General features: G+C 38.8%; 4 protein-coding genes across 10 annotated transcripts in view; 1 reads left to right on the top strand and 3 right to left on the bottom strand.

The window, feature by feature from the left end:
- Positions 1-833: 833 nt before the first annotated feature.
- Positions 834-53024, bottom strand: RNF168 (ring finger protein 168). 4 transcript variants are annotated; one of them, XM_059920856.1, is made up of 8 exons: positions 52984-53024; positions 52009-52345; positions 21640-21716; positions 18222-18401; positions 16118-16239; positions 9478-9559; positions 5398-6301; positions 834-2128 (listed from the first exon to the last, which is right to left on the bottom strand). In XM_059920856.1, exons 2-8 carry the CDS (start codon positions 52307-52309, stop codon positions 2016-2018), a joined length of 1779 nt encoding a protein of 592 aa, XP_059776839.1. In that variant the 5' UTR covers positions 52310-52345; positions 52984-53024; the 3' UTR covers positions 834-2015. The 4 variants fall into 4 exon arrangements, with proteins under 4 accessions (XP_059776839.1, XP_059776837.1, XP_059776838.1 ...); XM_059920854.1 differs by lacking the exon at positions 52984-53024 and adding an exon at positions 52434-52970; XM_059920855.1 differs by lacking the exon at positions 52984-53024 and adding an exon at positions 52676-52970.
- Positions 53025-56230: 3206 nt separating this feature from the next.
- On the bottom strand, positions 56231-62249 carry SMCO1 (single-pass membrane protein with coiled-coil domains 1). Its single transcript, XM_059922103.1, has 3 exons — positions 62093-62249; positions 59421-59570; positions 56231-57160 (listed from the first exon to the last, which is right to left on the bottom strand). The coding sequence occupies exons 1-3, from the start codon at positions 62140-62142 to the stop codon at positions 56728-56730; spliced, it is 633 nt and encodes a 210-aa protein (XP_059778086.1). The 5' UTR covers positions 62143-62249; the 3' UTR covers positions 56231-56727.
- A 38204-nt stretch (positions 62250-100453) lies between these two features.
- WDR53 (WD repeat domain 53) lies at positions 100454-111705 on the bottom strand. Of its 4 annotated transcripts, XM_059920852.1 has the most exons (5): positions 111623-111685; positions 110323-110494; positions 106211-106706; positions 100906-101080; positions 100454-100806 (listed from the first exon to the last, which is right to left on the bottom strand). In XM_059920852.1, the coding sequence occupies exons 3-5, from the start codon at positions 106688-106690 to the stop codon at positions 100484-100486; spliced, it is 978 nt and encodes a 325-aa protein (XP_059776835.1). In that variant the 5' UTR covers positions 106691-106706; positions 110323-110494; positions 111623-111685; the 3' UTR covers positions 100454-100483. The 4 variants fall into 4 exon arrangements, with proteins under 4 accessions (XP_059776835.1, XP_059776834.1, XP_059776832.1 ...); XM_059920851.1 differs by having other exon boundaries at positions 100454-101080; positions 110312-110494; XM_059920849.1 differs by having other exon boundaries at positions 100454-101080.
- A 202-nt stretch (positions 111706-111907) lies between these two features.
- The window catches only part of FBXO45 (F-box protein 45), a 14242-nt gene continuing 4253 nt past the window's right edge, over positions 111908-121896 (top strand). The window contains exons 1-2 of the mRNA XM_059920853.1: positions 111908-112401; positions 118060-118416. Coding sequence (XP_059776836.1) covers positions 112087-112401; positions 118060-118416 — 672 coding nt within the window. The 5' untranslated portion in view covers positions 111908-112086. The remainder of the gene's footprint in view (positions 112402-118059; positions 118417-121896) is intronic.

The raw sequence follows: 121896 nt of genomic DNA, 5'->3' as shown, positions 1-121896 counted from the left end.
CCAGACTCTCCCAGACTCCTTTGCCAGCAAGCTTCCTATTAAGTTCTATTACCTATAAGAGGTACTAAAAGGGAAGGGAAAAAAGGACTTTTTTTTTTGCTGTTCCTATCAGTGTTGCCCCAGCAGTGGAGGTTGACCCCAGCTTCCAAATGCCTTCAACTCTTCTAGAACCAGACTCACCGGACCCTTTCAGAGTACCAGCAGTAGCTGGGAGGTGTTTCTTTCTCAAAGGTCTGAACACCAAGTCTGCAGGGCCCGCTCTCCCGCACATCCTGAGCACCTACATTCTGGTAACCAAAACCCTTCCCGTGTGTTTCCCAGCTTTGAGGGTGGTAGCCACTTCCTGCAGTTATCGTCTTTGGGTTATCTGTGTTCTCTCTTGTTTCAACACCTGTCTAACCAATTTCCTATACTTCATTTCCTCTGTTGAAATACCTACTTTGGTTGTTTTCTTAAGTGGACCCCAAGCAATAGATCCAGTATAATCTACATTTGTCTAGTATAAACTGACCAGGGAGTGGGATTCTAATCCTGCAGTAAAAAACAGACACCCAAACTTTTTATGGGTCTTAAGAGATGAAGAGGAATGATACAAAAGATGGGCAAACTCAATTTATGATCCCCAATTGAGAGAAAACCTTCTGGATTGAACTAGTTTCGTGGATAGAGCCTAACTGCAGCAGGCTGGGACCACAAAAGCCAAGTGGAAGAGAAATGTAAAGTGAAATGTAAAGTAAGAGAACGGTCCCCTCAGTTGAACTCAGGGTCCATGTTGCTCCAAGTCCTGCCAAAACAAGGCAATATATATTGGGGAGAACAAAACAGACTCAAAATTTGAAGTCATGATTGTTTATTAAGATCTTTACACATGAATTAAGATATAGGTAAACATACAGTAGTGGCTCAACTCCCCATTTCAAAGTTTGTAGTGATTGACAAACCTTTATGCATACCAAATGTGTAGAACTTGTATAGGAATTTGAGGAAGCCACAAAATATTTCTGAGAAATGGTTTCTTCTGAGGCTGAAGTCTCTTGCAATCTGGGAACTGTGACACAGGGGAACTTATGGGCAGGGGTCTCTTGTGACATGGAGCTGTAGATACATCTGGTAGGGGAGAGGTGAGCAGTCTTCATGAGTAGACAAAAGGTAACTTGCAATTTACTGGATGCCACACGTGGGTACTTACGGTACACAAAGTCACTGGATAAAGTGAAACTCTCCCAAATCACTTATTAAGGTTCTTTTTTGAGTCAAGGCCTGTGCCAGGTGCTCTATTACTTCCCTTAACTCTTTTGTTTTTTAATTAATTAATTAATTTATTAGGCTGTGTCGGGTCTTACTTGCAGCACACAGGATCTTTCTTGCAGTATGCGGGATCTTTCATTGAGGCACACGGGCTTACTTGCCCCGCAGCATGTGGGATAGTTCCCCGACCAGGGATCGAACCCGTGTGCCCTGCATTGGAAGGCAGATTCTTAACCACTGGACCACCAGGGAAGTCCCACTACCCTTAACTCTTGATAGCAACTCTTGGTTACATTGATTCCCATTTACTGATTAAGAAAGTGAGATTAACCGATAGAGACCAAGTTAAGAAGAAAATTATTCTTTCTTCCCTCCTGCACTACATGCCCTTGTTTTGGTGGTCCAAAACTCAGGCACAAATTACTAGTCCCATCGTTCAATTCCTTAAATGTGAACTAAGGAATCGAAGAGCCATTTAAAACCATTCTTAGCTCACAGGCCCTACAAATATTGGCGGCATGCAGATTTGGCCCCTGGGATGCAGTTTGTAGACTTCTGTGCTAGGGCTTTCAATTGAGGCCCTTGTGTGTTCAACAGGCTTCCTTCCCCGGTAGGTCCTGAACTCTGTTCTTGTTTCATCAGCAGTGTGAGCCTGATGACAACTCCTCTCTGCTTTTCAGAGGTTTTCAGCCTTTTAGCATCTGCTCTGAACAGTTTCAAAACTGCAGTTATCTTGATGGGAAAACCGACCTTGTGTTTGATGACCCTCAAGTCTCCAATACTGTCACTCCAGCTTCATGAGATGGCCAAGAGCTCTGCCGGTTTCTCTGTTCACCAGCAGCAGCCCTGATTCTCGTCCTGCATTCAGAATAGGCACATGCTACAAGCAAAAAAGTGGTTGCAAACATCAGTTCACCTCTCAAATCTCCCCTCTCTAGAATCTTAGCCCCTAAGTTAGTCCTCATTGTTTCAAGTAGCTTTCTGATGCTTTTAAGTAAAGCATTTTAATTTTTTTTTTAATTTTTAATTTATTTATTTATTATTTTAATTTTTAAATGTAAAAATTTTACATTTTTATCTGGCTTTTCTCATTGTTCTCAGCAGGACTGCAGGTCTGCAGCACTGCTACCTGAAAAGCATAAGCTTTGCTTTCAAATAATTGAAAAATAGTATATTAAAGCTAAATATATTCAAATTCATTCACAACGCTATTTCCAAAAATTCGCACTATTTTTTTTTTGCACTGAAAAACCTTCCTAAATTATGATTCTTAGAGTTTAAAGGCAAAAAAGGACTATCTAGAGTGGTATAGGTTGAGATGCCTAAGTATCCTTAATCTTGTAATATTTTAAGAACATTTAAATTTTGAGACGATATATTCAATATGATTGAAAATTTTTAAAGCATAAAAGAACATATAGAGAAAAGTCATTCTTCCACTCCTGTCTCGCAGCCACCCAGTTTCTCTCCCTGCTGGCAACACTGTTTATCTCTCTCTTAAATATACATTTCTCTTCTTTGGATAAATGGTTGCACAGTATGTACACTACTCTACATCTTGTATTTTTTGTTTAACTCTATATCTTATAGTTCTTTTCGTATCAGTAAAGTGGGTTTTTTGCTTAATTGCTGTATTGTATTCTACTTTACCATCATTTATTTAGTGTTTCTTGATAGGATTAAGGTTGTTTCTAAGCTTGTTATTACAAACAATGCCAAACAAAAATGTTTTATGCATGCCATTCTACATATATGTGAAAACAGCTTTAAGAAATTCCTAAAGGTAGATTGCCAAGGTTACCTCTCTAGGGCTTTAAAAGTTTCTATTCATACTAAGCAACATATAAGAGTGCCTATTTACCCACATGCTTGCCAAGATTGGGGGAAAAAGAAAACCCAAAATACAAAACACCTTTACTAATCTGAAGGGTGGAAAAACGTATTAGTATAAGTGATATGCGTCTTTTCACACATTAGAGCCACTTATATTTCCTTTCCTGGGAACTATGTTTCTTGGGAACATAAACTTTTCTAATTTTCCTTTTGGGTTGTTAGTCTTTTTCTAAACGTATTAGCAGACACTTTATATAAAGGAAATTAGCTCTTTGTGATGAGTTGTATCTATTTCTTCTCAAGTTTGCCATGTCTTCCAATTTTCCTTTATGGTAGTTTTTGTTATGCAGAACTTTTTATTTTCATGTGTTAATTTTTATTTTTAACTGTGAAAAACACATAGTCCATTTCAATTTTTAATAATTATTTTAATTTTCAGATTCTCAACCTCTGCATAGTTTTAGCACTCCCTGAGAAATTAAACACTCTCATATCCCTTCCATAAAAATGGGAGGAAAGTATCAATAAATTCTAATGACTGACACAAAACATTTACTAGTTTCTCACAAAAATGCATACATGGTAGTATCAGAAAGACTAATTGAGAAATTAAAATTTATCTTAAAACCAACTTTAGTCAGGAAGACTTCTTCACAGACAAATAAGTGGTTATATATGTAAATCCTAAATACATTACACTATTTTCCCCCCTTTTTGGTCATGGACTATTCCAGGAAGATTTAATTATATAACTTTTAATTTGAAGAGTCACTAAAATGTAAAGCAAAATTGGTCTTAAAAAATATTGGTTTGATGAAAAGATATATATATTTTAGTCTATTTTAGACAAATTTGGTTAGTTTCTAACTACACTTCATTTCAGCACAATCATTACTCAGGGGACAATCACTTTTGAGAAAGGGCAAACTAAATTTTAAATTAGCATCAGAATTCTACCCATAATTACCCAATCAATATTGAAGTACACACCATCAAGTATGCAAAGATTACAGAATTTCAGTTACAAAATTTGGAGGAAAAAAATCTTAATTATGTATAAAAACACTGACAAATTTAAGCTAGAATTATTAGCTCTAGGACATTTTATTGCATTATTACCTTAAAAGGATGGCTAACTAGATATCAGCAGCAACGCTGTTAAAACGGTTGTTTGCTCAAAGTTGTTCATATTAATGAAACAAAAGATTAATAGTCTCTAAGTTAAATTTCACAAAATGAAATCGCAGCCTTCTGATTTAACTTTCGGGGGTAAGACAGGGCAAAACCCAAATATCATACTTTCTATTTTTGTCCATAAACACAAATAAAAGTCAGTATCAATACAAAGGTTAACATAAGGAAATAAACACATGATTAGTCAGGTTCTACAACATAGGATACTGCGACATAACTCTTCTACAGTAAATTCCCCCTTTTTTTTGGAATAGCAGATTAGATAGTATGGTATGAAAAGCTGTTAAAACCCAAATGTTTTCTGTGCCATCTAGCAAAGAAAGCACAAGGAATACTTTGCCAAACTACACCTGCTACTCCAGCCTGGACCCAGTTGTCTGATCATCCACTCAGTTTCAAGGCCTCCAAATTGTCAGTCTACCCCACTCAGCCTCATCCCAAGCTTAGCTACTTTTGCATCAAGAGTCTAGTTTCCTTTCTGTCAACTAAGTCTTAATTTTCCGAAAACTCTGATTTTTCTGCTTTCACGTTGATCCTAACCCATTTTAAGTCAAAAAAAAATGCTGTAATACTTAAAGTAATTGAAGTGGACATGGAAATTAGATTACTTTAGTGTTATGGAAGATGTACTTCAAGTGCTCTGCAAATATATGGGAAAGTTGCAAGAAAACTTAGATTCTAAACCTTGCCTGGATTCCTTAGCTACTTGGTATATTATAATGTTGCTTTGATTACTAGTCAGTACAAAAAGGTGCGTGAAGGCCACAAAACATGCATATGGGGGGAAATGCATGGAAATGAAGATTTCTTGGGAGATGGCCAAGGCATTTTTATATCCATAAGGACTGTCAACTTAAACTTAGTACATCGGTTATTAAAAAAGGAAAGGAGTGGGACTCTTGCTTACAACCGAGTTTGGCAGAAACACATTTGTATATTCCTCCCCTGATATCACGCCGTCCTTTAATTAAGGACAGTGAGTATGCCCACGGAGCAGAATTAATGAAAAATTTATAAAGAATCTATGATAGAGAGCTTCACTAGATTATACAACACTCCCCTTACCCAAGCACTACTTTGTGTATCTCTGAAACATCTGAAAAATACTTTTCTGTGACTTACTAGGCTGTAGGGAATGAGGAGTTTTAGGTACATTACAATTATCTCTAGTAGAGTTTGTTATCTTTCTTCCATTAACTGAACGTTTCAACTGGATCTTAAAAGAAGGTTGCCAATTTTCATTTTTTGAGCCTCTCCTAGGTTTTGGATGCTCTAGATCAGTTTGTCTTTTGAGGTTTCTATCTTTGGAATTCTTCCTTTGTCCATTTAGTAGTTTGTCTGGAGGTGAGGACGTAGCACGTAACTGATATCCATCTGGGGATCCTTTTTGCCGGTTTGGCCTCATTTGTTCTTGATCCACCTCTTTCTGAAGCTGTAATGCTAATAACCTGTCCTGTTCTTCTTGTTTACGTCTCTCAAAAAGTAGACATTCAAAATCTATCAGTTTTTGGGTAACGTTGATTTCTGTTTCTTCTTGGTCTGAGGAAGCTTTGGGGAACATTTTTCTTCTTTTTGCAGAAAAGCATGGATCCCTGACTGCTTCAGACAAAGATTCCTGGTTTTTTCTTTTGGAGATATCTTTACTGATCAGTAGGTGAGACTCTTCATTTTCTGTCTCAACTGTGTTATTTCTAATTATCTGTGTCATATCTGATACAGTGCACCGACTCTCTGCTTTGCCACAAGGCTTAACTGCAGCTTCTCCAGAGTAGGGAACTCTGGCTTCAGGTCCCTCATGATTTATGACACATAACCCTTTTTCATGATTGCTTGGTCTTGTTTTGACTTTTCCTTCAAGGCACCATTCTCTACCACTGGCACATAACTGAGGCATAGGTGACTCCACTGAAGATTGTGCACCTTGTTCTTGAACTTCAAGGCATATCTGAGGAGAAAGTGTTGGCATATCTTCCTCAATTTCTGTGTCTTGCCATGTAGGGCTCTTCACATCACTGCTGTCAGTTTCCTGTAGAAAACAGAAAAACATTGAGTGAACCAGGGGAAAACATCAAGTCGTAATACATAAGTCTAATTACTCTGATACCAAAGCTGAGTTGTCACTATAAAGTAATTATTATTACTACTAATAAGATATATTAATTCTTAATAGTATTTTTATTCTGTGTGCCAATTTACATTAAGGTATTTCTTCATTTTCACTCCCATGAAAACCTACAGTTTAAAATCCACAAACTAGTTCTATATATGGCCAGAAGCTGGCACCATGACTTGACTTCTCATCTTACAAACTTCCTCTAGCCCAGGGATTTTTAATCCCTTTTTGTGTCACAAACCCTCCTCCTTTTGGCATTTTTGTGAAGCTTACAGACCTCTTTGAGAATAATATTTTTAAACATAAAAATAAATACATAGGGGGACTTCCCTGGTGGCTCAGTGGTTAAGAATCCGCCTGCCAATGCAGCGGACATGGGTTCGAGCCCTGATCTGGGAAGATCCCACATGCCGCGAAACAACTAAGCCCGTGCCCCACAACTACTAAAGCCCACGCGCCTAGAGTCCATGCTCTGCAACAAGAGAAGCCACTGCAGTGAGAAGCTCACATACCGCAACAGAGACAAGCCCTCACTTGTTGCAACTAGCGAAAGCCCGCGCGCAGTAACAAAGACCCAACACATCCAAAAATAAATACATACACACACACATACATACATACATACATAGGGAACAATTTATATTGCAACACATTAAAATCTTACAATTTATGATGTAATAATGCATATCTATTAATACATTAAGTAATAAGATCTAGTGGCAAGTCTAATAATTGGTAACACTGAAGGAGGGATGAGTATAAATGATATTTCAAGAGATCTGCAACAAATGTAATGTGATTAAAAACCTGTGTTATCTATTGGTGACAAAGTCACAGGTACTGTTAACAGTATTATGGTTTACTGGTTTGCTGCCTACATTCATAACTAAAGGAAACGCTAAAATGAGAGGTCAGGTGGAAGTAAAGATAAACTTTTCCTTACACCATGTTCATGTGTACTCTGTGGATTCTACCCATAGACCTTAGGTTAAGAACCCTTGCTTTAGCCAGTATAATTCTTCTCACTTACAGGTCTTGGGTAAGTTAAGACCTAGGATTAGTTTTGACCATGGGAAAGCCTTAAGAAGAAAGGTTTCGGGACTTCCCTGGTGGCGCAGTGGTTAAGACTCCACGCTCCCAATGCAGGAGGCCCAGGTTCGATTCCTGGTCAGGGAACTAGATCCCACATGCATGCTGCAACTAAGGAGCCAGCGAGCCGCAACTAAGGCATGCTGCAACTAAGACCTAGTGCAACCAACCAAACAAACAAATAAATAAATTAAATAAATAAATAAAAAAGAAGAAAGGCTTCAATGAGAACTTGCTTCAAAACAAAAATTACTCCTTGTTTGCGATCTTAAATCTGTTCTTTTACCTACTTTGCTTTGCATTTATCATTCCTCATAACATTTTTTATGAACCAATGTAGTTTGGATTGGACAAATTCTAGGTTGCTTACCTAGTTTTGCTGTGAATATTAATGCCAGGATAGGAAAAAAAAATCCCAGCCTACAATGCCTCTCCCATCAATCCTTAGTTCCAGCATGAGCCAGACCATCTGGACTTGAATTCTCCCTCTATTACCTCTACTTAAGGGACTCTGAGCAATTCTCTTGCCTCTGCATGCCTCAGTTTTCTCAACTATAATTGGGCACAAGAAGGGTACCTTACAGAGTTGGTGGTTGTGATGAAGATTAAAGAAAATAAATACATTATTTGGCACATAAATGTCCATTAAATGTTAGGTGCTATAAAACCACCTAGCTAAACTGAAAAAAGTTTAGGAACCTGTAAGTAAAGGGTTAATAAAACTTCCATGTAGGAAACTGACCTTGGTGTCAGCTGGCTTTTCCTAGTTCTATTTTCCTGGAAGCCTGATAGAGGTGAAATGTCACCTGTGTTACTCGGCCACATAGCTTATGGTAAAAATGACTCTTACTGGTGAACTGCATCTGTACTAGGAGAACTAGGAGTGATCTATAAATACCTTGCAGGAAGCCAAAGCTCAGGGCTTCTGTAAGTGACTTACAACTCTTTGATTGGCTGTGTTCCTTCCCAGGACCCCTGGAAGCCACACCCATGAGTTGTTACAGTAAATAATTTACTCTTATGGGGCATGGGACTACTAAGTCTGGTGGTTACTACACTCCTTTGCATGGTCTCGCTTCCAGGCCATCACTTAGGAGCTCTGCAGTGAGGACTCTTGCTGAACAGATATGCCTGATGTCTGATGCTACCCTACTAGCACGCTTTGTTCACCATTGTGTAATCCTTTAAGTGAAGCTGGCACCAGGGGTAGCCTGTTTAGTTTTGTGAGTCCGATGATCTCGGTCAGGGATCTACAAACTATGGCCCATGGACCAAAGTCAGCCTGGTGCTTATTTTTGTACAGTTTTACTGGAACAAAGACAAGCTCATTTGTTTACATATTGTTATGGATGCTTTCAAATGACAACAGCATCACTGAACAGTTGTGACTGAGACCATTTGGGCCACAAAGCCTAAAATATTTACTATCTGGCTCTTAAGAGAAAAGGTCTGCTGACTCCTAGCCTAAGTGAGCCTAAGGTGACTAAGAAAGGTTGTTCCATTTACCATAGTGACTTTAAAAAAAGTTAGGAGGGGCTTCCCTGGTGGCGCAGTGGTTGAGAATCTGCCTGCCAATGCAGGGGACACGGGTTCGAGCCCTGGTCTGGGAAGATCCCACATGCCGCGGAGCAACTGGGCCCGTGAGCCACAATTACTGGGCCTGCGCGTCTGGAGCCTGTGCTCCGCAAGAAGACAGGCCGCGATAGTGAGAGGCCCGCGCACCGCGATGAAGAGTGGCCCCCGCTTGCCACAACTAGAGAAAGCCCTCGCACAGAAACGAAGACCCAACACAGCCATAAATCAATAAAATAAATTTAAAAAAAAAAAAGAAGGCTTATGGAGAGGAGCATACTTTCATCTCATAGATAGATAATTCAATTTAAATAATCCCTCCCTTGGCCAATATTATTTGAAAAAAAAAATTTAGGAAACTGCAAGTATTAACAATCTATAGCATTAATAAACCTGCCAAGCCAAGAACATCTTTAGCATCCACATACCTTGGACATAGAGTCTTTCCTATCTTCTTGTACAACTTCAGACTGTGATGCTGACCCAAGTTGAGATTTAGGTGACAAATACCTTAAAAAAGAAAAAAAGTTTGCCAAAATTTGAATGCTTTGAAACACAAGTGGCATGTATCCAATATAATAAAGCCAGATTAGCTATTTATGCTGAAGGCTGTCTGGCTTGCTGCTTGGCTGATTTATCAGAAAGAGTGTATTTCATCTCCCTGTCTCAGGTATTTTGGTCTATTTCTGGAGCAAAACTTAGAAGTCTGAGTATTGATATATTTTAGTGAAAAATAGCAGAAAAGGAAGTAAAAGTCAAATCTAAATTATTCCTTAATTCTCAAAAGAATTTAAACAGGTAGGTACTAGCATCAAAACAACGTAAGACTGTACAGCCTTCCCAAAAGTAATGGAAATGACATTTTAAGTCAGGAGAAGGAATATGTTAGTTTCTTTTTAATGCCAGAAATTCTACATTTTGTACCTCTATTTGAAAAATGGTCTATGATTAGATTCTTTACCATTTTGGTATAGAGATTTTATGATATACATATTTTATATCAACTATCTACTTAGAGATATAAAAGATTTATCAATGTATCAGCATAAGAGCACATCTCTAAATATCTAAGCATCTTTAATAGGCTGTTTGCCACTGAAAATATTAAGTCTGTAATATAATGGAAAACATAAAAGAAATGGGAATAAAAGGACAGGTTATAAGAGGTTAGGTATATTTTTTAAATATGTTTTTTTGGATTTTGTTTGGATTTTGTAAAAAAAATCCAAACACATACACAACTATGCTCAAAAATGGCACAAATGTTGGCTGTCTTCAAGTGGTGGTAACTTTGGGTGATTTTCTAAGAGCGGCTAGCTTTTATAATTAAAGAAAAAAATGGAAAAATGTCTGATTGCAAATATGTAAAATCATAAGTTCCATGGTGTCCAAAGCACGAACGTGTAGCATATATCACATTAAAATAAAATCTAGACAAAGATCTCATATAAAGAATAAATATCCCTTATAGATAAAATAGTATCTAAACCGCATATTTAGTTGCATCAACCTAAATATTTACTCTGAAAACTTATGAGAACAAGAACTACCTCTCAGTTGATAAAACAGGAGTCCAGGTTTAGTCTCATTTTAATTTTGTTTCCCAAAGCTGAAGAATTCCTTCTGCCAATGTTAGATATTAGTAACCAAGTATATTAAAACCAGCATAGAATTATTACAGCTTAATAGCTGTTCAGAAATCCATAAGCAGAAAACAAAACAAAGTGCGATCAGATACCCATCTAACATAATTGGCGAAGATTTGTGAACTCTCTGGGATATTTATTGTTTATTTATAATAACCAAGTAATATATGAATACATGTAGCAAATATGTGTCATCATCCCTTTCCATTCCTATTTGCTTCCTCATATGTAACCAAGTTTTTAAAAATTATTTCTATATACTGCACACTTTTTTTAAAGCAATCATTCTTCTGTGATTTCCTTTTTTCACTTATGTCTTATAGATCTTTATAAAAAACTATATACATAGGCCTACCTCATAAAAACAAATAGTTTACAAGAAAATAGTTACAAAATCTATGTAAGGGGTGGTGGTGGTGGTGGTGTGATGAATTGGGCGATTGGGATTGACATGTATACACTAATATGTATAAAATTGATGACTAATACATCACAGTTACAGGGAGGGAGATACTGACTGGGAAAGGATACGAGTGAACCTTTTGGAAACAGTCTGTATCTTAATCTGGAGTGTGGTTTATACATAAGTAAAAATTCTCCAGAAGTTACATTTAAGATTAATATATATATACTTTTAAAGAAGTTTTAAAATCTTATATTATTGTAAAAACCCTTATACTTATCACTCAGTTTAAGGGGAAAAAAAATCACTGATTTTAAAATTCTTTATGCGGGCTTCTCTTTGTGCCCCAGCTGACAGGCTACAACTATCCTGAGATGCTCTTATCTCTTGCTTTTATTTATTTATTTTTCCCTTGGTCTATTTTACTTTACTTTTATTGGGGTGTAGTTGTTTTATAATGTGTTAGTCTTATGTCTTGCTTTTAAAAATAGTCTTACCACACACTAGTACCCCTAAACACTTTATTGCTTAGTACTGCATGATTTCTGAACATTACGTATATGGAATCATACTACACGTATCTTTCCACAACTTGGCTTCACACAGCACCTTCCTGAATCAGGCATGTTTTCCTTAGCCAGAATTCATTTTCATTGCTGGAAAGTAACAGTATTCTGGTCTATTGTTGGACATGTGGGTGCTTCTGGCTCTTTACTGTTACTAATAGTACTGCTGGGAACATTCCTGCACATGTCTTCTGGGGTTTTAGTGTCTATACTACAGTCAAAGAGCATCAACCTTTTACACTCCCACCTAGAGTGTAAGTGCTCCTTATCCTCTAGGATACCTAATATTGCCAGAAAGTTTAATTTTTCCAATAGGGTGAGTATGAAATGTTACCTCATCGTTATTTTATTGTTGTTTTTATTGAGGTGTAATTGACATATGACATTATATTAGTATCAGGTATACAACATAATGATTCAATATTTGTATATGTGAAATGACCTCACTGTAATTTTTAAAAAATTCTATTGAAGTATAGTTGATTTACAATGTGTTAATGTATTAATTTCTGCTGTACAGCAAAGTGATTTCAGTTATACAGATATATATATACTCTTTTCCATTACGGTTTATCACAGGATATTGAATGTAGTTCCCTGTGTTCCTAGTAGGACCTTGTTGTTTACCCATCCTATATATAATAGTTTGCATCTGCTAATCCCAAACTCCCAATCCTTCCCTCCCCGACTCACACTCCCCCTTGACAACCCCAACTCTGTTCTCTATATCTGCCTCACTGTAATTTAAATTAAAATGTCCTTGATTACTAATAAAGTTCAATCTTTTCACATATGTATTGGCCTTCAGCTTTCGTGTTCTGTGATGTCAAAATTTTTTGCTTCTTTTTCTGTAGCTGTCTTTTTCTCACAAATAGGTGGGTATTCTTTAATGATAAACTATTTCCAGTAAGTAAGTTGAAATATCTTCTTTTAGAGGGCAGCTTATCTTTTTATTCCCTGAAGGTATTTTGATAAAGACATTTTTAATCTTATTATAGTCTATTTGTTTTGCTCCTTAAAGCATCCCTCTCTACAGATATTCTTTGTTACCTTCCTAAAGATTTATTTTATGTATGTATGTATATATTTACATATTTACTTATTTATTTACGTATGCCGTGCTGCACGGCTTGCTGGATCTTAGTTCCCGGACCAGGGATTGAACTCGGCAGTGAAAGTGCCGAGTCCTAACCACTGGACCACCAGGGAATTCCCTTGTCTTTTTAATAGGTCTTTAATTCATCTTAATTTTTATACATAGTATGAATCGAGGTCCAAGCTAATTTTCCCCCCATATTATCCACTGTCCCACAGGCATTTATTGACAAGTACATCCTTTCTCCACTGACCAGCAACGGTGACTACTGTGTTGCTTATCCAAAGTACCCCAAAACTTAGTGGCTTAAACCAACAAACATTATCTCATAGTTTCTGAGGGTCAGGAATTCAAGAGCAGCTTAGCAGGGTAGTTCTGGCTCAGGATTTTCATGAGGGTCCAGTCAAGATGCTGGTCAGTCATCTGGTCAGTACCCTGACTGGGGCTAAAGGATCACCTTCCAACCAGGCTCATGCACAAAGGCTATTCTGGAGGTCTCACTTCCTTACTGGTTGTTGGCAGAAGGCCCCAGCTCCTTACCATGTGGGACTTTCCATAGGGCTGCTCACAACATGACAGCTAACTTTCCCAGAGCAAATAATCCAAAAGAGAAAAGTCACTTTAGAACTTAGTCTCTGAAGTGTACAGTGTCCCTTCTGGTAATTCTATGTGTATACTTAAGTCCAGCCCACATTCAAGGGGAGGGGAATTAGGCTCAGTCTTTTGAAGGGAGAAATATCAAAGATTTGTGAACATATTTTAAAAACACAAAAGCTAGCATAAAGGTTCTACAAACTGTGGTGTGTTTCTAAGCTATCTATTATTTTGTCTCATCATTTTGTCTATCCATCCCTGTGCAAATACCACATATGTTTACTTACTATAAATGTGAAGCATCCATACCTCCACCACACATTTTATTTTTCATCAGGAGTATCTGAAGGCCCTTTCTCTTCCATATAAATTTTAAAATCAGAATGCAAGAAAAAAAAAAAACGTTGGTGGGACTTCCCTGGCGGGCCAGTGGTTAAGACTGTGCTTCCACTGCAGGGGGCGTGGGTTTGATCCCTGGTCAGGGAACTAAGATCCCATATGCCACGTGGCAAGCCCAAAAAGAACACCCCCCAAAACAAAAACTAAAACAACAACAACAACAACAAAAAGGTTGGGATTCTGATTTCAAATGCATTTAACCTATAGATCAGTTTGGAGAGCTCTGACATTAAGCAATTTTGTAACATTAGACATCTTCCAACCTACAACTACTACGTATTTCTTTAATATAGTAAAATTTTATAACATGCTCCATAAGGACTTTTAGATTTTTCAATAAATTTATTTCTAAGTACTTTTTATTTTCTGATGCTACTACAAACAGAATCTTTGTTCTTACGTTTGCAATAGACTTTTTAAAAAAATAAATTTATTTATTTTATTTATTTATTTTTGGCTGCACTGGGTCTTCGCTGCTGCACGTGGGCTTTCTCTAGTTGTGGCGAGCGGGGGCTACTCTTTGTTGCAGTGTGCATGCTTCTCATTGCAGTGGCTTCTCTTGTTGTGAAGCACGGGCTCTAGGCATGCGGGCTTCAGTAGTTGTGGCACACGTGCTCAGTAGTTGTGGCGCACGGGCTCTAGAGTGCAGGCTCAGTAGTTGTGGCGCATGGGCTTAGCTGCTCTGCAGCATGTGGGATCCTCCCGGACCAGGGCTCGAACCCATGTCCCCTGCATTGGTAGGCGGATTCTCAATCACTGCGCCACCAGGGAAGTCCTGTTGTTTTTTTTTTTTAATTGAAGTATAGTTGATATACAATATCATGTAAATTACAGGTGTACAATACAGTGATTCACATTTTTAAAGGTTATATTCCGTTTATCTTTATTGTAAAATATTTGTTATATTCCTTGTGTTGTACAATATATCCTTGTAGCATACTTTATACCTAATACCTGTACCTCTTAATCCCCTACTCCTAAATTGCCCCTCCCCCCTTCCTTCACCCCACTGGTAACCACTAGTTACCAGCCTGTGAGTCCACTTCTTTTTTGTTATGGACTTGTCATTTTAGATATATATTCATTCTTTCTTCTTTTTCTGATATGGCATTTAAAGCCTTCTAAATACTACTTCAGCCATATCCCAGAAGGTCTGATGTATAATGTTTTCAGTTCTATGTTTCTATCAAGATTTATTCTTTAACCAATGAGCTACCTAGTAGTTTTTCTTAATTTTCAAAACACTTTAGTAATTTTTTTTGTTAATTGTTTTAAATTTGAGGTGAAATTCATATAACATAAAATTAACCATTTTAAAGCATACATTTAGTACATTTACAAAGTTGTGCAACCATCACTTCTATCTAGTTTGTTGTTTATTTTTAAGAATTCTTTATATATTCCAGAGACTAGACCTTATCTGTTTTTAACTTTGTGTACCTTTAATCCACCAGTTTCTCAAGTTTCTTCAATTTCTGCTTTTAAATTCATCAGTTTATGCTTATATTTCTAGTAAATTTTTATCTTTATATATTTCACAATATATATTTAGATTCATGAAGATTCATGACAGTTATATCCTTTATGCAGAATAGTATTATATCAATATGAAATATCCCTGCTTTTCTCCTTTTAATGGTTTTTCTCGACTTCTACTTTGCATTATATCAGGCATTAACAATATTGATGTTGCATATCTACTTCTTCTTTTAATAGCAACCACCTCATTTAATGCTGCCCTCTTCCCATCTATCTCCATCTCCCTGTCCCAAGTTTCCACCATCTCAAATCCTAAATTTCTATGAATTTTACAAGGAGGCAAATTACCTGCACATATTTACCCAGTTGAATCAAAAGCCCTTGCATGTTTTTGAAGTCTAGATTGTAGTTGATAAACTTTTTCAACTACGAATTACTATGGAAAAGCTTATATACTCATAGAGTCATCAACTCTTCCTGCTGCTAAGAGGGGCACTCTGGGGCAACTAAATTCACTCCACTGTTGACTACCTGACTCATGTTTTGTGTACAGTAGGGAAGAAATGTAATATATAAACTGGGAAAAAGAGGGTGGGGTAATGATCTAGATGCCAAACTGTAAACTCCTTCAATGAGAATGACCTTATATGGAACTAGATTCTCACTTGAATCTAAATCAAGAGAAAAAGGAAATGGGAACAACATGGAAATCCTGAGCAATCAAGATAAAAAAGGCTTCACATCCCTCTTCATGCTAGCCAGGAATCTATGCTATGTGAGCATCTCTCTTATTTTCACTTTACATCAACCTCAGACCATCTGGAGGGTTTTCATGCAGAGCTGACGGGCCAAATTTTGATATAGCAGTAAACTATATTCACTTACTTCTGAATATCTCCAGTGTTTGTTTGTTTGTTCTTACTTTTCTTCTGTGACTTGGTTGTGACTGGATCAGATTTTTCGGAATTCAAGGGCGAAGCCAAGATACTTCCCTCACAGAAATTGTTCTTCAACAGCAGAAAAAGCATAAAACAATTTTAAAATAAAATAAGCTATTAATCAATTCAGAATCCACAATAGAATTTTTCAGGAATTATTAAATTCTATACATCCTTTGAATAATACTGACCATGCAAAAATTAATATAAACAAGATAAAGTTTATCTAAGTTGGTCTAAATTACATTTTTACTCTACATTATAAACACAAAGAGCATGATGATACTAATCTCATTAGCTGATAATTTCTGCTAACTTTTCTAATGAATAATTTCATATTTATAACTACCTTAATCTGTAGGGAAAAATTCAGAGCTGTGGCGATACCTGGAATAAAATTTATTTTATGTAAAATAATTTAATTTGGGGATTTAAGGGCATACCAATAAATATCATCAATATTTACTTGCTGTCTAATGGCAGTCTCATAAGTTTCTTACTACACCATTGGAAAAATTAATATACTTGGTGGTGGTAGACATTTGGCCTAGGACCACCAAACTTTTACAAGTAAACCAAAAATTATTTTAAAATATCAGCAGATCTGCTCTTATAATCCCATGTGAAAACACGAAGAATTAAAACAATAACTCTTGAAAGACAAAGTTGACCCCAGATTTTCCTCTCTGATATATTTTCTCTCCTATCCCATTTGTTATTCTATTGATCTATGTCTTTTTTTTTTGGCCATGCTGTGCAGCTTACAGGATCTTAGTCCCCAACCAGGGACTGAACCCAGGGCCATGGCAGTGAAAGCGCCAAGTCCTAACCACTGGACTGCCAGGGAAGCTCCATGGTCTATGTCTTTTATTTAATTTCTCAATTGTGTACTGCTCCAAAGCTATTCCACTTAAATTTTAAAAGGAAATACATTCTTAAAAAGGGCATATAATCTAAAACTTGGGTATATTATTATGAATGGCAGACCTCTCAAAAATGGGGAAAAAAAACCACAACCAATTCCAATTCCAACAATATCCAATTCTGGATATACTTCATTTTGGTAAGTATATTTTAAGATATTTGTTGTTTGAAAGCAGAGGAATTGTTTTCAGAGGCTCTCAAACCTGAACGTACATCAGACTTCCCTAGATGCCTCTGGGAGTGGTATTCCCTAAATCCCATCCCCAGAGATTCTGTATTTTAAAAGAACTACGTGATTCTGCCAGGTTCTTTCAAATCACTGGGTCCCACTGTATCCTCTGGTCTTACAGTATGTGTTTTATCATCCTTTCTTTAATTCATTGTCCCCTGGGCAGTAATTTAACTATGGCAAGATAACAAAATCCAGGTTTAATATGTTATTTAAGAATTTAGGGACTTCCCTGGTGGTCCAGGGAAGCACAGTTAAGACTGCACTTGCACTGCAGGGGACACTGGTTTGATCCCTGGTTGGGGAGCTAAGATCCCGCAAGCCACACAGCGTGGCCAAGGAAAAAAAAAAAGTTAAAAAAAAATTTAATGTGCTTTACTTTCAAAAAGTGATCTGCATCCATACAAAGGAATATTTTGCAACTCTTACAAAAGAATTATACACTATATGTAGTAATATAATAGGAAAAATCTCTAAGAAATAGCGAGTGAAAAAGGTCAGGAGAAAAACAGTGTGATTCACACATCCTTTTCAGGTAAAAAAAAAAAAAAAAAGTTATAAGAAGCTGTTAATAGTGCTAACCTTTGGGGAAAGAGACTGATGTAACGGAATAGGAATAGGAGTGGAGAAGTGGGGGGGGAAATGGAGCTTTCATTTTCCACTGAATAGCTTTCCTGCATAACTGAATTTACTAACAACTTACAAAAATGGTTTTTAAAAGCATACTTGGATTAGAGCAAATATATAACAGTATGCCAAAAAAGTTTTGCTTTAAGTAGAACAAATATGTCAGATATAGTTTCTAGTTATGGTGAATGCTTCCTTTTTAGATTGTTCAAAATCACATAGTCAAAGCAATAGGAATGTAAATACTTCAAAGTTCTTTCTTAAAACTTACAATATTAAGGCTTAGCTTTCTTGCCAACTCTTCATCACTTTTCAGTTGTTCTTCCATCTCTCTTTGCCTTTTTTCTGCCTGTCTCTTTTCCTCTTCTTCCTCCTCTGCCAGTAATCTCTGTATGTATTCTTCACTGGCTTTGTTTTCTTCTTCCTCATTGGCTCGTCGCTCTGCCTCCACCTTAAAAATGATTAATAAAGAACAATCCTTCTCTGAACTTTTTAGTATACTTGCAATATTTCTTTTTTCCTTTCTTTTTTTAAAGATTTAATTTTATTTATTTTTGGCTGTGTTGGGTCTTCGTTACTGTGTGCGGGCTTTCTCTAGTTGTGGCAAGGGGGGGCTACTCTTTGTCATGGTGCACAGGCTTCTCCTGTTGCAGAGCATGGGTTCTAGGCACGCGGGCTCAGTAGTTGTGGTGCACAGGCTTAGTTGTTCCACAGGATGTAGGATCTTCCCAGACTAGGGATCGAACCCGTGTCCCCTGCATTGGCAGGTGGATTCTTTCCCACTGAACCACCCGGGAAGTCCCAATATTTCTTAATAAGAATAGTAAAAGTAAAAAAAAAGAACAAATTGGCAGGAATTAAAATTTCTCAAATGAAGTACAAATCTGGAGAGGCAAATTCCTGTAGAATAGTTCAGGAAGTCTCCTTCAGGAAGCCTTCCCCAGTCAGTCCAATGAAACCTTGATCAAAGCCTCATCCCTCCACATTTCAGTCCTTATCACATTTTCCATTACACTGTCACACATTTTTGGAAGTCCTTCTAGGTGATACTTTTCCTCAGTTAACAGAAGGCCATGTTCTGACTAACTTTGGCATAGGTTTCTGAATTAAACCCTAGCAAGGGAATGGAATGATAAAAACTGACTTAAAACAAACAGTGTCCTTCCCTGAAGTTGGGATGAATCCCCAAACACGGTGGGCAGGGGTGGAATAGCTGCTGAAGAAACAACCACAATGGTCATTATATGATTTACAGATGAGGAAAGACACGGAAAAGCTTTCCTAGATCAGAAAGTGATCTAACTTTCTTTTCTTAGCTCAGTAACTGGCAGGGGGGAGACTCAAACTCAGCATCTAGGACCTAAGGCCATGCTTGTGGGCATCTGAACTATGCTTCCTGAAAGAAATAATGTAACAACTACTTTAGACATCTAAAGGATTTGACTCAAGAATAAGTCCTTGATCCAATTCAAGTGAAGGTGACATGACTAAAGGTTTGTTAAGGAACTTTTAAGTTTTCTTGCTCTTAAAGGAAAGCCACTGGAAGAGACAGCTGGTTCTTCCTCTGCATACTGTTGTATATGTACCTGAGGTTCAGAAATGTGCACCTACCTTGTTATTAGCCTGAGGATAAAGCCAGCTGACAGAAGTTAGCGAAGAAATGGAACTAGAGCTCTGGATGAAACCGACCCTGAAGCCCCTACTAACCTCTGGAATTCCAGTAAATTACAATTTTCTGTCACCTGTACTCAAAAGCATCCTGAAAAAACCTGTTCTCACTATATTGTTGTAAAGATTAAATTACTCTTTACTTAAGGAACTTCCCTGGTGGTGCAACGGTTAGGAATCCGCCTGCCAATGCAGGGGACACAGGTTCGATCCCTGGTCTGGGAAGATCCCACATGCCACAGAGCAACTAAGCCCGTGTGCCACAACTACAGAGCCTGCGCTCTAGAGCCCGCATGCCCTAGAGCCCGAGCACTGCAACTACTGAAGCCTGCGCCCCTAGAGCCCGTGCTCCACCACAAGAGAAGCCTGCGCACTGCAAGGAAGAGTAGCTCCCACTCGCCGCAACTAGAGAAAGCCCGTGCACAGCAAAGAAGACCCAACGCAGCCAAAAAATAAATAAATAAAACCCTTACTTAAGAACATCGTTTAGACAATATGCTGACAATTAACTATCATAATTATTTACTAGTTCTTCTAGAGCTCTCCTGGTCCAATACAGTAGCCACTAGCTACATGTGGCTACTGAGTAGTTGAAATGTGACTAGTCCAAATTGAGATGTATTATAAGTACAAAATACACAATTGCACACTAAATAAAAAAAAAATAGTCAATACTTTCTATACTGATTACATAATAAAATATTTTAGATATAGTGGATTAAATAAAATATACATAAAAATTAATTTCATCTGTTTTTAATACTTTTAAAAAACATTTATTTATTTATTTATTTATTTATTTTTGGCTGCGTTGGGTCTTTGTTGCTGCACGCAGGCCTTCTCTAGTTGCGGCAAGCGGGGGGCTACTCTTCGCTGCAGTGCACAGGCTTCTCATTGTGGTGGCTTCTCTTGTTCCGGAGCACGAGCTCTAGGGTGTGTGGGTTTCAGTAGTTGCGGCACATGGGCCCAGCAGTTGTGGCTCGTGGGCTCTAGAGCACAGGCTCAGCAGTTGTGGCACATGGGCTTAGTTGCTCTGCGGCATGTGGGATCTTCCCGGACCAGGGCTCGAACCCATGTCCCCTGCATTGGCAGGTGGATTCTTAACCACTGTGCCACCAGAGAAGCCCCTCATCTATTGTTTTAAAAAAAATCTTTAAAAAATGTGGCTAATAGAAAATTTCAAATTATATATGAACCCACACCATATTTCTATTGGACAACACTGCTCTACATTAACCAGGGTAGAGGGAGTACTAGGGCTTTCCTAGTGCTAGTGAAGTTCAAAGGCCGTAAGCACCACTCCCTCTTTTCATATTTAGGTACTTCACAATTAGCCCTTTATGCTTTCCTCACCTAAATGCATTGTTTGTGTCCCCCAAAATTCATATATTGAAGCCCTAACTCCCAATGTGATGATATTTGGCGGTGGGGCGTTTGGGAGGTAATTGGGTCATGAGGGTGGATGGAGTCCTCATGAAAGGGATTAGTACCCTTAAAAGAAGACACACAAGAGAGATGATCTATCTCTCCCCTCCTCTCTCTGCCATGTGAGAATATAGTGAGAAGGCAGCTGTCTACAAGCCAGGAAGCAGGCCCTTGCCCAATACCAGATCTCCCAGTGCCTTAATCTTGCACTTCCCAGATCCAGAACTGTGAGAACAAATGTTTGTTGTTTAAGTCACCCAGTCTATGGTGTTTTTATTATAGCAGCCTAAATGGACTTAAGACACGCATAATCTACCACCTTTTTCCCATCCTTTACGCTCAAAGCTTCACGGAAATTAAAAAAATTTCCTTCATACTTAAATGCTTACAGATCACTATCACATAAGAAGAGCATGTATAAATAAATTAAAGCTAGTTTTAAACTATTTTGAACACATGTAAAAAATGGAGCCTTTATAAAGCACATTAAAGTTATTCACATTTCAATATATACTATTTATTTATATAAGCACATAAAACTGTATGTAAACACAGCAGAAAAGTTTTCCAAAAAAGAGCAACTATTTAGTACTTACCTTGCTTATCTCCTCTTCATATTCTCTTCTTAATTCCCCAGGTTTACTTAATAGGCGAACTGGCTGATAGTCATCAACTGTTTCAGATCAAGAAAGAAAATTATATTATAGGCAACACCGAATTCTATGGCTAGCTTTGATCTTCCACTAAACCTATATTAATATAAAAATGCAAAATTAAAATAAACATACAATTATTAACAGCTATAGCAATATTTTTTAATGGAATTCCATTTTAAAAGAAAGGCCAGGACTTCCCTAGTAGTGCAGTGGTTAAGAATCTGCCTGCCAATGCAGGGTACACGGGTTCGATCCCTGGTCTGGGAAGATCCCACATGCCGTGGAGCAACTGAGCCCATGCGTCACAACTACTGAAGCCCGTGCACCTAGAGTCCGTGCTCTGCAACAAGAGAAGCCACCGCAATGAGAAGCCCGCGCACTGCAACAAAGAGTAGCCCCCACTCGCCGCAACTAGAGAAAGCCCGTGCACAGCAATGAAGACCCAATGCAGCCAAAAAATAAATAAATAAAATTAAAAGAAAAGAAAAGAAACGAATCTATGTTCCCTGGAATTAACCAAATACAAAAAAAAAAAAACAAGGCCAGGGACTTCCCTGGTGGTGCAGTGGCCAAGAATCTGCGCTCCCAATGCAGGTGGCCCAGGTTTGATCCCTGGTCAGGGAAATAGTCCACATGCTGCAACTAAGAGTTTGCATGCCACAACTAAAGATCCCGCATGCCACAACTAACACCTGCCTCAGCCAAAAAAAATAAAAATAAATAAATATATAAAATAAAATAAATAAATAAGTATTAAAAAAAAAAAAGAGAGAGAGAGGCCAGGGGTCTTCTGGTTCAAAATGGCACATGAACACATATACTTAGCTCTTCCTCTAGAAGCCATTAACATAACAGTAAAGGAAGTTTTAAAAAGTAATCCTACAATAATAGCAAACATATATTTCTCAAAAAAGTTATATACAAATGGCCCACAAGCACATGAAAAGATGCTCAACATCACTAGTCGTCAGGGAAATGCAAATCAAAACCACAAAGAAATACACTTTGTACCCATTAGAGTGGCTACTATAAAACAAACAAAATAACAAGCATTGGCAAGGAGATGAAATTGGAATCCTTGTGCACTGTCAGTGGAAGTGTAAAATGGTATAGCTGCTATGGAAAACAGTATGGCGGTTGCTCAAAAAACTAAACACAGAAATACCGTGTGATCCAGCATTTCTACTTTTAGATACATATACAAAAGATCTGAAAGTAGGGTATCAAACAGATACTTATACACCATGTCATAGCCAGCATTATTCACAACAGCCAAATGGTGGAAGTAACTCAAGTGTCCATCAACATGAATGGATAAATAAAATGTGGTAAATACATACAATAGAATATTATTCAGTTGTATAAAAGAATGAAATTCTGACACATGCTACAACACGGATGAACCCTGAAGACACCATGCTAAGTGAAAGATGCCAGACACAAAAGCACAAATACCTACTTTGTCCTCTACTTATATGAGGTACCCAGAGTAGTCAAGTTTGACAGAAAGTGGAATGATGGTTGCCAGGGGTTAGTTAGAGGAGGGGGAATTGAGGAGATATTGTTTAATGGGTACAGTTTCAATTGTGTAAGATGAAAAAGTTCTGCAGATGGATGGTGGTGGTGGCTGCACAGCAATATGATGTTCTTAATGTCACTGAGCCGTACACTTAAAAATGGTTAAAATGGGGGCTTCCCTGGTGGCGCAGTGGTTAAGAATCCGCCTGCCAATGCAGGGGACACGGGTTCGAGCCCTGGTCTGGGAAGATCCCACATGCTGTGGAGCAACTAAGCCCGTGTGCCACAACTGCTGAGCCAGCGCTCTAGAGCCCGTGAACCACAACTACCGAAGCCTGCACGCTCTAGGGCCTGCATGCTGCAACTACTGAACCCGCATGCTGCAACTACTGAAGCCTGCACACCTAGAGCCCATGCTCCGCAACAACAGAAGCCACTGCAATGAGAAGCCTTTGCACTGTAACGAAGAGTAGCCCCCGCTCACCACAACTAGAGAAAGCCTGCGCACAGCAACAAAGACCGAACGCAGCCAAAAAAAAAAAAATGGTTAAAATGGTAAATTTTATGTTATGTATATTTTTACCACAATAAACAAAACTTGATAAAAAGTAAATCACGGGGCTTCCTTGGTGGCGCAGTGGTTAAGAATCCGCCTGCCAATGCAGGGGACACGGGTTCGAGCCCTGGTCCGGGAAGATCCCACATGCCGCGGAGCAACTAAGCCCGTGTGCCACAACTACTGAGCCTGCGCTCTAGAGCCCGTGAGCCACAACTACTGAGCCCACGTGCCACAACTACTGAAGCCCACACGCCTAGAGCCGGTGCTCCGCAACAAGAGAAGCCACTGCAGTGAGAAGCCCGCGCACCGCAACGAAGAGTAGCCCCCGTTCGCCGCAACTAGAGAAAGCCCGCGCGCAGCAACAAAGACCCAGTGCAGCCAAAAATAAATAAATAAAATAAATAAATTTATTAAAAAAAAAAAAAAAAAAGGTAAATCACTTTGAGAGTTCCCCGGTGGTCTCGTGGTTAGGATTTGGTGCTTTCACTGCCGTGGCCTGGGTTCAATCCCTGGTAGGGGAACTAAGATCCCAGAAGCCACGCAAAAAAAAAAGAAAAAAGTAAATCACTTTACACATTAGACACAATAAAAAATAGCTAAGATAATTTAGAAAAAGAACAATGAAGAGAGATTTACTGTATTAGATATGAAAACACATAATTAAGTAGAATTAAATGAAGAAGGCGTGGTACAAACACAGCCATCAAGAAACAGTTAAAAAAAATGAAAATCCCCCAAACAGCTCTGGAAAACAAGCAGACTGTTGTTTGATTAGCTAAACAGTATACAATGAGGATGTATCATTCACCAAGCAGTGTGGGTTCCCCAGGAACTTTCAATTCCTGGGGGAAAAAAAATTTAAGATGGCTGTTTTATACAACACTCAGATGGCAGGTGAATTTTAAAAAATTTAATGGAAACTAAAAATGACTGAAGAAAATATAAATGATAAATTCAAAATTTTAAGATAGGGTAGATTTCCTGAATAACAGAAGAAATACCCAAACAAAACTTTTATATGATGACAAACATCACAAAGTTAAAAACAACAAACTGGGAGAAGTTATTTGCAAATACATAAATCAATAGACAATTAACATGCAGAATATAACAAGAACTTCTACAGATTAAGAAAAACACACTTCAGTAATGGGCAAATGAAAGGAACAAGCAATTTACAGAAGATACTTAACTACTCACTCTATAGCAAGCAGAGCACTGTAATTAAAAAAAAAATTGGGGGACTTCCCTGGCAGTCCAGTGCTTAAGACACCGTGCTTCCACTGCAGGGGGTGCGGGTTTGATCCCTGGTCGGGGAACTAAGACCCCACAAGCCACACGGTGGGGCAAAAAAAAAAAAAAAAAATTTTTTTAATCGAACTACTGAGATTTTTTTTTTAAACATCTTTATTGGAGTATAAATGCTTTACTGATATTTTTAATGTTTACTGATTTGTACACAGGTAAATTTAAACTAAGATCAGTAACTTTTTCAACCGAAAACACAACAAATTTAAATTGCCTTAATATGCTTCCAATAATCTAAATGCAGCAATTATTTGCTGTTTCTTAAACAATTTCTAAGAGTATGACAAATTTTAAAAAATCTGTTTTATAGACTAGAAGCGACTATGACAGTCAATAAGTGCCATCTGTTGAAAGTACCTCACAACACTCATTTGTGTTAGCTCTAAAATTTCTCTCGTAAACTACTGAAATTAAATGTTCCCACTGTACTTAATATTGCTTTCTTACGGTGAGTATTCTTCTTAAGAAGACAAGATTCACTAAAGGAAATTTATCCCCATACTTTTTATTTTACTCTGAAAGAAAAATCCAAGTTAATTAAAGAACTAAATGTCCAATACTGGACCAAAAATAAAAACAAATAATAAAACCTAACTTGAACAATTAGGCTGTTTATAAAATTATTCTTCCATCCCTCAATTTGACTCCGCTTGCATCATCAAGGAAACAGCTTCTACTCACAATTAAATTAAAGTTGCTCTGTAGTACCAATCTCCCTCTGAAACCTGTAGGAATTATTCTTTGACTTTTTCTAGCTTCTGGTGGTTTGCCAGCAATCTCTGGTGTTCCTTGGCTTACAGATGCATCACTCCAACCCTCTGTCTTCAAATGGCATTCTCACTGTGTGTCTTCACATCATCTTCCTTCTGTGTGTGTGTGTGTGTGTGTCCAAATTTCCCCTTTTTATGAAGAGACCAGTCATAATAGATTCCGGCCCACCCTAATGACCTTAACTTGATTACCTCTGTAAAGACCTGATTTCCAAATAAGGTCACATTCAGAAGTATTAGGGGTTAGAACTTAAATATATCTTTTTGTTATGTTACATGTAACAATGTGTAATACATCCTCACTGAAAAACTACAAAACACTACTGAGAGGAATAAAGATCTAAATAAGTAGAGAAATATACTATTTTCATGGGTACGAGGGCTCTATATTGTTAAGATGTCAATTCTCCCCAAATTGATCTACAGATTCAAGGCAACCCCAATCAAACTCCCACTAGGCTTTCAGTAGAAATTGACAGGTTGATTTTTAAATTTACATGGAAATAGAAAGGACCTAGAATACTCAAAGCAAACATGCAAAAGAATAATGAAGTTGGAGAACTATCACTGTGTGCCTTCAGGACTTACTGTTACTGACCTAGGTTCTTGGACTCTTTAATCAACAGAAAGTGGTAAGAGGCCAGATGAGAAGTTCAGGAAAGCGTTTATTGGGAGTTGTGCTACAGCACAAGGGAGCGAGAACAAGTAACAGGTGCCCCTGTTCGCTCCCCAAGGGGCCAAGCTGGGTCCTTAGATGGGGTGAGGGTAGGAGTGGATTGGTGGGTTGGGCCAGAGGGGTGGCTTAGGTGGTCTGCCCACCCCCTTGGTGGTGCTGTGTGCAGGGATCATGCTATTGCTATTGCTCCTGGCACCTCAAAAGTGGCAGTTGGGTTTTGGCCTTTTTGTGTCTCATTGTTCATAATTTGCCCCAACTGCTCATGCATGTAGTTATTATTTTTAGTCCCTTATAGTTTTTTTTTGTATTCTGTTGGTTGAGGAGATGTTTGTCCAGGCACAAGCACTCCAGTAAAGGGTCTCACGGCCCAGGCCATCTCATTACCATAAAGCTACAGTAATGAAGACACTGTGATTTAAACATTAGAATCAACAAATCAATCAATGGTGGGACTTCCCGGTGGTTAAGACTCCATGCTCCCAATGCAGGGGGCCCAGGTTCAATCCCCAGTCAGGGAACTAGATCCCACACGCTACAACGAAGATCCCACATGCCCCAACTAAGACCCAGTGCAGCCAAATAAATAAACAAAATAAATATTTTTTAAAAAGTCAGTGGGGGCTTCCCTGGTGGCGCAGTGGTTGAGAATCTGCCTGCCAATGCAGGGGACACGTGTTCGAGCCCTGGTCTGGGAAGATCCCACATGCTGCGGAGCAACTAGGCCCGTGAGCCACAATTACTGAGCCTGCGCGTCTAGAGCCTGTGCTCCGCAACAAGAGAGGCCACGATAGTGAGAGGCCCGCGCACCGCGATGAAGAGTGGCCCCCACTCGCCGCAACTAGAGAAAGCCCTCGCACAGAAACGAAAGACCTAACACAGCCAAAAATAAAAATAAATAAATAAAGAAAAAGAAACGAACACTCTAAAAAAAAAAAAAAAAAAAGTCAGTGGAATATACACCCACTTACAAGAAAAGCTTTTACAAGTGATAAAGGAATAACTAATATTCATAAGGAAAAAATTAACCTCTATCTCATCCACTATTCAAAAATTAATTTGAAATGGACTATAAGCCTAAACATAAAAGCTAAAACTGTAAAGTTTTTAGGTGAAAAAAAGGGGAATATTTTCATATTCCTAGAGTTTTCTTAGATAGGACGCAGAAAGTAATAGCCATAAAAGCAAAAGTTTATGAATTAGACTTCATGAAAATAAAAAATTGCAGCTCATGAAAAGACACCATTAAGGACTTCCCTGGTGGTGCAGTGGTTAAGAATCCGCCTGCCAATGCAGGGGACATGGGTTCAAGCCCTGGTCTGGGAAGATCCTACATGCCACGGAGCAATGAAGCCCGTGTGCCACAACTACTGAAGCCCGCACTCTAGAGCCCGTAAGCCACAACTACTGAGCCCGCACGCCTAGAGCCTGTGCTCCACCACAAGAGAAGCCACCGCAATGAGAAGCCTGTGCACCACAACAAAGAGTAGCCCCCACTCGCTGCAACGAGAGAAAGCCCGCGTGCAGCAACGAAGACCCAACACAGCAATAAATAAATAAATAAATAAATTTATTTAAAAAGAAAGAAAGAAAGAAAATGAATATGCAAACCACAGACCACAGAAAATATTCACAAAACACATCTGGCAAAGTACTGATACATATCACTACTGAACTCCTACACTCTATAATACAAAGATAAAGAACTCAAGGGGCAAAAGATTCAAGCAGGCACTTCACAATGGAAGATATACAAGTGGCTGGCCAATAAAAAATGAAAAAAGATTCAATATCATTAGTTACCTGGGACATGCAAATTACAACTACAATGAGATACTACTACAAATCCATCAGAAGGATTAAAATTAAAAAGATAGATAATAGCAAATGTTGGTGAGGACACTGTAAGTGAACCAAATGTGTCCCCTCGAAATTCACATAGAAATCCTAATTCAATGTGATGGGATTTGGAGATGGGGCCTTTGGGAGGTCTAATTAGGTCACGAGGGTAGAGATCCCATGAATGGCATTAGCACCCTAATAAGAGGCCAGAGAGCTGGCTAGCTCTCCACTATATGAGAGCATAATCAGAAAGAGGACCAAACCAGGAACCAAATTGGCCAGCACCTTCATCTTAGACTTCCCAGCTCCAGAACTGTGAAAAATAAATTTCTATTGTTTAAGTGACCCACTCCATACACTTTGTTACAGCAGCCCAAACTAACTAATGCAGAAGCCAGGATTTGTATATGTTGTTGCTGGGATTAGAAAATAATACAACCACTTTGGAAAATGATCTGGCAGTTTACTTTACAACCAAACATATACCTACTCTATGACGGAGCACTTCCACTCCTAATTATTTGTCCAAGAAAAATGAAAACATATGACCACAAAAATAAACTTGTACAAGAATCTTCACAGCAACTTTATTCAAAATAGCCAAAAGCTGGAAACAGCTGAGGGACCATGAACTGGAGAACAACCAACAAGGGAAGTGGATGGAGGAAGGGAGCCCACAATCAGCTCCACTCAGCTCTGCAGCACTGAGCTGGAAGTGATAAGAAATGCTGGTATTCTGCTCCTCCTGGAGGGATGCTTGACTGGGAGCTAGGGAGACAGGGAGCCCTGTCTTCCTGTCTTGGCCACACCCACTTGGAGTGGAGCTTCCCTCTTGCTGAGTTAGGGAGAGAGGAGAGCAAATTGTGGCTTCAGAGAACAAGGGAATTCCCTGGCGGTCCAGTGGTTAGGACTCCGCACTCTCACTGCCGAGGGTCTGGGTTCAATCCCTGGTGGGGGAACTAAAATCTCACAAGCCGTGCAGCACAGCCAAAAAAACAAGAAAGATTAAAAAAAAAAAAAAAGTATAGTAGAACAATAATTAAAAAGAAATAAACTACTAATAACCACAAAGGGATAAATCTGGAACATTATACTACATAAAATAAACTTGTACAAAAGAATACACACTGTATGATTACAGTTACGGGTTGCATTGTGTGCCCCCAAAAGATATGCTTAAGTGCTAACCCCTGTACCCAAGAACGTAATCTTATTTGGAAATAGGGTTGTTGTAGACATAATTGAGTTCATACTAGAGAAGGGTGGGCCCTTAATCTAATATCATTGGTGCCCTTGAAACAGAGACACAGAGAAGGGATGACTTTGTACAGACACATAGGGACAATGTCATGTGACTATGAAAGCAGAGGCTGGAGTTATGCAGCTGCAAGCCAAGAACACCAAGGACTGTCAGCAACACTCAGAAGCTAAGAGAAAGGCATGTAACAGATTCTCTCCGAGAGCCTTCAAGAGAACATGTGTCTGGACTCCTAGCCTCCAGAATTGTGAGCAAATAAAATCTGTTATTTTAAGCCACCTGATTTGTGGTAGTTTGTTATGGCAACCCTAGGAAACTAATAGGATTCCATTTATGTGAAGTTCTAGAGCAGACAAAACTCATCTATGGTGGGAAAAAGTAAAAACAGTTGTTGACTTTTGTGGGGTGGAGGTAGGGCTTAACTGGAAGGGACATGAGGGTAATTTCAGGTGTGATGGTAATGTTCTACATTTTTATAGGGGTTTGTGTTACAAAGGGTTATACTTATGTGAACACTCAGTGAAGATACAATTAAGATTTGTACATTTCAATTATACGTAAATTTTACAGTGAAAGAAAAAAATTATAAGCTAATATTGATCTTTAATAATATGTATAATTATTTGTGAAGATGTGGCACATATATACAATGGAATATTACTCAGCCATAAAAAGAAACGAAATTGAGTTAATTTGTAGTGAGGTGGATGGACCTAGAGTCTGTCATACAGAGTGAAGTAAGTCTGAAAGAGAAAAACAAATACCGTATGCTAACACATATATATGGAATCTAAAAAAAAAAAAAAAGTTCTGAAGAACTTAGGGGCAGGATAGGAATAAAGACACAGACATAGAGAATGGACTTGAGAACACGGGGACGGGGAAGGGTAAGCTGGGACAAAGTGAGAGAGTGGCATGGACATATATACACTACCAAATGTAAAATAGCTAGCTAGTGGGAAGCAGCCACATAGCATAGGGAGATCAGCTTGGTGCTTTGTGTCCACCTAGAGGGGTGGGATAGGGAGGGTGGGAGGGAGACGCAAGAGGGAAGAGATATGGGGATATATGTATATGTATAGCTGATTCACTTTGTTGTAAAGCAGAAACTAATACACCATTGTAAAGCAATCACACTCCAACAAAGATATTAAATAAAACAAAAAACAAAACAAAACAAAAATATATATACTTATATGTATATTTAAGGGGAAATGAAATGAAAAAAATAAATCAATGGATGGGTGGATGAAAAGATATATGACAACAAGTATAGCAAAACGTTAACTGTCACATCTGGTTATGGGTATATGAGAGTTCACCATAGAATTCTTTCAACTTTTCTCTATATTAAAATTTTTTCATAATAACATGCTGAAAAAAATGTAAGCATACTACCAAAATTTCTTTTAGAAAGAAAGGAGGGAAGGAAGGAACGAAAGAAAGAAGGGAGGGAAACAAAAACAAAAACAAAAACCAAGGGTTAGCAAGGTGTAACTACACCTCTCCGTACACTACCGGTAGGAGCGTAAATTGGTAAAACCATTTTGGAAAACTGCTTGGCAGTATCTCCTAAGGTTTACCCTACCTGTAACACCCACCAAGGGATAGTCTTAGGTTCTATTAAACATTCAAACTCAGAAAATGACCATAAGGCCATGTTTGGCATCAATCTAACACCATGAAAGCAAGCAAGCCAGGTAACCCTTACCCCACAGAAGCCAACATCTCTTGAGGCAACAGTACAGGCACAGGTTCCCCACAAGACACATGCCCAGTTACAATGGTCACTACACTCAAGAGAAGCACAAAGCATAGTATCCCAATCAGCATTATCATTCCTCCCAATAAAGACGTAATTTGTCAATCAGAAATAATTTTTACCACAACCAATGCTTGCTACCTAGTAACATCACTGACATTCTTACCCTCATTCTGTTTTGGGGGAAACAAAGCTAGAGATTTAATCAAAGGACAGATTTTCATATAGCACAGGAAAGGATTTAACTCTTTATCCACATTCTATGACCCCCAAATCCCACTCTATGTCCAACAGAAATGTAGACATATGTTCACCAAAATACAAGTATAAAAATGTTCACAGTAACACTATTCGTAACAGCCTAACAGGATACAGAATTTTTCATTGCTTTCACTATTTAATATTTATATAACATAGTACTATGAAGCAATGAAAATAAACTGTAACCACATGTATCTCATCAATCTAACCATGAGCTGAAGAAGCCCCACACAAGAGTACATGATTCCATTTTTAAAAAGGTTCAGAAACAGGCAAATATGATCCATGGCGTTACAGGCCTGAATAACATCAACCATTACAGGAATACTGAGTGAAGAGATTCTGCAAGAGGGCCACAGAGAGGATTCAGGAGTTCTGGCAAAGTTCTGGGTCTTGAATGTAGTACTGGTTACATAGACATGTTCACTCTGAAAATTCACCGAACTGTAGACTTATGATTTGTACACTTTTGCATGTACATGTCAATAGAATTTACATGAAAAACAAAGTAAAGAGGATCAACTTCCAGAATCGTAGAGTAAGGAGATCTGCAGCCTTTTTCTTCAACAAAACAACCGTAACTGGAGAAAGGTATAAAAAAACTGGTAGAATAAAGTTCCTGAAAATTGTCCTAAGAGCCCACAGCGAAAGAAGAAATATTTCCCCCCCCACACCAAATTTACTAAATCTCAGCAAAAAGAGTGAGAATCTGTGGCACTGCAGCCACAACTGCTCTGCCCCTCCATAACTCAACAAGAATGAAGCTCCACTCCAAATGGGTGTGTCAAGACAGGAAGACAGCTCTTGCGAGAGCACCAGAATCACAACTGGCTGCTGGACAATCATTGACAGGAAGACCCTGGACTTCACCAAGGAGGATACCCCACATCCAAGGACAGAGGAGAAGCCACAGTGAGATGGTAGGAGGGGTGCAATCAGAGTAAAATCTAATCCCATAACTGCTGGGTGGGTGACTCACAGACTGGCAAACACTTATACCACAGAAGTCCACCCACTGGAGTGAAGGTTCTGAGCCCCACGTCAGGCTTCCCAACCTGGGGGTCCGGCAACGGGAGGAGGAATTCCTAGAGAATCAGGCTTTGAAGCCTAGTGGGAATTGATTGCAGGACTTCAACAGGACTGGGGGAAACAGAGACCCCACTCTTGGAGGGCACACACAAAGTAGTGTGCGCATCGGGACCCAGGGGAAGGAGCAGTGACCCTGGGGGAGACTGAACCAGACCTACCTGCTGGTGTTGGGGGGTCTCCTGCAGAGGTGGGGGGTGGCTCTGTTTCACTGTGGGGACAAGGACTCTGGCAGCGGAGGTTCTGGGAAGTGCTCCTTGACGTGAGTCCTCCCAGAGTCTGCCATTAACCCCACCAAAGAGCCCAGGTAGGCTCCAGTGTTGGGTTGCCTCAGGCAAAACAACCAACAGGGAGGGAACCCAGCCCCACCTATCAACAGTCAAGTGGATTAAAGGTTTACTGAGCTCTGACCGCCACAGCAACAGTCAGCTCTACCCACCACCAGAGCCTCCCATCAAGCCTCTTAGATAGCCTCAACCACCAGAGGGCAGACAGCAGAAGCAAGAAAAACTACAATCCTGCAGCCTGTGGACCAAAAACCACAGTTACAGAAAGATAGACAAGATGAAAAGCCAGAGGGCTATGTACCTGATGAAGGAACAAGAAAAAACCCCAGAAAAACAACTAAATGAAGTGGAGATAGGCAACCTTCCAGAAGAAGAATTCAGAATAATGATAGTGAAGATGATCCAGGACCTCGGAATAAGAATGGAGGCAAAGATTGAGAAGATGCAAGAAATGATTAACAAAGACCTAGAAGAATTAAAGAACAAACAAACAGAGATGACCAATACAATAACTGAAATGAAAACTACACTAGAAGGAATCAATAGCAGAATAACTGAGGCAGAAGAACGGATAAGTGACCTGGAAGACAGAATGATGGAATTCACTGCTGCGGAACAGACTAAAGAAAAAAGAATGAAAAGAAATGAAGACAGCCTAAGAGACCTCTGGGACAACATTAAACGCAACAACATTCGCATTATAGGGGTCCCAGAAGGTGAAGAGAGAGAGAAAGGACCAGAGAAAATATTTGAAGAGATTATAGTCAAAAACTTCCCTAACATGGGAAAGGAAATAGCCACCCAAGTCCAGGAAGCGCAGAGAGTCCCATACAGGATAAACCCAAGGAGAAACACGCCGAGACACATAGTAATCAAAGTGGCAAAAATTAAAGACAAAGAAAAATTACTGAAAGCAGCAAGGGAAAAATGACAAATAACATACAAGGGAACTCCCATAAGGTTAACAGCTGATTTCTCAGCAGAAACTCTGCAAGCCAGAAGGGAGTGGCATGATATACTTAAAGTGATGAAAGGGAAGAACCTACAACCAAGATTACTCTACCCGGCAAGGATCTCATTTAGATTTGATGGAGAAATCAAAAGCTTTACAGACAAGCAAAAGCTAAGAGAATTCAGCACCACCAAACCAGCTCTACAACAAATGCTAAAGGAACTTCTCTAAGTGGGAAACACAAGAGAAGAAAAGGACCTACAAAAACAAATCCAAAACGATTAAGAAAATGGTCATAGGAACATACATATCGATAATTACCTTAAACATGAATGGATTAAATGCCCCAACCAAAAGACATAGACTGGCTGAATGGATACAAAAACAAGACCCATATATATGCTGTCTACAAAAGACCCACGTTAGACCTAGGGACACATACAGACTGAAAGTGAGGGGATGGAAAAAGATATTCCATGCAAATGGAAATCAAAAGAAAGCTGGAGTAGCTATACTCATATCAGATAAAATAGACTTTAAAATAAAGAATGTTACAAGAGACAAGGAAGGACACTACAGAATGATCAAGGGATCAATGCAAGAAGAAGATATAACAATTATAAATATATATGCACCCAACATAGGAGCACCTCAATACATAAGACAACTGCTAACAGCTATAAAAGAGGAAATTGACAGTAACACAATCATAGTAGGGGACTTTTAACACCTCACTTACACCAATGGACAGATCATCCAAAATGAAAATAAATAAGGAAGCAGAAGCTTTAAATGATACAATAGACCAGATAGATTTAATTGATATATATAGGACATTCCATCCAAAAACAGCAGATTACATGTTCTTCTCAAGTGTGCACGGAACATTCTCCAGGATAGATCACATCTTGGGTCACAAATCAAGCCTCAGTAAATTTAAGAAAATTGAAATCATATCAAGCATCTTTTCTAACCACAACGCTATGAGATTAGAAATGAATTACAGGGAAAAAGACGTAAAAAAGACAAACACATGGAGGCTAAACAATACGTTACTAAATAACCAAGAGATCACTGAAGAAATCAAAGAGGAAATAAAAAAATACCTAGAGACAAATGACAATGAAAACACGACGACCCAAAACCTATGGGATGCAGCGAAAGCAGTTCTAAGAGGGAAGTTTATAGCTATACAAGCCTACCTCAAGAAACAAGAAAAATCTCAAGTAAACAATCTAACCTTACACCTAAAGAAACTAGAGAAAGAAGAACAAACAAAACCCAAAGTTAGCAGAAGGAAAGAAATCTTAAAGATCAGAGCAGAAATAAATGAAATAGAAACAAAGAAAACAATAGCAAAGATCAATAAAACTAAAAGTTGGTTCTTTGAGAAGATAAACAAAATTGATAAGCCATTAGCCAGACTCATCAAGAAAAAGAGGGAGAGGACTCAAATCAATAAAATCAGAAATGAAAAAGGAGAAGTTAAAACAGACACTGCAGAAATACAAAGCATCCTAAGAGACTACTACAAGCAACTTTGTGCCAATAAAATGGACAACCTGGAAGAAATGGACACATTTTTAGAAAGGTATAACCTTCCAAGACTGAACCAGGAAGAAACAGAAAATATGAACAGACCAATCACAAGTAATGAAATTGAAACTATGATTAAAATTCTTCCAACAAACAAAAGTTCAGGACCAGATGGCTTCACAGGTGAATTCTATCAAACATTTAGAGAAGAGCTAACACCTATCCTTCTCAAACTCTTCCAAAAAATTGCAGAGGAAGGAACACTCCCAAACTCATTCTATGAGGCCACCATCACCCTGATACCAAAACCAGACAAAGACACTACAAAAAAAGAAAATTACAGACCAATATCACTGATGAATATAGATGCAAAAATCCTCAACAAAATACTAGCAAACAGAATCCAACAACACATTAAAAGGATCATACACCACGATCAAGTGGGATTTATCCCAGGGATGCAAGGATTCTTCAATATACGCAAATCAATCAATGTGATACACCATATTAACAAATTGAAGAATAAAAACCATATGATCATCTCAATAGATGCAGAAAAAGCTTTTGACAAAATTCAACAACCATTTATGATAAAAACTCTCCAGAAAGTGGGCATAGAGGGAACCTACCTCAACATAATAAAGGCCATATATGACAAACCCACAGCAAACATCATTCTCAATGGTGAAAAACTGAAAGCATTTCCTCTAAGATCAGGAACGAGACAAGGATGTCCACTCTCACCACTATTATTCAACATACTTCTGGAAGTCCTAGCCACGGCAATCAGAGAAGAAAAAGAAATAAAAGGAATACAAATTGGAAAAGAAGAAGTAAAACTGTCACTGTTTGCGGATGACATGATACTATACATAGAGAATCCTAAAACTGCCACCAGAAAACTGCTAGAGCTAATTAATGAATATGGTAAAGTTGCAGGATACAAAATTAATGCACAGAAATCTCTTGCATTCCTATACACTAATGATGAAAAATCTGAAAGAGAAATTATGGAAACACTCCCATTTACCATTGCAACAAAAAGAATAAAATACCTAGGAATAAACCTTCCTAGGGAGACAAAAGACCTGTATGCAGAAAACTATAAGACACTGATGAAAGAAATTAAAGATGATACCAACAGATGGAGAGATATACCATGTTCTTGGATTGGAAGAATCAACATTGTGAAAATGAGTATACTACCCAAAGCAATCTACAGATTCAATGCAATCCCTATCAAATTACCAATGGCATTTTTTACGGAGCTAGAACAAATCATCTTAAAATTTGTATGGAGACACAAAAGACCCCGAATAGCCAAAGCAGTCTTAAGGGAAAAAAATGGAGCTGGAGGAATCAGACTCCCTGACTTCAGACTATACTACAAAGCTACAGTAATCAAGACAATATGGTACTGGCACAAAAAGAGAAACATAGATCAATGGAACAAGATAGAAAGCCCAGAGATTAACCCACGCACCTATGGTCAACTAGTCTATGACAAAGGAGGCAAAGATATACAATGGAGAAAAGACAGTCTCTTCAACAAGTGGTGCTGGGAAAACTGGACAGCTACATGTAAAAGAATGAAATTAGAATACTCCCTAACACCATACACAAAAATAAACTCAAAATGGATTAGAGACCTAAATGTAAGACCGGACACTATAAAACTCTTAGAGGAAAACATAGGAAGAACACCCTTTGACATAAATCACAGCAAGATCTTTTTTGATCCACCTCCTAGAGTAATGGAAATTAAAAACAAAAATAAACAAATGGGACCTAATGAAACTTCAAAGCTTTTGCACAGCAAAGGAAACCATAAACAAGACGAAAAGACAACCCTCAGAATGGGAGAAAATATTTGCAAACGAATCAACGGACAAAGGATTAATCTCCAAAATATATAAACAGCTCATTCAGCTCAATATTAAAGAAACAAACACCCCAATCCAAAAATGGGCAGAAGACCTAAATAGACATTTCTCCAAAGAAGACATACAGACGGCCACGAAGCACATGAAAAGATGCTCAACATCACTAATTATTAGAGAAATGCAAATGAAAACTACAATGAGGTATCACCTCACTCCTGTTAGAATGGGCATCATCAGAAAATCTACAAACAACAAATGCTGGAGAGGGTGTGGAGAAAAGGGAACCCTCTTGCACTGCTGGTGGGAATGTAAATTGATACAGCCACTATGGAGAACAATATGGAGGTTCCTTAAAAAACTAAAAATAGAATTACCATATGACCCAGCAATCCCACTACTGGGCATATACCCAGAGAAAACCGTAATTCAAAAAGACACATGCACCCCAATGTTCATTGCAGCACTATTTACAATAGCGAGGTCATGGAAGCAACCTAAATGCCCATCAACAGACGAATGGATAAAGAAGATGTGGTACATATATACAATGGAATATTACTCAGCCATAAAAAGGAACGAAATTGAGTCATTTGTTGAGAAGTGGATGGATCTAGAGACTGTCATACAGAGTGAAGTAAGTCAGAAAGAGAAAAACAAATATCGTATATTAATGCATGTATGTGGACCCTAGAAAAATGGTACAGATGAGCCGGTTTGCAGGGCAGAAGTTGAGACACAGATGTAGAGAATGGACATATGGACACCAAGGGGGGAAAACTGCGGTGGGGTGGGGATGGTGGTGTGCTGAATTGGGGGATTGGGATTGACATGTATACACTGATGTGTATAAAATTGATGCCTAATAAGAACCTGCAATATAAAAAAACAAACAAACAAAACAATACTAAACTTTCATTGGGTTATTTGTATGGAAATATGTTAATATAAATGTTTCAGACATTAAAAAAAAAAAAAAAAAAAAAGACAGGAAGACAGGGCTCCCTGTCTCCCTAGCTCCCAGTCAAGGGGTACAGTATCCCTCCAGGAGGAGCAGCATACCAGCATTTCTTATCACTTCCAGCTCAGTGCTGCAGAGCTAAGTGGAGCTGATTGTGGGCTCTGCTCTTCCAACCACTTCCCACTCAGGCATAATATGGAACAATAACGGGGCCCCACTGTCCTCATCACAGCTCACTCATAGGTCCAAAGGTTTTAGGAGAGGCAAGACAAGGAGAACAGACTACCATGCCTGTCCACTGGCATATTCCTAAAGAGAGAAGTAAGCCATTGTCTCTGCCTCCAGCTCCAGAGCAGTGGCTCAGAGATTTTGCCAAGGGAAAGAACTGAGGGCTCCAAAGATTTCCCTCAAAGAAAATGACTTTATTTGGAACAGAATATGGATTAGTTCGAGCCTAAAGGCACTCTTGAAAACAATGGCAATTTTAGTGGTAAACACTTAAAGAGAAGGCAGGGTGGGACTTCTCTGCTGACGCAGTGGTTAAGAATCCGCCTGCCAATGCAGGGGACACGGGTTCGAGCCCTAGTCCAGGAAGATCCCACATGCTGTGGAGCAACTAAGCCTGTGCACCACAACTATTGAGCCTGCGATCCACAGCCCGTGACCCACAACTACTAAGCCCGTGTACCACAACTACTGAAGTCCGCGTGCCTAGAGCCCATGCTCTACAACAAGAGAAGCCACGGCAATGAGAAGCCCACGCACTGCAACAAGGAGTAGCCCCTGCTCGCCACAACTAGCGAAAGCCCGTGCACAGCAACAAAGATCCAACGCAGCCAAAAATAAATAAATAAATAAATTTATTTAAAAAAAAAAAAAAGAGAAGGCAGGGTGGAGTGATGTCAGCAAAATGGCAGAGCAGGCAGCTCCAAGCTCTCATCCCTCCATAGAAATGTCAAAAAAGCAAGGAGAAACTACCAGAGCCAACACTCTCAGAACCCTGGAAAACAAAGGTTTATAGCAACCAAGAAAATGGTGAACCAAGAAAATGGCAACTTCAGGAAGACTGGTTCAAGATGGTGGAATAGAAGGAGTTGTGCTCACTCCCTCTTGCGAGAGCACTGAAATCACAAATAACTACTGAACAATCATCAACAGGAAGACACTGGAGCTCACCAAAAAAGATACCCCACATCCAAACACAAGGAAGCCACAATGAGACAGTAGGAAGGGCGCAATCAGAATAAAATCAAATCCCATAACTGCTGGGTGGGTGACTCACAAACTGGAGAACACTTATACCACAGAAGTCCACCCACCGGAGTGAAGGTTCTGAGCCCCACGTCAGGCTTCCCAACCTCGGGGTGCGGCAATGGGAGGAGGAATTCCTAGAGAATCAGACTTTGAAGTCTAGTGGGATTTGATTGCAGGACTTTGACAGGACTGGGAGAAACAGAGACTCTACTCTGGGAGGGCACACACAAAGTAGTGTGCGCATCAGGACCCAGGGGAAGGAGCAGTGACCCCATAGGAGACTGAACCAGACCTAGCTGCTAGTGTTGAAAGGTCTTCTGCAGAGGCAGGGGGTGGCTGTGGATCATCATGGGGACAAGGACACTGGCAGCAGAAGTTCTGGGAAGTACTCCTTGGCGTGAGTCCTCCCAGAGTCGGCCATTAGCCCCACCAAAGAGCCGTGTAGGCACCAGTGCTGGGTCGCCTCAGGCCAAACAACCAACAGGGAGGGAACCCAGCCCCACCCATCAGCAGACAAGAGGATTAGTTTTACTGAGCTCTGTCCATCAGAGCAACACCAAGCTCTACCCACCGTCAGTCCCTCCCATCAGGAAGCTTGCACAAGCCTCTTAGATAGCCCCATCCACCACGAGCCAGACAGCAGAAGAAACAAGAACTACAATTCTGCAGCCTGTGGAAGGAAAACCACATTCACAGAAAGATAGACAAAATGAAAAGGCAGGGCTTCCCTGGTGGCGCAGTGGTTGAGAATCTGCCTGCTAATGCAGGGGACACGGGTTCGCGCCCGGGTCTGGGAAGATGCCACATGCCACGGAGCAACTAGGCCCGTGAGCCACAACTACTGAGCCTGTGCGTCTGGAGCCTGTGCTCCGCAACAAAAATAGGCCACAATAGTGAGAGGCCCGCGCACCGCGATGAAGAGTAGCCCCCGCTTGCCGCAACTACAGGAAGCCCTAGCACAGAAATGAAGACCCAACATAGTAATCTAACCCTAATCAATAAAAATAAATCTTTAAAAATAAATAAATAAATAAATAAAAAAGATCGCTTTTAAAAAAAAAAAAATGAAAAGGCAGAGGACGTTGTACCAGATGAAGAAACAAGATAAAACCCCAGAAAAACAACTAAATGAACTGCAGATAGGCAACCTTCCAGAAAAAGAATTCAGAATAATGATAGTGAAGATGATCCAGGACCTCGGAAAAAGAATGGAGGCAAAGATGGAGAAGATGCAAGAAATGTTTAACAAAGAGCTAGAAGAATTAAAGAACAAACAAACAGAGATGAATAATACAATAACTGAAATGAAAAGTATGCTAGAAGGAATCAATAGCAGAATAACTGAGGCAGAAGAACAGATAAGTGACCTGGAAGACAGAATGGTGGAATTCACTGCTGTGGAAGAGAATAAAGAAAATAGAATAAAAAGAAATGAAGACAGCCTAAGAGACATCTGGGACAACATTAAACGCAACAACATTTGCATTATAGGGGTCCCAGAAGGAGAAGAGAGAAAGGACCTGAGAAAATATTTGAAGAGATTATAGCTGAAAACTTCCCTAACATGGGAAAGGAAATAGCCACCCAAGTCCAGGAAGCGCAGAGAGTCCCAGGCTGGATAAACCCAAGGAGAAACACGCCAAGACACGCAGTAATCAAACTGACAAAAATTAAAGACAAAGAAAAATTATTGAAAGCAACAGGGAAAAAATGACAAATAATATACAAGGGAACTCCCATAAGGTTAACAGATGATTCCTCAGCAGAAACTCTACAAGCCAGAAGGGAATGGCACAATATATTTAAAGTGATGAAAGGGAAGAAACTACAACCAAGATTACTCCACCCAGCAAGGCTCTCATTCAGATTCAACGGAGAAATCAAAAGCTTTACAGACAAGCAAAAGCTAAGAGAATTCAGCACCACCAAACCACCTCTACAACAAATGCTAAAGGAACTTCTCTAAGTGGGAAACACAAGAGAAGAAAAGGACCTACAAAAACAAACCCACAACAATTAAGAAAATGGTAATAGGAACATAATTATCGATAATTACCTTAAATATGAATGGATTAAATGCTCCAACCAAAAGACACAGGCTCAATGAATGGATACAAAAACAAGACCCATATATATGCTGCCTACAAGAGTCCCATTTCAGACCTAGGGACACATACAGACTAAAAGTGCGGGGAAGGAAAAAGATATTCCATGCAAATGGAAATCAAAAAGAAAGCTGGAGTAGCAATATTCATATCAGATAAAATACACTTTAAAATAAAGAATGTTACAAGAGACAAGGAAGGACACTACATAATGATCAAGGGCTCTATCCAAAAAGAAGATATAACAATTATAAATATATATGCACCCAACACAGGAGCACCTCAATACCTAAGGCAATTGCTAACAGCTATGAAAGAGGAAAACGACAGTAACACAATAATAGTGGGGGACTTTAACACTTCACTTACTCCAATGGACAGATCATCCAGCCAGAAAATTAATAAGGAGACACAAGCTTTAAATGACACAATAGATCAGATAGATTTAATTGATATTTATAGGACATTCCATCCAAAAACAGCAGATTACACTTTCTTCTCAAGTGCACATGGAACATTCTCCAGGATAGATCACATCTTGGGTCACAAATCAAGCCTCGATAAATTTAAGAAAATTGAAATCATACCAAGAATCTTTTCCGACCACAGCGCTATGAGATTAGAAATCAATTACAGGGATAAAAACGTAAAATACACAAAAACATGGAGGCTAAACACTATGAAACTAAATAACCAAGACATCACTGAAGAAATCAAAGAGGAAATCAAAAAATACCTACAGACAAATTACAACAAAAACACAATGATCCAAAACCCATGGGATGCAGCAAAAGCAGTTCTAACAGGGACGTTGACAGCAATACAAGCCTACCTCAAGAAACAAGAAAAATCTCAAATAAACAATCTAAACTTACAACTAAAGGAACTAGAGAAAGAAGAACAAACAAAACCCAAAGTTAGTAGCAGGAAAGAAATCATAAAGATCAGAGCAGAAATAAATGAAAAAGAAACAAAGAAAACAATGGCAAAGATGAAAAAAACTAAAAGCTGGTTCTCTTTGAGAAGATAAACAAAATTGATAAACCTTTAGCCAGACTCATCACAAAAAAGAGGGAGACGACTCAAATCAATGAAATTAGAAATGAAAAAGGAGAACTTAGACACCACAGAAATACAAAGCATCCTAAGAGACTACTACAAGCAACTCTATGCCAATAAAATGGGCAACCTGGAAGAAATGGACAAATTCATAGAAAAGTATAACCTTCCAAGACTGAACCAGGAAGAAACAGAAAATATGAACAGACCAATCACAAGCAATGAAATTGAAACTGTGATTAAAATTCTTCCAACAACAAAAGTCCAGGACCAGATGGCTTTACAGGTGAATTCTATCAAACATTTAGAGAAGAGCTAACACCCATCCTTCTCAAACTCTTCCAAAAAATTGCAGAGGAAGGAACACTCACAAACTCATTCTATGAGGCCACCATCACCCTGATACCAAAACCAGACAAAGACACTACAAAAAAAGAAAATTACAGACCAATATCACTGATGAATATAGATGCAAAAATCCTCAACAAAATACTAGCAAACAGAATCCAACAACACATTAAAAGGATCATACACCATGATCAAGTGGGATTTATCCCAGGGATGCAAGGATTCTTAAATATATGCAAATCAATCAATGTGATACACCATATTAACAAATTGAAGAATAAAAACCATATTACCATCTCAACAGATGCAGAAAAGGCTTTTGACAAAATTCAACACCATTTATGATGAAAACTCTCCAGAAAGTGGGCATAGAGGGAACCTACCTCAACATAATAAAGGCCATATACGACAAACCCACAGCAAACATCATTCTCAATGGTGAAAAACTGAAAGCATTTCCTCTAAAATCAGGAACAAGACAAGGATGTCCACTCTCACCACTATTATTCAACATAGTTTTGGAAGTCCTAGCCACGGCAATCAGAGAAGAAAAAGAAATAAAAGGAATACAAATTGGAAAAGAAGAAGTAAAACTGTCACTGTTTGCAGATGACATGTTACTATACATAGAGAATCCTAAAGATGCTACCAGAAAACTACTAGAGCTAATCAATGAAGTTGGTAAAGTTGCAGGATACAAAATTAATGCACAGAAATCTCTTGCATTCCTATACACTAATGATGAAAAATCTGAAAGAGAAATTAAGGAAACACTCCCATTTACCATTGCAACAAAAAGAATAAATTACCAAGGAATAAACCTTCCTAGGGAGACAAAAGACCTGTATGCAGAAAACTATAAGACACTGATGAAAGAAATTAAAGATGATACCAACAGCTGGAGAGATATACAATGTTCTTGGATTGGAAGAATCAATATTGTGAATATGACTATACTACCCAAAGCAATCTACAGATTCAGTGCACTCCCTATCAAATTACCAGTGGCATTTTTCACAGAATTAGAACAAAAAAATCTTAAAATTTGTATGGAGACACAAAAGACCCCAAATAGTCAAAGCAGTCTTGAGGGAAAAAAACAGAGTTGGAGGAATCAGACTCCCTGACTTCAGACTACACTACAAAGCTTCAGTAATCAAGACAATATGGTACTGGCACAAGAACAGAAATATAGATCAATGGAACAGGATAGAAAGCCCAGAGATAAAGCCACACACCTATGGTCAACTAATCTATGACAAAAGAGGCAAGGATATACAATGGAGAAAAGACAGTCTCTTCAACAAGTGGTGCTGGGAAAACTGGACAGCTACATGTAAAAAAATGAAATCAGAACACCATACACAAAAATGAACTCAAAATGGATTAGAGACCTAAATTTAAGACCAGACACTATAAAACTCTGAGAGGAAAACATAGGAAGAACAGTCTTTGACATAAATCACAGCAAGATCTTTTTTGATCCACCTCCTAAGGTAATGGAAATAAAAACAAAAATAAACAAATGGGACTTAATGAAACTTAAAAGCTTTTGCAAAGCAAAGGAAACTACAAACAAGACAAAAAGACAACCCTCAGAATGGGAGAAAATATGTGCAAACCGAATCAACGGACAAAGGATTAATCTCCAAAATATATAAACAGCTCAAGCAGCTCAATATTAAAAAAACAAACAACCCAATCCAAAAATGGGCAGAAGACCTAAATAGACATTTGTCCAAGGAAGACATACAGATGGCCAAGAAGCACATGAAAAGCTGCTCAACATCACTAATTATTAGAGAAATGCAAATCAAAACTACAGTGAGGTATCACCTCACACCAGTTAGAATGGGCATCATCAGAAAATCTACAAACAGCAAATGCTGGAGAGGCTGTGGAGAAAAGGGACCCCTCTTGCACTGGTGGTGAGAATGTAAAGTGATACAGCCACTATAGAGAACAGTATGGAGGTTCCTTAAAAAACTAAAAATAGAAGTACCATATGACCCAGCAATCCCACTAACTGGGCACATACTCAGAGAAAACCATAATTCAAAAAGACACATGCACCCCAATGTTCACTGCAGCACTATTTACAATAGCCAAGACATGGAAGCAACCCAGATGCCCATTGACAGAGAAATGGATAAAGAAGTTATGGTACGTATATACAATGGAATATTACTCAGCCATAAAAAGGAACGAAATTGGGTCATTTGTAGAGATGTGGATGGATCTAGAGACTGTCATACAGAGTGAAGTAAGTCAGAAAGAGAAAAACAAATATAGTATATTAACACATATATGTGGAACCTAGAAAAATGGTACAGATGAACCGGTTTGCAGGGCAGAAATAGAGATACAGATGTAGAGAACAAACATATGGACACCAAGGGGGGAAAAGTGGCAGGGTGGGTGGTGGTGGTGGGATGAATTGGGAGATTGGGATTGACATATATACATTAAGATGTATAAAACAGATAACTAATAAGAACCTGCTGTATAAAAAATAAATAAAATAAAATAGAAAAATTTTTTAAAAAATGTCTTGCTGTTTCCAATGGGGTTTTTTAGTGGTTTGGCTAAGATATATCTTTATGGAGATCCTAGTGTTGTATCTCTCTTATTCTTCTAAAGCCGAGTAAATGTGAATTATAACATTAAATGTTAAAAAAAAAAAGAAAAAGAAAAAGCCAATCTCAAAAGCAGTACGAAAATTTTGGGGACACTTTACTTATTCTTGGCCCATACCCTCCTCAGCATACTGGCAGTCTTTAAGAGGGAAACCCACGTTCTCAGATTGGGACACTGGTTCCTGGTTTGGAGGGAAATGAGCAGACTCAGGGCAAGATACATGCTCAGAAAACATCTGAGAAGACCCTAAGCTTTCACCTTGGGCTGATCCCAGGCTCAATTCAAGGCTGGCTAAGCGTTGAAGGACAGCCTGGGCACCAAGACAATGTGCCAAGACAGAGAAGTGTTTCTTTGTTTTGTTTCTTTTTCTTGTTTTTTCAGCTCCTGACATTCAAAGAAATCTGTCAAAACACTAACCAAACACAAACTAAGATAAAGACTTGGTGACCACACACATTAAGGAATACAGTCTTTGCAAAAATAGTTTGGGAAACTCAGTAACAAATGGCCTATTATAGCCTTCAACAATCAAAAAAATGGTAAACCCCAGGGAAAGGGAAGAATATGCTTCCCAGAGTTACCACATTGTAATATTCAAATGTTCAATTTTCTCCAAAAAACCAACCACAAGGCATACTAAGAAACAAGAAAGTTTGGACAATTCAAAGGAACAAAATAAACGAACAGAAACCATCCCTAAGGAAGTCTAGACATCAGACTTACTAAACAAAAACTTAAAAATAACTGTCTTATCAACAAATGGCACCAGGAAAACGAGATATCCACATGTAAAAGAATGAAGTTGGACCTTTCCCTCACACCATATACAAAAATCAACTCAAAATGGGTTAAAAACTTAGGGACTTCCCTGGCAGTCCACTGGTTAAGACTCTGCGCTTCCAATGAAGGGGCGCAGGTTCAATCCCTGGTCAGGGAACTAAGATCCCACATGCTGCATAGCACGGGTTGGGGAGGGGGGGCGGTAAAAAAAGGATATACAACCCAGTAAGAAAAAAATGAGCCTGAGATCTGAACAGACACTTTACCAAAAGAGACAGACAGCAAAAAAGCACATGAAAAGATGCTCATATCAAAACTTGTCAGATTGCAAATTTTAAATACACTCAGTTACTGCACATTAATTATACTTCAACAAAGCTATAATTATATTTCAATAAAGCCATGACATTTAAAAAAATAAACTTAAATAGCACTCACAAAAAAGCAAACAGATGTGCTCACGTGACATGCAATGGCTTGGACTGACTACAGATAATAACACTGTGTATCATGAAGGCTGATTTTAAAGAATGACATTATGATGGACTCTAATGTTAGTTTCCTATTTCACATCCAGTCTTCTTTGCTTCCTTATTAAAAGAACCTCAACTGTGTACAAGAAAATGTGTCCAGCTAAAACAAGCAGAACTCTTATCTGTGGCTGTTTTACCTTTGGAATAGAGACACCACCCCCTTCCTCCTTGTCCATGCTGAAGACGGGAGCACAGCATCTGTACTGTGACCATGAGGACAAAAGCCAATACTAAGGATGGAGGGGGAAAAAAAGGGGAGGAACCTGGTTCCTTGATGACATCCACATGAGTCAAGTCCTAGACTGCTTGCCTCTGAACTTCTTGTTGAGAAAAGATGTCTTCCTTGTTTAAGCCATTATTTGTTGCTGTGTCTCTTGCACAGAGTTGATCAAAATTTGTTACATTCAGAGAATTTAGTTCAGAAGTGGGGTCTGAGGTACTAGTCACCCAAATAAGCCCTATGTAACTGTCCAATTTTATGGTCCCACTCTTTTCCCTACTAAGTCCCTTAACTTTTACAAGAGATCTAGTGAGGTTTTAAACTCAATTTATGTTGTTAATTCATCAACTCACAAGCTCAGGCTCTGGTTTTTGACAGTATCAGCCTATGTCTGCAAAAGATGAGAAAACTCTCTTAGGGAAATCACAGAAACTTCCTGGGTTTTGTAATGCCTTAAGAAAGAATTCTACTTACGTAAAACTTCTGAGTAATGGAGGGGGGGAAGAAAAGAAATCTATACAAACCCTTGGCAAGCACCCATAGCCTCTCCTTAAATGGGCACTTTATTCTAGGTAATAACTTAAGGAACTGTTTCATCACTGCATGATATTGGACTGCTAAAGTCACATCCTCTGTAACTAATTTTATCCTCACTGCCATCAAACCCAAACAGTTCCTACAATCAATGTGAGATTCCCATATCTTTGAAGGTCTCCTACTTGCAACTAATCTTGCTATCAATTATCAAATAGGTCTGCCTAGTAATAGCATATTATAGAAATTAAATATAGAAATAATCTTTGGGTGGGCCTGAGACCCAGGTCTTAAAGGTATGTAATCAGCAATAATGCCCAATTACAGCATAAGAGTTGTTCTAGCAAAAATACCATTTCCGCTGCTGCTTAGACCTGGATTCCAACAGTCCAAGCAGTGCTGCCCCTGAAGAAGTGGGTTTCTCTGTTACCAGGCTTGCTGATCAGTCTTCCTGCTCACTGCTACATAGTCACATTGTTTACTTCTAACTCCAGGTCTTAGGTCACACGCCTGACCCTAGGAGATGGGAAGAATGAATCCTGTAATTTCATTGAGAAGAGAGAACCCTTACGTAGGAAACTATCAAAATGTAAGATGTTGTGCAGCCACAAATTGTAACTGTCCACCACTTACATTGTTATCTTTACCATCTTAACCTCAAACATTTTACACAAGACACTTCTACACAGTGACAGTTAACTGCCCATCACCACTTTTTAGTCATACTTACTGAACGGCCACCTAAAACTACATATAAAGCACCTGAAGAAAACAGGGGAAAAGTTTCATGACATGGGATTTAGCAATGATTTCTTGGATATAACACCAAAAGCACAAGTAACAAAAGTAAAAACAGACAAATGGGACTACATCAAACTTAAAATACTTCTGTGCATCAAAGGACGCAATCAATAAAGTGAAATGGCAACCTATGGAATGAGAAAATATTTGCAAATCATATCTGATAAGGGGTTAACTCCATAATATATTAGGAATACTAACAACTCAATAACAAAAAACCAAATACCCGATTAAAAAATGAGCGAAGGACTTAAATAAACATCTTTCCAAAGATATGCAATGGCGAATAAGCACATGAAAAGATGCTCAAAATCATTAGTCATTAGGGAAATGCAAATCAAAACCACAATGGGATAGCATCTCCCACCTACTAGGATGGCTGTGTCAAACAAACAAAACAAAACCATAAAGTAACAAATGCTGACAAAGATATTCTAAAAAGGAACCCTTGCACACTGCTGGTGGGAGTGTTTAAGATTGCACAGCTGCTATGGAAGAGTATATCAGTTCCTCAAAAAATTAAACATAGAATTACCATATGATCCAACAGTTCCTTTCTGGGTACATACCCAAAAGAGTTGAAAGCCGGGATACAGACCCTTGTACACCAATGTTCATAGCAGCATTATTCACAATAGCCAAAAGGTGGAAGCCAAAGATGGAAGTAACCCAAAGATCCATTGACAGATGAATGCAAAAACAAAGCATGGTAAATACATACAATGAAATATTATTTAGCCATAGAAAGGAATGAAATTCTGACACATGCTACAACATGGATGAACTCTGACATTATGCTAAGTGAAAGAAGGTGGTGATCATTTTGTAGTGTATAAAAATATCAAATCACTGCCGTACACCTGATACCAATACTGTAAGTCAATTATACTTCAATTTTTAAAAAAATTGCCAAATTGCCCTCCTGGAAAAAAGAAAGAGAGAGAGAGGAGAGAAGGGAAGGGAGGAAAGGAAAGGAAGGAAGAAAGAAGTCAGGTACAAAAGCACAAACAGCTACCATGATTCTACTTATATGAGGTACCCAAAGTAGTCAAATTCATAGAGGCAGGAAGTAACAATGGTGGTTGCCACGGGCTGGAGGAAGAGGGAATTGGGGAATTATTGTTTAGTGGGTATGGAGTTTCAGTTTGGGAAGATGAAAAAGTTCTGGAAAGGGATGGTGGTGATGGTTGCACACCTAAAAATGGTTAAAATGGTAAACTTTGTTATGTATACTTTACCACAATTTAAAAAACACAGTAAGCTACACTTAACACCTCCTAGGATGGCTATAAAAAAATTTAAAAAAAACCAAAAAAAACCCCCAGAAAATAACAAGTGTTGGTTAGGATGCGCAGAAATTGGAACCATTACACATTGTGGTGGGACTGTAAAATGGTGCAGACCTGTGGAAAAGTTTGACAGTTTCTCAAAAAGCTAAACATAGAATTACCACATGATCCAGCAATTCCACTCCTAGATATATACACAAAAGAAATGAAAACATATTCAAACAAATACTTGTACATGAATATTCGCATCAGCACTGTTCAAATAGCCAAAAGATGAAAACTACCCAAATGTCCATCAACGGATGAATGAAAAAAATATATCCATAAAATTATTCAGCCCTAAAAAGGAAAAAAGTACTGATATAACCTTGTATGACCTTTGGAAACATTATGCTAAGTTAAAGAAGCCAGACACAATAGATCACATACTGAATGAACACACTTATATGAAAAATCTAGAACAAGCAAATTCATAGAGATTAGAAACTCCGGAAAGGGGGAGGGGAGGGGAAGAATGGGGAGTCATTGCTTAATGGTTAAAGAGTCTGGGGTAATGAAAAAGTTTTGGAAACACAGTGGTGATGGCTGCAAAACATTGTGAATGTAATTAACAACACTGAACTGTACACTTAAAAATGGTCAAAACGGCAAACTTTATTTACCACAATAAAAAGAATTCCAAAATAAGGCAAGTAGAGCATAAGCACCACATTCAAAGCCTAAACGTGAAACATCGTACGACTTATTGATCACGTGAGTGATCAGGCTGCTAGAGTCCAGTGTTCAGTTTGGAGCATAATGCATAGTCCATACTGTGGAGAGCTATGAATAAAAATGGATGAACTAGATGGAACTGGCCACAGAAAGCTATTTTAGGCTCCCTGTGTAACAGGGAAGAGGCAAATCTGACTACATATAGGATCTGTTTCTTTTACTTTAACCTTCGCTTCCTGTTGCTTTTGTTCACTAAAAGGATACTGTCTACACATAATGGCTTGCCTAGGGGAACCCTGCCCCTCTGCCTGAATGTTAAACCAAAGGGCCTTTGCTCAAGGAAACATCTGGGATATTTGCAAAATTTATGGGCTTTTTACTTTACTTCCTCATCTCCTCCCCCTCTCTGTGCTATAAAAGAAACTGGCATCCAAACCCGGTAAGATGGTTATTTTGAGACTTTAGTCGGCTATCTCCTCGGTCTGCCGATAAACTCGCATTCCTTGCCTCAACACCTCGTCTCCGATTTATTGGCCTGTCGCCAGGGAGCAGAGAGAGCTTGGACTCGGTAACAGTTGCAAGCTGAAAAAGTAAATGAATGGCGATGAACAGGCAAGTAAGTTAGAGAAAGTAATTTAAAGTGAAAAAAAAATATTAACACAAGAATCCAGTAGTTTCCTTACTTCTGCTGTTGCTATACTACACTATTGGTCATCTGTGACTATTTATATAACTTTTCACATGACTGAAGACTGTAGCAGGCAATTCTTTTGTTCTGGGTTTTTTCTTTTCATTTTTAATCCAGCAAATATCAATTGAACACAGCCTGCGCTGTGACAATGAACAAAATCGTGCCACTGACCTTAATCAACATTTTGGGACCCATAAAACCCAAATACCCCTGAAAAATTTAGACAAACACTAACTGGGCTTTCTGTTTTATTCTTTAAAAAAATGGATTAGGGGCTTCCCTGGTGGCGCAGTGGTTAAGAATCTGCCTGTCAATGCAGGGGACACGGGTTCGATCCCTGGTCCGCAAGATCCCACATGCCGCGGAGCAACGAAGGCCGTGCGCCACAACTACTGAGTCTGTGCTCTAGAGTCGGTGAGCCACAACTACTGAGCCGGCGTGCCGCAACTACTGAAGCCCGTGCGCCTGGAGCCCGGGCTCCGCAACGAGAAGCTACTGCAATGAGAAGCCCGTGCACCGCAACAAAGAGCAGCCCCCGCTCGCGGCAACTAGAGAAAGCCCACACGCAGCCACGAAGACCCAACGCAGCCAAAAAACAATTAATTAATTAATTTTAAAAAATGGATTAGTGGTGATTGGCTTTTAAAAGGATATTTGTCTTTAGACAACAAACGCGCTGGGTTTTACTCACCAATTTCCTCTGATTCTTGCCCAGAGGCTCTAAGCTTGCATTCCTCTGGATAGTGTTTTTGAATTATCTCCCACAGTTCCGTATTGACAAGAGAATTTGTTCGGGTATGGTACCGAGTCCACGAAGAGACCCGGCGGCGACAGAAGGGACAGCACAAATTTGCCTTTTCGACAGTCGATTGGAAGCATGGTTTACAGAGAGTGTGGTTACAAGGGAGTGTCACAGGCTCAATTAGGATTTCCACACAGATCTGGCACTGGCATTCCAACAGGGAAGGGATGGCGTCTTTGGGTACAGCCATTTTAATATGCTAATAAGGCATATTCAACATCAACACCTGAAACAGAAAGAATCGTATTTCCAGCTCAAGTAAGAAAGAAGCAAATTAACAGTTTTGTGTTTAAATATTATGCCCAGCAGCCTACCAGAATTCAGAGATTGGGAGCATCAAACGTCTTGAAGTAAAAAGATGTTCTGCTGGCCAGGTAAACAGTACGACCCTGGAAGGCGGTGTGTTTGTCCATGTTTTAAGACAAACATCCGGAAAGAAAACAAATGAACCTTGGCTGCTCCCAGGCATTAACAACCGCTGCGGCAGGGCGGACGGTGGGCTCTGGCTCTCTGGCGCCACAGGAGGCTCGCATCAAGTTCCCCTCCTCCCTCTTACCAGGTGAGGATGCTCTCTTAGTTCCGGGCAGCCAAGCCCGAGGCTGCCGAGGCGCGCAGCCGCCAGGCCACCGCTCGAGGAAGAACGCTGCTTCCGCCCGGATGCCGGGCTCTGCTGGAGCGGGACTCCAGTTTTACCGCTGCTGTGGGGCCGCGAGCGAGCACCTCCCGGGGCTCTGAGCCCACCCCTCGCCTTTCTTCGGTCAGCCAAAAAGCCTAATCTTGGCTGCAGTGCTATAGCAAACCGACAAGGGCTAGTGACGTCACAGCTGCCCGCCAAAACGGCCCCTCCCACCTTAGAGAACCTACCAAGAACAGAGACAGCTAACGTTCGGCCGGGTGGGACTTCCGGACCTGCGCGCGCCGCCCGCCCCGCCCCCGGGAGAGGGCCCTCCCCTTGCGTCGCAACCTCTGCGGCTCAGCTTTTCCCGCGTGATTCTTTCTCCCGGAGGCTGCGGAAGCGTGGTAGTGTCGCAAGGTTACTCTCTAGGCAGAAAATGGGAAACCTCAAAACAAGCTAAAAACCGAACAGTAATTTTAAAAATCCTTTCCTCAGTACTCCTCAGAATACCCTTCTGTTTCCGTTAATTTGTAACTAAGCCTCTTAGGTCGCTTTCCAAAGTTCTTGGAAAAGCATCTCCGAGAGAGGCTGTGGTCAGAGAATCCACAAACTTGCTGCAGTTTAACAGGCACTTGGGAAGCAAACTTTGGTGCTGCTGCCACGATCCTGGGGCTTACTACTTTAGTGTTAAGTTTCAGTCTAGAGCAATCAAAATTACAAAGGAAGTCAAAAGGAAAATATTTTATCTTTTTATGCTTTTGGAATAAGTTTTTCTACTTTGGTATTGAGTTCTTTTACTGACAACTGATCCTACTGAATTGAGTTGTATGAAAAAGTAGATTTTGGCTAAGAAAACGGTGGGGATTATATAAAGACTGTGATCTCTAGTACTTAAGAACCAAGCCTCATAGAGACAAAGTAGAGTTATTATTTAATGGATATAGAGTTTCAGTTTTACAGGTTCTGGAGACGGATGGTGGTGGTGGTTGCACAATTGTATGAATGTAAATATTTAATACTGCTGAACTGTACACCTAGAAATGGTTAAGGTGGTTTTCACTACTGCACTTGACTAGTCTTAAAAAAATAATAAAAAATTTTAAAAATGGTTAAGGTGGTGAATTTTATGTTATGTGTGTTTTACCACAATTTTAAAATTTTTGGAAAAAAAAACAGGTCTGAGTTTTCTGAGGAAATGCTAAATAGCTGTGGGCGAAGAGAAAAGAAAGTCACTGCTTGTAAATAGTCGTTAAGGTCTTTTGGGTTTGCTGAGGTCATTTACGTGCTGGAGATGAGTGGTTTCCAGATGAAGGCAAAACTAGGAGGTGTGGATCCTTTCTAGAGAGCTTTGGAAGTTTCGTTTTTTTTTAACGCGGGTTCAAAAAACTGGTTGTCATCCAGTTGTCCATAGTATCAATCCCTTAGCCTGGAATTCCAGGCTCCCTAATGTGATCCCAACCTCCTTTTCCTGTGGAATCTCCTATTATTCTTTTAAACATTCAGTTATGATCTATTCACTGTCATACAAATCTTGTGTATTGGGGCCATTGCTTGAAATCTCAGTTCATCCTAAATGAGTTGCTTCGTGGCTTTGCCTCCTTCAAGGATCAGTTCAAGGCACTTCCTCTAGGAGATATTTCTCCACCACACAATGATACCCCTCCTCTGAACTCCTCATTTGTATATTGCCTAGTGATTATGGTTTTTATTGTAATCTTATTTTAACTCTTGCATTTTGATTTCTATTTTCCGGTACCTGTGTCTTGTGTAATGGATACATTTTATGTGCTTCCTCAGATTTCCCTGGCCTCGTTTACTTTGTGGGCCCATAGTCCTTTCCTGTGCCTGGGGCTGACCAGTTGCATTTCTGGAATCTCTGGCTTCTCCTGCCACTTCTGGGATTCTGTGAAACACTGCACTGAACAATGCAGTCACTGGCTTCCCAGTGGCTGCTAGGAGGGCTTAGATGATGCATCCTGGAAGTATGAGGGGGTCACTCCCCACAGAGCCAATTTTGACCAATTGAAAACCGTAGACTTTGTGAGCACAACAGAGAAATTTTCCTTCCTTCTTCCTATTGAAACCAAGCCCCTCTAAAATCGAGTTTCCCTGCCAAGTTTATGATTAACCTCTCTGTGTAAAACTTTATTCCCTTTTTTGTTCCAGTAAGATTGAGGAGTATCAAAGAAAAGGGGGGATTGAAACCAAGCAGGACCCTGCAGGGCCCTCCCGGCTACAAAGGCCCCTCCATGTCTCCTGTTTCTTGTAGGAAACAAAGGCTTTTGTTTCCTAGCCCTTCCCTGAGTTCCAAAGAGCAGACTCAAGCAGTTACAAATTAGGGAAGGGAGGAAATGCAGAAGCAAAGGAGAAGCAGCCAAATAGAAAAATTAATAATAGGTTAAACAATACTTCAGTGATAAAACAGTCCTAGTTCCTTCTCAAGGGATGTACACAACAATCTGATGTATATCTTTGAGTTGTTCTGCAGAAATTAAGGCTCACCCCACCCAGGTGGAGGATGGTGACTACATGCTGATCACAAGCACTAGACCCTAAACGGGTAGAAATCGGTTGATGATTAAGATTCCGGAAACATCACCCTATTACCTCAGAACCAACCAATCAAAAGAAAGTCCGTGAGCTGCAACCCTCACAACAAAAGTTGCCTTTAAAACCCTTCTCTGGAAGCTACAGAGGAGTTCCTGTCATCTTTCCAGCACTAGCTGTCCGTTCTCTTTGCTTGGTGCCCTGCAATAAACGCTGCACTTTCCTTCAACACACCCCCATGTCAGTAGGTTGGCTTTGCTGCATGGCAGGCAAACAGACCAAGTTTGGTTCAGTAACACTTCCAACACATGGTTACTCTCTCTCTCTTTTTTTGGGGGGGCATGGTGTCTCTAAACAATGTGTCTGGAGAAGGACAAGACTGAGTGCATGGATCTAGCAAGCAACCTATTGTCAAGGAGGAGCCAGCAAGGTAACACATCATCTTGTATTACTTCTCATCCTTCTCTACATAACAGCCTTCCAAAGTGTTACTCATTCTGGTTATCCTGAATTTGTACCTCCCAAATAAAGCATCAGTACTTAACTTTTACCTGTAGGGTAGGATCCACATTTTAAAATGTTTCTGTTATTCACACTACCTAGTGCATGGCATTCATTAAAAAAATATTATAAATAGGACTTATCTGGTAGTCCAGTGGCTAAGACTCCACGCTCCCAGTGCAGGGGGCCTGAGTTCGATCCCTGGTCAGGAAACTAGATCCCACATGCCGCAACTAAGAGTTCACATGCCGCAACTAAAGATCCCACACGTGGCAACAAAGGTCCCACATGCCACAACTGAGACCTGGCACAGCCAAATAAATAAATTTTTTTTAAAATTATAAATATATGGTCAGTGTGTGAGAGTTCCCTTTCTAGTACAAATAACTATGGAACTGTACTAGAGAGAAAATGCACATCAACATACAAAATATATTAGATGTTTTATTTATTTATTGCTTTTAGTACATAGTACATTCACATGGTTCAAAATTCAAAAAGTACAAATGTATTAACATTGAAAAGACTTCCTCCTACACTTGATCCCTAGCCTCTCAGTTTTCTTCCCTAAGAAAACCAATGTTATCACTTCATAATGTATTTCTCCAGAAGAAGTTTATGAAGTTTATAGATATAGTAGCCTATATGTTTGTTTTTGCCCGTTTTTTCCATTTAGCAGTATATATTGGAAATGAATATTTTAAAACAACACATCTTGGTGATAACTCCATATTACTATACGGTTACACAAGGAGCTTCTTCATTCTCTTGTATTGCTACACAGAAAGTATCCACTGTATCAGTATATCATAATGTAACACTCTCCTCACTTTTGCTGTAAACATAAGCCTGTAATAAATTGTATGTATGTATTTTTTCCCATTTGCAAGATAAATTACTAGAAGTGTAATCTCTGGGTCTAGGGTAACAGGTTACCTTTTGGCTTATGGTATCAACTCTTCTAGGGATGACTTTTGCTCTTCAGGGGCCCTCACTGCTTTTCCCTTCTCAATGACCTGAACAGCCTTTAGCAAACCATCCTGCAGAGCCTGGTTCTTTACCATATTAGTGATCATGAAATTGACATCTTTTATATACATTTGCCTTACTTTAGCAATGTAGTATTCTGCCTTGTTACCATGTGCTACAAAGAAGGTACACAGTGCTGTGATATCTCCTTCTTGCATCCCATGTTCCTCCAGGACAGACTCCCACACAACTCTAATGCGCTTGTTCTTGACTTTTCGTCTAAGGATGGAGGCTAAGGTGGGAAGACCTCTCACCAGATCTGGCAGCTTCTCAAGCACACGAGTGTGCAAGCGGATGAGTACTTCAATGACGTAGCTGTATAAAATATTCAATTCCATTGGAGTGAACCTACAAAAAATGTGGAGAGCTTCTTAAGCATTAGAACTCTTTACATACAAACATAAAACGAATTTTATTAGGATAATTCAAAGAAGTATAAACCTACTAGGAGAACTGTAAGCAGATACGGTAGGAGGTCCCCAGAGAAAGAGAACCAGGCATGGCTCTCTTGACATAAGAGAAGCCATTTTTGACCTAAGCCATTTTGTGATCTAAGCCTGGCCACAGTGCTTGACCTTGAACAGGTCTCAGTAATTCATGATCTTAATGGGAAGTGAGGGAATGCAGGAACAAAGGAAAAGCTGTCAAGAAAAAGTAGTTTAGTGATAAGAGTCCTAGTTCCTCCTCAAGGGATATACATAACAATCTGATACATATCTTTTGAGCTCTGCAGGAACTGAGATCCCCACCCAGTGGAAGATGGAATAATGATGTTGACCTTTTCTGACCCTTATGACTTCAGTCAACTAAAGCTTGGACTCTGTCAACCTTTGCCCCAATTCGCTGCTGAATTCTCCTCTATTCATGCCCCTTCATGAATATGCATGTACCCTTAGCATAAAACTTCCCCAGTTTTGCTGTTTGGGAAGACGCTGCTTTGGGAAAGATCCCTGGTGTTTTCCTTACTTGCTGCAAGTAATACATCCTTTCTTGTCCCAGTCTTTGGCTTGGTTGTCTTTTGGCTCAACGCCCACCAAGAGCTGAACCCAGTTTTCAGGTAACAACCAGCTGTTGCAGTTTAGAAAATGCTTACTTTAGAAATAGGGCCTGCCAGTGTTCATAGTAGTTATTTACAATAGCCAAGACATGGAAGCAACCTAAGTGTCCATTGACCAATGAATGGATAGAGAAGATGTGATACATATATACAGAGAAATGTTACTCAGACAGAAAAAAGAACAAAATAATGACACTTGCAACAACATGGATGGCCCTAGAGATTATCATAATTAAGTAAGTCAGACAAAGACAAATACCACATGATATCACTTATATGTGGAATCTTAAAAAATTATACAAATGAACTTATTTACAAAACAGATTCACAGACATAGAAAACAATTTTACAGTTACCAGAGGGGAAGGGGAGAGAGATAAATTAGGAGTTTGGGATTAACAGATACACACTATTAAAAGAATAAAAAAAAAAAGAAAGAAAAGAAATAGGGCTTGCACTAAACTGGATAGCTTAGATCTCAGGCCACTCAAACTATAAGATTCTCCATGGCAGAGGAGTTATATTATCCATCTCTATGTTAGTAAGACTTTGGCAAGCAAGGGACTCTGAGATGTGTACCACAGTTCTGGCAAGTAAACAGGTGCTCAAATTAATCTCTTTTGAATGAATGATCTTAAGAAAATGTAACTTCTTCACAATCCATTGTCGGAATCATATTAAGAAACCCAATTTTAGGGACTTCCCTGGTGGCACAGTGGTTAAGAATCCGCCTGCCATGGACATATATACACTACCAAACGTAAAATAGATAGCTAGTGGGAAGCAACCGCATAGCACAGGGAGATCAGCTCGGTGCTTTGTTACCACCTAGAGGGTTGGGATAGGGAGGGTGGGAGGGAGGGAGATGCAAGAGGGAAGAGATATGAGAACATATGTATACGTATAACTGATTCACTTTGTTATAAAGCAGAAACTAACACACCATGGTAAAGCAATTATACTCCAATAAAGATGTTAAAAAAAAAAAAAAGTGGTGAGGAGGGAATTCTAAGAGTGAAAACTGAGTGAACAAAAATGTGTTTCAGAGGAGTATTTGGATGGAATCAGGGGTTTACAGTGCTGTGCATTTTCTACCAAAAATATTCATGTTTCATCAAAAATGAAAAGAAATTAAAAAAATAAACAATGAGAACAACAACAACAACAAAAGAATACGCCTGCCAATGCAGGGGACACGGGTTCGAGCCCTGGTCCAGGAAGATCCTACATGCTGCAGAGCAACTAAGCCTGTGCGCCACAACTATTGAGCCTGCGCTCTAGAGCCTGTGAGCCACAGCTTCTGAGCCTGTGTGCTGCAACTACTGAAGCCCGAGCACCTAGAGCCCATGCTCCACAACCAGAGAAGCCCCCGCTCGCTGCAACTAGAGAAAGCCCGTGTGCAGCAACGAAGACCCAACGCAGCCAAAAATGCCAAAAATAAATAAATCAATTTATTAAAATAAAAAAAAAAAAAGAAACCCAATTTTAGAATGACCACAGCAAGTTCTCACAAAACCACAAAATTCCACTGATTTCTGATTGGATACTCACTTGAATGACAGAACTGCTGTCCACAGCTCATCTTGGGCAGCTTGGTTTGCCAAAGTCTTGCTATGATGTTCAAATTTCTGTGTCAGATTATCCTTGGTGAAGTCCAGTTCTTTAAACTGTGCTTCTAACACTTGGAGTTTTTGGTCTACTCTATAGGATAAAAGAATCAAGAGTTAATTTAGGTCAGGGCACAAAACTAAGGTTCTGTCTTAATATAAGGCTGTAATACGTTGTTTATAACCACTATCAAATTTGAGTAGCTATTTACATTTTAAGATTATGAACAGATGTTCCCATTTGCCGTTCTCTCTAGTCATCATCCTAGTTCTGGCATTCCTTATATTGCCAAACATGTGAATTGTCTAATTACCTCAATTACATGCCATGTCTTGTCTTCGTACCATACTTTATACGTTAAAAAATATTTTATACAAGCTTTAATTTGATTCTCACAACAACCATTAGAAGTAAAGCAGTCATTTTTACTATTTATGGATAAAGAAATTGAGTCTCAAAAAGATTGAAACTGAACTGTCATATAGCTAACTAGTGCAGAGACCAGTATTTATTAAGGTGGCTTTCTCTGCCTTATTCTGACTGTCCAAGTCCCATCCATCAAGGATAAGCTCAAATTCCACTGCCTGCTTGAATCCCTCAGCCTTTCTACCTGAAGATCTGCTCCCTGCCTACTTCTCTCTCACAGGACTGCCTCTATCACTTGTCACTCCCCATCTCTTCCTTTATTTTTAAAGTTAGCTTTTCATGATCTAAGTTGTAAGCTCTTGGAGGGAGAGGATCAGAGACTATTCCTTGGACATCTTTATGCCTGTCCCCCAATACCTATAAGAGGCCTTACACAGAAGTAATAAAACGTGTCTCCTATGATTGACATTTGTGATGTTAGTGAAATGCTAAGCAGTGTAACAGCAAAAGGGGGATCTGAGTAGCTCTGAACAGCCCTGATCATTAGAGGGCGCTGTGGCACCAAAATTATGTCTTAACTGAACCACAAAGAATTGGAACCACACAACTCATTTGCCTGAAACCACCCACATTGTCTTTCACGAAGGAAATGATACACACACAGCCACTTCCCCGAGTTTATATGTCCCCATTCACCCGAATACTGTTGTGGTTGCCTAGGGTTCTATCCTTGACCATTTTCTCTTCTTGGTCTTCACTATCTCCCAAGGCTAATTTAGCTTCAGGTACCACCCCTCTCCTAAGCTCTAGACCTGTATTTTCAACTATGTTTTGCACATCTCCACGTGGATGGTGATGTCAAACTCAACTGTCTTAAGCTGAATCTACTAAGTCCTTCCTCCCTCCTCTCGCACCCCATCTTCAGAAATTTCGGCAATGGAATTTTCTCATTGCTTTGGATTCTATTTACATATAGATAAGGCTCTGTACGAAATGTGCATTTTTGTAGTATAAGCCTGCATGACCTAATATGCCAGTAATCTCTGTCTGCAGGTCAAAACTATAATATCTGGCAAACTCTTTGTATTAACTTTTAGACCTTTAAGAAGATATTGCTTTTAGGTCATCTCCAGCTTGAACTCTAGAGGTAAACTCTAGCTTGTCATTCAGTATAAAGGTTTACAATTGGAGCAGTTCTTTGGAATCTTTTCACCAAAAGGCATTCCCGATCATTCCAAATAAATCCTAAACAACATGTCTGCAAATCTGTGTTTCTACTACAATTCTCCAGCTCAGTTAATGGCATCACCATCTACCCAATTCCTCCAACTAGAAATCTCAGAATAACTCACCATTTTTTCCCTTTCTCTCCATCAGTGTGTCTCTAATCCATCCCATCCTCTCTATCTCCAGTAAGCCAGTTAATCACCATCTTTCACGTGGACCTAGGATTACAGACAGTAGTCTAACTTGATTCCTCCTTTCCACGTCCAATCCATTCTCCAGAGATATTCTTCTAAAACACAATTCTGATCTTATAATTTGACTATTATATACCTTTTATGCTGCCGACTTGCCCAGTGATATTGCTGGAGCCAAGTTGGATTTCCTCAGCAGGAAACATAGGCTCTTTACCCTTTGCCCCCATCTTCTGCCAGTCCTCTCACACATCCTAGTCACCAGTCATATGAGACATCTAGCTGCTGACTGAATACCGTATGCGATTCCAAGCTTCTATGCTTCCGTGTACTGTTTCCTCAGCCTAGAATTCCTTACCGTATTTTTATTTCTTGTAAACTCCTACTCACACTTTCAGATCCAGCCTAAATGTCCCTCTATGAAGGGTTCCTTTTCCTAGTGTCAAAGGCAAAATTAATTCCTCTCTTCATGTTCTCATAGCCCTTTAGGAACATCACCATTATAATGTCAGTCACATTAAATTGTAAGCATTTTTGAATACTTCTGTTATTCCTAAGGCTGTGAGCTCCTTGAGGGCAGAAACCACATGTTACTTATTTTTGTAAACCTGGCATATAGCACATGCATTAATTGAATGGAATTATAGCACCTGGGAGTAGATTTTTCTTTACTATTAATTGACATTTTTTGAACCTGAACACGTTAACAGAGAAAGAATTCTAATTAGCATGTCCGTAGTTCTTTGCTTATTTTTATTCTTCATTCTTCTCTTACTCATCTTCCCAGAAAAGCAGACCCATGCTTGCTCCCTCCCTGTAGCCATTAGCAACCTTTTCATTGCCTCCTTTAAGGATATCAGGGTTGTGGTTTCATTGTTCATCTTCTTAAGGCAAAATGAAAAAGAAACAAAACACGCAAAACAAAAACCCAATAGAGGTTTGAATCCAGGGTTTTCTGCTCTCTTCCACTCAGCAACAGGCAGCAGCAGTGTGAGTATTCGATCTAAATTCTGCCTGAAAGGTCACTCAGTACAAGAAGCTTTTAATAGATTGTACATCCAAATATAGTTTCAGAGAGCTGATCCTGTGAACACAGGTGTCCTGGGATGCACTATAATATTTGCCTTTGAAAAGTGACCCATAATTCATCAACCTAGTACAACAACCAGATGTAATTGTGGCTCTGTGTATATTCTGGTAAATGGATATATGGGTACACAATGCATACATATACTAGGATTAAATTTAATGGAAATATTACTCTCTAATTTTAAGAGCTTAATTATTCACTTATAATCTCAATTAGGTTTAAAGAAGCCCCAGACTTTTTATGATGTATTAATCAATGCAAAAAAATCCGACCATCCTTAGAAACTTATATTTATTGTAGTATTAGATTAGGTATTGGAAATAAAAACAGACATAAAACAGGATTCCTGAATTCAAGGGGTTTAAATACTAACTGGGGAGATACTTAAAAGATAATATATACTTAAAAGAAAATATATGTAAAATGTGTGCTGAGTAGATACAGACCATAAAAATCATAGATGATGAGAGAGTAGGTCACTGAAGCCTTGGATAACTGAGAAGCACTCACATTGAAGGTGGGATTTGGTCTTGGCCTTAAAGGAAATGTAGATCTCTGATTATCAGAGAAGAGAGAGAAGAACATTATAAACTGGAGAAACTGTGTGGGTAAATTCACAGGGGTGGTTGACAAGGTACGTGATATGGTCAGGGAACAATAAGTATTTTGTTGACTTTCTCTCAGCAAAAGATTCATGTGAGAAAAAGAAAAACGGCACAAACTGGGAAGAGTCAGGTCATGGATTTATTCATTCATTGAATAATTTATTTACTTATTCAATATTTGCTGAACACTATAAATATAAATTGAATGGGCAAAACCTATGAATGAATTATCAGCACTATTCCAGGTATTAGGAATAAAATGAGTAAGGCAAAATCCTTGCCCTAAGAAGCATGCTAGTAGGGAGACTGAAAACGAGGATTGCAGAAGAGTTCTAGCCAGCCTGGTAAGCAGTTTGGACATAGGTGTTGGTTCTGTAAGTTATTCTAGCACTGGTGTTTAAGATGGATCCAAATGGGAGTGAAACCAGAGGCAGAGATGTCCCTCAGGAGACTGGTATCACAGTCAGATGTGAAGTGATGAGATTACAATGTCTGTCCTTGGAGTGAAAAGGGAAAGGGACAGATCTGAGAGACAGTATAAGTCCCCGAGGCCTCCTGGGGGTTGGAGTCGGTAAGTCTCATGTGAATTTTCAGAAAAGTTTGGGTGTCCTGAAGGAATCAAGTCCTTCCTTGCCTCAGTGGGAAAACCTTGCTAGGGTCTTTGTATCCTACCCAGTGGCCATCCTCCCCAATACCTCCCCACCCCCGCTATTTTTTCCTCATTAACAGAATCTAAATCCAAATATTGTTCGAGCATTGGGCAGCTGTGTGCTTCAGGGGACTCTAGATCTACCCACCCCCTTAGTCACAAGGGTGGTGAATCTTGATTAGACCAAGCCAATCCCAGTAATTTTATTATTGTTGCCATTATCATTGGTTTAGGAATGGGCAGGTGGCAGAATTCTGGCCTGTGAAATGTGAGAGGAGATTTACTGTGGGGCTTCTGAGAAAACATTTTTTTAAACTTGTGATAAAATATACATAACATAAAATTTACCATTTTTGGTTGGGGGGGTGGGTGGGTGAAATGGGTGAAGGTAGTCAAAAGGTCCAGACTTCTAGTTATAATAAATAAGTCCTGGGGATGTAATGTACAGCATGGTGACTATATTTAATAACACTGTATTGTATATTTGAAAGTTGCTAAGAGACTTGATTTTAAAAGTTTTCATCACTGGAAAAAAAATTGTAACTATGTGTGGTGACGGACATTAACTACACTTACAATGGTGATCATCATGTACTGCATACGTATATAGAATCATTATGTTGCACACCTGAAACGAATACAATGTTATATGTCAATTATATCTCAATTTAAAAATTTTACCATTTTTGACCATTTTAAGTGTACAGTTCTGTGACATTAAGAACATACATACTGTTGTCCAAACATTACCACCATTTCCATCTCCAGAACTTTTTCATCTTCCCCAGCTGAAACTCTGTACCTATTAAATACCAACTTCACATTCTCCTCTCTCCTCAGCCCCTGAAACCACCATTCCACTTTCTGCCTCCATGAATTTGGCTATTCTAGCTCCTCACATAAGGGGAATTGTGTCTTCTTGTGACTGGGAGAAGAGTTTTTCTGATGATAAAAAGAAACACATGGGAGAAAATGTTCTCTTCATCCCTCAGTATTGTTGGATTTTCCTTCATATGTTGCCAGGGACTGCAGCATCCAGCCTATTACGACCATGAGGGGAACCAGCCTCAGGGAGTAAGCCAGGGCAGCAGAGCAGAGAGGAAAAGAACCTGTCCCAATGGAAAATAGTATGGAAGTTCCTCAAAAATTAAAAATAGAACTACTACTCTATGATCCAGCAATCCCACTTCTGGGTATACATGTATATCTAAAGAAAATGCATACCAGGTATCAACGAGAGACCTGCACTCCCATGTTCACTGCAGCATTATTCACAGTAGCCAAGATATGGAAACAAGCTAAGTGTCCAAGAAAGAAGAAAATTCTGATGTTTGCAACAACATGGATGGACCTTGAGGGCATTATGCTAGGTGAAATAAGTCAGAGAAGGACAAATACTGCATGGTACCACTTATATGCGGACTCTAAATATAAAGTTAAATTAATAGAAACAGAGAGTAGAAAAGTGGTTGCCAGGGACCGGGGGTGGAGGGTGGGGAATAGAAAGAGATTGGAAAAAGGGTAAAGTTTAAAAAAAGGAAGAAAGAAGCTGTCACTAAATTAACCTCCCCTAGAACTGTTTCATTGCTAATGTGCTTACTATGAGGAATAGCAACTTTGCCTTGTTGATTAAGCCTTTTATAGTTGGGGCTCTGTCCTTAAGGAGTTCAGCAAAGTGAAGGAGACTTTTTTTTTTTGCCACACTGTGAGGCATGTGGGATCTTCGTTCCCCCACTAGGGATCAAACCCGGGCCCCCTGCAGTGGAAGCAGAGAGTCCTAACCACTGGGCAGCCAGGGAATTCTGTGCAGGAGACTTTATACATCAAGTTCTTCTTTGCTGGGGTTTCTTCAGAAGCCCTTCATTTCTCTGGAGCTAACATTAGTTTTCTTATGGGTAGACCTGTGGCCAGTACCTTGACAAGGAAATAAAACAGAGAAGGAAGGAAACAACGGTGGAAACTCTCACGTAACCTGGCATCTCTGTCCTCAGCTCGCTCAGCATGAGCCATTGGGGGACCAGCCCCCAACCTCTGGAAGAATGTTTAGAACAGGGTAAAGAGCAAATGGTTTGGCTCTGGGATCAGAGCCTGCCAATTCCACACACCAGTGCTGCTTCCTCTAGGACGCTGCCTGCCCATCCAGATCCAATACTTGTTCCCTTCTCCCTACTTGCACCGACCACCTCTTGTCTGTACAGACCTAAACAGAACCTGCTGAGCATTCCATCCTTGATTGCCTCTCTGCTAATTGGCCTGTTGTCTGCCCAATCTTTGAATTTCCTGATCTCTTCTGCCAGGCTCACCTTCTGGACCCTCCTTGTCCCCTGTCATATTGCTTTCCAAACTTTTTTTTTTTAAACTAATGAACTTTTTTTTTTTTTTTTTTTTTTTTTTTTTTTTTTTTCTGATTTTATTGATTTGAGTCCTCTCCCTCTTTTTCTTGATGAGTCTGGCTAATGGCTTATCAATTTTGTTTATCTTCTCAAAGAACCAACTTTTAGTTTTATTGATCTTTGCTATTGTTTTCTTTGTTTCTATTTCATTTATTTCTGCTCTGATCTTTATGATTTCTTTCCTTCTGCTAACTTTGGGTTTTGTTTGTTCTTTCTCTAGTTTCTTTAAGTGTAAGGTTAGATTGTTTACTTGAGCTTTTTCTTGTTTCTTTAGGTAGGCTTGTATAGCTATAAACTTCCCTCTTAGAACTGCTTTTGCTGCCTCCCATAGGTTTTGGGTCGTCGTGTTTTCATTGTCATTTGTCTCTAGGTATTTTTTGATTTCCTCTTTGATTTCTTCAGTGATCTCTTGGTTATTTAGTAACGTATTGTTTAGCCTCCATGTGTTTGTCCTTTTTACGTTTTTTTCCCTGTAATTCATTTCTAATCTCATAGCGTTGTTGTCAGAAAAGATGCTTGATATGATTTCAATTTTCTTAAATTTACTGAGGCTTGATTTGTGACCCAAGATGTGATGTATCTTGGAGAATGTTCCGTGCGCACTTGAGAAGAATGTGTAATCTGCTGTTTTTGGATGGAATGTCCGATATATATCAATTAAATCTATCTGGTCTATTGTGTCATTTAAAGCTTCTGTTTCCTTATTTATTTTCATTTTGGATGATCTGTCCATTGGTGTAAGTGAGGTGTTAAAGTCCCCCACTATTATTGTGTTACTGTCGATTTCCTCTTTTATAGCTGTTAGCAGTTGCCTTAGGTATTGAGGTGCTCCTATGTTGGGTGCATATATATTTATAATTGTTATATCTTCTTCTTGGATTGATCCCTGGATCATTATGTAGTGTCCTTCCTTGTCTCTTGTAACATTTTTTAATTTAAAGTCTATTTTATCTGATATGAGTATAGCTACTCCAGCTTTCTTTTGATTTCCATTTGCATGGAATATCTTTTTCCATCCCATCACTTTCAGTCTGTATGTGTCCCTAGGTCTAAAGTGGGTCTCTTGTAGACAGCATATATATGGGTCTTGTTTTTGTATCCATTCAGCCAGTCTATGTCTTTTGGTTGGGGCATTTAATCCATTCACGTTTAAGGTAATTATCGATATGTATGTTCCTATGACCATTTTCTTAATTGTTTTGGGTTTGTTTTTGTAGGTCCTTTTCTTCTCTTGTGTTTCCCACTTAGAGAAGTTCCTTTAGCATTTGTTGTAGAGCTGGTTTGGTGGTGCTGAATTCTCTTAGCTTTTGCTTGTCTGTAAAGCTTTTGATTTCTCCATCAAATCTAAATGAGATCCTTGCCGGGTAGAGTAATCTTGGTTGTAGGTTCTTCCCTTTCATCACTTTAAGTATATCATGCCACTCCCTTCTGGCTTGCAGAGTTTCTGCTGAGAAATCAGCTGTTAACCTTATGGGAGTTCCCTTGTATGTTATTTGTCGTTTTTCCCTTGCTGCTTTCAATAATTTTTCTTTGTCTTTAATTTTTGCCACTTTGATTACTATGTGTCTCGGCGTGTTTCTCCTTGGGTTTATCCTGTATGGGACTCTCTGCGCTTCCTGGACTTGGGTGGCTATTTCCTTTCCCATGTTAGGGAAGTTTTCGACTATAATCTCTTCAAATATTTTCTCTGGTCCTTTCTCTCTCTCTTCTCCTTCTGGGACCCCTATAATGCGAATGTTGTTGCGTTTAATGTTGTCCCAGAGGTCTCTTAGGCTGTCTTCATTTCTTTTCATTCTTTTTTCTTTAGTCTGTTCCGCAGCAGTGAATTCCATCATTCTGTCTTCCAGGTCACTTATCCGTTCTTCTGCCTCAGTTATTCTGCTATTGATTCCTTCTAGTGTAGTTTTCATTTCAGTTATTGTATTGGTCATATCTGTTTGTTTGTTCTTTAATTCTTCTAGGTCTTTGTTAATCATTTCTTGCATCTTCTCAATCTTTGCCTCCATTCTTATTCCAAGGTCCTGGATCATCTTCACTATCATTATTCTGAATTCTTTTTCTGGAAGGTTGCCTATCTCCACTTCATTTAGTTGTTTTTCTGGGGTTTTATCTTGTTCCTTCATCTGGTACATAGCCCTCTGCCTTTTCATCTTCTCTATCTTTCTGTAACTGTGGTTTTTGGTCCACAGGCTGCAGGATTATAGTTTTTCTTGCTTCTGTTGTCTGCCCTCTGGTGGTTGAGGCTATCTAAGAGGCTTGATGGGAGGCTCTGGTGGTGGGTAGAGCTGACTGTTGCTGTGTCATGAACTTTATTTTTTAGAGCAGTTTGAGGTTCCCAGGCAAAAGAGCAGAAAGTACAGAGAGTTTTTATATATCCCTCCCCTCACACAGACTCACCCTCCCCCACGATAGACATCCATGTACCACAGCGGTACATCTGTTACAAGTGATGAACCTACATTTTCACATCCTTATTATCCAAAGTCTCTAGTTTACGTTAGGGTTCACTCTAGGTGTTGCCCAGTCTATAGGTTTTGACAAATGCATAGTAATCTGTATCCACCATTGTAATATCATACAGAATAGTTTCACTGTGTGCTCTGCCTATTCATCTCTCCCTCCCCACAAACCTCTGGCAGCCACTGATCTTTTCACTGTCTCCCTAGTTTTGCCTTTCCCAGAATGTCATATGGCCAGAGTCACACAGTATGTAGCCTTTTCAGATTGGCTTCTTTTACTTAGTGATATGCATTTAATTTTCCTCCAAGTCTTTTCATGGCTTGATAGCTCATTTCTTTTCCTTTTTTTTTAAAAACATTTTAATTTATTTATTTATTTTTGGCTGTGTTGGGTCTTCATTGCTGTGTGTGGGCTTTCTCTAGTTGCGGCAAGCGGGGGCTACTCTTCGTTGTGGTGTGCGGGCTTCTCAGTGTGGTGGCTTTTCTTGTTGCAGAGCACGGGCTCTAGGCACGCAGGTTTCAGTAGTTGTGGCTCACAGGCTTTGTGCTCCATGGCATGTGGGATCTTCCCGGACCTGGGCTCGAACCCATGTGCCCTGTATTGGCAGGCGGATTCTTAACCACTGCACCTCCAGGGGAGTCCTGTTAACTCATTTCTTCTTAGCACTGAATAATATTCCATTGCCTGAATGTACCACAGTTTCTTTATCCATTCGCCTACTGAAGGAATCTTGAATGCTTCTAAGTTTGGGCAACTATGAATAAAGCCGCTATAAATACACATGTGTAGGTTTTTGTGTGGACATAAGTTTTCAATTTATTGAGTAAATACCAAGGATCTCGATTGCTGGATTGCATGGTAAGAGTATGTTTAGTTTGTAAGTGTCTTCCAAAGTGGCTGTACTATTTTGTATTTCTACCAGCAATGGAGTTAGAGTTCTTTTTGCTCTGCATTCTTGCCAGCATTTGGTGTTGTCATTGTTTTGGATTTTGGCCATTCTAATAAGTGTGTAGTGGTATCTCATTATTTTTATTTGTAATTCCCTAATGACAAATGATGTCAAATATCTTTCATATGCTTACTTGCCATCTGTGTATCTTCTTCCATGAAATCTCTGTTCAAGTGTTTTGCCCTTTTAAAAATCAGGTTGTTTTCTTATTGTTGAGTTTTAGGAGCTCTTTGTATATTTTGAATAATGGTACTTTATCAGTTGTATCTTTTAAAAATATTTTCTTCCACAAACCTTTTTCATAGCAAAGCTGCAACCTAGATTTCTGCCTGCTTTCTGTTGCAGGGTACAGATCTTTGAAAGAACGAGGAACTCAAGACCTAAACAGCAGTGCCAAGAACTAAATAGTACTTTGGTCTGCTAAAACAAGCATCTGAGAAACAAGCATCTAAAGCAGCAGCAGGTTTTCGTTGTTTATCCTAGAGCTGAATCAAGTACTAACAATTGAATACTTTGAGTACTGTCTTTTGAGTGCTGAACTCGAAGTACAGACACTAAGAGAGTAATGTTATTTCTGACCCAGGGAAAAGATCCAGGAGTTTTTGCCAGAGATGAAGTTACCAATAGTAAGTTTACTAATGGCCACCTTGCCCTAAGAGTTCTTGTAAGAGTAGCACATGTGGATGGAAATAGGGGTTGTTAAAATGATACTTTGTCAGGGGGGTTGCCAACCTGGTTTTTCCCACTTTTTAAGATTGCTCACAGTGCAACCTTCAGGAAAATGAGTTCAGTCCAGATACTTACCTACACCAGTACATCAGAGGAAGGGGTTCTTTAACTTGTGAATTTATAAAGACTACAAAAGGATTCATTGAGAATGTCTGAGCTCATATTCTTGAAAGAGAATTCCATACATTTTATTAGCTCCATCACCAGACTCAACCTTTCACCTGACCCAGTCATCATATAGAAGCAAGATTCAGACACAGTGCCAATTCCAGGCAATCACTCTATTTGCTTGCAACCTGCTTGCATTGGTTTCCTTTTCCCTCATTTCTAGATTCCAGTTTCTAAAACCTGGCTTGGCGTCCTTCAGGCTAAACTGTCCTTGGTCTCTGATCAGATTGGTATAGATTCTTGTCCTACCAGTTCTTAACTCTGTGAGCTTGTGCAGGTTACTTAATATCTCTCATCCCCCATTTCTATATTTTAAAATGGGGGCCATCATCAAAAGGACTTTAGAGGGATTGAGCCTCAACTATCCACAGAGGGAACCTGTACTCTGTGTTGGCTTTCTTCCCTTCTCTGTCTCACTTTCCTGCTTCTGTACTATGGTGCTTCCTGAAATTGTAACTGAGCAGGACCCTATGGGGCCTTCCTGGGACAGAACCCCCCCCCCCCAACACACACATTTCCTCTGCCTGCCTATTATCTGTAGAAAAACTTTAGCCTCCTAGGCCTTCCCTGAGTTCCAATGAATAAATTTAATCAGAGAAGTGAAAAAATGCGGAGACAAAGGAAAACAGTCAAATAAGATGGATAATAATAGTTTAGCCACTAAACAAAGTCAAGGACCTTTAGTTCCTCCTCAAGGACTATAGATAATATTCTAAGCCATATTCTTTGAGCTATTTTGCAGATACTGAAACACTTGCCAGATGGAAGAAGTTAATCATATCCCGCCTATAAGCACGTAGACTCCAGACTAGTTGGAACCAGAAGGTTCATGCTGTTGACTCCTGAGTACCTCACCACCAACCAATCAGAAGAATGTCCATGAGCTGATAACATACCCCACAACCCTCTCCTCAGGATGTATCCCCTTCTTCTTTTCCAATATAATTTTTGAGTAAAACCTGGGGAGTCAGGAGTTTGTTCTTTGGGACATGAGTCCACCTCTTCCCCAGGATTGCCAGCTTCCTCAATAAAGCTATCTTTCCTTTTACCCAACACTTGTCTCTCAGTATTGGATTCTTGAGTGATAAGCAGCTGAACCTGAGTTAGGGAACAGGATCATCTCACAAACTACATGCAATTCTCATCTCAGGTCCTGCTCTGGGGTAAACCAAATTAAGACTACACCCCTATATCTGTATGAAATTTCTTGTTCAAACATTAATCTCAAAGAATCTTAGCAGACCCTACTAGCTAGATTGGCTATTGACCCCCACTGTGTCTGTGTGATAGGCATGTTCATAGACAGTGGGGTTCTTACGGCAACTTCCATTAATGAACTGGTGAAAAACATAAAAATGGTTTAGCTACTTCAAATCTACTGATTTCTCTTTTTTTGGCCACGCCACATGGCGTGTGGGATCTCAGCTCCCCGACCAGGGATCAAACCTGTGCCCTCTGTAGTGGAAGTGCGGAGTCTTAACCACTGGACTGCCAGGTAAGTCCCCCTGAATTTTTTTAAATTAATAAGGGTTTTAAAAATATCAAAGTGTCGGGGGTTTCCCTGGTGGCGCAGTGGTTAAGAATCCGCCTGCCAATGCAGGGGACATGGGTTCGAGCCCTGGTCCAGGAAGAGCCCACATGCCGTGGAGCAACTAAGCCCATGTGCCACAAATACTGAGCCTGCGCTCTAGAGCCCATGTGCCACAACTCCTGAGCCCGCATGCCACAACTACTGAAGCCCACGTGCCTAGAGCCCGTGCTCCACAACAAGAGAAGCCACCGCAATGAGAAGCCCACACACCGCAACAAAGAGTAGTCCCCGCTCGACGCAACTGAAGAAAGCCTGCGTGCACCAACAAAGGCCCAACGCAGCCAAAAATAAATAAATAAATAAATTTATTAAAAAAAAATACGTATTTGGCATTTGTCCTGGTTCTTGGCACAGAGCTTCTAAAACTCTTATCACTTCCTAAGTGATAAGAGTAATAGGAACATCTCTTGTTATAATTGTTTTTTGTCCCTGGGTCCTAAAACAGGTGAAAGAAGCATCTTTTATTATAAAATTTGGTTTTATCCCCAGTTACTGAAATAGCTCCAGAGTGATAAAGGTGAAAGGAGTGTCCTTTGTTATTCATAACAAGCCACTTTCAACACCACCTGAGTTTATGTTAGTGAGGCAATTTTTATTTTTTATTTATTTTTAATTTCTCTTTTTTTCTTTTTTTGCAAATTCAAAGCAATAAAATTTGGTATCCTTTAATCCATTAGATTACATATCCATGACAATATGTACAATGTTTCTTTTTTTTGAATTTTATTTTATTTTTTTATACAGCAGGTTCTTATTAGTCATAAATTTTATACACATCAGTGTATACATGTCAATCTCAATCGCCCAATACATCACACCACCACCCCCACCCCCCTGCCGCTTTCCCCCCTTGGTGTCCATACATTTGTTCTCTACATCTGTGTCTCAATTTCTGCCCTGCAAACCGGTTCATCTGTACCATTTTTCTAGCTTCCACATATATGCGTTAATATATGATATTTGTTTTTCTCGTGCTGACTTACTTCACTCTGTATGACAGACTCTAGGTCCATCCACCTCACTACAAATAACTCAACTTCGTTTCTTTTTATGCCTGAGTAATATTCCATTGTATATATGTACCACATCTTCTTTATCCATTTGTCTGTCGATGGGCATTTAGGTTGCTTCCATGTCTTGGCTATTGTAAGTAGTGCTGCAATGAACATTGGGGTGCATGTGTCTTTTTGAATTATGGTTTTCTCTGGGTATATGCCCAGTAGTGCAGTTGCTGGATCATATAGTAATTCTATTTTTAGTTTTTTAAAGAACCTCCATCCTGTTCTCCATAGTGGCTGTATCAATTTACATTCCCAACAACAGTGCAAGAGGATTCCCTTTTCTCCACACCCTCTCCAGCATTTGTTGTTTGTAGATTTTCTGATGATGCCCATTCTAACTGGTGTGAGGTGATGATACCTCATTGTAGTTTTGATTTGCATTTCTCTAATAATTAGTGATGTTGAACAGCTTTTCATGTGCTTCTTGGCCATCTGTATGTCTTCCTTGGAGAAATGTCTATTTAGGTCTTCTACCCATTTTTGGATTGGGCTGTTTGTTTTTTTAATATTGAGCTGCTTGAACTGTTTATACATTTTGGAGATTAATCCTCTGTCCATTGATTCGTTTGCAAATATTTTCTCCCATTCTGAGGGTTGTCTTTTCGTCTTGTTTGTAATTTGCTTTGCAAAAGCTTCTAAGTTTCATTAAGTCCCATTTGTTTTTGTTTTTATTTCTATTACTTTAGGAGGTGGATCAAAAAAGATCTTGCTGTGATTTATGTCAAAGACTGTTCTTCCTATGTTTTTCTCTAAGAGTTTTATAGTGTCCAGTCTTAAGTTTAGGTCTCTAATCCATTTTCATTTTATTTTTGTATATGGTGTTAGGGAGTGTTCTAATTTCATTCTTTTACATGTAGCTGTCCAGTTTTCCCAGAACCACTTGTTGAAGAGACTATCTTTTCTCCATTGTATATCCTTGCCTCCTTTGTCATAGATTAGTTGACCATAGGTGTGTGGCTTTATCTCTGGGCTTTCTATCTTGTTCCATTGATCTATGTTTCTGTTTTTGTGACAGTACCATATTGTCTTGATTACTGTAGCTTTGTAGTATAGTCTGAAGTCAGGGAGTCTGACTTCTCCAGCTCTGCTTTTTTCCCTCAAGACTGCTTTGGCTATTCAGAGTCTTTTGTGTCTCCATACAAATTTTAAGATTTTTTGTTCTAGTTCTGTTAAAAATGCCATTGGTAATTTGATAGGGATTGCACTGAATCTGTAGATTGCTTTGGGTAGTATAGTCATTTTCACAATATTGATTCTTCCAATGCGAGAACATGGTATATCTCTCCATCTGTTAGTATCATCTTTAATTTCTTTCATCAGTGTCTTATAGTTTTCTGCATATAGGTCTTTTGTCTCCCTAGGTAGGTTTATTCCTAGGTATTCTTTTTGTTGCAATGGTAAATGGGAGTGTTTCCTGAATTTCTCTGTCAGATTTTTAATCATTAGTGTATAGGAATGCAACAGATTTCTGTGCATTAATTTTGTATCCTGCAACTTTACCAGCTTCATTGATTAGCTCTAGTAGTTTTCTGGTGGCATCTTTAGGATTCTCTATGTATAGTAACATGTCATCTGCAAACAGTGACAGTTTTACTTCTTCTTTTCCAATTTGTATTCCTTTTATTTCTTGTTCTTCTCTGATTGCTGTGGCTAGGACTTCCAAGACTATGTTGAATAATAGTGGTGAGAGTGGACATCCTTGTCTTGTTCCTGATCTTAGAGGAAATGCTTTCAATTTTTCACCATTGAGAAGGATGTTTGCTGTGGGTTTGTCGTATATGGCCTTTATTATGTTGAGGTAGGTTCCCTCTATGCCCACTTTCTGGAGAGTTTTTATCATAAATGTGTGTTGAATTTTGTCAAAAGCTTTTTCTGCATCTATTGAGATAATCATATGGTTTTTATTCTTCAATTTGTTAATATGGTGTATCACATTGATTGATTTGCATATATTTAAGAATCCTTGCATCCCTGGGATAAATCCCACTTGATCATGGTGTATGATCCTTTTAATGTGTTGTTGGATTCTGTTTGCTAGTATTTTGTTGAGGATTTTTGCATCTATATTCATCAGTGATATTGGTCTGTAATTTTCTTTTTTTGTAGTGTCTTTGTCTGGTTTTGGTATCAGGGTGATGGTGGCCTCATAGAATGAGTTTGGGTGTGTTCCTTCCTCTGCAATTTTTTGGAACAGTTTGAGAAGGATGGGTGTTAGCTGTTCTCTAAATGTTTGATAGAATTCACCTGTAAAGCCATCTGGTGCTGGACTTTTGTTTGTTGGAAGATTTTTAATCACAGTTTCCATTTCATTACTTGTGATTGGTCTGTTCATATTTTCTATTTCTTCCTGGTTCAGTTTTGGAAGGTAATACCTTTCTAAGAATTTGTCCATTTCTTCCAGGATGTCCATTTTATTGGCATAGAGTTGCTTGTAGTAATCTCTTAGGATGCTTTGTATTTCTGCGGTGTCTGTTGTAACTTCTCCTTTTTCATTTTTAATTTTATTGACTTGAGTCCTCTCCCTCTTTTTTGTGATGAGTCTGGCTAATGGTTTATCAATTTTGTTTATCTTCTCAAAGAACCAGCGTTTAGTTTTACTGATCTTTGCTATTGTTTTCTTTGTTTCTATTTCATTTATTTCTGCTCTGATCTTTATGATTTCTTTCCTTCTGCTAACTTTGGGTTTTGTTTGTTCTTCTTTCTCTAGTTCCTTTAGGTGTAAGGTTAGATTGTTTATTTGAGATTTTTCTTTTTTCTTGAGGTAGGCTTGTATAGCTGTAAACTTCCCTCTTAGAACTGCTTTTGCTGCATCCCATAGGTTTTGGATTGTCGTGTTTTCATTGTCAGTTGTCTCTGTATTTTTTGATTTCCTCTTTGATTTCTTCAGTGATCTCTTGGTTATTTAGTAACGTATTGTTTAGCCTCCATGTGGTTTTTTTTTACATTTTTTTCCCGGTAATTCATTTCTAATCTCAGAGCATTGTGGTCAGAAAAGATGTTTGATATGATTTCAGTTTTCTTAAATTTACTGAGGCTTGATTTGTGACCCAAGATGTGATCTATCCTGGAGAACGTTCCGTGCGCACTTGAGAAGAAAGTGTAATCTGCTGTTTTTGGATGGAATGTCCTATAAATATCAATTAAATCTATCTGGTCTATTGTGTCATTTAAAGCTTCTGTTTTCTTATTTATTTTCATTTTGGATGATCTGTCCATTGGTGTAAGTGAGGTGTTAAAGTCCCCCACTATTATTGTGTTACTGTCGATTTCCTCTTTTATAGCTGTTAGCAGTTGCCTTAGGTATTGAGGTGCTCCTATGTTGGGTGCATATATATTTATAATTGTTATATCTTCTTCTTGGATTGATCCCTTGATCATTCTGTAGTGTCCTTCCTTGTCTCTTGTAACATTCTTTATTTTAAAGTCTATTTTACCTGATTTGAGTATTGCTACTGCAGCTTTCTTTTGATTTCCATTTGCATGGAATATCTTTTTCCCTCACTTTCAGTCTGTATGTGTCCCTAGGTCTGAAGTCGGTCTCTTGTAGACAGCATATATATGGGTCTTGATTTTGTATCCATTCAGCAAGCCTGTGTCTTTTGGTTGGGGCATTTAATCCATTCACGTTTAAGTTAATTATCGATATGTATGTTCCTATGACCATTTTCTTAATTGTTTTGGGTTTGTTTTTGTAGGTCCTTTTCTTCTCTTGTGTTTCCCACTTAGAGAAGTTCCTTTAGCATTTGTTGTAGAGCTGGTTTGGTGGTGCTGAATTCTCTTAGCTTTTGCTTGTCTGTAAAGCTTTTGATTTCCCCATTGAATCTGAATGAGATCCTTGCTGGGTAGAGTAATCTTGTTTGTAGGTTCTTCCCTTTCATCACTTTAAGTATATCATGCCACTCCTTTCTGGCTTGTAGAGTTTCTGCTGAGAAATCAGCTGTTAACCTTATGGGTGTTCCCTTGTTTGTTATGTGTCATTTTTCCCTTGCTGCTTTCAATAATTTTTCTTTGTCTTTAATTTTTGCCACTTTGATTACTATGTGTCTCGATGTGTTTCTCCTTGGGTTTATCCTGTATGGGACTCTCTGCACTTCCTCGATTTGGGTGGCTATTTCCTTTTCCATGTTAGGGAATTTGACTGTAATCTCTTCAAATATTTTCTCGGGTCCTTTCTCTCTCTCCTCCTTCTGGGACCGGTATAATACAAGTGTTGTTGCGTTTAATGTTGTCCCAGAGGTCTCTTAGGCTGTCTTCATTTCTTTTCATTCTTTTTTCTTTATTCTGTTAAGCAGCAGTGAATTCCACCATTCTGTCTTGCAGGTCACTTATCTGTTCTTCTGCCTCAGTTATTCTGCTATTGATTCCTTCTAGTGTAGTTTTCATTTCAGTTATTGTATTGCTCATCTGTTTGTTCTTTAATTCTTCTAGCTCTTTGTTAAACATTTCTTGCATCTTCTCCATCTTTGCATCCATTCTTTTTCTGAGGTCCTGGATCATCTTCATTATCATTTTTCTGAATTCTTTTTCTGGAAGGTTGCCTATCTCCACTTCATTTAGTTGTTTATCTGGGGTTTTATCTTGTTCCTTCATCTGGTACATAGCCCTCTGCCTTTTCATCTTGTCTATCTTTCTGTGAATGTGTTTTTTGTTCCACAGGCTGCAGGATTGTCGTTCTTCTTGCTTCAGCTGTCTGGCTTCTGGTGGATCAGGCTATCTAAGAGGCTTGTGCAAGTTTCCTGATGGGAGGGACTGGTGGTGAGTCTATTTTTAATTTTTTATTTATTTTGTTACCAGAAATTTTTATTCATTTTTTAAAACATCTTTATTGTAGTATAATTGCTTTACAATGGTGTGTTAGTTTCTGCTGTATAACAAAGTGAATCAGCTATACCTATACATATATCCCCATATCTCCTCCCTCTTGCTTCCCCCACTGCCACCCTTCCTATCCCACCAGTGAGCCAGTTTTTAGAAAGCCCCTAAAGATGTGGGGCTGGTTGCCAGGAGAATCAACCATGTGATTAGAAGGTTGGAATTTTCAGCTGTACTCCTCAACCTCTGGGGAAGGAAGAGTGGCTAAAGGTTAAGTTAACCACTAATGCCAATGAGTTAATCCATTATACCTGTTGTAATGAAGCCTCCATAAAAATCCTAACCAAAGGGGTTTGGAGAGCTTCCAGTTTGGTGAGCAAGAACACATCCATATACCAATAGGGTGTTGCACCCCAAACTCTACAGGGACAAAATCTCCTATGCTTGGAACCCTTCTGGACCTCACCCTATGTATCTATTCAACTGGCTATTCATTTGTATTATTTAATATATGCTTCTTAATCAATTGGTAATAGTAAGCTGTGTTCCTGGGTTCTGTGAGCCATTCTAGCAAACCATCAAACTTGAGGAGGGGGTCGCAGGAACCCTTGATTTATAGCCAGTCATTCAGAGGTACAAGTGACAATTTGGGACTTTTGATTGGCCCCTGAAGTGGGGCCATCTTGGGTGACTGAGCCCTTAACCTGTGGGTCTGTGCCAACTCCGGGCAGTTAGTTTTAGAACTGAGTTAAATTGTAGGACATCCAGCAGGTGTATGCCAAGAACTGGAGAATTGTTTGGTGTGGAAAACCCCACACATCTGGTGTCAGAAGTATTGTGTATAGAGAGGAAATGGTGTTTTTCCTTTTAATGATTTATCACAAAATGAACACGTTCATGTAAACTTAACCCAAATTTAAAAAATAGAATATTGCTAACATGCCAGATTTGTCATGGCCTTTGTGGCCCCTCCCAATTACTGCTTTCCTTCTCCTCCTAAAAGATAACCACTATCTCTCATTATACATTAATTTTGCTTATTTTTGAAATTTTAACAAATGGAATCATACAGTATATATTTATAACAGCTTTACTGAGATATAATTCATATATCATACAAGTGACTCATTTTAAGTGTACAAGTCAAGAGTTTTTAGCATATTCACAGAGTTGTACAACCATTACCACAGCAATTTTTGAACATTTACATCACCACAAAAAGAAACCCTATACCTATCAGCAGTCATTCCCTGTTCCTTCCTAATCCCTCCTCCCCCTGCTTATAGATTTGCTTATTCTGGACATTTCATATAAATGGAATCATACAATATGTAGTCTTTTGTGACTCGTTTTATGTACTTCACATAATATTTCCAAGGTTCATCCATATTATAGCATGTATCTGTATTTCATTCCTTTTTATTGCCAAATAATATTCCATTATGTGGTGTTACGGACTGAATTGTGTCCCCCACCCCCACCCCAAATTCATATGTTGAAGCCTTAACCCCCAATGTGATTTGGAAATAGGAACTTTAAAGAGGTAATTAAGATTACATGAGGTCATATGGATAGAGCCCTAATCCAATATGACTACTGTCATTACAGGAAGAAGAAGAGTCACCAAGGAGGTACATGAACAAGAGAAAAGGCCATGTGAGGACACAGCGAGACGGCAGCCATCTGCAAGCAAAGGAGAGAGGTCCCAGGAGAAACCAAGCATACCAACACCTTGTTACTGGATAGCCTCCAGAAATGTGACAAATAATTTTCTGCTGTTTAAGCCATCCAGTCTGTGGTATTCTGTTATGGCAACCCCAGTAGACTAATGCATGAATCAAATGGAAATTCTAGAGCTGAAATATGCAACAACTGAAATTAAAAATTTACTGGGTAAATTGGGCCCTGGAGATGAAAAGAGCAATGAATCTGAAGACAGGGCAATGGAAACTCTTTAAACTGAAGCACAGAGGAGTAAGGCTGAAAAGTAATTAACAGAGCCTCAGTTATCTGTGAGAGAATATCAAGAGTTCTGACATATGTGTATTGGAGTTCCAGCAAGAGAGGGAAGCAGAAAAAAACATTTGATGTCAGAAATATTGCCAAATTTGATGACATATTAAATTCCAAGAAGTTCAAAGAAGTCCAAGCAGAATATACATAAGGAAAAGCATACCAATGTGACTACAGTTGATTACTATTGTAATCACTTATTGTATAAGTGAAATTTGCTAAGAGAGTAGAACTTAAATGTTCTCACCAATAAAGAAAGAGAGAAAGAGAGAGAAGGAGAGAGAGAAAGAGAGAAAGGGAAAGAGAGAGGTAATGGTTGTGATAATTAACTGGATGGGGGAATCCTTTCACAATGTATACCTATATCAAATCATCATGTTGTACACTTTAAATATCTTACAATTTTATTTGCCAATAATGCTGAAAAAAACCCCAACCATACCAAAGCACAACAAAATCAAATTGTTGAAAAACAGTGATGAAGGGAACATCTTAAAAGCACCAAGGAGGGACTTCCCTGGTGGCGCAGTGGTTAAGAATCCGCCCGCCAATGCGGGGGACATGGGTTCAAGGTCTGGGAAGATCCCACATGCTGTGGAGCAACTAAGCCTGTGTGCCACAACTACTGAGCCTGTGTGCCACAACTACTGAAGCCCGAGCACCTAGAGCCCGTGCTCTGCAACAAGAGAAGCCACCACAATGAGAAGCTCGTGCACTGCAACAAAGAGTAGCCCCTGCTCGCAGCAACTAGAGAAAGCCCACGCGCAGCAACGAAGACCCAACACAGCCAAAAATAAATAATAAATAAATAAATAAATTTATTTTAAAAAAAGCACCAAAGAATAAATGATGCATTAAGTACAGAGAAACCAAGATAAACATTACTGATGAGTTCGCATCAGAAACAATACAAGCCAGGGGAAATTGAACTATCATCTTGAAACTGATGAAACCAAATAAAAACAAGGGGTAAAAAAACTACCAACCCACAATTGGTAATAATATCTTTCAACATGAAGGTGAAATAAAAAGATATTTGCAAACAAAAAAGATCAGACTGGAGTAGGGTGGGCGGTTAATCCAATACGACTAGTGTTGTCTTAGTCCCTACAGGCTGCTACAACAAAATACCACAGACTGGGTAGCTTATAAACAACAGACACTTATTTCTCACTCTTCTGGAGGCTGGGAAGTATAAGATCAAGGCACCAGCATGGTTGCCTTCTGATGAGGACCCACTTTCTGTTTCCTAGCTAGCATCTACTTGCTGTGTCCTCACATGGTGGAAGGGGCTAGGGATCTCTCTGGAGCCTCTTTTATAAAGCTCACTAATATAAAACTTACTAATCCCATTCATGGGGCCTCCATCCTCATGACCTAAGCACATTCCAAAGTCCCCACCTCCTAATATCTTTGGGGTTATGTTTCAACATATGAATTTTGGGAGAACACATTCAGACCATAGCAAGTGTCTTTGTAAGAAGAGGAGAAGAGACACAGAGACACAGACACACAAAGGCAGGCTGCCATATGAGGATAAAGGCAGATAGTAGTCCTACAGCTACAAGCCAAGGAACACCAAGGATTGATGGAAACCCACCAGAAGCTAGGAAGAGGCAAGGAAAGATTCTCCCTTACAGGTTTCTTTGCTTGGCTTTCTATTTGGCCAAAGACACAAGGGAACTCCTGTGCAGATTTCTGGATCTCCTTTGCATATATATGCTCCCATCTCTCTGGTAGTCTGCTCCACAAATTTTAGCTGCCTCAGTCTCTACAAGCTCTGACTCTTTTCTCCTGAGCTCAGCAAGTCTGTCATGCTTTACTTGGGACCCCCATTCCTACACTGATATTTGGTAAATGCCACCAGGCAGAAAGCTAGGGAAATTGTAGGGCTCACTTCACTTCTTCCTTTCTCTCAGAAATCACTGTCTTGGGCTGCCTATGGTCCAATGACTGAAGACAGTTATTTCATACATATTGTACAGTTGTCTAATTGCTTATGACAGGAGGTTTAGTCTGGTACTAGTTACTCTGTCATGGCTAGATGTGTGTATAATTTTTCGAGTGGTTCCTTTTGCTTAGCATTATGTAAGATTCATCTTTGCTGGTGAGTGAAAGTTTTCTTTTACTTCTGTATGGTATTCTGTTGTATGAATATATCACACAATTTACTTATATATTCTATTGTTGTTAGACATTTGAGTAGTTTCCATTTGGGAGCTATTATAGATAATGCTGCTATGAACATTCTTGTACATGTCTTTTGGTATAGAATTCCTGTTGGGTATATATCTAGAAATGGAATTGCTGGGTCATAGGCTGTGCTGATACTCAAGTTTACACATACTGCCGATTAGTTTTGCAAAATGGTTGTACCAGTTTTTATTCTCATGTGCAGAGGATGAGAGTCTCAGTTGTTCCACACTTCATCAACACCTTATATTGTCAGTTTTTAAAATGTTAGCCATTCTGGTGGGTGTGTTTTAGTTTGTAATTTCTAGTTTCCAATAAAATTGATCACCTTTTCATATGATTATTGCTCTTTTGGATATCTATTGGCCTATTCATATCTTTTGCCCATTTTTCTGTTGGATTATCTGACTTTTTTCTCTTATTGATTGATCAGTTAATTGATTGAGTTATTTACTCACTCTGGATTTGAGTCCTTTGTCAGTTATACACATTGCACATATCTTATTCCACTCTGTGTCTTGCCTTTTTACCCTCTTAATGATGTTTCGATGAACAGAAGTTCTTAATTTTAATGTAGTCCAATTTATCAATGTTTTCATTTCATCTAATATATGAAATCTTTCCTTCTCCCAAGGTAATGAAAATGTTTTTTCTCTTTAGGAGCTTTATTACATTATCTATCACATTTAGATCTGCAATACACCTAGAAATAGTTTTTTTGATAAGTCTGAAGAAGGGATCAAGATTCATTTCTTCTTCATATAGATATACAATTGACCAAATCCCATTTATCACAAAGACTGCCCTTTTCTCACTGCTCTGCAGTGCACCTTTGTCAGCAGTCAAGTTTCCATATTTGTAAGCATCTATTTCTGTCCTCTATTCTGTCCCATTTCTCTATTTATCTATTCTTGTGCCCATACCACAGTCTTAGTTATTGTAGCTTTATATAATAACCCTTAATATCATATAGTGAGGCTTCCACCTCTGTTCTTCAAGATTATCTGGGCTATTCTGAACCATTTGCATTTTCATATAAAATTTACAACAAACTAATTTTATAGTAGTGCTAGCTGGGATGTTAATTAGATTACATTGACATCTTTGTAATATTTAGTCTTCTAATTCATGAATATGAGAAAAACTTCTTTTAAATTTTCTTTAATTTTTCTCAGTCATGTCTTGCAGTTTTCTCTGTAGGTTTTTGCATGTCTTTCATTAGATTTATTACTAAGTATTTGATGTTTTTTGATACTGTTGTAAATGACGTTTAAAATTTTTCCCCTATTGTTGCTGTTATATAGGAATATCAGCAATTTTTGTAAATTTATCTTTTTATTCAGCAACCTCAATTTATTTTTAATTTTAATAATTCATCTGTAGATTCTTTTGATTTTCTGGGTACACAATCATGTTGTCTGTGAATGACAGTTTTACTCCTTACTTTCTAATTCTTATGCCTTTTATTTCTTTTTCTTGCCCCATACTATCTAGGACCTCCCGGAGGACATCAAATAGAAATAATGAAGGAGATACCTTTCTCTTCTCTTGTTCCCAATATCAGGGGGAAAAGTGGTAATATTTTACTATGTTTCTAAATAATCCATATCTCAAAGAAGAAATCACAATGGAAATTTAAAATGTTCTATTGGAACAATAATGAAAAGTGCAGCACATGAAACTGGAAGGATGCAGCTAACGCTATACTTAGAAAAAAAATCAGTGAGTTCTGAGTATCCATCTCAAGATGTTAGAAAAAGCAAATTAAACCTAAAGATAGTAGAATGAAGGAAATAATAAAGACTGGAGTAGGAACTAATGAAATATTGATAGAAAACAAATTAATAGAATTATCAAAGGCAAATTTTGGTCCTTTGAAAAGGCTACTAATATTGAAAATCTCCTGACAAGACTAATAAGAGAGAAGCCAGATAAGCAAATAACAGGATTGAAGAAGGGAACATCACTATACATGTAACCAAATATCAAAAAGTGAAGAGGATATTATAAACAAATTCTTGACAATAAATTTGAAAATCTATATGAACATCCAGGTTGCTTCATGTATCAAGTTTGTTCTTTTTTATTCTGAGTAGTATTCCCTGGTGTGAATATATCTCAGCTTGTTTAACCATTTACCTGTTAAAGGAATCTCAGCTGATTCCAGTTTGGGGCTATCACAAAGTTGCTATAAACATTTGTGTACAGGTTTTTATGTGAACACATATTTACATTTTTCTTGGCTAAAGGCCCAGGAATGCACTGCTGGATCATACGGTAGTGGCATTTTTAGTTTTGTAAGAAACGGCCAAACTGTTTTCTAGAGTGGCTATAGCATTCTACATTCCCACCAGCAGTGGAGGAGAGATTCAGTTTCTCCATATCCTTACCAGCATTTGGTGTTTTCACTTTTTTTTTTCTTTTACTATTTTTATTTTAGCCATTCTGACTGGTGTGTAAATCAATTAAAAAATGTCATTCAGATTATCTAGTATTTTTGAAGGGTGAGTTGGTCTGCAACATGTAAAATCTCTGTAATTGGTACTGAATCAGGTATTTGAGGGATAGGACACAGGCATCTAGATATTTTAAAAATCTTAATTGGTGAATCTGATTTGCAGCCAAGATTATGATGACACCTTGGTCTCAGAAGACACAAGCTTTGAAGGAAAAGCCCTATAAAGAAACAGCCCTCCCTTCCTTCCTTCCTCCCTCCCTTCCTTCCTTCCTTCCTTCCTTTCCTTCCTTCCTTTCTTCCTTCCTCCCTTCCTCCCTCCCTCTCCCTCCCTCCCTCCCTTCTTCCCTCCCTTCTTTTTTTTTTTTTTTTCCCCAAACATAGGATTTTTATGAAAGTGCTGTGGGCAACAAAAAAGAGACAAAATAGCAGTAAACCCACTAAAATGTCTGTTCACCTCTTGTTTGACCTTTGATGGCAGTAGAAACATCACAGACACCAAGAGGATTGAAACATTAGGCCCCTGAGAAGCAGAAAGCCAGCACTGGAAGTCTCTTCAAGGAAAACATCAAATAGCTATTTCCAGTTGTTTCAAGCTCTACAAACAAGCTGAATCCGAGCTCTACGATTTTGCAAATAATTCCACGCAGAAGCCAATGGCACACACATTCCTGAGACTTTCATTGCAATCGATAAGTTTGCTGTTGCTGTCAACCTGTGCAATTTCCCTGATTAACTGGCGAAAAGTGTTCTCCTTTATGAATGCTGTTCAGAAAAAAACAGATATTGTAAAAGGAGACAAGGGCAGGTTTTGGAACTTGAATTCTTGGTGATCTTAAATGATGGTGTATGAAAGAAAGAAAGAGGGAGAACAGTTTGATTTGCTGCAACTAGGTTGACCCAGAAAGGAGAAGAGCAGAAAAACTGCTTTGCCTAAGCAAACATGACATCAAGTTAGACAAGAGCAGCACTCACAATATCCAGTATTGAAAGCTCATTTAAAAAATATATAGTCTGGGGCTTCCCTGGTGGCGCAGTGGTTGAGAGTCTGCCTGCCAATGCAGGGGACACGGGTTCGAGCCCTGGTCTGGGAGGATCCCACATGCTGCGGAGCGGCTGGGCCCGTGAGCCACAAGTACTGAGCCTGCGCGTTTGGAGCCTGTGCTCCGCAGCAAGAGAGGCTGCAACGGTGAGAGGCCCGTGCACCGCGATGAAGAGTGGCCCCCACTCACCGCAGCTAGAGAAAGCCCACGCACAGAAGCGAAGACCCAACACAGCCAAAAATAAATAAATAAAAGTGTAAAAATTAAAAAAAAAAAAAAATATATATATATAGTCTGGATCTGAAAGACATTTAAATGCCAGTAATAAAGAAGTCTTTGCTCAAAAAGAAAAAAAAGAAAAAAGAAACAGCCTTATTGAATGATGGGAATGTCATAGACGATGAAAATATGTGGTAGGATAGTAGAGCTAAATGAGGTTTCAGAAATATTAACAAGGATTCTATGACCCTGAAAATTAACATATTTTGGAAAATAATTTTTTAAGCTTTTGAAGATTCAAACTAGATTAATTGAATTTAATTTAAAAAATTTTTTTGTTGAAGTATAGTTGAATTACAATATTGTGTTAGTTTCAGGTGTACAGCAAAGTGATTCAGTTATACATGCATATATATCTATTTTTTTCAGATTCTTTTCCCTTATAGGTTATTACAAAACTGGATTAATTTTTAATGGGTCTACTTAGACCAAAAATAATTTTTTTATTTGAATATCAAAATAATAAACGGTTACTTAGAGCCATGAAGAATTCCTTATTAACAAGAAAGAAAGAGAGAGAGAAAGAAAGAAAAGAAAAATAAGTTAGTTGATAAGGAGATGTACAATTGTCCCACTCAGAAAAGAAAAAAAAATAAGAAACTCAGGTATGACTAATAAATTAATTGACCAATCTGAGGCTATCAAAATCTCTGAGGACCCAGAAAAAGTTGTGGATTGTGTCTCTAGGGGGAGCTGAATCTCTACAGAGCAATGCAGGAAGGGAAAATATTGAAAATTCTAAGAACCAGAAAAGTAATGCCTCATGAATTAGCATCAATTAGAAAATTAGAATATGTTATTAAAAAGGGAGCAAGACTAGGAGTAAGAGATTTAAGGGAAACAAAGAGAAACAGAAGTGTCTGCTTAGTCCTCCCTCTGGCTTTGGTAACGAACTCTGAACCACCCCTGCCTCTCCAGTGGGATTCTGTCTTGTGCAACCAAAGAGTACTGACTAATAACAGCAGCTGTGTGTCATTTTGGAGAACTGATGGTAATGACACCAGAAATGCTAGCCAGGGCAAGTCAGGGCAGATCAGGTCTAAGTAGTCAAACCTGTTCACCCTCTTGTGCTCCCTACCTGGATTTATGGCCTCAGGATCCACCCAGTCACTGAAACCAGAAACCTGGGCTTCCTTCTTGATTCCAATACCTCATACTGATAATGTGACTAGTTTTCCTACCTGGCTACCTTAGAATTTATGCTGAAAAGTTATCTGTGCTCCTTCAGAACACCCTCTTCAGAACAAACTATGGGTTCTAACCTTGCTACTTCCCCACATTCCCCAGCAACATCATTGACTTAGTTGTAGTCTCACCTAGAAATGCTAAAAGTCACTCAAGAGGATCTTCAAGACTCTGTACAAGCCCATGCATTCAAGCTTGAATACTGTCTACTTTTAAAAGAAAAAATTATTAGACTTCTATGGCTGATTATTATTTATTATACCAAGATTATTTGTCCAAATCCAGCATTAGGTATAAACTTCTTATACTTATAACTCTTACATAACTATAAAATCAAAACAAATCTACATATTGAATACAAACCAAATTACAACTAATTAAATTGTCAATATTAATTTATTATGATGGCTGATGCTGTTTTGCTGAAACTAAATCACCTGTAACATCATGGATTTGGTACTACCTGCTTTAGAGGAGATTCTTTTGCATTTGGCAAGTTGATACTACCTTGGGCAGAGTAATGACAATTACAAAACATTTCTGTAATTGAATTATATCCATCACTTGGTGTATGCATTCTTAATTTGTAGATTTTAGATTAAAAGAAACACAACACCCTGAATATTTACACCTGCCATGTATATGAAACATTTTTAGATTTTATGAGTTTTTTTCAAGGCAAAGATACTCTATGACATTGATGACATATTTAAGATCATTTAAAAATCAAAATGGAGTAACTATGGTTCAGGCGTCCAAAATGGAGCTGGGTGGCCATTGTGGATGTGGTTTCAGACACGTTCCTGCATCACTGAGAACCTGAACTTTCTGAACTGTATAAAACTCAAAGACACCACCAGCCATTTTCAAAACAATATCTACTAGCAGCTGCTAGATGCAACCTTGTAGTTTCAAAGCTCCCCACCCCTACTTAGCAACTATGTAATCATTTTGAACCCCAAACAATCCTTGCTTAACAAGCACCCTTACTTCTTGCCAGCTCCAATCCTAATTCTTGACAATTTATGAAAAACTTCCTCCATTTTGTAGTTTGGCGGAACACAATTCAAGTACTTTTTTGGATTTGTGCTTCCCAGGCTGCAGTCCTAACAAATCCCAAATAAAAGCTTTTTGTTTTGTTTTGCCTCAACCAGGTCTCCATTCTTTGAATTTTTAGTTAACAACATGATTTAGAAGATACATTCTTTCCGTTACTTCTGCTACTGCTGTTGGTGAGTGGAGTACTGATGATGGAACATTGGGAGAGTGTTTATTGACACATACTGAGTGACTCTTTTGGCTCTGGGGGGACCTGTGCCTGCTGAACAACCAATCAAATTGTTTCTGTTAAACACATGCTCAGTTTAAACTCTTTTTTGTACTATTATTTCTAACACAACTTTCAAACTAAAAAAGAAAGCATGGAAAAAGTATGTGAAATCTAAGGGGAAAAAAATCCTAATTTTAAATGAAAAATTAGTGATAACTCAAAGCAAGACGAACCTTAAAGTCATGAAAGCTTCAAACTTTCTATGTACAAGGACAATGGGTGGTAATAGGTTTGGAAAGAACACTAAGAAACTTGTCTTGAAAATGTACTTTTTATAGCAAGCAATCTTTTTACAAAAATCTGTTTTGTGATATAATTTACATACAATAAAGTTCAATAATTTTATTTATTTATTTATTGGCCACACCACATGGCATGTGGGATCTTCCCCGACCAGGGATGGACCAGAGATTGAACCCATACCCCCTGCATTGGGAGTGTGGAGTCTTAACCACTGGACTGCCAGGGAAGTCCTCAATAATTTTAAAAAGTACAATTTGTTGAGTTTTGACAAATGCTTATAGTCATGTGACCCCCACCACAATCATGATAAACATCACAGAACATCACCGCTATCATCCCCAAAAGTTCTCTAGTACTTCTTTGAAATCAATCCTATACCCACCTCTGACCTCTGGTAACCTCTGATCTGCCTTCTGCTTTGCCTCTTCTAGAACTTCATATAAGTAGAATAATACAGTATTTTGTGTCTGGCTTCTTTCACATATCATAATGCTTTTGAAGTTTTGTTGCATGTATCAATAGTTTGTTCCTCTTCTCAGTAATATTCTACGGTATGGACATATTACAATTTGTTTAAATAGTCACCAGATGATGGGCATTTGGTTTGTTTTCAATTTGCCTATTATGAATAAAGTAGCTATAAGCATTTGGGTAGAGATCTTTGTGTGGACCTAAGTTTTTATTTCTTTTGGGTAAATATCTAGGAATGGATTTGGTGGGTCATATGTAAATATGTTCGACTTGATAAAAACTGCCAAACTTTTTTTCCAAAGTGGCTGTTCCATTTTTCATTCTTAACAATGTAAGAGAGTTCCAGTTGCTCTGCATCCTCTCTAACACTGTCAGTATTTTTAATTTTAGCCATTCTAATGGGTGTGTATAGATATAACATTGTGGTATTAATTTGTGTTTACCTAGTGACTATTGATGTCAGGAACATTTTCATGTACTTATTAGCTATTTGTATATCCACTTTGGTGAGGTGTCTCTTCAAATCATTTGCTCATTTTTTAATTGGACTGTTTGTCTTTTCATTAATTTGTAAGAGTATATTATATGTTGGTAAGTCCTCTAACAGATATGTGTTCTACAAATATTTTCTCCCAGTCTATGGCTTGCCTTTTCATTTTCTTAATAGATTTTTTTTTTTTTTTTTTTTGAAGAGCAGAAGTTTTCCATTTTGGTGAGGTCCAACTTGTCAATCTTTTTTCTTTTATGGTTCATGCTTTTTGTGTCCTAAGAAAGCTTTGTCTAACTCAAGGCCGCAAAGATCTTATTCTCTGTTTCCTACCTTTTACAGTGTTAGCTCTTATGATCCATTATTTATGGTATGATGTAAGGGTTGAGGTTCATTTTCTGGCATATGATATCCAACTGTTCCAGCAATATTTGTTGGAAAGACCCTAACTGGATTGTGGTCCATGTTGGAAAGACCACATTGAATTACTTTGGTAACTCTGCTGAAAATTTGTTTGCCATAAACGTGCAAGACAATAAGTGCATGAAAGGATGCTTAAGATCATTAGTCATTAGGGAAATGCAAAAAAAAACTACAGTGAAATACCAATTCACATCCACTCCGATGGCTACAATAAAAAAGAAAAAACAAATGTTGGTGAGGATGTGGAGAAATGGGAATCCTCATAATTTGCTGCTCAGAATATAAAATGTTGCAGTAACTTTGGAAAACAATCTGGCAGTTCTTCAAAATATTAAACACATAGTTACCATATGACATAGCAATTCCACTCCTAGGTATATACTTGTTCTCAGCAGCATTAATCATAGTAGCCCCAAAGTGGAAACTACCTTAAACATCAATCAGCTGATGAATAAACAAAATGGGATATATATATACATACACACACACATATATATATACATACACACATATGTGTGTATATGTATATATATACATACACATACAATGGAATATTATTTGGCCATAAAAAGTAATGAGGTACTGATACATGCTATAACATAGATGAATCTTGGAAACATTAGGCTAAGTGAAAGAAGCCAGTCACAAAGACCACATAGTATATGATTACATTTATATGAAATGTCCAGAATTGGCAAATCTACAGAAATAGAAAGTAGATTAATGGTGCAAGTGGTGGTATAGGGGAAATGGGGAGTAACTGCTAATGAGTACAGGGTTTCCTTTTGTGGGGGAGAGAAATTTTCTAAAATTAGGTTGTGATGGTGGTACAACCCTGTTCATTTATTAAAACCCATTGCATTGTACAATTTAATTGGGTGAATTATATGGTATTGAATTATACCTTAATAATGTTGCTTTAAAAATCCCCCTCAAAATTATTGATTTAAATTTTTTGTTCCCTAAAGCTATATTCTTGTTTCTACCAGTACCATAAAACAATTGTTATTTCCAGTGTTTGAAACAGCAGCTGTCTCCTCTCTTACACTGTTAAAATAAAATTTCTTCTAGTCACAAAACTCACATAGGCACACTAAGATTAAAAAAAAAAGTTTAGTTTCACTGATGAGTCAATTACATAAGAAACAGCAAGCTAAAGTAAACAGAAAGTATAATGGAGAACTTGCAGACCACTGGCGATACAAACTCAGACCTCAGTTTCACTCTCTTGTTTTCCTCCTGCTACGTGGGTACCACCTGACTAGTGAGAAGATGGAGGACTGCCGCTTCCCCAAACCCTTCATGGTATAGGAGGACTTCAACCTCGTGACCTTCCAAATTCTCCTCGCATATCAACCTGTATTTTTTATATTAGAAACAAAATTTTTCCATAGGTTTAATTCCTCCTTCCAAACAAGCGCATATAAAGGAATCAAGAAATAGTCAAGAAGGGAGGAAATTGCCATCACCTGTGTCTTCATAATTCACAATGTCAGCATTTGTCGGCATGTGCTACACTGTTTGCAGCTGATGCTTTAGCTCCTGAACCTGAGACGTAGAGTTGGAATGCCTGTGAACACTTGGGCCAGCCTCAGAGCTTGGCTGAGAAAGGACTACAAGCTACAAGAAAGATGCTGGGCAGGTGGGGGTGCCATCTATTACTTTCTGTTTTCAGAGGGAGGGACAGAATTACAGAGAAGCCTCATCAGATGGCAAGATGAAGCCAGGATCCTGTGTCACACATGTTTACTTTAGTCCTTCAGACAAATATGTTCCGTTCAAATACCAATTTATTCAACTTTCCTTCTTTCATGAGTACACTACACTAAGCTACAGAAAAAAGGCTCTCCTCATCAGTCCATGGTTATATAACCCCCTGTATCTGGCATAATGATATTCTACCTTTTTTTAAAATTTATTTTTGTTATTGGAGTATAATTGCTTTACAATGTTGTGTTCATTTCTGCTGTACAATGAAATGAATCAACTATGTGTATACATATATCCCCTCCCTCTTGGACCTCCCCCGCCCCATCCCACACATTTAGGTCATCACAGAGCACCAAGCTGAGCTCCCTGTGCTATACAGCAGCTTCCCACTAGCTAGCTATATTATACATGGTAGTGTATTTGGCAAACCTAATATCCCAGTTCATCCCACCCTCCCCTCCCACCCCGTGACCACACATCCGTTCTCTATGTCTGCATTTCTATTCCTGCCCTGCAAATAGGTTAATCTGTACCATTTTTCTAGATTCCACATATATGCATTAATATACGATATTTGTTTTTCTCTTTCTTACTTCACTCTGTATGACAGATGCTAGGTCCATCCTCATCTCTACAAATGACCCATTTTCATTTCTTTTTATGGCTGAGTAATATTCCATTATATATACATACCACATCTTCTTTATCCATTCATCTGTTGATGGACATTTAGTTTATTTCCATGTCCTGGCTATTGCAAATAGTGCTTCGATGAACACTGGGGTACATGTGACTTTTTGAATTATGGTTTTCTCAAGGTATATGCCCAGTAGTGGGATTGTTGGGTCAAATGGTAGTTCTATTTTTAGTTTTCTAAGGAAACTTCATACTGTTCTCCACAGTGACTGTATCAATTTATATTCCCACCAACAGTGCAAGAGGGTTCCCTTTACTCCGCACTCTCTCCAGCATTTATTTTTTGTAGATTTTTTGATGATGGCCATTCTGACTGGTGTGAGGTGATACCTCATTGTAGTTTTGATTTGCATTTCTCTAATAATTAGTGATGATGAGCAGCTTTTCATGTGCTTCTTGGCCATCTGTCCATCTTCTTTGGAGAAATGTCTATTTAGGTCTTCTGCACATTTTTAGATTGGGTTGTTTGTTTTTTTAATGTTGAGCTGCATGAGTTGTTTATATATTTTGGAGATTAATCCTTTGTCTGTTGATTCGTTTGCAAATATTTTCTCCCATTCTGAGGGTTGTCTTTTTGTCTTGTTTGTAGTTTCCTTTGCTTTGCAAAAGCTTTTAAGTTTCCTTAGGTCCCATTTGTTTATTTTTGTTTTTATTTCCATTACTCTAGGAGGTGAATCAAAAAAGATCTTGCTGTGATTTATGTCAAAGAGTGTTCTTCCTATGTTTTCCTCTAAGAGTTTTATAGTGTCTGGTCTTACATTTAGGTCTCTAATCCATTTTGAGTTTATTTTTGTGTATGGTGTTAGGGAGTGTTCTAATTTCATTCTTTTCCATGTAGCTGTCCAGTTCTCCCAGCATCACTTATTGAAGAGACTGTCTTTTCTCCATTGTATATCCTTGCCTCCTTTGTCATAGATTAGCTGACCATAGGTGTGTGGCTTTATCTCTGGGCTTTCTATCCTGTTCCATTGATCTATATTTCTGTTTTTGTGCCAGTACCATCTTGTCTTGATTACTGTAGCTTTGTAGTATAGTCTGAAGTCCAGGAGCCTGATTCCTCCAGCTCCGTTTTTTTCCCCCAAGACTGCTTTGGCTATTCGGGGTCTTTTGTGTCTCCATACAAATTTTAAGATTTTTTGTTCTAGTTCTGTAAAAAATGCCACTGGTAATTTGATAGGTATTGCATTGAATCTGTAGATTGCTTTGGGTAGTATAGTCATTTTCACAATATTGATTCTTCCAATGCAAGAACATGGTATATCTCTCCATCTGTTAGTATCATCTTTAATTTCTTTCATCAGTGTCTTATAGTTTTCTGCATACAGGTCTTTTGTCTCCCTAGGTAGGTTTATTCCTTGGTATTTTATTCTTTTTGTTGCAATGGTAAATGGGAGTGTTTCCTTAATTTCTCTTTCAGATTTTTCATCATTAGTGTATAGGAATGCAGGAGATTTCTGTGCATTAATTTTGTATCCTGCACCTTTACCAAATTCATTGATTAGCTCTAGTAGTTTTCTGGTGGCATCTTTAGGATTCTCTATGTATAGTAACATGTCATCTGCAAACAGTGAGTTTTACTTCTTCTTTTCCAATTTGTATTCCTTTTATTTCTTGTTCTTCTCTGATTGCTGTGGCTAGGACTTCCAAGACTATGTTGAATAATAGTGGTGAGAGTGGACATCCTTGTCTTGTTCCTGATCTTAGAGGAAATGCTTTCAGTTTTTCACCATTGAGAAGGATGTTTGCTGTGGGTTTGTCATATATGGCCTTTATTATGTTGAGGTAGTTTCCCTCTATGCCCACTTTCTGGAGAGTTTTCATCCTAAATGGGTGTTGAATTTTGTCAAAAGCTTTTTCTGCATCTATTGAGATAATCATATGGTTTTTATTCTTCAATTTGTTAATAGGGTGTATCACATGGATTGATTTGCGTATATTGAAGAATCCTTGCATCCCTGAGGTAAATCCCACTTGATCATGGTGTATGATCCTTTTAATGTGTTGTTGGATTCTGTTTGCTAGTATTTTGTTGAGGATTTTTGCATCTATATTCATCAGTGATATTGGTCTGTAATTTTCTTTTTTTGTAGTATCTTTGTCTGGTTTTGGTATCAGCGTGATGGTGGCCTCATAGAATGAGTTTGGGAGTGTTCCTTCCTCTGCAATTTTTTGGAACAGTTTGAGAAGGATGGGTGTTAGCTCTTCTCTAAATGTTTGATAGAATTCACCTGTGAAACCATCTGGTCCTGGACTTTTGTTTGCTGGAAGATTTTTAATCACAGATTCAATTTCATTACTTGTGATTGGTCTGTTCATATTTTCTATTTCTTCCTGGTTCAGCCCTGGAAGATTATACCTTTCTAAGAATTTGTCCATTTCTTCCAGGTTGTCCATTTTATTGGCATAGAGTTGCTTGTAGTAATCTCTTAGGATGCTTTGTATTTCTGTGGTATCTGTTATAACTTCTCCTTTTTCATTTCTAATTTTATTGATTTGAGCCCTCTCCCTCTTTTTCTTGAGGAGTCTGGCTAATGGTTTATCAATTTTGTTTATCTTCTCAAAGAACCAGCTTTTAGTTTTATTGATCTTTGCTATTGTTTTCTTTGTTTGTGTTTATTTCTGCTCTGATCTTTATGATTTCTTTCCTTCTGCTAACTTTGGGTTTTGTTTGTTCTTCTTTCTCTAGTTCCTTTAGGTGTAAGGTTAGATTGTTTATTTGAGATTTTTCTCGTTTCTTGATGTAGGCTTGTATTGCTATAAACTTCCTTCTTAGAACTGCTTTTGCTGCATCCCATAGGTTTTGGATTGTCGTGTTTTCACTGTCATTTGTCTCTAGGTATTTTTTGATTTCCTCTTTGATTTCTTCAGTGATCTCTTGGTTATTTAGTAACGTATCGCGTAGCCTCCATGTGTTTGTGTTTTTTATGTTTATTTCCCCTGTAATTGATTTCTCATCTCATAGTGTTGTGATCAGGAAACATGCTTGATATGATTTCAATTTTCTTAATTTACTGCGGCTTGATTTGTGACCCAAGATGTGATCTATCTTGGAGAATGTTCTGTGCACACTTGAGAAGAAAGTGTAATCTGCTGTTTTTGGATGGAATGCCCTATAAATATCAATTAAATCTATCTGGTCTATTGTGTCATTTAAAGCTTCTGTTTCCTTATTTATTTTCATTTTGGATGATCTGTCCATTGGTGTTAGTGAGGTGTTAAAGTGAGGTGTTAGTGAGGTGTTAAACACTATTAGTGTTACTGTATTAGTATTAGGTGTTAAACACTATTATTGTGTTACTGTCGATTTCCTCTTTTATAGCTATTAGCAGTTGCCTTATGTATTGAGGTGCTCCTATGTTGGGTGCATATATATTTATAATTGTTATATCTTCTTCTTGCATTGATCCCTTGATCATTATGTAGTGTCCTTCCTTGTCTCTTGTAACATTCTTTATTTTAAAGTCTATTTTATCTGTTATGAGTACTGCTACTCCAGCTTTCTTTTGATTTCCATTGGCATGGAATATCTTTTTCCATGCCCTCACTTTCAGTCTGTATGTGTCCCTAGGTCTGAAGTGGGTCTCTTGAAGACAGCATATATATGGGTCTTGTTTTTGTATCCATTTAGCAAGACTGTGTCTTTTGGTTGGAGCATTTAATCCATTCACGTTTAAGGTAATTATCGATATGTATGTTCCTATGACCATTTTCTTAATTGTTTTGGGTTTGTTTTTGTAGGTCCTTTTCTTCTCTTGTGTTCCCACTTAGAGAAGTTCCTTTAGCATTTGTTGTAGAGCTGGTTTGGTGGTGCTGAATTCTCTTAGCTTTTGCTTGTCTGTAAAGCTTTTGATTTCTTCATCGAATCTGAATGAGGTCCTTGCCGGGTAGAGTAATCTTGGTTGTAGGTTCTTCCCTTTCATCACTTTAAATATGTCATGCCACTCCCTTCTGGCTTGTAGAGTTTCTGCTGAGAAATCAGCTGTTAACCTTATGGGAATTCCCTTGTATGTTATTTGTCGTTTTTCCCTTGCTGCTTTCAATAATTTTTCTTTAATTTTCGCCACTTTGATTAGTATGTGTCTCGGCGTGTTTCTCCTTGGGTTTATCCTGCCTGGGACTCTCTGCACTTCCTCGACTTGGGTGGCTATTTCCTTTCCCATGTTAGGGAAGTTTTCGACTATAATCTCTTCAAATATTTTCTCGGGTCCTTTCTCTCCTCCTTCTGGGACCCCTATAATGCGAATGTTGTCGCGTTTAGTGTTGTCCCAGAGGTCTCTTAGGCTGTCTTCATTTCTTTTCATTCTTTTTTCTTTATTCTGTTAAGCAGCAGTGAATTCCACCATTCTGTCTTCCAGGTCACTTATCTGTTCTTCTGCCTCAGTTATTCTGCTATTGATTCCTTCTAGTGTAGTTTTCATTTCAGTTATTGTATTGCTCATCTGTTTGTTCTTTAATTCTTCTAGCTCTTTGTTAAACATTTCTTGCATCTTCTCCATCTTTGCCTCCATTCTTTTTCCGAGGTCCTGGATCATCTTCACTATCATTATTCTGAATTCTTTTTCTGGAAGGTTGCCTATCTCCACTTCATTTAGTTGTTTATCTGGGGTTTTATCTTGTTCCTTCATCTGGTATATAGCCCTCTGCCTTTTCATCTTGCCTATGTTTCTGTGAATGTGGTTTTTGTTCCACAGGCTGCAGGATTGTAGTTCTTATTCTGCTGTCTGCCCTCTGTGTGGAAGCTTTTAAATTGGATGGAGTCCCACTTGTCTTTTCTTTTGTTGTTTGTGGTTTTGGTCCAAAAAACCATTGTGAATACTGATATTGAATAGCTTCTTCCCTCCTGTTGAGGAGGTCTTACGTTTAAGTCTTTATGGTTTCAGGTCTTATGTTTAAGTCTTTCGAGTTAATTTTAAGTTGGTTTTTGTGAGTAGTGTAAGATAGATAGGGGTGAAATTTCATTTTTCTGCATGTGGTTATCCAGTTTTCCCAACACCATTTGCTGAAGAAATTATCCTTTCCCCACTGGATGTTCCTGGCTCACTTATCAAGTAATAGCTGACCATATATGTGGGAGTTTAATTCTGCGCTATTTTCTTCCATTGGTCTGTGTGTCCATTTTTATGCCAGTACCATACTCGTTTAATTACTATAGCTTTGTAGTGTAGTCTCAAATCAGGATGTGTGGTGGCTTTGTTTTTCTTTCTCAGGATTGCTTTAGCTATTTGGGGTTTTTTGTGGTGCCATACACATACAAATCTCAAATAAACAATCTCACCTTACACTGCAGGGGGTGGAGGTTCAATCCCTGGTCAGGGAACTAAGATCCTGCATGCTGCATGGTGTGGTAAAAAACAAACAAAAAACCCCCCAAAAAAACCCAAAACCAAAATGGTACCCTGATTCTCTGTAAGCCCAGGCTGAGGCACTTTATTTTGCTTACTTTACCATTCCTCAAACTATCATTAACTAAAGTAATCTGGGTGTATCTTATTGTTCAGCCCATACTCCCCTTCCCTGAGAACTACCTCCCCACCTATGCAGGCCCCATTGGCAATGTTGATACTAAATGACAACACCCCCCTGATCAGAGCTGATTGGATCAGAGCTAGGCACTTGACGAAGTTAGACTAATCAGATTCTCTTCAGGGCCTTGGAACTTAGACACTACTCAGTTTCTGGAATTGAAATGGGTTGCTGATGTAGCCCTGGAAGGCCATCTTTTGTTAGGTGAAAGCCACTATGCAGAAAGAAGCAGAGACAAGCAACCACAGGAACTCTGAGAGACAGAAAGGGTAGCTGCTTTGGTTCTTGGTGGCTTCCCTGGTTAGAGATTTCCCTGGTTAGAAACGTAGAGCCAAGCTACATTTCTGTTCTGGGTTGAGAGAATTCTGCTCCTCCACTCCCCATAGTAAATTTCCCTTTTTGCTTAGGCAGTCTGAGTGGGTATCTGTTATTAGCAACAAAAAGAAGTTTAAAACTAATGTTTCAGTCCTGGTTAGGGGAAGGGAGAGGGATGGACTGGGAGTTTAGGGTTGCAAACTATTACATTTAGAATGGATAAACAATAAGGTCCTACTGTGTAGCACAGGAAACTATACTCAATATCCTGTGATAAACCATAATGGAAAAGAATATAAAAAAAGAATGTATGTATGTGTATAACTGAGTCACTTTGCTGTACAGCAGAAACTGGCACAACATTGTAAATCAACTATACTTCAATTAAAAAAAATCAATCAATCCTGGTTTAATACTTCCTACCTTGTTCCCATAACATTATTCAGGCTCAATAGCTAAAATGATGCTGTACTTGGGTAATTTTTCAAAAGATTCCTCTAAATCTCCAGCGATTGCCCATGATAATTAGTTTTTACTGACATTTTAATAAATATTAGAATCACTGGATAAACAGTGTTATGATAATGTTGTTTTCATTTCATAAAATAGTGGCATGGAAAGGACCTTAGGGGATGTCTAATTCAACCCTTCGCTTTCAAGAAAGGAAATCAAGGCCCAGAATGGCCAAGAACTTTGCCCACTGCTGGGATTAGAAACTTGTTTCTGTCAATACTCAGGCCAAGGTCCTTGTCAATGAATTTTTTAGGGCCAAGATGGTATTCTCCTTGCTTTAAATTTTAAGTGAGATCACTAAACAATATTTACTGACCGCCCACTTAATTGGTCAGGACCCTTTTAGTCACAAGTTAAAAAAAAAAAAAAAAAAGCTCCAGAAATAACTTGTTTCAGGCATGGCTGGTTCCAGGCTCAACATTACTGTGAGGATTCTCTCTCTCCATCCCTAGGAAAGACTTTTCACAGGTGAGGCACCTATAAGACTCACATCCTTTCAGCTTAGCTACCTCAGCAGTACTAGCCTGATTATCCTTGGACTTCTCAGTTACGTGAGCCAATAAATTCCTTTTTATTCCCTTAAGTCAATTTGAATTTGGTTTCTGTCATGTGTAGCAAACATTCTGACTAAAATTGAGCTTATCAAAGAGTTCTCCACAAACAAGGATAATGGTAACCAATCAGAATCTCTCTTTAAACCTTTGAATATAAGAGTAGGCAATTTAAGCAGAAGCTGAAAGAACATGCAGAGAAATCAGCAATCCAGGGCATGATGAAAAGAAAACTTACTCTCAACATACTGTCTTGGCTTCTATTCTCTACCTCTTCTATCTACCTTACATCTTCTGCTTAGTCAGAGTTTCTGCTTATTCATAACTTCAGCTTATTCTTGGTCCTATCAGCATCACAGCCTGGATTGCTTCGTAATATCCTAAACTGATTTGACCTGGAACACTTTTCTTAGAAATGGCAAAAGGGGGCTTCCCTGGTGGCGCAGTGGTTGAGAGTCTGCCTGCCAATGCAGGGGACACGGGTTCGAGCCCTGGTCTGGGAGGATCCCACATGCCGCGGGGCGGCTGGGCCCGTGAGCCACAATTGCTGAGCCTGTGCGCCTGGAGCCTGTGCTCCACTACAAGAGAGGCCACGATAGTGAGAGGCCCGCACACCGTGATGAGGAGTGGCCCCCGCTTGCCACAATTAGGGAAAGCCCTAGAACAGAAACGAAGACCCAACACAGCCATAAATTAAAAAAAAAAAAAAAAAAAAAGAAACGGCAAAAGGTGACTGTCAGCAAAGCCTTCCGGGCTTTACACAGAACAAGCAAGAATAGGTTTCCTCTTTCAACTTGGTAAAGTTCCTCATAACATCCTAGGATCAGAAATTACTAATGTTATAACTAATGCGGTGACCATATTTGGATCAGGATGTGGGCTTCCCTATGGCAGGAGGCTTGACAAGACAATGAAGATCCTTTGCAGGTAAGTAATCGTGCCTGCAATTTTCTTGGATCCTCAAGTTACTTAACATCTCTGAGTCTTGATTCCTGTGGCAAAAAATGAAGGAAATAACCCACTTCATTGATTTGGAATAAGAAAGGAAACATGTAAAATGGCTGGTACACAATCAGTACTCAGTGAATATTAGTTCTCTTTCTCCAAATTTTAATATGTCATTTACTATAAGAAGTGTTACCCAATTATCTCCTTTTGCTCAAATGTTTTAAAATGTATATGATGGAATGGTATTATTTCCACATATGACAAATAGTTCAAACGAAGAATCAGGATTTTTTTTAACCGTAAAAAGTTCTGCAGTTTTTCAAATGTTTTATTGGATTTAAAATTCTTTTAAGGGATATACAGATATACAATTAGTTTGATCAGCTACCAATATATTTTGGTATCCCTTTATTTTTGTACTCAAGAGCCAGTTCACTTTTTCTCCATGTTCAATACTTAACTTTGGTAAAATTTTGCCATGTTCGTCTTCACCTGCTACTGAAGCATGAGTGTTTCCACCCTGCTTGGTATAAGCTGCCCTTTTGGTTTTCTTCTTGTGGGTATGTTTTGTAGGACTCTTCTGTTTTTTCTCAACTTCACTGCTTACATCCCACAACATTATCTTCCCATCATTCCCTCCAGTAAGCAGCAAATAGGATTCTGGCAGAAAGCAGACATGGGATACCCCTAAGGTGTGGCCCTTAAATCCCAGTTCCTGTTCACACTTGACTCCCATCACCCTAAAGATTCGAATCTTACCATCTTCTGCACCGCAACTAAAAATATTGCCACATGATGCCACAGACACAGAGTGGGCTAGGGCGGGGTTTAAAAGCTGACCAGGTGATTGTGGGTCTTCCATTTCTTCTGTTTCATCCTCCTGCAAATTTGTAATCCAGAGTGGCCGGGCTTTCTGAAGGTTCCACAGCATCACCTTTAAATAAGAGGAAGTTACATAGTTACGGTTCTAGTCAGTTTGTTTAACTAACATGTTTATTCCACTTCTAACAAAATCATCAAAGTAGTCTGAGAATGATTAGTAGGATACATTTCCTGCAATATTAAAAAAAAAAATTCAGATGGCACCACGACATGCCAGTGGGATGCAACCCTGGTGCCAAAACTAGAATGCCAATGGGCAGTAAGGAAGATAGAATTTAGAAAACAAGATCCTGAGTAATTTTCGATTAACAAACCCATTAAAGTGTAATCCAAATTTTTAAGCAGATGCCAGTTTCTTTGAGTCATTTTACCCTCATCTCTGCAGGTAAAATTGAAGATTATGAAATTTATTAATTTTCGTCTATGCTTGTTACAAGTAAAAATACCTATCAACTAAATAAACTAAACTAGAATACCACTGAAATCATTTTTATCTGGAATGCTTTTCCTTTCCTTTCACATTACCCAAATTACTCATCCTAGGGGCATAGCTCAAATTGTGTCCCTCTAGGAAGGCTTTCCTAACTATTCCAGCCCCTTCTCTCTTTCCCATATTTAATTCCTGTTCTATTAATTGACATATACTACTAGCTTTTCAGTTTCTTGAGATTTAATTCATCTTTGCTAATGTCTAGCATAGTACCTGGAGAAAAGAGCAGAAATTCTAAACAAGTCTGTTGATTAATTTGACATCCTGGTATACTTAGCTTTTTGTCGTTGTTCCCTACCATGATCTTGGACCTACTAAGCGAATTTAAATTAAATGCTAATTAGAAACTGTTTAAAACAAAACAATAGACTCTGTGAACTGATTTTACTCTATTATCTAGCAATTTTCTTCCCATAGCAACCAATTTGAAAAAGAAAATATTCTTCATACTTTCAGAGAGAATAGACAGCTGTATTTTACCATCTAGTACTATCCCTGAATTATGACTCACAATTTAAAATGGACACTAGGATAAGCATAACCTTCTTTAGTCAAAAGCACAGATCTGAATTGACAAGATTACTACTGTTGATTATTAAGGATCTGGTTTTCTATTCAAGGTAACTTCCTTTAACTCAGCCTACTTTCAAAAGAAGCGACATCTAGTAACACTTATATTCTGCTTATACTAGGGAAGACACTGAAAATCTCTTTGGATTGGATTTATAACATTATACCAAGAGGCCAGCAATTGTTATACGTATGGGTGAAGCCAAAATACTAATAAATTGAAATAAAGTAAAATTTTAAAAATCAGAAAATGTAACAAAAATGAATGAGTAATAAAACTTGAGGGAATTCCCTAGTGGCGCAGTGGTTAAGAATCCACCTGCCAATGCAGGGGACGCAGGTTTGATCCCTGATCCAGGAAGATCCCACATGCTGCGGAGCAACTAAGCCCGTGCGCCACAACTACTGAGCCTGCACTCTAGAGTCCGCATGCCACAACTACTGTAGCCCGCGCGCCTAGAGCCCGTGCTCCGCAACAAGAAGCCCGCGCACTGCAACCAACAGTAGCCCCTACTCACCGCAGCTAGGGAAAGCCCGTGTGCTGCAACGAAGCCCCAACGCAGCCAAAAAAAAAAAACTTGACATGGCAATAATCTCTATAAAAAACCTGAACACAAGGAAAATGGACATTCTAAAATCTACTAGCTTAACTGTATGGCAGGTATCCCCAAGTTCTTTTTCACATAGCCCCATAATGCCTGGATTATATTTTCTGCCCCAAGACATCCAAACATGAACTACACCCGAAGTGTTTTCAGCAGCTTAAACATTTTTGTATTTACTTAAATCATCTAAACGTGTTAATAGCCATTTCAGATTCTACCAACCCAGCAGTCATTTCCAAGTGTTGAAGATTCCCAGATTGTTCCTGCCTGGACATTCCCTTTGTACTTCTTTACTCTTCCTAACTGCCCAAGAGTCCAAGGTATCTCACAATTTCTCAACCACCTCATCAAGCAGTATCACCCTAAGCAAGAGAGGTAAGGTATTAAAGGAAAAGAATATTAAAGAAAATTGATTTGAAGGAAAAGTATACAAGAGTTGAGGGCTTAAGGTCCAATAAAACTTCAAAGGGAGAAAAAGTGGACAACTGGCAAATGTTAAGAAGTGAATGCAAGCATATCAAATTGACCCTGTTCAAAAATTTCTCCTACAAAAACATTTATTTCCACATAAAAGATTCATTTTCAAGGGGGGAAAAAAAAAGGCTCCTCCACTGTCCCAATCCTTAAGTTCTGTACTAGAGATCTTTCAAACTCCAGAAAGAACAAACCTTTGAACCATTTATTTTCAAATGTGGAAATGAAAGAGAAAGAAAACCAATGTGTATGCTACAGAAATCCGTGATGGCTTCAAATTTCCAAAGGTCCTTACAAGATAAAACTATATTTGAGTGGTGGTACACATGTATTTATTTAATGTTATTTTTTATACCTTATACATATATTATGAATATTATTTTGGGCCTATTTAATAAAAGATTAAGCAGTTTCAAGTGTATTAATAAATCATACTTCATTCTTAAGGTCCCTGCCTCTTTGAGTAAGCATTGCCTAGTTAATTTTATTTTTTATTTATTTATTTTTAAAATTTTATTTATTTATTTATGGCTGCATTGGGTCTTTGTTGCTGCACACAGGCTTTCTCTAGTTGCAGTGAGCAGAGGCTGCTCCGTTGCAGTGTGCAGGCTTCTCATTGCAGTGGCTTCTCTTCTTGCAGAGCATGGGCTCTAGGCACATGGGCTCAGTAGTCGTGGCTCTCGGGCTCTAGAGCGCAGGCTCAGTAGTTGTGGCGCACGGGCTTAGTTGTTCCGCGGCATGTGGGATCTTCCCGGACCAGGGCTCAAACCCATGTCCCCTGCATTGGCAGGCAGATTCTTAACCACTGTACCACCAAGGAAGCCTGCACTGCCTATTTAAACCGATCTAAATCAAAGGGTATAATTTTTATAATTTGTATAATAATAAAGATAGGTGTGTTGAACACATCTATTATATGTGGCAATAATTCAATTCCTGCCTTGAGATAAAACACACTTGTTCAGAGAGAAATAACTCATCATTAACCTGATAAGAACTCCCTTCCACTATTATGCCTACATTCTTGGACTCCCCCATAGACTGGCTATTCTTAAGGTTTAGAAAAATACCAGATAATCAGGTTTTAAGAAATACTGATAAATTGGAAGAAATTATAGTTTCAATGTCAGTTAAAGAAGTAATTTTTTTAAAGTGTGGCTGTATTATCCTGGCCACTGTTGTTATATCACAACCCAATGCAGAAGTTAATCTACAGTGAATTTTTAGCAATTCTTGACAGTCAAATCAAAAAGCAATTACCAAGGGCTTCCCTGGTGGCGCAGTGGTTGAGAATCTGCCTGCCGATGCAGGGGACAAGGGTTCAAGCCCTGGTCTGGGAAGATCCCACGTGCCGCGGAGCAACTAAGCCCGTGTGCCACAACTACTGAGCCTGCGCGTCTGGAGCCTGTGCTCCGCAACAAGAGAGGCCGCGATAGTGAGAGGCCCGTGCACCGCGATGAAGAGTGGCCCCCGCTTGCCCCAACTAGAGAAAGCCCTCGCACAGAAACGAAGACCCAACACAGCCAATAAATAAATAAATAAATAAAATAATTAAAAAAAAAAAAAAGCAATTACAAAAAAAAAAAAAAAAGCAATTACCTAAGCCTTCTTCTCACAAAACATTTATTTCCTATACTGTTCCCTAGCAGCTGCCTGCCACTAAACATTCTCATCTAGAACTGGAGGTAAAATGGTAAATTCTGGGTGCCTGCTTCTTATCTAATCTGTGATTGCTGCACACCTAATTGTTTATTGCCATGCCTAGTAGTTAATTAATGAACCAGTGATTGAAAACTGGTATAGCTTAAGGATGAAAGAAAGACTAGTCAAACAGACACTGTACAATCTGCCTGCTTAAAACAGATATCTGACTGGTTGTGTAGGTCTTTCTGCCCAACCAAGTAAGCAGATTATCTCCACTAGGATAGAAAACGTAGGAGGTTTATAAAAGTTCTGGACAAGATCTAGGAGTAGAAAAGGAGTTTAGAGGTTATGGGGTCACTGTGCCTTGAAGGTGTAAAATGATTCTCAAAAAAGGCACTACAAATTTTTGGTCGGACAATTCTTTATTGTTTAGGGGCTGCCCCAGCACTGCAGGACAACCACCGATTCTTCCTACTAAATGCCAGTAGTTTAGGGGGAGGGGTGGCAGTCATAGTGACAACAACTAAAATTAGCCTCATTATTTCTGAATTATAAGGAGGTGTGGAGGGTAGAGGAGGGAATGGTAAAGACCACTGGCCAAGAAGTGGCCACAAGTCTTAGAAGATACTAATATATAGTTGGGAATGTAGATTAAATGCCTAGAACAGTGCTGGGCACACGTCATTAATAAACAATGGTTCTTTTTCTAGAATTCATCTGTTCCCATACCAAGAACTGTTTCTACCACATTATCGATGATACTCTGTTTAAATATCTCTGGTATCACAGAGAAAAAATATAGACTTTTAAGCCAGAGAGATTGAGGTTTGAATCCCAATTCATACAGCTGTGGGGAAACTTAACTTGAATCTCAGTTTCCTCATTTCTAAAAAAGAAATAGTAATGATCAGGGTATGATTAAAATGAAACTAACATATGTAAAGCAGTGGGAAGTAGTAAATGCTCACCAAAGAGAAGCCATGACTATTCTCACTCCAGTGATTTTTAGAGTAAAAACAATAATAGATCCAGGCCCTCCAACTTTTTTTTTTTTAAACAACAGACTTTGTAGAGAGTGGGTGATAAACTCTGACTTTAGCATGACTTTATTTAAACAGATGTTTAGAATCAAATATTTGAATTCTCATGTTTCAGGAATGTCTTAAAGCATAGAGAAAGGAAGAGTAAAAGATTAATAATCACTCTGTGAATAAAATCTACTAGACTTTGTCAAGTTAGCATTAAACATGCAGTAGAAGTAAAGCTTATGCTTCATAAATACATAAGACATGTCAGTGGAGAACAGAAAATGGAAAGATATATTTAGCCCAATTAATAATTTGATTCTGTTACCAAATCCCATCTAGAAATTACCCAAGTACTCTCTGCAAGACATCACCTGCATATCCAGTCCACATGACACCAGGCTCTGAGGTCTCTGAGGCCGAAAAGCTACAGAAGAACAGATATTGGAATGTCTCTTCAGTGATCTGCTAACTTTCTTATTTTCCAAATCTAGGATTTTGATTGTTCCGGAGTCATCAGCAGAAGCCAGAAGGTTTTCAGTTTCATTCAATGAAACACAGTTGATTTCTTCTTCATTCGCATGAAAATCGTCCAAGGATCCTTTGAGAGACCTGACATCCAGTATGCTAATGGTTTCTCCATGTGAGGCATAGAGCTTGGTGGGGCAGGAGGGAGCGAATAAGACACTGGTAACATCGTCTGCCCCTTGGAAGCGTGTGTGTCCTAATGGAGTCCCATCTTCACCCCAAACCATGAGATCTCCACCTTCTGCTCCAGAAGCCACTAGCCCTTCTTGACTTGCATTCAGGCAGAGAACAGGAGAAGAATGTCCACCAGTCCACTTGACTGCCATAATGGCCCAGATGACTCTGTGAAGAGGGGGGAAAAATTATAATCTCACGTTTTACATAAGAACTTCACGAAAGACAAATTCAATAAGCAATATTTCATTTAATTATTAAAAGACATCTAAAAAACTCAATCAATAAAAAAAGACATTTGAAGATCAAGCCTACAAAGCCTAGTTGAACACAAGATTGTGGTGCACCTGGCTGGCACATGCCTATATGGGCTTTCCTTGCCATCAGGGGCACAGGTAAGCCTGGTCCTCCAGCCCTTGATGTGAGGCTCACATAAGAATAAACAATAAATATATTTATTTTAAATTAAGAAAAATCCTTTTTAAGAAAGGGCTGCACAATCATCAGGTTATATCCTTTATCTGAATAATGTTTATAGAGAATGAGCCCTGGAACTAGACTCTCTGGGTTTGAATAGCTCTATTACCTATCAGCTGGGCAACTTTGGGGCACATTACTGAATCTCTCTATAATTCACTTTCATTCTCGATCAAATGGGGGTAATAATAACATCCATTTCACAGGATCAGATTGGATTAAATGACATAATAAATGTCAAGCACATATAATAGTGCCTGGTACGTAATGAGGGCTCAACAAATATTACCACTGTCACTTCTCTTACTTTTATTAGGCTAGTCAAAGTGGCATCATATATACTACACAAATGGTCCTCAAAGTATGGTCTCCAGGAGCATTAGCATCACCTAGGAACTTGTTAGAAATATAAACTGTTGGACCCCACTCTAGATCCACTGAATCAGAAACTCTGGGGTTGGTACCCAGCAATGTGTTTTAACAAGCCCTCCAGGTGATTCTGATGTCTGCTAGAATTTGAGAACCTGTACTATACCAATAATCATCGGGGGAACTGGTTAAAAATGCAAACCCTTGGGTCTTACCATCGGAGACTAATTCAGTACATTATTTAATTTTATTCTCAAAACAACACTTCTGATTGGTAAATATTATTCCATTTTACAGATAGTAAAACTGAGTCTCAGAAATGTTAAATAATTTTCCCAAAGTCACCTGGCTCTTAGGATTTGTACTTGGGATCTAATACAAAGGGATCCTAAACTTCTAAACAATGAAGACCTTTTTCTAACAATTCTACTTGACAACAGGTTTAACTTGTTAGTATTCTTTGAAAGTGCAGAAAACGACTGAAAGCTGCTAATAATTCATTACTGCTTCTAAATATACTCACATATTTTTAATCACATTATCACCTACTTGAACTTATATAACAGTAGTACTTATGTGCAAAATTTAGTTTCCTGATACACTAGGCAGTCTGTATCTATAATTGTAGCTGCCACATAATACTACCCCCTGTCGTAACTACCTCCTGTGCAAAGCAAAAAAGGAAATTGGGGCAATTTATACAACTCTAAATGGTCAAAAGGAAGCAAAGAAATCTATCTGGATAAATTTAATTTTTCATTCCACAAGACAAGGGAGAATTTATCTACTAAGAAACTGCCATAGTTGCTTTACTATTTTCAGATACGATACCTGAATTTAGTTCAATTGTACAGAGATAAATTTCCTAAAATTGTTTTGAAAAATAATTTAAAATAATCTGGTGATCTGCCTAAAACTTCTATTCCCAACACAAAGGTTATTTCCTCCACTTTTAGCCACACACACAAACAAAATCACTAACTAGACTGCAAAAAATCACCAATCTAATAATAATCGAAGTAACAGAAACAAGACCACAAAATCAGATATAGCAATTTTCATATAGATAACAAAATGGGAAAAAGACAAAAAGATACATTTTTAAATTTCAGCAGAAGCACTCAATTAGTAAACAGAGGAAACTAAATAGAGACTGAAACAAATAAGTTTTAAAGGAGAGGTTTGGAGAGGAAATGACTCAAAGGGAGATAAAGACAGGGAACTCTGGTGGTTTGATTTTTGCCGACAAGTACTGAAATAGTAGTTAAATAATTTTCTACCATAACAAAGACTTGCCAAATGTTCCAGATAAACCAAGGAAAAAGGACACTTAACACAACTTAAAATGAAAAGTATTAATATTATTTAGGCTTAGGAACTGTCATTTGTGGTGACTATTGACTTACATGATAAATACAATATCCTACCTTAAAATATGAAATTTGAATTAATCACTGAAAAGTTACAAATAGTTTTATTTAACTCTGTCATGAATCTTTAGGGTATTGACCACTTACTTCCTAAGTCAGAGTTTTAATTTTTCTACAATGAATTAACTTTAAAGTCCAGAAGTCTGCCCCCTACAGCTTTAGGATTTTGTGTCTATATAGGTTTTGGATCACTGTTGGGATATATTAGGTTTTTGCTAAGACAAGAATGAGGCAGGGTTTCTAGTACTTCTATTTCTCCATCACAGATCTACTCACAAAGGACCTAAGTAAATGCTGACTAGCAGACAAGTTTTAGCAGGTTTTCTTCCTAATATAACTCTTTTCCAGAAAAGATTAACTCAATTTTAAAGATACATTTGGTTAAACTCCACCCCAAAGTGTGAGAAGTTAGGCAATAAATGAATTTTGTACTTAAAGAGACTATTACAGACAACAACACAGTTCCTGTAAATTTTTCCATAATGGAAGCAGTAGTAACTCTTGGACTATTACAAGTCCAAGGTCAGCTCTACCTTAACCTCTATGCACCAGAGTAAAGAACAAGTTAAACTTCTAATCTCTACACCACATGGATAATATTCACTGATCACCTAGCTAGTCCGAAAAATTAAAATAGAGACCTATTATGGGGAATGTTAGGAAAAACAGTTGGGAAAGCCCCAGAAATCCATACATTCGAGGCTTTTAATTTTATCATGCAGAGTATTGATCAGGGATTCAACGAGAGCCCCCCAGATCACCTGTTTACTTAGTCTACAAAATTAAAATTATTTGTTATTATTTGAAACACATTCGAAGATCACCATCAAAAAGTGTTAAACAATCGGACTGCTGTGGTACGAAGTAGTGGGAAAAATTAACTACATATGGGTTAAATCAAAATAATCTTTCAGAAATGAGTTGTTTCTTGTTTTTCTTTTACTGGGACTGGAAAGCCTACCTGGAAATAGCTAAGTACCACTATCCCCACACTCAGGTATCAAGTCAACTAGCTTTTCTCCTAGGTAGATGCCTAAAGGGTCAAGCATGGCAATTAATCATATCCCATTGTGAATCAGTTTAATTAGATAATGGATTCCTTCCTTCTAACACCTAATGAGATCATGGAGTGAGAGGGGGTGAGGAAGGTGGGGTACTATGAGAACATTTTTATAAAGGGTGCAGTGCAAAGATGGAAGTTCTAAACAGTGAGAGGGCAGAAAGAGGGTACTGAACATGGGGGAGGGGACATGGTCAGGAGGGTGCTGAGCAAGCAAGAAAGAAAAGGAGGTAGTGATAAAGGAAATCTTTTCCTACTCTGAAATCCTACCTGGGCCACTTGGGGGGTACTTTGCCACAAAAAGTCACCTCACTGACCGGACAAGATTTGCCAGAATTATTTCATCAGATCCTTCAAAGGCTCTACCTCACACCATGGCAGACAGGATAGAGGGCAATGTCTTTAATAACTGAATGCTCTCTACTCTAAACACTTACTCCTGTCATACCTCCATGTATCCACTTGTCCTTTTCAAGTGTCTATGCCTTTAAAGCTGTTCATTCTGTCTGTTCTTTGTCCCCTTCTTGGATGGACTGACTCTACTTATCCTTGAAGCTGTAAAAGAAACTTCAGTGCCTTTCCAGACAAAACTTGGAGCGTCTTCCTTGGATGGCTGAAAGCTGAAAAATGAATAATAAATAAAACTCCATAGACTGAGATCTAAATAATGTGGTAGTCACTATCATTGTAATAAGTATAGGTCAACTTTTCTTGACATGTTTGAGTTTTTCAAAGCTGGCCTCGATGTGGAGAAGCTAGATAGCAACAGAAGTGGCTGAAGGGCTGTGGCACTGGCACTAGTAAGAATGAAAAGAATCTGGGTTACTAAGCTTGGAGGAAAAAACATCTGGGAAGAAGGGACTGCCAAGTAATAACCAAACACCACCTATCAGAGAGTAGAGATGGTAGGTGCTGTTCTTTTGTTTTTACTGGAGAACAAAAAATGGATTATACACAGTAAGGGAGCTTTTGGAAAGATTCCTTACTACATAAAGGCAAGACAGTGGAATTGACTACTAAGGGAATCTGTGAAACCTATTATTATAATAATTATCTCACAGAGTTGTTCTGAGAGTTATATAAACACCCCTGTAAAGGGCCTCAGTAGGGTGCCTGGCTCACATGATAGATATTATTTTCTCGTACCAAGCATTCCTTAAAGGCTGTCAGAAAACGTTCTGGCCACCTAGGAAAACGCAATATGACTAAATAATGCTGAAACTCTTTCCCTTCCAAGAAGCCTTCTATAATTGTAGCCTCCATGTCATTCTCCCTATTGGAATTTCTCAGTTAAAAACACACTGCTTTAATTCGCCTACCAATCGTGGGTTAGTAGGAAAGACTAGGAAAAGCCACATTTTGTCCAAAAGAATGTAGCACTTAATAAGCACTTAAACGGCACTTTAAGGTTATCCAAACACTGGGGGTTGTGGGGGGGGGGGGAAGGTGTTCAAATGTGGCGACCTCGCATGCTGTATACACGCTAGGACACACGTTCTGATAAGCACTGGTACTAAGGGAGAACAAGAGGGCCTGACCAGAAAAACACGACCTCACCTGCCGAAGGATTGGCTAATAAGAAGAGGGAAGTTTCATGCGTTAGATTGGAAAAGTGAAGCAGGGACCCAAATGACTCAGCGAAAACTTATAGGAAAAGGGGTCCAGAAAAGCCGACGCGAAACCACTAGACTAAAAAGGGAAAAAGGCACCGGAGGATAGCCTGGAACCCACCGGCACTAGCCTCATACCTGCGCTTCCAGCTTCCCTCCTAGGCGCCTGGTAATGACCTCACCCGTGGGCGCCCAATCCCATCTAGCGTAGGCGGGGAGGCGCCTCAGCCAAACAGTCACATCCGGGGCCGAGAGGAATCGCGTGAGCTGGGCGTGCGCCCTTGCTTCGTGCCCTCAACCCGCATGGCGGAGCCACGGGCGCGCCATAGGGAGGCCGTGCGAGTCGGGCCGTTCCGGCGCCCGCGCTGAGCCGCGGGGGAGGGGCGGGGGACGCCCGTGCGGCCGGTGCGTCTGCCCTCAGTGAGGCGGGGCGCGTGGCGGACGCCCCCGGGCAGGGGCGGGCGTGGTGGAGGGGCCGGGCGGTAGTCTGTGAAAGGGGCGGTGAGTAACTGCTCCGGTCTCAAGGCGAGGCTTGGCCTCCGGAGCAGAGACGGGGGGAAGCGGCGGCGGCGGCGGCGGCCCTCGGGCCGGCTGGTGAGGTGATGGCGGCGCCGGCCCCGGGGGCTGGGGCAGCCTCGGGAGGCGCTGGCTGTAGCGGTGGCGGCGGCGCGGGCGGCGGCGCCGGCTCCGGGGCCGCGGGGGCCGGGGGCCGGCTGCCCAGCCGGGTGCTGGAGTTGGTGTTCTCCTACCTGGAGCTGTCCGAGCTGCGGAACTGCGCCCTGGTGTGCAAGCACTGGTACCGCTGCCTGCACGGCGATGAGAACAGCGAGGTGTGGCGGAGCCTGTGCGCCCGCAGCTTGGCAGAGGAGGCTCTGCGCACGGACATCCTCTGCAACCTGCCCAGCTACAAGGCCAAGGTGAGGGAGCCCCGCGCCCCGCCGCTGCCCCCAGTCCCGCTTGTCCGGGCCACTCTCAGTGCTTCTCAGCTAAGCTTCTGAGTCGGAAGCCTCGCCTCACCATCCCGCCTTTCCACCGCTCCAGTCAATACCTTACCTTACCTCCCCGCGCCATGAAGATCCTCTTCTCTTTGGGTTGAAGTTCTGCTCCTTAACCCACCCTACTTCCGCGATACACTTTTTGAAGGGCCAGGTGGTTTCCCATCCCTGGTTTCCGTCACTCATTCTACTTTCCACAGTCTTTACCCTTAAAAACAGACCACCTCATTGTTGTAGGTTTCAATACTCTCATCCTATTTTTCTCCCTGCCCTTTATTAAATCACCTCGGCTGCCTTAACATCGGCTTAGTTTCTCAGATCTGTGCTTTCACCGCACCTTTTCCAAGCTCTGATTTATAACCATATTTTCTTTATTTTTGCCCAAGCACTCTTTAATTCCCTCCACTATATTACAGGCTTATAAATGAGTGTGGTCCAAGGCATCCTGCTGACTTTCAAGATAGAGGCTTTAATAGAACATCCTCCCATCGGCACCACTTAACAGTCATAATACTGCCATGTCCCACTATTATTAGCTACTTCCTTGCCAACTTTTTCGTAGTTCCACCTTGATGTTGTGTCCCTTATGTTCTATTTGTCATCTAACATGCTGATTCCATTTTTGCTGCCTTTTTTCCCCTGCCAGATTCTTATGATTAGTCTTGCCTTCATATGCAAGTGAAAATGTCAAGTAGGAGATAATGGTAGGACTGAGAGGATTCTTCAAGCAATATAAATAAAAGGCCTTAAACTTGGGTTCAGTTTGGATGGAAACAGCTACTCAGAATAGCAGTCACCAAGAGCATATATGAGACAGGATAAAGTCTGACCTAGAATATGGTAAACATAAAAATACATTAACAACTAAAAAGGGAAAACATACCTTTTTAATGCTAGACTGCCAGTGGGGCCAGAATAAGGAGTAAATTTTTTTTCCATGTGAAATAGATGTAAAATGTATTCTTCTGTAATAAAACAGGTTTTAGTTTAATAAGGAATATCGCTTTTTAATATGTCAACTGTCAAGTTGTTTTTCTATTAAATGAAATAATGTTAATTTGCGAGGACAGTATTTGTACATGGCAGATTCTCAATGGATACTAGTTGTAATTCATATAGTAGAGTGCAGAAGATTGCAGTTTTGTCTTACTGTGCCTGATAAACGTGTAGATTTCATGAGTCTTATTTAGTTTTTACTTTTCCATAAAGTTTATTGTTTTTACTTATTTTAAATTAAGACATTTTTGTAATTGGTCTGTAATAGTCATGTTCACGATTCAAGATTCATATAATAATATGTAATAGATAATGTATTCATGTGAAGAATACATGATTCAAAAGAAGCAAAGTGATGTAAAGCAAAATGTCTTCCTTTTGTCCTTACACCACCGCCATCCAGGTTGGAGGCAACCTATGTTACCTATTTCTTCTGTATCCTTCCAGAGATATTTTAGGTTTCATAAGTTTTTTTTTTTTTTTTTTTAAATTATTATTTATTTATTTATTTATTTATTATTTTTGGGGGGGCTGTGTTGGGTCTTCGTTTCTGTGCGAGGGCTTCCTCTAGCTGCGGCGAGCGGGGGCCACTCTTCATCGCGGTGCGCGGGCCTCTCACTATCGCGGCCTCTCTTGTTGCGGAGCACAGGCTCCAGACGCGCAGGCTCAGTAGTTATGGCTCACAGGCCTAGTTGCTCCGCGGCATGTGGGATCTTCCCAGACCCGGGCTCGAACCCGTATCCTCTGCATTGGCAGGCAGATTCTCAACCACTGCGCCACCAGGGAAGCCCTCATAAGTTTTTAATACTTTGTGTGCCTTTGTACTACTAGTACTGTAGGTATTATAGACCTGTACTAATCACATGTACATTCAGATGTTGCAGGACTTTTCTTGAATATCTTGAAGATAAAAGATTAATTCAGAAGGAGTCATATAGCCTAGTAAGGAAGTCCTCAGTCTAGTAGAGGAGAAAAAAATGTATAGAAATAACTAGTGGTTATTAGATAGGAATGGTAGAAATTGTTGCTAACTGTTAGAGATATAAAAATATATATATACTAGAAGTTTACTGAAAGAGATTTACAAGTTGAGTGGATGATTGTAGAAGGTTTGAGGTTGAGATTGTATTTGAGCTGAGTTTTAAAGATGGGGAGAATGTGAACATTTTACTAAGGGGAAGTGTCCTGAATAAAAGCAAGGCAATGGGAAGCAGAGGGTTTGTACAGCATATATTTTTATTTAAAAAAATATGAATCTAGGCACTGTGCTCAGTTTTGCAGATGCAGTGGCGAATAAAAACAAATACAGACTCTTGTGGATGCCTTGCCATATGGCATTTACAGTCTAGTGGGGGGAAGTGGGTATTAATCAAATAGTCACACAGTTGTAAAATTGCATTTGTGGTGAGTCCTACGAAGGATGGATACATGATGCTCTGAATGTCAGTAATGGAGAATTTGAACTAAGTAGGGAGGTCAGGGAAGGCTTTCTCTGAGGAAATAATGCATGAACTGAGACCTGAATGATAAGGATAAATAGGCCAGAGAGAGAGAAGAGCCTTCCAGGAGGGAACCTAATGAGTATGACGGACAGAAAATAATCAATGTGGCTGGAGCATAGAGAGCAAAAGTGAGGCAGGTTTGAGAAAGATGGAAGAGGTGGACTGGCGCCAAACAAAACGAAGCCATTTTAAATTGTAAGCAAAAGGGGGTTAGGAGTGTGGGGATTGGTGATGTGATATTTTTCCATTTTTTAGAGGTTATTCAAACTTAAGAATGGAGAACAGGTTGGAGGCGGACCTTAGAAATATGAGTATTAGGAAGTATGTAGTAAAAGAGATGGGGAGAAATTTAGAATAAATTTAGGAAATAAAATCTACAGGACTTGACAATAGATTTGAAATAGGGGTGAGGAAGAGGGAGGTGCTCAGGATGACTCCTAGGTATCTGGCTTACATGATATAGGGATTACCTGGGCTAGATTTTGGAAGAATAACAATGAGTTCAGTTTTGGTAGCACAGAGTTTACAGTGTTTTTAAGACATCCCAAGAGTTTTCAGATAGGCATCTGTTACAATTTGTAGCTTAGAGGAAAGGCTAAAGATATAAAATAGTTTAGTTAGATTGAATTGTGATAGGAAATATGATTGTAAAGGTAAGCTGAAACTAGATATAGGAGGTCCTTGACATACAGCCTTCAGTCTGTAGTTTGGACTTTGTCTTGCAGCTGGAAAACACAGAAATTTGAACAAAGGAGGGATGAAGTAAGAGCTGTGCTTTAGAAAAACCAGTCCATAAGGTGAATTCAGGAAGGCAGGGGTTGGTGCCTATACCAGAGGTACTTAAGACCAGAGCAAGTGTATAGAGCAGAGAAGGGGATGGCTGGGAGAGGAATTGCAAGAAGACAAGTCCACATAGGTGGACAGCTGACTGGGTGAGGTGGGATGAGGAAGAAGAAAGGGTCAAATAGGATTTCCAGGGAGCCTGGGTAACTGAGAAAATGATGAGAACAGGCTTGGGATAGCATAAAACTGGAAAGTATTTGGAGTTGTCAATCTAATTAGGATTTGTCTTTTTAAAAGTTCATGTTTTACATATTACCAAGTAACATCAGTTATTCCAGTTATGCTTGGCATCTAGCTATAATTGTCTAAATTTCAGACTTACATCCTAAACTAGGTCTTAAAGCTGTTTGCTATGATGGAAAATCCAGGTTATGCATGAGACTGTGTAGCAAGAACTATAGATTGTTTTTATTTATTTGTGTATTTTTTTTCCATTTTATCTGATTTTTCACATTATCTATCTCTAAAAGATAAGGACACTTAATCACAATACCATTATTACATCTAAAGTATAAAGAAATTAATGATAATTCCTTAATATAAGAAGTTTGGTGTTCAAATTTCCAATTGTCTCATAAATGTCAAATGTTATATCTTTAATTTTCAGTTTATTTAAGCAAGATCTATATAAAGTTCCCATGACAAACAGTTGATATGTCTCTTAAGGCTATTTTAGTCTACAGATACACCCTCCATCTCTCTCACCTCTTACCCCTGCAGTTTATTTGTTGAAGAAACCAGGTTGTTTACCCTGTAGAGAGGTTCCCTCAGTCTGGATTTTGCTGATTTCATTCCCATGGTGTTGCTTAACATGCTTTCTGTCCTCTGTATTTCCTATAGAAGTTTGATCAATTTCGGTTAGATTAGATTTTTTTTCAAGATATGTTTTACTAGAATCAAATGGTTGAGGTGTGTACAGCACTTTTAGATGCTTAAAAGTGTGTTATAATAAGAACAGATCGGAAAAAATTTAGGTATACTTCAGGTTTACATCCCGTTTATGAAAATATGGGATACCTGAACCAAGGAGGTTTTTTGTTTTTGTTTTAATCTGTGCTCTGGAGTACAACAGTTGAACAGTGAAGTACTTGCTAATGGTAAATAAGAACTAGATGAGGGGACTGGATGCTTGACTTCTCTTTGGGGCTCTTGTGCTAACTACCTGTTGACTTTACGCCTGTGTCCCCATCCCTGAGTTGAAGTAGGTGAACTTTAACGTCTTTCCTAATGCTGAAATTCTGTGATTCTGGAGTTGATTTCTCAGGTTAACTAAAGCAATAGGTCCCAGCCTTCAGCTGCTTTTGGGTAGTTTGAATAAAGAAGGGATGTTCTAAAAAACGTACAAACCAAAACCTATAAATTATTAAAACATGAGAGAATGTTATTATTTGTACAGAGTAACAATTTTCATATTGTCTTTATTTTGGAAGCTTAAAAAACTGGTGATTACTGAAGGTCAACTATCCTGTCCTGTCAGTGGTAGCTGCTGTTAATGACTATCTCTTCATAAATTTTAGTGATTGAATTTATGCTATCTAGGGGATTATTTGATTTGGTAAAATGAGAGTGGTGATGTCTCAGTGTATGAGTAATACCTAGCAAGGAGGCTGAGTATCTAAGATAGTTTGTGGTTATTAAAATTTTTCATAAACTCTAGAGCTGATATGACTAAGTTCTCCATTTTACTTAAAATACGGTTCTTTTTGGTGGCAGCATTGCCAACACGAAAACTGCATATCTTAACTTTTTAATGTAAAAATATCGAATATAAACAAGAGTATAGAAAATAACCTCCCTATACCCATCACCAAGCTTACCAATGATTAATTCATGGGCAGTCTAGTTTCATGTCTACCCTGCCCACTCTCCCATTCCATTCCTGGATATTTCAAAGCAATTCCCAGATATGTCACCCATAAACATTTCAGTACTATCTCTACAATATAAGGATTCTTGTGTATATCTTTTGATGTGTTAAGAAGTCTATTTGGAGAAATTATACTGTGGTTTAGAATTTTAGTCAATAATGAAACAGCTGGCAGTTTTATTTTTAATGTTGCATAATTTATTATGTTAGGATCCCCTGCTGAAACATGAGCCATTTTTGAGAAATACTTATTGTATTACTTAAAATATGTAACTTTATTGTTTAAAAACATGTAGCCTAAAGTTTGGGTACTTTTTAATGTTTAAGAAAAATTAAATTTCAATTTCTTTTGTCTGCTTTTCATCTTTTCAGATACGTGCTTTCCAACATGCTTTCAGCACTAACGACTGCTCCAGGAATGTCTACATTAAGAAGAATGGGTTTACTTTACATCGAAACCCCATCGCTCAGAGCACTGATGGTGCAAGGACCAAGATTGGTTTCAGTGAGGGCCGCCATGCATGGGAAGTGTGGTGGGAGGGCCCTCTGGGCACTGTGGCAGTGATCGGAATTGCCACAAAACGAGCCCCCATGCAGTGCCAAGGTTATGTGGCATTGCTGGGCAGTGATGACCAGAGCTGGGGCTGGAATCTAGTGGACAATAATCTACTACATAATGGAGAAGTCAATGGCAGTTTTCCACAATGCAACAATGCACCAAAATATCAGGTGAGGAACTGAGTATCTTCTGAGCCTTTGTTAAGTCATGGCTTAATTTGTTTTAAATTTACAAAATTTTATATAGCAGCATTATTTGTCTTTTTGGTAACTTTTAAATAAATAGTGTAACTGGCCTTTTTTGGCTACTCTGACAATAATCTTTAGTATCTCAATATTTGTTTCCTAATACATATTCAATCTGAGCAATCTGTCTTTACTCTAAATCAGGTTGGCAAACTTTTTCTATACAGGGCCAGATAGTAAATATTTTAGGCTTTGTTGTCCATACTGTCTCTCACAACTGTTCAACTATGTTGTTATAGCACGAAAGCAACCATGGATTATGTAAATGATGAGCGTAGCTGTATTCCAGTAAAACCTTATTTATAGACTGCAAGCCGGATTTGGCCCAGGGGCCATAGTTTGCCAACTTGTGCTTTGGATTGGAATCTTTCTTATATCATGCACATCCAAATCTACTTTTTCTGGATACCTCACCCCCTCACCCCCACAAATGCACCTGTGTGCATGTGCATACATACTTACCCTCTGCTACTTATTAATCTGGATTGTATTTAAAGCGTCTGGAGGTGTCAGCAATTTCCATAAACATAGGTGAGTTCAGGCAAACTACTGCATATTTATTTATTTATTTATTTATTTGGCCGCCCCGTGCGGCATGTGGGATCTTAGGTCTCTGATCAGGGATTGAACCTGTGCCCCCTGCAGTGGAAGCATGGAGTCTTACCACTGGTCTGCCAGGGAAGTCTCAAACTACTACATTTAAAAATTCTTTTTTTAAAAAAATTTATTTATTTATTTATTTATTTGGCTGCGTCCGGTCTTAGTTGCGGCACGCGGGGTTTTCATCATGGTGTGCGGGCTTTGTGGCCCTACGGCATGTGAGATCTTAGTTCCCTGACCAGGGATCGAACCTGGGTCCCCTGCATCGGAAGGCAGATTCTTAACCACTGGACCACTAGCAAAGTCCCTAAAAATTCTTAGCCTTAAGCCATACTCACTTGATTCTAGCGTCATAATTATAGTTCCTATTTGTAAAAGCTATATGATTACCATAGATTCAGCAGAGTTTAAAAAATAATAATCTGATAAGAAATTGGAAATTTTAAGGAATTATAGATTGTACATTTCAGAGGAACATGTGGTTTGAAAGCTCTAGCCTCAGTAATGACCTCAAGTCAGGCATAATAAAGTAGAAGAACTAAAATATATCCCATTTCCTGACGTATAAAAGCCTGGAAGGGTTTTCTTTCATAGAATCCTTTCCTTACTGTCCTTTCAGGCTCTGCAAATGCCCTAAGGAGAATTGGACTTAATCATCATTGAAGATAAAGACCTATGACTAGCCTTGTGATTTTGTAGTGGAAGTCCTTTATTCTTTGTTTTTCAGAGAACATACTCTGTATGATTTCAGTCCCTTTAAATTTATTGCAGCATGTTTTATTCCCAGCATATGGTTTACCTTGATAAATGTCTTGTATGCTTGAATATACATTCTGTTGGATGGAATAATCTTTTAAGGACAACTAGGTCAAATTGGTTGGTAGTGTTTAAGTCTTCTATCTGCTTTCTGTATTTTCTTTCTACCTGTTCTTTCGTTTACTAAGGAGTATTAAAATCTCCAACTATAGTTGCAGATTTATCTATCTCTTCTTCCAGTTTTGTCAGTTTTTGCTTCCTGGGTTTTGGAACTGTTATTAGATGCATATACATTTAAAATTGTTATGTCTACCTACCTGGTTAACTCTTTTATCATTATGAAATGACCTTCTTTGACTCTAGTAATATTCCTTGTCTTTACATCTATTTTGTCTGATATCAATAAAGCCAATCCAACTTTCTTATGCTTACTATTGCAAAGTACCTCTTTTCCCTCATCCTTTTACTTTTAGTCTGTCTTTGTATTTAAAGTGGGTCCCCCACACAACATGTAATTGGACCTTGCTTTTTATCTAACCCAGTCTCTTGATTTGAGTAGTTAGTCCATTTATAGTTAATGTAATTGTTGGACTGCTTGATATCATCCTTGTCTCTGTGCCTCTGAAGCTGTGTTCTTTTTTCTCTCTGTTTTTTGGATTCGTTACTTTCAGTTGTTCTATCTTCAAGTTCATAGATTTTTTTCTTCTTGTCATTTGAACTCTGCTATTGAGCCAGGCTAGTGAATTTTGGTTATTGTGCCCCTCAGTTCTAAAATTTTCATTTTTATAGTTTCCATTTCTCTACTGAGATCTCTATTTGTTCATTTATTAATACTATATTTTTCTTTAATTCTTTGGGTATATTTTATAATAACTACTTTAAGTCTTTGCCAAATCCAGCATCTAAGGCCCACTTGGAGTCTGTTTCTACTGACTACTTTTTTCTCCATGAGTATGAGTTACACTTTCCTGTTTCTTTTCGTATCCAGTCATTTTTTAATTGAAAACTGGACATGGTAGATAATATATAGTAGTAACTCTGGAATGTTTTGTTTCTTTAGAAGCTGCTTTGTTCTTCTGAAAACTGTAGGTTTTCTTGTTCTAGTAGGCAGTTAACTTGCCTGCACTGAAACTATACAGCAGCTTGTGTCTTTGTTCAGTTTTTTTGGCCTCTAGCTGCTACTTTTTCTGCCTGGTTCCCTGGGGGTTTCCCCTGTGTTTGTGTAATACAGTCATCACATGAGGATTTGGGCAGAGTTTATTTTCAGATTTTGGAGCTCATCCTCTTTGTGGTTTTTTGCTTGCGGAGTTCCTCTAAGTTTCCAGTTGCTCTGCTGTCTCCAAATATTGTCCTCTGACACCTAAAACTGTAAGACTGACTTTCTGCTGTCTGTGCTATGTGTATGTATGTTGTATGCTCAAAGGTAAAGCAAACTTGCAAATTTCACTTGGAGTGGTTCTATTTTCTTATTTTCATCTTCTGTAAAATAGGGATAACTCCTAGGATTAATATGAGAATTAAATGAGATAATATAAAATCACTCAACAATACTCATCAGAATATTAGCTTTTATTTCTGATTTTTGCTGTTGTTCGTGTTTTGTTTGTAACAGTAGTGATGATGGTGATTTGGAGGTTCTTAGGTCCATAAAATGGGGTTAATCTGTGAGTTGGGCAGAGGGAGAGAAAAAGTAGATGTTGGTAGTTATTTGTGATAGGAAATACAATGAGGGAAAGTAATGATAGCAGCAGGGGATATCATAATTGGGAAGTATTAAATTATGATTTTTGATTGCAAATGTTAGGACTTTCTGCCTCCAAGTATATAGATGCAACAGCCTTTAATACATGCAAATTATAAGGATAAACATGCTCTTTCTTTGTTTACTTTTCCAAATGGGAAAAGAACTGGGTAATTGTGCTTCCAGTTTAGTTTAACAATCAGTACTGCTATTTTTATAACAAATGGGTGTTTCAGAGTAGTGGACCACAAAGTGATTGTTTAATAAGCCTATTCTGCATCTTTAGAACCTATAGTCAGATTTGGCTA

The sequence above is a fragment of the Balaenoptera ricei genome, chromosome 4, assembly GCF_028023285.1.
Source record: "Balaenoptera ricei isolate mBalRic1 chromosome 4, mBalRic1.hap2, whole genome shotgun sequence".
Classification (NCBI taxonomy): domain Eukaryota; kingdom Metazoa; phylum Chordata; class Mammalia; order Artiodactyla; family Balaenopteridae; genus Balaenoptera; species Balaenoptera ricei.
The sequence above is the reverse complement of the archived record's forward strand: the minus strand, read 5'-3'. Positions and strand labels throughout refer to the sequence as shown.

Excerpts from the sequence above, each read along its gene's own strand:
- WDR53 (XM_059920850.1), bottom strand. The coding sequence starts at position 106,690 with ATGGCAGTCAAGTGGACTGGTGGACATTCTTCTCCTGTTCTCTGCCTG. Across the intron at positions 101,081-106,210 it reads CATGTGGACTGGATATGCAG|GTGATGCTGTGGAACCTTCA; the intron begins GTGATGTCTTGC and ends TCTTATTTAAAG.
- SMCO1 (XM_059922103.1), bottom strand. The coding sequence starts at position 62,142 with ATGAACAATGAAACCACAACCCTGATATCCTTAAAGGAGGCAATGAAA. Across the intron at positions 59,571-62,092 it reads TTAAAGGAGGCAATGAAAAG|AGTAGACCAAAAACTCCAAG; the intron begins GTTGCTAATGGC and ends TTTATCCTATAG. Across the intron at positions 57,161-59,420 it reads ACAGCAGTTCTGTCATTCAA|GTTCACTCCAATGGAATTGA; the intron begins GTGAGTATCCAA and ends CATTTTTTGTAG.
- RNF168 (XM_059920856.1), bottom strand. The coding sequence starts at position 52,309 with ATGGCTGTACCCAAAGACGCCATCCCTTCCCTGTTGGAATGCCAGTGC. Across the intron at positions 18,402-21,639 it reads ATGAAGAGGAGATAAGCAAG|GTGGAGGCAGAGCGACGAGC; the intron begins GTAAGTACTAAA and ends ATCATTTTTAAG. Across the intron at positions 2,129-5,397 it reads TCCTCATTCCCTACAGCCTA|CATGTGCCTATTCTGAATGC; the intron begins GTAAGTCACAGA and ends TTTTGCTTGTAG.